The sequence below is a fragment of the Amphiura filiformis genome, chromosome 4, assembly GCF_039555335.1.
Source record: "Amphiura filiformis chromosome 4, Afil_fr2py, whole genome shotgun sequence".
Taxonomy (NCBI): domain Eukaryota; kingdom Metazoa; phylum Echinodermata; class Ophiuroidea; order Amphilepidida; family Amphiuridae; genus Amphiura; species Amphiura filiformis.
This window is the reverse complement of record NC_092631.1, coordinates 2991187-3135365: the sequence shown is the minus strand read 5'-3', so window position 1 is coordinate 3135365 and position 144179 is coordinate 2991187. Positions and strand designations below refer to the sequence as shown.

The following is a 144179-nucleotide window of genomic DNA, read 5'->3' as shown; positions in this document are numbered from 1 at the left end:
CGAGAAATCCCCCTAAAGTGGTAATACCTCTTTCACGGATGTGGGTGATTCCATAAATTAGGATATCAGTGAAATCCTTCATGGAACATTTTGCACCAAGGATTTAACAATGAAGATCTGTATGCAAGGATTTTAAAATGGTTTAAAGTACATGTGTTGCTGACTCTCTAATAATTATAGAAAACGACACAATGCACTATACTTAAGTTTTTGTCAGAGAAGAACGGCACTTATTTACATTTGGAGAGCGTGCAGATCGTAAACAAGGAAGTGGGGTTCTCATTGGCTGAATCAATCGTCTGACAATCATAGCAACAGACCGATATTCTGATTGGGCAATTGTGCGTCAAATCGTTGGTCGGCGCAAATCGGCGCCCTTGAAGTGAACACAAAGCTCCGCGTATGTCGCTCATTAAAAGGGCGCTCGCGTCAATCTGACCAAGAGACTGCCGTTCTTCTCTGAACGGGTAAATGGGACACCAATTCCTCGGACGTGAAAAATCAAAGTGATGGCATGGTTTTTGTTTTGATATTGTGATGTTCATCCCTGGGTGATTTAATTTGATCATTTACTTTGTTAATATTTAAAACTATTCATGAGAAATGGGTATTCCCTCTTATGTAATCACAATAACAAAGTCAGTCAGATTTTAGGCCCATGAAAGTCAATTCCGAGTTTATCGTCCCTTTTTTTTCCCAGGTTGGTGAGGTGACTTTTCATTTTTCATTATTTCATCAGATTTCATTATTGACCTAAAATGCGTGTTGATTTAAAGCCACAATCATACATGTTATTTATAAACATGTTTTTATATGGGTAGGGACTAGAAAAGTTAGAAAAGAGCCTGGTTTTGCTTCCAAGTTATGAATTTATATGTTTTACAAACAAAAATATATGTTTCCAATTGCTAAAACTGGTGAAAACACTGATACTTGAAAATTTGACGCGGGTGTTTTTGGTTTCCAAAAAGTGACGCGGGCGGGGGACGATAAACTCGGAATCGACTTTCACGCGCCTTATGGATTGGGAAATCCCCAGAAAACACAATGTGATCACTGAATTGCATTGGAAATATGACCAAATCATGTTACTATAAATGTGAATGTACGAGAATAAGCTGTTATAGAACTATCCTGTTTTAGAACGTTCCTGCCATGCAACAATGTCACGTCTTTTAAAATTGTATTAAAATAAAGATGCACGGAACTGATTACATGAATACAGTAAATTTTGAACATTAGAAGTTATTCAGTTTATCTCAAAATGATTAGCTCCGCTACACGTATCCTCGATTTTAGAGAGATTGCGATTTGCAAACGTACGTATCGAACGTACGTGGAATCTATTAAAAATCACTCTCCTGTCACGGGATTTTGAATACATTCCACGTACGTTCGATGCTACGTTTGGAAATCGCAATCTCTCTATTATGTCAAACATATCGCAGCGGCGACAAATGTTAAGAAAACTTGTGTACGGTCAAAAGTTCATAGCAAAAAGAATCGCCTGTTTACAGAGAACATAGAGAATTTGAAAATGATATTGTCATGCTATAAAATCATGCAATCGGTGAAGTAGCCATGGTATGGTCACATGTGATGGCAATAATCGTTTAAAAACAACCTGGATAAATATTGTTCATTTATTTTGTACTATATAGATACATTAATACAAAAATATATATGTTTTACTTTACAAGTTAATCTAAATTTTGAAAACATGATTGCATTGGATAGGCCTGTGTATTTTGAAAGAATGGATATATATAAATTGATAAATAACAAGTTCAGTACCCATATGTCTTTTGTTTTTGATAAAATTACATTACACATTGATTGTCCTTACTTTCTTGGATCCCACCCTTAGACATGGATCCTCAAAACCATAGCAATTAAGGTCATAACAATTTTTAATATATTCCCGCGCCGTGCACTACAAGCAACTTGTACTCATCACCTGTGTACGTCTGAACCACAAACCGTGAAATATGGATATCCAACTAGTTTGCCCCGCAGGGCTACAAAGAACTGCTAACCGCGAAATATGGATAGCTAGTCAAAAAACCACTCATCGCGAAATATGGATATCCAACTAGTTTGCCCCACAGGGCTACAAAGAACCATTAACCGCGAAATATGGAATATAGATTGAATAAAATACCGCTCTATTCAACATGTTCAAAGACAGAGTGCCCCCCTGATAAAAAATGAAAGAAAAAAGTGCCCCTTTGACAAAAAATGAAAAGAAAATCAGGAGGGCAAAGGAAAAGAAAAAGGACAAGGAGCCCCTTTTCTAGCAAAATTCAGGGCCAAAATAGTGTAAAATACAAAATTTTTCACAATTTCGCACATTGTAACAATAATGCCCTTTTCAGCCGGATAATGGGCGAAAATAATGTAAAATACCATTTTTTTTCTCGCTTCGCGCGCACATCATCCCAATAAAGCCTTTTTCGGGAAGCTCGAAGACATACAGTCTCTATGTATTGTATGATGCAACTGCAATTTTTTTCGTCTGTGCCCCAAAAATGTTATTTTGCCCCCCCCCCCTCCGGTACCGCTTGAACGTACCGGTACTAGTGCAGTGCGATCGAAACCTATTGCTATCCTGTTACATCATCACTCCGACGGCGAATGAACTACCGTCCACTGAGCGTTGACCTTCAGGCTACCTTCTAAGGACGTTTTCGGTATTTCCGACTTGTTAATGCCTTCGCATTTCAACAAGTTCAACATACCGACAAACAGAGAACTTCTGGACTCGTCATACATTGTGTTCAGTTGTTTATCGTCATGCACGAGTCTTCAGAAGAAATACCAATGTGTACGCCCAAATACACCCACGCACCACACCTGCACTCATATACCCACACACGCCCACCTCACACATACTGACGCAGACAATGGAATAACGTCAATATGCGCCTTGTTATATAGTACTGTTATATTCGAGTCGATCCACAATATAAAGCGCCTCCAGCGGTTGCTGGGGAGAGGCCAAAATATGCTGTGCATCACGGGAAAATGTCGACATCCAAAGCCCGCGGAATACGAATACAACACAGGAAAGTTTGTTTAAATGAATATAATTATGTTACACGCAAATGCACACTAAAAAACCCGTTAACGATAATTGTAGTAGATTCATTTCATATCTATTGATTTATTATCACACTCGTGGTGGCTAGGAAAGGCGATGTCAACCCTGGAGGTTAAAAAGTTGGATTAGCAAGAACAACCGTTGGCGGCGCATTGTATTGGGGATCGTAAGAATTTTCAACAATTACCAGTTAACATGATTTAAGGTCGCGTCTCTTTTATATTCAAGGCTTTAAAATGTGATCAGATCTGATCCAATCAGGCTTAAGTCGGCAATAATGAAACTGAGATATAGGCAAAAAGTGAGGAGAAAAACAAAACAATAAAAAAAACATTAAAAAATAGACATATAAAAGCTTCATAACTTTGCAACCAAGTATTCAAAAGACCTGGAGAGTCAATATTAGTAGGTATTGGGCAAGTTAGTAATGATAGTATTAGTAACTCAATTTTCAAAATTTCCGACTTTGGCTTGAATGGATCAGATCGGGTCACACATGATTATTGTCTTTCTTTGGGACGCTGGAAGACAAATACCTTCACTGACCCAATTATACATGAGAAACATGATAAACCTTTGCCGATGTCTTTTCGTCGTCAATACCCTGAAAGCCTTCGTTATGAAAGCCATCATCAGATACTGGAAGACTCTCATTGGCAACAATTCCAACTTGGCTACTACTTGATACCAGCTGTACATTGCGATTATAATCATCGGTATCAAGTTTGAACTTCATGTCTTTTGTCTCATCTTCCATTTCATCATCTGCAGGGCCGTTGTAAGTCCAAAGAGACAGTAAGAAACATGTCAGAGTCACAAATACGACACCGAAACCGATAAGGAAGAACTTCCACGCGATCCCACTTCCGCTGTAGAGAAAACACGACCCTTCTGCTCCTGTGCAGTCCTGCTGCCAGAGAATACATGAAGTGTCTAAAGCTGCACCAAAGGCAATAGGCCCAGGAATTGTACCTGAATGATTTTGTGGAAAAAAGCAAGATATGGCGTTATGTATCTACCAGGGAAGACGGTACATTTCATATATGTATATTTTTTGTTTAATATGTCAAGGCCTACCTAAGCATTAACAGGAAAATCTGATGTAAATAGGACATTGCTGACAAGTATTAGCCTCCATAAAACTGATGAAAAAAGCACCCAATTACTCGAGGATAGAAATCATTGAAGACCCAGTATAATCGTGAAGTTGTGTACCAATGCAATTTTGTTGCTTTAAGTATTTTAGAAGAGGGTATGTAGATTCAGAATCTGCGGTGTGCCAAGAGGGCACCTTTAAGCAAATTGAGTTATTGAGGTCAAAGGTCACATGGGGATAAAATTTGAAAATGCATTATGGTAATATTTTAACGAAATGTGTCATATATATTACCATTATTTTGAGGCTAGAATTGGTTGGAATTGGGTTGATTTGCATGATTTTTCTCGATTTTAGGGGGGGCGAATTTCTCCTGTGGACCCGCTCCTGTGTATACATTAACTATTTACTTACCTAGTACTCGTATGAATATCCATTGCACACCAACCGCTAACGAACGCTGAGATTCTGGCACGCACCTGAGAACAATATAGAATGAATCGTAATTTAAGGCTCATTTAAAACAAGTTTTGATTATACCGCGCTGCACTAGTACGTTCACGCGGGAAATATCATGCTGATCACTCGCACCTGTAAGATTAGTATCTTTGAAAAGAGCGGTATTGTATTCAATCTATGATTGCAGACATACACAGGTGATGAGTGCAACCTGCTTGTAGTGCAGCGCGATATATTCAAAATTGTTTCCACCTATATCTATGGTACTTATCCAGTTATTTCGACACTTCACCGGCGAATACTATTCATTTATTGATTATGTTTATGAACCGGATGTGGCGTTTACAAATCATATGTAGAAGATCTGAAAAAAACCCTTAAATTTCATGCCTAACGAAGAGCAGAGTAAAACTAAATTATTTAAAACAACCCAACAATTTGATCAGCTCGTAATCGACGTGAATTGATAGGCTTTTACCACTACGCCGAAAAGTAGACCTACGTTAAGAGTGATATAGTTGACCTGTCCGGTCTATATTGTGCGTTTTAAATAAGAAGGTAAAGTATAGGACCTGAATTAAACAATTACTGATACTTCTGTCGAGATGTCACAAAACGATCCTCGAAATAACATAATTATATTGATATCAATCCGCAATGTTATAAGGCCCGCCGATTACGAGCTGATCAAACTATACCTCAATATACATTCGACGCCTGGGATGGCCGCTAAGAAGTGGAACGTCATTAACAAGACAGTTCCAACGAGGAAGATGGGCAACAAACCACAATCGCTGCCGCATTTACCCGCTGTTACTGTTAATGATGTATTGGTAGGGGCTAGCTCCAGGCACGAACAGTCTGAAAAATGCTTTACAAAGATGGAAACATACGGATAGTTAAATACTAGTATAGTATAGTATAGTATAAATCGCAGTATAGTAGCTTATAGTCAGGATTTCTTAAATATCAACTTAGGAAAGTAGAGGTTTTGATATAAATTTAAGATACTGTATCAAAAAATGTTGTGGTGTGTGCATGTGGTGGAGGGTCGGGGTGTGTGTGGGTGTGTGGGTTTTTTTTTTGGGGGGTACTCTCTGACAAGAAAATTAGTATATTTTCGCGAATTGTTTAGCAATTTATATATACCTGTGCGTCTTCGGTTCCTTGAGTGCACCCAGCAAAACAGGGATCGAAGTATTCCATTCCATTGTCTCCGCATACTGGGTTGAATTCTTTCCTTGTACAGCCACAGTTAGAATTGCAGTCATTTATCAGTTGTTCGTCCTCAGCAAAGTTTGTCCTTGCAGAAATAACATAATAAATATTGATCAGGAAAGCATTTTATCTAATTATCTTTTGATGACAATATTTTGGATGCTAGTGTTTGAATAAAAGAAGTTCTAAATTTGTCATAATTTTGTGAGAGATTAATTATGTGTTTTCTAAAACATCAAACCAAGATTATGCATTAAGGTGGTACTGCATCCCTTGATAAATTTGTGACTATTTTTGCGTTTTTCTCAAAAAAATAATAACACACTGGTAACAAAAGTTACGGATATTATAGGGGCAAGGAATCTAGTTACTACACTAGAATTTCAGTGACTCAAGACAAGCGGTACGTTATTTATGATAAGAAAAGAGGTATCGCTAGAATGCACCTCATTTCATAACATAATGAACCAATTAGTCACACAATTTATCAGGGGGTGTAGTACCATCTTAACTCATTTGCTTTTGCTCCGTATAATTAGTACTCGTAATACGTTGTCTCTGCTCTTTGCTTATTTATAGGCCTGAATGATGATTGATCGCAAAATGAACTTGGAAATTGGATTTCAGTAAATTACATGTGCGATGGCTTTTGCTCTTGTTAGAGGATGTTGTTCTGAGCGTAAGATTTTCAAGTCCCGGGTTCAAGTCCCGACTCTTCTGCTAATAGTGAAGCTTCCTTTTCTCTAACGTATTCATTGACTAACCTAGCGACTATCATGACTATTGTAAGTTGCTTACTTTTCTTTATATTCTTGTTGAAACTTACATGTTTCCTTCAAAGTCAACATTGACTCCAACTATCAATTCCTGAGAACACCTGACGAGCATGGTCATCACAGCTACCATGGTACAAATATTGGTAATGCAACTAAACTTGACCATACCACGGATTTTGAGTTTCCATCGTTTGACGAGGTAGCCACCTAAGATGGTCCCGAAACCAGCTCCGGGTATCGCACATATACCTGATATGAATTAGAGGTTTTATGTTAAAATGCTTGTTGTATATAATTCAAAACTGAATAGATTCTTACCAGAAATGACCAAAAAATGAAATTTGAATAGTTTATCTTCGCCGAGAGGGGATAATAATAGAACCTATTCAAATTCAAATGGATAATCTTGTCAAATAATGAGTTGGAGTCTGGAGATCTTTTCAATTTAATTAGTTGTTAAAATAAAACGGAAAACATTGGATTTGATCAGATTGTCGGTTCAAGTGATAATATACCTAATCAAAATGAACAACATATCTTATCATTACGAATAGTTCGGGATCAAAACTAAGTGAGTAGGGATTCTATTAAAAAAAAAGTGTTGCACATAATTATTTAGAATGACAAAGACCTCTTTGTTACGTTGTCCGAAAAAAATTGTGCCCAAAAAGATTTTTTTTTGGGGGGGGGAATTTTCTCCAAAACTGAGCAATTTTGCCCAAATTTGACCTCGCAGATGGATTCATCAACTCTTAACTTGTATATACTTAAGACCGACAATTTGGCAGTTATGAGGGCAAATTGTGTCCATAATTCTAGGGTTAAGACTAACCTTACTGGGATTTTAGTTTCTTTATAACAAGGTGCCTTCCCGGGTGCCTTACCAAAAAGAAGCGACGCATCAGCGGCAGTTAATCCAAACTGTGTCTCGACAACTTTAGGACCGAATGTAGAAAATCCACTAACAACAAAACCTTCACTACAACCAGCAAGGACCAAAAACACGAAAGTAGGATTCCTCACTAGGTACATGACCGCGCGGGGGAAATCACTGAGTTTTTCACCAAAACCGGGAGTAGTTGCGTGGTCAGTGTGCTTAGATTGGTGGGCCTGGTCTACTTTAGCTGCCCGAATCTCTTTGGTGCCTAAAAGACAAAAAATCAGTGCGAGATATGAAGCTCAAATTTATGTAACAAAAATCATAAGGCATGACAGCGAGTGTGCTGTGTACTGTTTATCTTGACAAGAGCAGCAACATTCGGTCACTCTAAAATCTTATTGGCATCTTTGGGCATGAGTCTTTCACACGCGCGTGTGGCATGATTGAACTATTTGCTTGCTTGCTTGCTTATTTCGGGTGCTTTTCCCGAACCACGACAGCTTTCCATGTCCTCCTGTCCTGCATCGCCGTTCCCAGGTCAGATGCTTCCAGCCCTGTGTCTTACTTGAGTACATATGTAAGGGTTGGTCTACCAGGGTTTCTTGTTCCATGTTTGGGTGTCCAGTTTATCAGGTTGGCGACAGGTTCACATTTGCTCCTGAAGCAGTGCCCAGCGAAGCGTGTTCTCCTCTGATCTTCTCTGAGAGTCTTGGAAGGTCTTCATACAGCTCTTTGTTGCTTATGTGCTGCTTCCAATGGATGTTGTACATTGCCCTAATCAATCATCAATCCCCAGAATGATTGAAATAAATTGTCAATATATCCCAAAAGGCGCTCGGGTAGCATGAGTCCCTCGGTGACGGCAACATCCTCATGTCCGATTTTGCACGTCAGTTTCAATGCACCACGTGGAGATGAGATTAATTAAGGGGCGCACCATTAGATTTCCAGGGGGGCATGGGAGTTTTTTGAAAAAAAAGAAACTTCGCCCACTGGTGAGACGAAAAAAAAAAAATTGCCTCACTGATGAGTAAAAAAAAAAATTTCCCCACCCAACTTTGTATAAATTTATACAGTAAAATTGAAAAAAAAAATTCTGCCTGACCTAAACTCCCATGCCCCCCCCTGAGAATGTAATGATGCGTCCCTAAGCGACTCTCTGGAAGTGTGACATTGTGAAAACGTTTGATAATTGTGCTCAACCCACCTGGAAATTCTGACGGGAAACCGAAGAGTGGCACTGCAACTAAAACAGCAATAACGCCTCCGATGAAGAATCCCAACCACCACGCCCCTATCCACCCGGGATCATTTGGTGTTATACCAAGACTGAAAAGTGTTAAAAATTGAAAGTAACGTTATTTAGTAAGGTGATGAAGTTCAACACGGTAAAACGTACATGTCATATGGTCATCAAGCATGGTCCCATTGCCAAGATTCGAAGTTTGCAATCTTTGAAAATTGTTTGTTCTCGATCCTCAGTTGAGTGGATATTCCGGGGGATATTCAAAAATTATGTAAGTCTCTGGCAATCACAACAATATGCACGAATCACATGATTTTAGCCGTTTCTCACCACGCTGCGATATATTCAAAATTCCCGGGCGCCGACTGTCTGGTGGAATGACGTCATGGTTATTTGCACTCAATTGTCGTCAGCCTTCATTGTATACGGGGACGTCATTACACTAGACAATGTCGGCGCCCGGGAATTTTGAAAATCGCGTGTTGAGAGACGAGATGTTTTTATTCGGTTTTTTATGGTCAATATGAGTTTGTTTTGAATAAAACCAAGTGATTTGTGCTTGATGATTATTTTTCTTACAAGGCATAATGTTGTGATTGGCGGAGACTTCCTTTAAAGGAAGGTGGTCCGACGATTTTCACTACATCTTTTAAAGTAACAAAGGCAAGTTATGAAAATATATATGTTTGGAAAGGAAATAATAAAAGGAATTTAACCGTATCTTTGGAAACTAGACTTGTCCTGCCAATTTATGAGCTACCAACTTCTACATGATAAAAATTGTATAATTATTATTGTTCTAGAGTCAAAAATGTACTTGCTACTTTCACAAAGTGATGAAATTTGACTTATTTTTCAAAATATGGTGGAATTATATTATCGATTTTAGCTCACAAATATTCGTTAAAAGATTAAAAATGAAAATATATTGAATAAGTAACGCATACTTATAGAGCTACTCAGTAGGGTGATTCACAAAAAATGAAATTGGTATTTTTCAACGGGACACCCCCTCATTTTGTTCATAAAATTATATCTGCAAAATATGAAAAAAATAAAAAAAAGTTTAGGGGTGTTACCGGTCAATGAACTTTTGTACACAAAGTCAATGGGATTTTTTGTCAAAAATTTCAAACGCTTATTTCAGGGCCTAAAAAGTCTACCAGGCTTTCAAAACTGAAGTAAATGTTCAATGATATACCTAACTTTGTGAAAACATGGGTTTTTACCAAATTAAAGTTCATAGTTGACTGTAATAATAAAAAATGTTTCAAAAGTGACAGAGGGAGTGTAGCTCAAGAAAAGAATACCCTGGGATATCCCTGAATCCCACCAGGCACCCCAAATTTATACCTTATTGAACTGAACTGTTGATAAAAAAAAGATTAAAATTCTTCACATATTAGTTTACCCCAATGGTGATACCAGCTTTTGAAATCTTATGTAATAGTAACTATCAAAATCCATACATCTGTATCAGGGGTGGTCATTATGGCCATACCTGATGAAGATTTGTATTGTTTGAATTGAATGACCACAGGAAGGATTAGATTCACCATGGTTGAAAAGAAATGTATATAAATTGGGGTCACAACATTGGATAGTGGCCAGTTCAAAACTACACCTTGTGCAAGGTACTTGTGACAAGAGCTAGAGTGGCTAAGACACATTTACTACTGGATTACACATTAAACATTACACTACACTTAAATAAAATTACAAACCTACACACATTCAACACTTGAATAACATAATCATGATCAAGTAAAAACAAAACAAAGCAAAAACAAACAAAGAAACAAAACAAAAAAATTTTTAAAAAAAAAGAAAGAACTAGAGCCCCATAAACACAACTTTATATTAGCCAAGTACCATAATATTTTGGCTGTTCCAGCAACTGCCTTGCCCCAAATGTAACAGTTTTCACAAAAATGCAATTTTCTGGAAAGCAGGTTAACATTTTTACAATTTTCTTTAGCATTTATTTTAAGGACATTACTCACACTATGATCAAATATTTTTGGCACAATCAGGGAAAATTAACATGGCTTTTTGTGTTGTAAAGAAAATGGCTCATAAATCCCATTGACTTTGTGTACAAAAGTTCATTGACCGGTTTTTTTTGTTGTGAATCACCCTACTACTCAGTTGTATCGAATATTTCGTCAACCTGCTACGCTAATTGCCTAAGTCATTTTTTGTAATTTTGAGAACAAAGAACAAAATGTGGTTCAAGCATGCATCAGTTACGTAATCACCCTAAGTTTTTCCGGATTTTTCCTTTCATTTGTATCATTATCATTTATTCTTGTGCAGAGATAGGTGAATAAATATGTTTAAATGCATGCTTTAACCATATTTTGTACTTTGTTCTCAAAATTACAAAAAATGACTTAGGCAAAAAGCGTAGCAGGCTGACGATATGAATAAAAAGTATAAGCTGTGCCTAACATACACGCTTTTATTGCTCTCCTTATAATACCATGGACTTCCATGATAATACTAAGGTAAATCAAAGTAAATTGCTCGTCATTCAGTGTTATCATGTTTATGATTTAGTCACCTGTCAACGTCGACTAATCCAGTATCAGTATAAATGTTTAGAAACGATCCACCAACTATATATCCAATGCCTGGTCCTATCGTTGCCAGTCCGTAAAAGATGCCTGTAAAATATCAATACCGTAAAACCTCGTCTACAATCATATAGTATGTTTTTGATGAAAGCTAAATTGAAATGAGACAACCGTAAATATGCCAATACAATAGATTGGTCTTACACTAGTACTTGTTTGTATATGTTTGTATCGGTAATTAATTTGCTCAAACTCCATAATATTATAATATAATTGATGGATGGCGTGTGAATTCTTTTAGCTTTCATCAAAAGCACTCTATATATGCTTATAGACGAGGTTTTACGGTATTCGATCAAAAGAGTAACAAATGTACTGTAAACTTTATTTTAGAAAATGTAATATGGGCTATTCCCTATCATGTAATCAAAAAAGCCCATTGAGGTTTGTTTACATTAACATGGTTAGTCATTTATGTATGTTTGGGGAATCCCCGGATATCAAAATGTTGTTTAAATTTTACCATCACCTGTTAGTTGTGGAGAGGAAACCATCTTAGGGTAGTCCATCAGTGCATTGCTTATGGAAATGTATGAATTAATTTCAGAATGTGATTTAATATTTTAATTAAGGATGATGTGTCGCAAGACTGGAAAAACCAATATAGTTTTACTATATATCTAGAGACAAGAATGAAATAAATTGCATTGTTATTTCATTGTTACACACACACCACCACACCCCCCCCCCCACCCACACACACACACCCCCACACACCCACACCGATTACAGGTTGGACCATGCGGGAGGGCATTTTCCCCAGTACAGTCAAAATTCGGGGAAATTTCGAATTCGGGGAAATTTTATATTCTAGGCCAAAACATTGCCACTGTATATTCTAAAAGGAAATGTTCGGCCGCATGCAGCAATTTACCCCATTGCCTTGGAGGAAATATCTCTGGCACCATCACTGGATATTGAACTAAAGTCTGCACAAAAAGTAACTCAGCTGTTATAAATACGCCTATAGATTCGGAACTAATAATTGTTTTCACAATAGGCCTATTTCAGCATAAAAAGAAGGATGATTTAATTTTGTTCAACATTGACAATACAGCAGTGTTTTGAAAGAAAAATACCCCAATTTAAAAGTTGCAGTTATTTGTATTGATTTGAAGTAAGCGCGAAGATAATGGCGGGCTTTACGTGTTTACAGTGCTGGCATTATAACCACTGATCGCTGTAAACTGCAACTTTTAAATTCGGGTATTTTTCTGTAACTGAAAGCACTACTGTCATTGACTGTGTTGTTAATATTGAACGACATTTGACGAATGGGGTATCAAAATGCGTGTAAATAAATCATCCTTCTCTCTATGTTGAAATATTGTGAAAACAATTATTAGTTCTGAATCTATAGGCGTACTTATAAGAGCTGAATTACTTTTTGTAGGCTATAATTACCCATATACAGTGCAGATTGGTGCACCGTAACACTCTCATCTATCAATGTTACTCCAATGCTGTATAGAGGAGTAACACCTATTCCATGAAGCACTTGTGACAAGATGAACACGTAGAAATAGTTGGATAAACTTGAGTCAACGCACTCCTCTGTCGACTCATCAGTAACACAGACAAGAGAACCTGATATACTTGTATGTAAGCCTGTTGTAAAATGAGGTATTCCAAAGACTACGCCCCCAACTGCAAATATCACACAGCCAAATGCTATCCATCTTGCCTGCATGGGCAAACAATAATAATAATAATAATAATAATAATAATAATAATAATAATAATAATAATAATAATAATAATAATAATAATAACACTAATAATAATAATAATAATAATAATAACATTAATAATAATAATAATAATAATAATAATAATAATAACACTAATAATAATAATAATAATAATAATAATAATAATTTTAAAAAAGAGTTTTTTACAATGTTTGTTTGATATAGTATTTTGTAATTTAAAAGTGTCGTGTAGCGTGTCATATGCCCCCCCATCCAGCACATGAAATTTGAGAGAACTCAATTCATACGTTTGAACGTTTTCATATTGTATGGGTCGTTTTCGAACGTAATATTGAAAAGGTGGTTCATTAATGTGCCAACCGGGGTGCCAACCGGGGTGCAAACCCCCTTTTTTTGGCTTCCCCTTTTGTAATAATGGGTAGCTCTATTTCGGTTTCTTGTCTTAGGTTGCAATTTCATTTTCAACTTTTTCTTACCAAACTGTTGCCACGATTGAATTAATTTTTGCATGTCTTACGCCATCCTTTTCCCTCAAGTGAACTTGGTGCCCTATCTAACAATAAAAAAGTGCACTGAACCATACAAAGGTATGTATTTGTTATGTGACATTAATGATTGAATAATCTAAAAGTTGCGAAAACTCATTAACCCATAGGCTATGCATTCAACCATTTCACTCAAATACTATGACGCGCTTTCGTTTTACCTCAATTTTAACGTTTTCAGACATTTAGAGCTATTTGGTGTGCAATGTTATGCTGTGTTTCTATGAAATCTCCCGGAGAATGTGGAGTCCCTGGTATCATGGCGTAGTTTTAAAACAGTAGGAATGAGGACGTTGACGTCAGCCTATTTCAACAGTAACACTTTCGAGTGCACTACACTAAATCCTTCCGCATTTGGTGTAACCCTTCATAGTTCCGGTAAAAATAGCGCCTATGCGAAATATATCGGCGTCCCAAGGGAACCAAATTTGAGTGACTCTTGGTTGTTTTGATAAAAACGATAGAATAGGAGCTCAACATTACAAATCTGTTCAGAAAATGTTCCGAATCGAATGTACATGGGCAATAGGCCCTCGGAACAATATCATGGCCGGAACTGGTAAGGAGGCGAGAGTGTCGGCTGAAATTCGGGATGGCGCTGTTCAGGAGTTCGTATCTTTTAAGCTTGTCTCAACTTGTCCCAAAAAATCAAATTTAAATAAAAGTTTAATCTTTATTTAAGACGTTCATTCGATCAAAATATTAAAAATGTTGTTACATGGGGTAGAAAAACAAATTTACTTTCTTGTATTTTCCCGTGTATTTCAATGGGACGATTATTTAGTGGTGTGCGCCCTTTCTTATCATTTCGTACTTTTCATTGTTTTGAATAGAATCCCTACTCATTTATTTTTGATTCCGTAACTCTTTGTTTTAATGAGACATACTGTTCATTTTGATTAGGTTTATCCACGTTTTTCGTAATTGACCACTTCACTGCCATTGGCGGCGTTTGACTCTGCTGACTCTAATTATGCCGAAGTTAGCTAATATACGCTAATAGAGTTCATTTTAATTTGTCAAGAAATTAACCCAAATTAATTATGCGGATTAAAATTAGCAAAATGCTAAACACCATACTTCTATTGTGCTTGTACTACATTATGCACCAAGTCTCAGCTAGATATAGTCCTTGTAGTTACTTGGCAAATTAACTTTGCATAATTGGGCGTATGTATATAATTTACATCTTTGGCCTTGCTTTCAGTTTTCTTCTTCACTAACTCCGGCCTAATTGGAGTTAGCAGAGTCAAACGCCGCCAACGGCAACGAAGTGGTCAATTACCAAAAAGGTGGATTATCACTTTGAACCAGACAATCTTATCAAAATGAATAGTTTCCGTTTTATTATTTGAAGTAACTATTCCAAATTGACAAAATCTCCAATTCATTATTTGACAAGATTACCCATTTCATTTTGACAATATTCTGTTGAGTACCCCTCTGACTAACTATTCAAATGTGATTTTTTGACAAGACAAACTACTCAAATTTGATAAGGGACATTTTTGACAAGAACCAATTCATTTTTAAATGACAAGACAATCTTATCAAATATTAAGAAATCTTCTTATTTTGATGAGAATATCCGATTCATTTTGAAGAGAAATCTTTGAGATCCTCATCTGAATAGTTTCTACTCAAAAATGAGTAGACCGTTTTAAGAGTGTAACACACAACATACATGAATTTCATCATAAATTTCAGACATCTTTTCAAGAAAAAAAAACACAAAAAGAGAACAAATAGGATTTAAAGCTACATGTGTTTTACAACAGAGAAGGCGTAAAGATTGTCTTACTCGTACCTTGTGTCCTCGTCCTCCATAATAACTCACAAATATTACTAATGTAGCGGTTGCTATGTCGTAAGAACTTGCTATAAGACCAGTTTTTCTACTCGGCAAATCAAATCTCTTTTCTAACGTTGATATCACTACATTGATTAAACCATTGACGATGAGGCCCTAGAAAAGAGAAATAATATGATAACATTTCGCAAATGCAATTAGTAAAAGTGAAATTTATGCGCAAAAGTGAGAAGAAGCTAGGAATAAAAAGTCAATTGTCATATTTCGCTAGGGTGCTTAGTTCTTGAGTTATAGACTAAATAAGGTCAAATGTCAAATTTCTCACGCACAGAATTAGCCAAATTTTCAAAGTGCTTGACCGGTCTTGTCAAAGATGTGCATGAAGATGATATGTTTGTCTACCCATATGGCTGTGCTAAGCAGGGACAGTGGCTCAAGTGGGACTCCGCCATGCGAGTTGACACATCATGGAAGAAGCTGTTGTACGTGTGGACACCCGAGCTGTTGTCCTTCTATATATATCAACACAATACATGACCAGCTGCCAACCACCACGAACCTGAGATTATGGGGTAAGACCAATCTAGGATCCTGCCAACTATGCCACCACAGCAACTCCATATCCAAAATGGCTGCAATTTCTCATTGCAAAGTGGTCCATAAAACTGGCGTCATGACCAAACCTTAAAAGCCATAGCATCTGGTGTGATGCCCTTCATCGATGAAGCTAAGCAAAGGAAACAACGTATGCCATGCCAGACAATACAAACTACATCGCTACTATCGTATTCCGCACTACAGATGGTACAGCCTACAGGAACCCAGCTTTGGCTCTTCCAAAGACGGAATGTACAAAACATCCTACAAAAGGCCAACGCCTGGGAAGTCCTAATGGATGAAGAACACAAACAATAGCCTTCCCTCCCCAAATAGCAGAGACAGCTAAACGTCCTGACATTACCATCTAATCTGAAAGGACAAGAACAGTAATTATAATTGAACTCGCTTTTCCAATGGAGGAGAACCTGTCCAATGCATTTGCCAGGGAAAAGTGAAATATCAAGACCTTGTAGCTGAGTGCAAGAATAGAGGTTAGTGCACCCACTACTTCTCAATTGAAGTAGGACGCAGAGTCTTTTATAATACCTCACTGAGCAAATGCTTTGCAGCTTTGGAAGATCCAAGTGGTAAGAAAAAAATTAATCATGGACACAGCCTCCAAGACTGCACTCAGAGTTACAATCATAGAATTTAGTCTTGGGACAGTTTAGGACCATGAACTAAAATTGATCCCCCTTCCCCCGTAACAATGTTGATCGGGGTCTTATCATCAGGCTCCGTGTTGGACTCTGCAACATTGATTGGTGGGGGAAGGGAGGATATGACTTGCAGGAGGTTGAGGCTACACGTAGAACATTACTTGAAAAACATCCATCAAAATTTACGTGACTGGGGATGAAAACAATGAGTGCAATTGACAACGTGTCCCAACACAATATTTCTATGATTGTAGCTACGTTATCTGGCTATGCCGTCAAAACAAAGCATTCAACCAGATGGACCTAACTTCACCAATAAAACACTTGCAGGGAAGAGGGACGGTTGCGGTTGAAGGCCTCTCCAAGGTGACGCCACTCTGTTTATTCCACGTTTTTCTCATCCAGGTTACATCAAGAAATTTTGTAATTTCATCCCTCCATCTAACTTTCTGTCTTCCTGGTGCCTAGTACCATTTCTAGGTATCCATTCTGTAACCAGTTTGGTCTATCATCCATCTGATGTTCTAGCTAGTTCTTTTGTTTCACAGTCTGGATGACATCGGTGACCTGCGTCATGCTTCTGATTCACTCTTTTGTTTTTCTGTCTCTTTTTTGTGATCCCTCGCATGCTCCTTTCCATACTGTGTTGAGCCACTATCAACTTCTGCTCCATTCTCAGAGTCATGGCCCAAGTTTCTGAGCCATATGTCATGGCTGGGAGGACACACTGGTTGTAGACTTTCTTTTTAAGACATAATGGCATATTGCTCTGCATCACCTCATTCAAGTTTCCAAAAGCACACCATCCTGCTCTTAATATTCTTCTAACTTCGTCAAAGTGGTTATAGTTCATTTTGATAACTTGACCCAAGTATTCTTCTGCTACTTCTAGTGTTGTTTGATGAATGTAGATTTGCTTCTTGATGACAGCTCTGTTGAACATACTTTTGGTCTTGCTCATGTTGATCTTCAGTCCCACTTGGTTACTTCCATTGTTGAGGGATTGCAGCATAGACTCCAGATCATCAGGGTTTTCTGCAAAGATTATAATATCATCTGCAAATCTCAGGTGACTTATCCTCTCCCCATTGATGTTGATCCCTTTCTTTTCCCAGTCAAGCTTCCAGAGCTACGTTGAAAAGTTTTGGTGACATGGTATCACACTGTCGAACCCCCCGGTGAATGTTGGATTTTGTAGCTCTCAGAGTGTAGTCGGATGCTAGCTGTTCCTTTACTGTATATGTCCTTGATTATGTTGACATTATGTGTTCTCGATTCCCTGGTCAACCAGTGCCTGTAGTACAACTGGAATTTCAATTCTGTCGAAAGCCTTCTCATAGTCTACAAAAACCAAACACAATGGTTGCTGATATTCATTTGCTTTGTCTATGATCTGGTTAACTACATACATGTAGGTGATCTGTGGTAGAGAATCCGCTTCTAAATCCGGCTTGTTCTCGGGGCTGGTTGAAGTCCACGGTATCGAGCCTATTGGTGGTGATTTTGGTGAACAATTTATAAACATTGGATAGAAGACTGATTGGATCTGCGATGTTGCCTTTCTTATGAAGAAGGATGATAATGGCATTTACTCCAATTGTCTGGTATTTTGCCTTCTCGGATACACTGTGTGAAGAGATCATCTAGCTTACTAATTACAACTTCACCTCCCTCCTTCAACACATCAGTCAGTATATCATCCTATCCTGGTGCCTTTCCTTTCTTCATATCCAATAAGGGCAGACCTTGCTTCATCTGCGTTGATGGGTGGTATATTGAGATCGCTGGTTGGGTTGAGACTAAATATGGGCCTTCTACTGGGATCTTGCTGCTGTCGAGGTCCTGGTAAAAATGTTAAACTCTGGATACAATTCCATCCCGGTCTGTTATTACTTCCCCATCCTCATCTTGCAGGGCAACCATATGTGATCTCCCAAGTGTTAATGCTTGTTTTGTCTTTTTGTAGCTTCTGCCTGCTTCCAAGGTTTGCTGTATCTTTTTGACATTGTGTTCTCTTATTCCTGCCTTCATTCGTTTCCTGATGGTTTTACATAATTCCGGGTACTCTATTTTCTGAATGTTGGTTTGCTGTTTCATTTCCTTCTTCTTGAGAAGCTTTAGAGTGGTTTCTGAGAGTTTGTATTCCTTCTTTTTCACTTCCTTTCCAGCTACTTCCCTGGTATAGGTATTGATTGTTTCTGCTATGGCTTTGGATTTTTCAGTAAGATCACACTCCTTCGTTGTATCTTCCTGTGCCTCAAACTTGTTCTGTATGGCTAACTGGAACTCTAGTCTTGTTGCGCATTAGCTTGGCTCTTTCCAGCTTCATGTTAATGCGGATCTTACTAATCTGTGGTTACTGCCTGTGTTGAATTTGTTAACAACAGATACTTCTGTAACAATGTGTTGCTTGTCTGAGAGGATGAAGTCAATTTCATTCGTGGTTGGGCCATTTGGACTTCGCCATGTCCACTTCCGAGAGGGTTTCTTCTTAAAGAATGTGTTCATGATTCTAAATCTTTTGTTGACAGCAAAGTCTAGAAGTTTGTATCCTCATCCTCTGTCATTCCTTTCGCCAATGCCAATGTCAAAACTACCTGCTCTCCAGCTCTCTGGATTCCCACCTTGGCATTATCTCATCTCCCATATGGCTTGCTTTGTCTTGGTTGGCGGCATGTATAGATCTGGATGATTCTCAGTTTCTGTTGGTTTGATAATTTGATGATCATCTGTGCCACTCTATCAGATGTGCTCTTATAGCTTAAGACATTAGCTGTGAGGTCTTTTCTTATGATGAATCCTACTCTAGCGCCAAGCGCCACCCTTTTCTGTGCCTCTGTAGTATATTGTATTCCCGCTTTGAAGATCATATAAAGCTTCTCCTTTTCGTCTTACTTCGATGAGTCCAATGATATCCCATTTTATGTTGTCTAGTTCGAACAATCGATAATCACTAAGATCAATTCATTTCAGGTTTAAGGGATCTGGAATTTGCGTTTTAAGCGTTTCGACAGTATTTTTTGTGGGACATGAGAGCACATCAGACATATCGAATTGCATTCTGAATACGCAGAATGTCTTTCTGATATCAAATAATTTTCATTTTTGAAATTCACGATATAATACAAATTTTATGACAAATTATTAAAATTTGATATTTTTCACATTTTTGATATATAACAGTCCTCGAAGTAAATTTTATAAATCTGATGATATATTCTTAAAGTGTATGTAGCTGGGAGAAAAAGCCGACGATCAATTGAAAATTTTGACCTTTCATATTGAAGATATGGATTTTTTTCCCAAAAAGACCTAATCAGATTTATAAAGATTACTTCGAGTACTGTTAAATATCAAAAATATCAATTTTTAATGATTTGCCATAAAATGTGTATCACATTGCGAATTTCAAAAAATCAAAATTATTTGATATCAGAAGGACATAAATACTGTCCAAACGTTAATACCCCACCCCTTAAGGATGCCACAAATAATTGGTTCCACTAATGTAGTAATATAAAACCCCAAACCCATAGCGCCATGCACTACTTAAGATTAAAAAAATTAAAATTAAAGTATAATATTCTTTTTTATTTCATACCTATTCGTATACGTATTGGATATAACGGGATACATCGAGATGTTGAAGGTGATATCTTCTGGAGGTACATTGTTGTCATATGGCATGTCTGGTAACTGACCATGAGCAGGCCTCGTATATCGACTAAAATGCCAAATGTTATGTAAAAAAACGGAAATCCGATTTTTATGATCATTGTTTTTTATTTGCGGATTTTGAGTCTCACTAATGGTATTCCTTTGACAACTACGTACCTTGACATAATGAACCCAACAATAAAGACCGTCACATAACATTCATGTCATTCCAATAGGGCTATGTGGAACGAATTATAAAACACAGTAGATGTGCGGTACTTAAAATACTATAGACCACAAAAGAACTTTTCGTAAAAGCATTGATTTATGTCTGGTGGGCTACTTTAAGGTTAACAACTATTTCAAACTGTTGCGATTTGGTAGTTTACAGCATCTTGCGAATGGTAGTGAGCTTTGGCAAAAATTGCATTGATCATTTCATAGCGAGCGTGTAGAAGAATTTAAATATCACAGATATACTTTTTAGGTCCTGTGGTTCTTGAGTTATGTTGTAAAGAGGGCTGAAACAACAACACAAAACGTACATAACTCATTAACAACAATAAATCAAGCAGGTTTTCAAAGCATATAATTATTTTGTAGAATGAACTTTTGCCAATCATCAAGGTTTTGTTTTTCACTAATATATTGATTTAGATAATGAAAATGGAATTTTTGTTGTTGATTCGACCAATAATAGTCTACATTTAAGGCTACTTTACACAATCTATTTTACCAATGGAGCCGCATTTTTCCCATTGCGGTTCCACTTCCACGTGCATTTTACGCCAGTGTACCTTCAGTAAAATAATATAACTATATATCAAAATAAGGAATGCTTGACAGGCCACAGGTTTAAAGTTACTATACACAAGTAGTTATGCGTTACTACAACACAGGCCTAACTATCAACATGAGATTGTGCAAATATTTAACATGAAAGTGTGTGAATATGATAATATTTCATATCCAGTGCCATATATCGACTGCTCAGCTGCCCTGTGAACATTTGTCATTTCACGCAGTATATTGTACTCATAAACACATGGCAGCTACACATGGCAGCTATAATTGCACTTAACCACTTCTGGCACTGAACAGTCGATTTGTTCGGCACTATTAAACTAAACTATTGAAGGACTTTGTAACCATACCTGCATAAAAGCGTAGAAGGACATAAACACCAACAGCCAGACAGGTTTATTGATTCTCTGCAGACAATCTGGCTTCCATCCACACCATCCATATCGATGATCAACGGTGTCAGTAGTGTCTTCCCCACCAGGTGGCTTCACCGTTCCATTGTCACCAGCTTCTGAAGCTTTGTCTTTTCCCGATATTGTCCTAATCTGTGGATCACCACCATCAGAGTTTTGATTTTGTTTAGAATCCTGGTTAACACGTGTTCCTTCCATAATGTATAGAATGATACAAATTAATGAACATACGTTCTTATTTCCTTGATGACAAGCCTACCGAAGTCACGTTTTTCAGATGATGCTCAATATCTACTGCAATAGTGATTGCTACATGCGTGTATAATGTAGGCATAACATTCCAAATTTCAGTTTATACACTTGCAACCTTGAACATAAAATACCATGTCAATGGCTTCCAAGATTTCAAGAAGTATTAATAATTTTCAAGCCTTTTATTTCACTGGTTCAAAAGAATGTCATGCTTTGTTTGCGCTGACACAGTGCGATCAACAGACTGAAACAAACGCAGTACGAATCGACTAATCGTGCGACTGCCGTCATTACCCGAATGAATGACTTTTTACCTCGTTTCCGCAGGACCAGTGACAATGCAAATGCATATGCAGTTCAAACAAACCTTTCGAGTTTATATTGTTGCTGTTCAGCGATCTGCAGAAAAATAAGACAGAGTCACCGTGTTGTTGACACTGAACGTATATATAACTTCATTTATATAATAAAAAGACAACATAGGAAAAAAAACCCAATAAAATATTATGGTTAGCAGTGATTTGGTAAGAGGTGCAAATGTATACAATTGCAGTGCTTGTGGCATGGCCACTGAAAACCAACATCATCATCATTATATAGCGACAAGCTTTGTGCTTTGTTTATTTTAAAGTTTTAAAACTTTAAAAAATAATTATTTTAAATTTTCAGTCGTTTACTGTAGTGTTCTCGACTGTAGATTATAATAATTAAAGCCAGCATAGATGCATCATCTGACATGCAATGAAATCAGGGGAAATCGTATGACGGGTTTTGAACAATAACTCTGAAAAAAAAACACGCACGTGTGCCAATGTAGCTGTGCATTTACAAAATTAGGATCTGCAGCACATCTATGGGTTATTTTAAGATTGCCGCCTTGTATCCAACAGATTAGTAGGTCTATACGCAGGCACACTTGACCTACAAAAAAGTACAATATTATATAACGCAGGTAGGCCGCAGACTTGACCTACAAAAAGTACAAATCATAAAAACGGTATAAAAATCATATTCTATTTGTATTGTCTTTTAAAAATTTTATAGTATTTAGAGTGTTGTCTCAGGTCACCGCGCGCGAAGATTCTTTCGGAGGTATTGGAGGCATTTTTTAGTTAATGCGAAATATGGCCGTGAATCATACGAACCGGACGAGAGAAAAGCTGGCTCCAAAATTAAGAAATAAATTGCTCATTTCGCATAGCCGGATAGCCCTGGAAAAAATCACACTTTTTCCATTTGCTCCTGAGAAAAACTTTCAAAAACATTATCTAGCTTTTCCTCGTATAAGTGGTTGAATTGTTCTTGACAGTGTGCATTGTGCACTTTAGTACAGTTTTTGTTTTGACGGCATCTGACCTGGTCTATTGACAAAAAAAACCTGACTTTTTCCAAGACTTTCCAAGGTTTTTCTGGCTTTTCCTTGTAAGAAGTAGTTAAAATTATTCTTGGTGCCTTGTGCACATATTAACTATAGTATTTGGTACGGCTTATTTATTGTGTTTCCCGGTTGTGTTTGTTCTGACGGTGGCATCTGACCTGGTCTGTTTCATAGCAATTTACCTTTATTATACACAACACAAAAGAAATTTGGGAGAAAAAAACTGTAGCAATTACTTACGCAGCTTTACGCTGTCTGAATTCAGTAGGTGACAGGCCCGTGACCAGGGAGGCTACCCAAAATGTCCCATTTTTTTGGATCAAAAACGGCTCAAATTTTGAAAAAAAGGTCCACTTTTTCAAAATCCAACAGTCCACCTTTTCAGCCCCTTTCAGCCCCCCATCCTTTATAAATCCTGGTTACGTGCCTGCTAGGTGAAGAACCAATGAAATTTCTGGTTGTTTTTTTTGAAGGAGTTATACGCATACAGTAAGCCAAAAAATTAAGGTACCAGTTATGTACACCTCCTGTATATCCTAAACAAAGACAGATATGTCATAATTGGAACCAGCAGCCAATAGCTGCATCTTTTAGCTCGAATTTAAGACCTCATTTATTGAAAATGTTCAAGAAATAAAGATATGACGATCCAAAAACCCAAGGAAGATGCCAATTTAAAAGTTGCAGTTTGCTCCATTGCGTGCCCTATTGATTTGCACACAATGCGTTCACGAACAAGTGCAACTTTTGATTTCGTTTCTTTATTAGGTTTTAGACCACCGATTCTTTAATTCTCAACCAATTTCAACAAATGAGGTCTTAAATCAGAGCTTAAGAGTACATGTATTGGCTGCTTGTTTTAATTTTGACGCATTTTTCGTTATTTATAGGATATATAGGGGTGAACAAAACTGGTACCTTAATTTTTTGGCTTACTGTAATCTGAGACTAGTGTACGTTTGCTGAAAATACAAGTGATCGAAATTTAGCAATTTATTTAGGATACATTCTGTTGGAGGTTCACCTGCTTTCGGTTACCTGTACATACAGTTGAATGGAGTTTCGTAATTCTTCAGCACTTTCATACTTGTTAAATTTTCACATGAATAAACATATATGACAATATTTACAGATTTCTTCGTTCCTTTTTTAGCAATTTCTACTCACTTCAATCATGTCAATACACTTTATATTAACAGTGCCTTTATTAAATCTACGTTCATGGTTCAATGAAACACAGTTATGCAAATATTATTTCAACTCAAAAGTAATCACTGATTGTATGAATAGAGCTAAACTAACGAAAATATGTTTTAAACAAATTAAAGAAAAACGTCATTACTTAAAAGTGACCTTTCTCTATCCAGGTAACCACTGGCCGCAAGTTAAGTATTGCAATATCGTTGAAAAAAGAAGACTATTACGCTATTAAACTGTAAATTGAACATTTATCCAATATCTTGCCGATTTCACATTTCGTACTATACTAGCGTATACTTTAGATGTCAATGTTCTTTGCATGAAATACTGTTACATGGGATGGAAGGTGTCACCTGTGATGATATCAAGCGCATATTCCTGTGCTTACAATGGCAAAAAGGCGGGAATCCGTTTAAGAGGCGAAGAAGCGTTACCACACAGAATGTCCAGATGCCCTTCAAGTGGTCGACTTTAGTTTCATTTCTGCAAGGTATGGGAGAACGATTCATGAAAGCTCATGAATGCGTCTTGTGGAAGAAATTACCAGCCTTTCAAAAGATAAAGGGCCTTTGGAGTCTGGGGGACACCGGCGAAATAAAGGTCACATTGCAACCCTGGCCCATGCATAAGGCACCGGCTGACCACACCAAAAAGCATTGTACATGTATTGTGTGTTTAATACGTGTATAAATGTCTGTCTTTTATGCAGACCCACGTGACCTTATTTTTGTAATTGAATATCCTGAGTTCGCCAACCCTTCTAAGACAGTTCAAGATGCCAGACAGCTTTGACTGTTATTTTTGTCACAGCACCATGCACTCGAAACCTTCGCCTGCAACCAGTAGCCTATACCTTGCAGAAACTAATAAAACTACTGCGACTATTCTAAAGCCATAAACATTTTGTGACAAAAAATCGTCTCTGGGTTCAAACGGATTTCCATTATTCCGCCATTATAGTGGCTACATGTTTGTTTGTTTAACCGGTCGGTCCGGGCGGACACACACTTGGGTCCTGATGAGACCAGGCTCAAGCAAAATGTAGTGATACCTCATCCTATTGATTAGCGGGATCTTACTTACATGCAAAGAACAGTGTCATCTAGTACATAATGTGAAATTGACAGTAGTGGATTAATGTTCAACTAGGCCTATAGTTTGCATGTTTGAAAAATTTCTTCTTTTTCTCAGCGATGTTGCAATACTTTTGGCCACTATGCCGCATATCGCATTAATGCTGTATTCGATTTACATTATGATATATATATCATATTGTTTTTAAATAACATCCAACTTTAAAAATTATGACAGAGAACTGCATGATTGATAACTTTTAGTGTGCGTTTTGTCGTGGACGCATGCAAAATGCGTGATGCGTCCTACACTTTTCATTCATTTAACATTGTACGAGGGGGTATCCAAAAGTTTTTGACATCACCCAGAAGGAAACGAGCTATATCGATGAAATTTTGTCAGTGTAATCACTGGTCCTTATGTACATTATGGTCCAAAAATGGTTTCATAAGTATGTTTACTTTCTTTACAGGTGGCGCTAGATGGCGGCAGTAGGTGCATAACCTGCAAAATGGTGAAAACTGAGGCACGCAGCATGATTAAGTTCCTGCATTTTGAAGGGTTAGGCCTACAATGCTCAGAAAATCTATGATGAAATGAAAGCTATCTACGGTGATGATTGCCCATCATATGGCACTGTTGCTTTTTGAGAAAAAAAATCCAAACTGGTAACATGTCCCTCACAGATGAGTCAAGAAGTGGACGTCCATCACTTTACGGATGATGCGGCCACAGTGAAAAAACTCAAGAAAGTGGGGGATCTTATCATGAAATGGATATGCGCCTACTGCCCATCTAGCGCCACCTGTAAAGAAAGTAAACATACTTATGAGACCAATTTTGGACCATAATGTACATAAGGACCAGTGATTACACTGACCATTACTCGTCGAGTGGTCGATAGACGTCCCAATAAATCGGACTTAGTCACCGGTCAGTTCTACAGCATAGATATCCATGGCTAACGATGGTTAACTATGGAAACATGTTAAAGGACATCAAGAAAATTTTCTAAGTTATTTATTTTGAGCTCTTTCGAGTATCGACGAGTAATGGATATATTCTGTAGATTTAGGTTTTGTCTGTGACTGCTAATGTGAGGCCGTCGTAGGTCGTACGGGGCTCAAACTCGGTGGGTGGGTGTAGTTCTGTCCTGGCAAGAAGAAGTTTATGTTCGTTAAGTCATCCGACCCCGGGCCCCCTCCAAGGGGTCATTTGAGGTCAAATGACTAAAAACTGGCATATGGGCATGAAACTAGGTCCTACGGGGCGGGCTCAAACTCGGTGGGTGGGTGTAGTTCTGTCCTGGCAAGAAGAAGTTTATGTTCGTTAAGTCATCCGACCCCGGGCCCCCCCCAGGGGTCATTTGAGGTAAAATGACTAAAAACTGTCATATGGGCATAAAACTAGGTCGTACTGGGCTCAAACGCGGTGGGTGGGTGTAGTTCTGTCCTGGCAAGAAGATGTTTATGTTCGTTTTAAAGTCATCTGACACCGGGGTCCCCTCAAAGGGGTCATCTGAGGTCAAATTACTAAAAAGTGTCGTAAGGGCATGAAACTTGGTAGGTACAGTCAACATTTAAAACAACATTTTTTGAAAGTCATTTTGGGGTCATCCAAGGTCACCACGGGTCATCTGAGGTCAAATTAGTAAAAACTCATATATGGACATGAAACTTGGTGGGTACAGTCAACATTTAGAGTTATAAGTTTAGGTCATTTTGGGGTCATCCAAGGTTACCCAGGGGTCATCTGAGGTCAAATTACTAAAAACTGTCGTATGGGCATGAAACATGGTGGGTACAGTCAACATTTAGAGCCAAATTTTTGGAAGGTCATTTTGGGGTCGCCAGGGGTCATGTGAGGTCAAATTAGTAAAAACTGTCGTATGGGCATGTCACCATCAGCCTGGTAATCGCGCCCAGCCGAGAACCGCCAAATATGGTAACCGCCTAGTCTATTTTAAAACTAATGCATCAATGACTATGTTCATCATGTCATTATTGTATCATTCTCACATACATTAGGAAATGAATTTGGAGAATAGAGGCCTTGCATGTGACATATCATCCCGTAAATATGGCGGACTACTCAAATGCATTCAACAAAGCATGATTGCAATCAAATAGGTTGATGACAACATTTGATTGAATGGACTGCACTCCGCCATAACTACGGTGAAGGACACCGGCTCAAATCCTTTGTTTGGAGCCAATCGATAATTTCATGCAGGGCCTCTATACTTTCTGTTAATAAAATACTATGCTGACCTCACACTCCAGTAATTTCAGATCATTGAGCTCAGTAATTCATCAAAGAATGTCTTCCAATTCATGAAAACAAATAGATAATCTGAATATCGGATTAAAAGCTTGAGGCATTTCAATTGCAAAGCCCATTACTTATACACCAACAACAACATAGGCCTACAAGTGATATCATGTTGTGGATGGTGAATCAAGCTGCAGTCCCTACACATTCCCAAATGAATGCAGTGACACTGACCACTCATTCATGATGGACGTACTGATCATTATGTATGATTTAAACTCATAGGTGTTGTGCGTTAAGTTTGGCAATTTGGGAGGGGTGGGTTCGAAATGACCCCATAGGATTATACGGGGGTAAAAATTTCAAATTGCTCAAATACCCCTTTCAAATATATCAAATTATTTAAATAAATAAATAAATAAATAAATAAATAAATAAATAAATAAACGAAAAAATTGAACAAATTGTAGCGTAGCATTAAAATCATAATAACCATTGCTGACGGGCGGATTCGAACCAACGATATTGACATTACCAGTCTGATGCTCTAACACTGAGCTATGCCATCATCTAGTAATGAGGGTCGAGTTTTTAGCGTATACAGTGTTTGTCTGTTATAATGCCGCCTCGTGAAATAAATAAATATAAAATCTCAATTTTTAATTTAAATTTATTTGATAATTTTCTAACCTATATTTTCTTTAGAGCAGGGACAAATATTTCCCCTTTTATCCAATTTGGCCGCTAAATAAGAATCTACTTCTTTTATTACTGATTTAATTCCGCGATTTGTTCCATTAAGCAATATCAAAGATTAATGTCAAGCATCTCACAACAGATATTTAGTTGGCTTAGTGGTTTTGCACAGTGCTTTTTAACCGGGAGGTACCGAGATCGATCCCACCTCTGCCTGCAATTTTGTTCAAGACTGGGAAATAATAACCTGACATTCGCCGCTGACATTCGTACTGCAGAAGCGGAGTTATAACTTGTTGAACTTTGCTCCTTACGTAAAAGGGTACATTATGTTGGCACTACATTATTTCTTTTTTCCACATTGCTGGTACAGCTCAAATTACCGTACTTTTCCTGACCAGACAGTCCATGCCAAAATTGTTACTACACCTTTACATTTCATCGAATCTCTTTTTGATGTCTGTCATTTTGAACATCACACTTGAAAGATGTATGCTATGTAGAAACTGTAATTTGCATATTATTAGCATATTTGCAAGAAAAAACATGAAAATCAATAAATACCTATATTTTTCACAATTTCAATATTTTATTAGAAATTAAGCATGTAGGCCGTTTGTTATGACTTGATGAATGAAGCTGTTAAACAGATTTTGATATTTTTGCTTATTTTTCCTTTTTGCCCCAAAATGTGTAAAAATCTAAATTTTTGGATGACCTATATTTTCTTTGAATATTTATAAAATTTCTTAATTTAGGTATAATACAGTGCAGAAAAAGATGTCAAAAAAATCAGTTAAACAGATTTCCAATAAATTATTCCATTTTCCATTTTGGGTTAAATACTCAATTTTCATGCGCGGGATATTTGAAACATAAAATGAAAACATGTCCATTGCACTTTTTCCTCGAGATGTACTATAATATCAAGGTTACGGATATATTATAATCCCTTCTTATCTTCACTGATCCATCAGATACCTAATTGTTATGAATGATCAATGAAAAGGATCAGAACTGGGCTACTAATGGTCTGTCAAGTATCTATAGTTATTTTCATGACTGTGTCAACTCAAAAATCATGCAAGGTCGAATGTAGGAAAAGTACGATCAGTTGAGCTGTATTAAATATCAAATGGTCATAATTGGCGGTCACTTCAAATCATCCCCAACTGAACGAGGTTAACCCACCACTTGAACAGGATTTAGCCAAACAAAGACTCTAGCTGTGTTCACACATGCACTTTTTACCGGTATAATTTTATCCAGGCTTATGTCCGATCGAATTAAATATTTCAGCTAATCCCTTAGCGCGTCCACATTTGTCGGCAATAGCGCTATACGCTGTCGAAGTTACGTAATAATCGGATTAACTACTATAGCAATAGGTGAATCGTGCTGATTACTTGCACCTGTAAGATTAGTATCGTTGAAAAGACCAGTATTGTATTCAATCTATATGTTCAAAATTGTTTTCACCTATTGCTATGGTAATTAATCCGATAAATTGCGTAACTTCGCCAGCGTATGTCCGACGTGTTATGTCCGATAAGCCTATTACCGGTCATAAATCCTCCTTTAGCTACATGACCATCATCAGAAAATTTAACCCCTATTTTAAATTTTTTTCACTGAAAATTCACTTTCAATACTAAACGCCCCTCTTTAGAAAAATTACAGACAATGCGGTAGGTATGTCATGTAAGAAAAATGCAAATTCAAAAGTTCCAAAATTCAGACCAATTTTGTATTTTATGTAGGTTCTATTATTATTATTATTATTATTATTATTATTATTATTATTATTATTATTATTTTAGATTGACAAAGTAGTATTTTTTGTATTTTATGTAGGTTCTATTATTATTATTATTATTATTATTATTATTATTATTATTATTATTATTATTATTATTTTAGATTGACAAAGTAGTCACATTTTACAGTAGACTTAGCTCTATATCGCAGTTTATACATGTAGGCCCTACATGGTGGACATCTTTGAAAAAATTACAAAAATAAAAAAAATTACAATGACTCCCATCATCATATTATTTTTTTCTGGGGGGGTCCCAAATTTACAAAAAGTCGGATTCAATAAAATTGCGACCTCCCCTATTTCGTCAGCAAAGATTTTATGATCCCCCACCGTTTGCACCCCCCAAACAGGCATCAGTCTTTTGGAATAAAATAAACACACTATCTGTAGTCATGTTGTGTTGTGACTCCCTACATTTTGGTCATCAAAATATTTTTATGACACCCCTATTTTTCTTTCCGTATATTTGGGACCCCCTAATCATCATATAAAATCAAATTACATGCCTTTCTGTTATGCTTATGGCTTAATAAATGTCATCTCCATCTACTTCCAGGGCCATACTGCCCCCCCCCACTGAGCCCTCTGGAGGGTTTACATTTGCTACCCCCACCCCCCTAAAAACTCGTGTAGGTCATCCCAATAAGGATGGTCAATTGCTCCTGCGCCTGAACTTTTCACCCGATCATGGAGGGTGCGATGGAGAGTTTTCAGTGCCTTTATCTTAGCATGTATCTGCTCCCCCGACCGTATGGGTAATCCCCCCCTTGTCGTGTAATAGCATGGCTATCTCCTCCCAAAGCTTTTTTTTATCCCAGAAATACTTTCCGTGTCTCTCCAAATTTTGAGGATAGCCAATGTTCCCTTGTCATTCCAATTGACCCCTCTATTGCGTTTATTTATATTAATATTTGCAGCTGCAGCCATGATGACATCACGTGGGGGGGGGGTGGAGTTGGAAAAAAAATCAAGTATAGTCAATCCAGCACCTTTTGGCGACAGAATAAGTTTTTGGATCAATTGTGCGCGAAGCGCGCGAAAAATTTTGCTATTTTGAAGCTAAACTGATGAAATAATGGTATAAAAGTAGAATAAATTGAAGCGCGCGAAAATTTGCACTTTTGGGGCAAAAAATTGGCAAATATGAGGTTAATTTGGTCAGAAACCCATTATCAGACGTCAACATTGGGGGGGTGATTGTATGGACCATCCCCTGGCAAAATATTGGGGATTTATCCCCCCGCCATCCCCCCGGATCTACGCCTATGACTCTGCTTAAAATTTTGCGCGAGTGATATACTCACAGTTATATCCGACAGCCCAATAGTGTTGCATGTCCACACGTAATTATTATTACCGGACGTAACGTTTCAATCGGTCTTAACAGCTCTTAACCCTGGTCATCTTCAGCCTTAAATTTTCGGATTTAAAGCACATTACGTCGGATATAGTAATTTTTTTTTTTATCCGACGCTCATTCACACTGCCACTTATATCCGATACTATTACCGACGTAATTTAAGTCCGACTGTGTGAACAAATTGTCGGATTTAAAGCACATTACGTCGGATATAGTTATATTACGTCGGATATAGTTATATCCGACGCTAATTCACACTGCCACTTATATCCGATACTATTACCGACGTAATTTAAGACCGGTAATAAGTGATTTAAGTCCGACTGTGTGAACACGACTTTAAGCTTTTTAATAATACTATACATAAGTATAAGCTTATTATCCTCTTCAACAATAGGATTAAAGATTGGTGCTTGACTGGAATTACGTGCTAATGTCATTGGTTATTGTTAAAAGGCAATAAGGTGTGTATTTCCTCTGAATAGGAAAGACTCTCTACATCGAACCATGGATGCCGGTGTTTCGAATTAAGCCCGATCCTGACTCCACTTCGCAGCGGTATGCGATGCTGCGATGCTTTTCAAACATCTCAGCATCGCGTGATGAAATTAAAATGTACAGGTGCAGTCAGTATCGGGCTTTAGGAGAATGTATCTTCCAAACCCAATTCGAAATGATGCGCTTGAGAATTCAACAATATAAATAACTGTAGCTCTATTATAATACACATTAACGTTTTAAGCAGATAAAATTCCAAAATATAATACGTTTTCTGCCTTTGCTTGTCACGTGGTAGGCCTATGTTGAAGTTGCGATTATATTTTTAAATAAGTTTCAGATGAATAACAACAAGACAAGTGGTCGAGTGGTCTAAGGCGCTAGGCTCATAGAGTACTAAGCGTTGCGCCGTGAGTTCGAACCCCGCCTCTGCCAAACTTTAAAAGAACTAAATTAAAATTTGAATTTTTTTAATTTCATATTTGGGAAATGTGACTGGGAGAATTTATGTATGGTGTGGAGTGGTGTGATAGGGCATGTACTTTAACTGGCCGGCGCGGTCCGGTGACTAAGTCTTTATTGGGCGTTTTATCGGCAGTCAACGAGTAATGCAAAATTTCATCGATATAGCTCGTTTCCTTCTGGGTGATGTCAAAAACTTTTGGATACCCCCTCGTACATAGGCCTAGTCATTGTATGTAATATGCATGCCATATCGCATTTGCATTAGCGGCAAAACGTAAGTTATTGAACGGAATTTAAAAACAATAAGCTATTACATGCAGCATGGGCGTACATAGTTTGAGTTATAACTCGCTATTTTTCTATACTGCAGGTGACGTAATACAGTGCGTTTTTACAAATGGACATTATACAAACAATAAACCAAGTACATTAAAAGCTATTAAATCCAATCTACTTACCAAGAGAGCCACCATGGAGGAGTCCGTGAAGCTCAAGGTAGAACATATATTAACAATAGCGTTTAATGAAAATGCAATTGTTTTTTCATTTAAGTCAGCAATAATTTAAACCATTTTGCAGCCGAGTGATGTGCAGCTGTATTAGCATCTGCATCTGCTATTCATAGTTTGCTCTCGCATCGCCTTGTATGTTACCATGGTTACTTAACAAATATAGCTAGCAACCGACCTTGAACTTGAAGTTCCTTATATAATCAATGCTGGCAATGTACACATAATGAATAGTAAAAAAGACATTTTAAGGACTAAGGAAAATATCCATTAAGAATAACCATTTCCGTATCAATATTATGACTTGGTGCAGGACTATGTTGATGATAATGAGAATGATGAGGATGCACCATACCCCCACAAACACACCCCACCCCACCCCTAAACACACCCCTACACTACACCCACCCACCACACACACGCATGCAATTCACAAGTTAATATACATGTATGGTTTATCGTGTTCGGTGTACCTGTAGACGGAAAGACTACCTTGAAATCTAAATTGCCGGTAGTTGGTCCCTATTACATAATTTTATACTGTCCAACTGCGGATTGCACAAGTTTGTGTTTTGAACAGGTCCAGGTTGGTCCAGGGTGCATGATCGACACAATCGGGTTTTTCATTCTTTGTGAGGAATGTGTCATACGCGAATCAAAAATAATTTTGATGCAATATGGAAGAAACTGCAATATTTTGGTGATTTTTTGGTCAAATATTGACCACAATTGATTTTACATGGGAATTCATGTGATTTTTGTCAAATTTGTAAGATTGAAGATAAAATAAGATTGAAATTTGATTGAAAAAAAGATAGAAATAAAGTTGAAATTTTTCATAAGAATAAAATTTTATTGATTTGAATGTTTGTATCAAGAAGTTTAAGGGACCGTTCACAAACACTTGTTAGGAGGGCCTGGTGCAAAAAGGGGGCCCGGAAAATTTTAGACCCTCCTAAGGGGCCCTGAAAAAAATGACCACAAATTTTCCTGGGAAAATTGAGTTTATATGCATGCTTTCTATGGGTTGACCCATAATTTTCATGTCAAAAAGGGGGGCCCTGAAATTTTGAGATCTGTAAAGGGGGGGGGGGGTCGAAAAATTTTCGCGATGAAATTGTTTTGCATCAGGACCCCCTAACAAGTGTTTGTGAACGGTCCCTAATATTACGACAACTTTCTGAGACGAATGATTTTTGAACTTCAGAAATATGGCCTCTTGAAAGTTCAACATGATTGAAATGCATGTTGTTTACAGTTTTTGCAATTTATAGCTTTATTGGTATTTATTCATCATTTTTATTGTTTTCTCGATATATATAAAATGTATACAGTTTATGTTCTTGATATTACATTGTACTACAATATTTGTTTGTTTTTGTTTTTTTATTGTCGCTGTTGTTGAGGGAGGGTTTTATTTGGGGGGGGGGGGTGGAAACATTCGATATAAAATGAACTTTTAGGATTATAAACTGTGACAAAATCCCCCCAAAAATGCATTTCTCCCAAAATATTGCATCAAGATATTAAGATGCAATTTTTTCATGTGACATATTGAATATGTGTTTTAATAATTGGCATTTTTGGTTTAAAAAAAAGGGGGCGGGGAATCACAAAAACTGCATGTTTCAACCCAAATATCTCAGCTCACGTCACTTTTCAGAAATGCCAGCCGGGTTAATCAGAAAGATGAGACTGACTCTTATGGTTAATTTTAAATTAAAAAAAACCGATTCTGTAAAGTAAATTATGAGGTTTTTACTCAGTTTGTAGTCATTCTGTGTTATATCTGTTTTAATGATGCACTTTTAGGTTAAATTGAGCGTTTCTAAAGTGGATGGCATAGTTACCAGCAAACACAAAAACGTTTTAAAAACGTTTTAAATAAGTTATATTTTGGCTTTTGGTTTAGGTAAAAACGTTTTAATAACATTAAAATGTCGGGTTATATAAAGGTCATAATAACGTTTTAAAACGTTTTGTATGAAAACACACTACAACAATATTTTTAAATGTTTTCAAAAAATGTTATTGTAAACTATTTTTACAAACATTTTTGCCAAATATTGTGTCAATACTTAAATAACATTATGTTAAAATGCTTGAACCCAGCAAACACAGAAATGTTCTTAAAATGTTTTTTTCAAAACCTTTTAATAACATTTAAATGGCGGGTTATACAAAGGTCATGAAGACGTTTTTAAAACGTTATTGAAAATATTTTGGGCAAACATTTTTCGCAAAATATTTTTTCAACTCCCAAAATAACATTCTGTTTAGAATGTTTTGTATCAAGTTTTCAAGAATGTTTTTGGAATGTTATTAAAACGTTTTTATACCCTTTATATAACCCGACATTTAAACGTTTTCTGTAAAACATTTTTGTTTGCTGAGCAGTAGATTATCAAAACATGTTTTTTAAGGTTATGAAAACGTTATAAACTCTATACCCTTTATATAACCCGACATTTAAATGTTTTCTGACAACCTTTTATAACCTTTTGTGAATGATGTCGAAAACGTTTTGTGTTTGCTGGGTAGCTACAGTTTTCTGGCATTAACGCACATATTTTCAAGAAATGTGTGATAATGCCAGAAAATACATTAAAATGTGTTCAGCCAGGCGTTGACAGTGCACAAAGAAACAAATGAACCTCAATAACTCGAAAGCTTGACAGTTCTAAACTTGTCCGACGGCGAACCCGCTAAAAACCCACTAATTGAAACCTCAATGAGTCACAATAAAGTTCGCTATGTGGTTTGTCTTTTATACTGACATTATTACAGGTCAATTAGGGCCGTTGCATACTCTTTAGTGGATGTAGAATATTCGATGCAACATGAGTTCGTTATTTATCTTTTTCGATTTTATTTGCAACAAATGTTTAATTTCTAACAAATTTTTGATGACGTATTTTCCATTTTACGTCATCAAGCATTCGAACTTTACTGGAAATGGAATGGGAATAGATTAAATAACGTAGATACCGTATGTTTAGAATGCATCAAATATTCGTCGAATATTCGGAGTCTGTAACGGCCTTAAATATTCCGATTTTGGGTAGCCGCAGTCTGTGGCCCTCACTGACTTAGCGAGCGCGTAGCGCGAGACGTTCAACCTCTCCTCTCTGGATAGTACTAGATTATTAATACTACAGAGCCCGAATGTCGTTTTTGCGATTTTATTGAGTATTTGTTTAGAGAGATTCAGTAGGAAACGTACATATTGTCTGGTTGTGCACTCAAATTTAGGTAACACCAGTTTCTGATGGATCACAATACTATAGTGTCTGGTAGAACACCCCGGGTAGAACACGTAACATTGCTAGAGCACATAAATTGAGGAAAAACAACACTGACCAGTGTGATGGAACACATTGCTAAGAACCCAAATTCAGGGAAAACAACAATAGAACACTTTGAGCGACAACATTGTTGGGCACCCAAAGTCAGGAAAAAATAAAGTGGTGTCTGGTATAGAACACCTAGACATTGTTTGGGACCCAAATTTAGGAAAAACAACACCGGTGTATGATGGAACGCATTGTTGAGTACTCAATTTCAGGAAAAACAACACATTGCTGAGCACCTAAATTTAGGAAAAAAAACACTCGTGTCTGACATGACACAAAGCACTCAAATAGCTTCAAATTCAGGAAAATTTTAGGAAAATTAACACCAGTTCTGATGGAGCAAATTGCTGAGCAACAAGTACGTCTCTACATCTATCATATACTCAAAAAGGTTGCCGAAGCAATATTTAATTGAGAAACAGTGCGTTGGCGTTGAATGAAAAACAAAACAACCACACAATCATAAACACTAATAATCTTAAGATAAGTTTACTTCACATAAGTTACTTAAAGCTGTTGTGAAAGCTGAAATATTGGTGATGTTGAGAGTGTTTGTTGAGAGATCATTCCATTGAATTATTGTACGGGCCAAAATTGAATTTGTAACTGTTGGTTCTGGTTTTCATAACTCTGTATTGGATTTCAAACATAGTCGTTAGCCGGGCTTGTTTTCTTCTTTGTTCCAGTGTAGGCCATTGCAATTTTTTGAGAATCTGTGAAAAATAAGAAACAAACATGATGATACAGTGCGCAAGAAATTACCTTTTGTCTTATATAAACCCGTCGTAATTGCTATCTTCAGTAGATATTCAAAATAAAAATCATCAAAAGAAAATCATTTAAGATAAAGAAAAAATATATATACGAAAAGATGTTTTTAACAGATTCCGCTGGAGATGTTAATTATTTTCTTCGTAGGCCCTCAATGCTATCTTCAGAAGATAGCAAGCAAAAAACATGAAAAATAATATTGTTCCAAAAAACATTGCCTAATACCGTATGCGTAGTGGGTGATGATTCAGTACGGCGCAAAACGGCAATACGATTGCCCGCGCAATTAGAAAAAATAGGCAATAGGCCGAATGCAAAGCAATAAAGAAATGTTAAAATGACGAAGCTGACCAAATTTTAAAACGGCACTTAAATAGCAGAGATTATCAGGAACAGGAAGGAAAAAGTAAGAAACAAAACTGCAAAACATGGCTGGTAGTTAAAAAACAAAAACAATAATGATTTAGTACGCAAGAAATTGCCATTTGTCTTATATATACCCGTCGTGATTGCTATTTTCAGTAGATAGTCAAAATAATAATCATAAGAAAAATCATTGAAGATATAGAAAAAGTTTAAATACGAAAAGAAGTTTTTAACAGATTGCGCTAGAGGTATTAATTATTTTCTTCGTAGGCCCTAAATGCTATCTTCAGAAGAGAGAAAGCAAAAAACGTGAAAAATAATAATGTTCCAAAAAACATTGCCTATGCGTTGTGGATGATGATTCAGTACGGCGCAAAACGGCAATACGAATTGCCCGCTCGCTTAGAGAAAATAGGCAATAGGCCGAATGCAAAGCAATAAAGAAATGTTAAAATGACGAAGCTGATCAAATTTTAAAACGCACTTATATAGCAGAGATTATCAGGAACAGGAAGGAAAAAGATAAGAAACAACAATGCAAATCATGGCTGATATTATAAAAAAAAAACCAATGATGATTCAGTACGCAAGAAATTAGCTTTTATCTTATATAAACCCGCCGTAATAGCTCGTAATTGCTATCTTCAGAAGATAGTCAAAATAATAATCATAAGAAAAATCATTGAAGATAAAGAAATAAAATTATATACGAAAAGAGGTTTTTAACAGATTACGCTGGAGGTATTAATTATTTTCTTCGTAGGCCCTAAATGCTTTCTTCAGAAGATAGCAAGCAAAAAACATAAAACATAATAATGTTCCAAAAAACATTGAATAATATGCGTTGTGGATGATGATTCAGTACGGCGCAAAATGGCAATACGAATTGCCCGCGCGCTTAGAAAAAATAGGCAATAGGCCGAATCAAAGCTATAAAGAAATGTTTAAAAATGACGAAGCTGACCAACATTTAAAACGACACTTTTATGGCAGAGATTATCAGGAACATGAAGGAAAAATAAGAAACAAAAATGCAAAACATAGCTGGTATTAAAAAAAATACAAACAATGATGATTCAGTACGTAAGAAATTGCCCTTTGTCTTATATAAACCCGCCGTAATTGCTATCTTTAAAGATAAAGAAAAAAATATATAAACCAAAAGATATTTTTAACAGATTCCATTGGAGGTATTAATTATTTTCTTTATAGGCCGTAAATGCTATCTTCAGAAGATAGCAAGCAAAAAACATGAAAAATAATAATGTTCCAAAAAACATTGCCTAACATAATAACATCAATAATGATTCAGTACGCAAGAAATTGCCATTTGTCTTATATAAACCCGCCGTACGCGTAATTGCTATCTTCAGTAGATAGTCAAAATAATAATCATAAGAAAAATCATTGAAGATAAAGAAAAAAATATATACACGAAAAGAGGTTTTTAACAGATTACGCTGGAGGTATTTTAATAAATTAGTTTCTTCGTAGACCCTAAATGCTATCTTCAGAAGATAGCAAGCAAAAAACATGAAAAATAATAATGTTCCAAAAAACATTGCCTAATATGCATTGTGGATGATGATTCAGCACGGAGCAAAACGGCAATACGAATTGACCGTGCGCTTTGGAAAAAATAGGCAATAGGCCGAATACAAATTTTATAAAGAAATGAGAAAATGACGAAGCTGACCAAAATTTAAAACGGCACTAATATAGCAGAGATTATCAGGACCATGAAGGAAAAAAAAGGAAACAAAAATGCAAAACACGGCTGCTTTAAAAAAACAAAAAACAAACAATGATGATTCAGTACGCAAGAAATTAGCTTTTTTCTTAGAAACCCGCCGTAATTGCTATCTTCAGTAGATAGTCAAAATAATAATCATAAAAAAATCATGAAAGAAAAAGAAAATAATATATATACGGAAAGATGTTTATAACAGATTCCGCTGGAGATGTTAATTATTTTCTTCGTAGGCCCTAAATGCTATCTTCAGAAGATGGCAAGCAAATAACATGAAAAATAATAATGTTCCAAAAAACATTCCCCAACGCGTTGTAGATGATGATTCAGCACGGGGCAAAACGGCAATACGAATTGACCGTGCGCTTTGGAAACAAGTATTCCTGAAAAAAATTGGTGTCAGTTCCAATTTACAATGTAATTATTATTTGAATGTAATGTTAACTAGTGGCAAATGGTGGTCATAAACCACAAACCTAGCTGGGGCATGTTGGTGTTGTGGAGGTATCTGACCCCTACAAAATGTTCCAAAAATGCTCCCCTGGTCATGGGGTTTGTTTTCACAGAGTTTGAGTCCCGTACTCCTAACAGATGTCCAAAAAATTCAATTCTAAGATTTGACCCCAGATGACCTTTGACCTGACCTATGCATGATGTTCCATAATGTTCCCCTGGTCTTGAGGTTTGTTGTCACCATGTTTGAGCCTCGTACCTCTTACAGATATCCAGAAAATGAAATTCTACGATTTGACCCCAGATGACCTTTGACATGACCCTTGCACAGTGTTCCAAAATGTTCCCCAGGTCAGTAAGTTTGTTGTTGTGGAGTTTGAGCCCCGTACCCCTAACAGATGTCCAGAAAATGCATTTAGAAAATTTGACCTCTACATGACCTTTGACCTGACCCCTGCAAAATGTTCCCTGGTCATGAGATTTGTTGTCACTGAGTTTGAGCCCTGTACCCCTTGCAGATATCCAGAAAATGAAGTTATAAAGATTTGACCCCAGATAACCTTTGACCTGACCCCTGCAAAGTGTTCCAATATGTTCCCCTGATCATTAAGTTTGTTGTCACCAAGTTTGAGCCCCGTACCCCTTACAGATGTCCAGGAAATGCGTTTCTAAAATTTGACCTCTGCATGACCTTTGACCTGACCCCACAAAATGTTCCCCTGGTCATGAGATTTATTGTATCGAGTTTGAGCCCCATACTCCTTACAGATGTCCAGATAATGCAATTGTAAGATTTTACCCCTTAATGACCTTTTGACCCCAATTCTGTGTGCAAGGTATGGGCACTGGGTAAAGCCGATGCACATGTGTAAGTGACGTCATTGTGCTATGTAATATGTGGCAGAAGAAGCATTTTGAAGATATTTGGTTATATACCGAAAAGGCCCCTTTAATGACCTTTGATCCCAATTCTGTTTGCACCATATGGGCACTGGATATAGGCGGTACATATGTGCAAGTTACGTAATTGTAGGGTGTAACATTTCGAAGTTTGTTGCCAGAAGAAGAAGAAAGAAAGAAGAATCGGAGAGCATTACAGTACCTAGCTGGGGGGTGTAAACCCCCAGCTAGGTAAGAATCGGATAGCAAAACAGTACCTAGCTCGGGGGGTTGAAAACCCCAGCTAGGTAATAAGTCTGCTGACTTCCCCTCATTTATATGTACCTTGTTAATGCTAAGTGCATTGTGTTTTAGGCAAAAACATAGGCTACTAGTGGCAAATGGTGGTCATAGACCACAAACCTAGCTGGGGCATGTTGGTGTTTTGGAGGTATCTGACCCCTGCAAAATGTTCCAAAAATGTTCCCCTGGTCATGAGGTTTGTTGTCACCGAGTTTGAGTCCCATACGACTTACAGATGCCTAGAAAATTGAATTCTACGATTTGACCCAATTGACCTTTGACCTGACCCCTGTACAGTGTTCCAAAGTGTTTCACTGGTCAGTAAGTTTATTATCACAAAGTTTGAGCCCTGTACCCCTTACAGATGTTCAGAAAATGCATTTCGAAAATTTGACCTTTGCATGACCTTTGACCTGACCCCTGCAAACTGTTTCCCTGTTCATGAGATTTGTTGTCACTGAGTTTGAGCTCCATACCCCATACAGATATCCAGAAAATGAAATTATATGATTTGACCACAGTTAGCCTTTGACATGACCCCTGCAAAGTGTTCCAAAATATTCCCCTGGTCATTAAGTTTGTTGTCACAGAGTTTGAGCCCTGTACCCCTTACAGATGTCTAGAAAATGCATTTCTAAAATTTGACCTCTTCATGACCTTTGACCTGACCCCTGTAAAATGTTCCCCTGTTCATGAGATTTGTTGTCACTGAGTGTGAGCCCCACACAGATATCGAGATAAGGCAAAATTGATTTTTTTCATTGTAATAAGACCACTTCTATTTGGGAATTTGCTAACAGGGTTATTACACAAAGGCTTGGTAAGAACTTTAGGCTTTCTGTTGAAAATGTTTTATTTAATTATCATAATGACATTACCAGTGATCGGTCAAAATATATCAATTATGTTATATGTGTTGGCAAAATGTGCATTGGCAAATACAGATACGGGGATCATCCTTGTCTTCTGTTCCTCTTTAGGCAGGAACTTCGTATGAGAGGTTTGGTCTGCGATGACTTTAGCTAGTTGATCGCAGATGAACAGTTACTTGGATGACTTCCGTGTCTGTTCTTGGCTCTGTCATTTTGCTTAAATTATTTGTTTGATTTTCTTATTATATACATGTATGTAAATTTGTTTTATAACATCTACTATTATATATGGATTATGTGCAGTGCAATAACTTTTGTTGTTATAATATTTATAGTGTATTTAATGTGAATAAAAGGCATTTTGCCTGACATACTATGTCAAAAGATAAAAAAAAATAGATTTTACCCCCTTAATGACCTTTGACCCCAATTCTGTGTGCAAGGTATGAGCACTGGGTAAAGCCGATGCACATGTGTAAGTGATGTTATTGTGCTATGTAATATGTGGCAGAAGAAGCATTTTGAAGGTATTTGATTATATACTGGTAATGCCCCTTAATGACCTTTGACCCCAATTCTGTTTGCACCCTATGGGCACTGGATATAGCCGATACATATGTGCAAGTTACGTAATTGTAGGGTGTAACATGTAGGAGGAGAAGCATTTTGAAGTTTGTTGCCAGAAAGAAGAAAGAAAGAAAGAAAGAACTAGAGCTACTGTGGCTCACGAGCCACGAATGTCAGGCGTTGACTTCTGATTGACCTCATTTGACCTTTGACCTCGGGTAAACGTGAGTTGACTACTCATGCTATCTCAAATCAAGGATAATTTGCATCACATTTAAGCCCAATCGGGCCTATTTTAACATTTGACCTCATTTGACCTTTCCTGTCCTGTAACCTTGGATGACCTTTACGGTTTTATACTCCCCAAGTGTCAGGGATCATTTCCGCAAGTTGTTACAGCCTGATCGGAGCAATATTTAATTTGACCTGACCTTTGACCTCAGATGACCTTCATGGTTTCATACTCCCCAAGTGTCGGGGATCATTTTCCCTGAGTTACAGCCCAATCGGAGCAACTTTAAATTTGACCTGACCTTTGACCTTGCATGACCTTTTTAGTTTTATACTCATGAAGTGTCAGAAATTGGTTTCCCTGAGTTACAGGCCAATCGGAGCAACTTTAAATTTGACCTGACCTTTGACCTCAGTTGACCTTTGCGGTTTTATACTCCTCACGTGTCAGGGATCATTTACCCCGAGTTACAGCCCAATCGAAGCAACTTAAAATTTGACCTGACCTTTGACCTCACACGACCTTTGCGGTTTAATACTCCCCAATTGTCAGGGATCATTTTTTCCGATCGGCGCAACTTTAAATTTGACCTGACCTTTGACCTCGCATGACCTTTGTGGTTTCATACTCCCCAATTGTCAGGGATCATTTTCCCGAAGTTACAGCACTATCGGAGCAACTTTAAATTTGACCTGACCTTTGGCCTCACATGACCTTTGCGGTTTCATACTCCCCTAGTGTCAGGGATCATTTCCCCAGAGTTACTGCCCCATCGGAGCAGCTGTAACATTTGACCTTGGATGACCATAGCTGATGTTTCATGATCCCCTTATGATTATTATATTATAAGTTTTAGCCCAATCGGACAAATTTCAAACTTTGCCCCCCCACAAACCCGAGTACTGGTATTCACCATTATTGCTATATAGCATTTACCATATAGCCTTAGTGTGTATGTATTGATTTTCATAAATGCATCATGGGAAGGAATATAATTTGACCACCATCCCCACCGCACAAGCAACTATAATATAGCATTTATCAGATACCTTTAATGTGTATTTTCATAAATGCATCATGGGATAGCATCATTTCCAAACCTTTAGTGTGTATTTTCATAAATGCATCATGGGATAGCATAATTTCCAAACCTAATAACTCTTACCTCTTATTATCAAAATAGCAGCACAATATTTACTGTTAATTTTCCTGGAAATTTAAAACCACACCAGTAGACATGCCCAAGCATGCAACGAAACTATATGCTTATCTCTTGTTATCAAATAGCTGTTTCCCTGCACAAGGTTGCTGCCTCTAATGATAGCTGCTTCATTACATTTCATGCAAATATGTTCACAAAATGACCCTATTAAGCCTTACATGAACTTTGACCCCAATCTGTGGTACAACTTATTTGAAGCTTGGGCCAGCGGTTCTTGCTGACCATGTTTGGTGGTCATAGCATGTCATTTAAAGGAGCAGTAGCATTTTTAAGATTTTCACAAAATGACCCCTAATAACCCTTACATGACCTTTGACCCCTATCTGTGTAGGAGTTATATTAAGCTTGGGTCAGTGCTTCTTGTGGCCAAGTTTGGTCAACATTGGTCCAAGCGTCTGGCACTAGTAGCAATTTTTGGTTCTACTAAAGAAGAAAGAAAGAACTAGAGCTACTGTGGCTCACGAGCCACGAATGTCAGGCGGTGATTGATTCTGATTAGTATCCTTTGACCTTAGACCTCGGGTAAACTCATGCTATACTCTCCAAGTGTCAAGGATCATTTTCTGCAAGTTACAGCTCGATTGGAGCAACTTTAAAATTGACCTGACCTTTGACCTCGGATGACCTTTGCGGTTTTATACTCCTGAGGTATTAGGGACTGTGCAAGGGCACGAGGTAAGTTAGGCGTATGACTGTGATGACATCATCACGCAGCAATACTGTGCAACGTTAAATTTGACCCGACCTTTGTCTTCGGTTGACCTTTTCGGTTTCATATTGGGAGCAACGTTAAATTTGACCTGACCTTTGACCTCGGATGACCTTTTCAGTTTTACACTCTCCAAGTGTTAGGGATCATTTGCCGCAAGTTGCAGCCTGATCGGAGCAACTTTAAATTTGACCTGACCTTTGAACTTGGATGACCTTTCCAGTTTCATACTTCTCAAGTGTCAGGGATTATTTTCCCCGAGTTGCAGCCTAATTGGTGCAAATTCAAATTTGACCTGACCTTTGACCTCACATGACCTTTGTGGTTTTATACTCCCCAAGTGTCAGGGATCATTTTCCCCAAGTTACAGCCTGATCAGAGCAACTTCAAATTTGACCTGACCTTTGACCTCACATGACCTTTGCGGTTTCATACTCCCCAAGTGTCAGGGATCATTTCCCCCGACTTACAGCCCAATTGGAGCAACTTTAAATTTGACCTGACCTTTGACCTCGCATGACCTTTGTGGTTTTATACTCCCCAAGTGTCAGAGATCATTTTCCCCATGTTACAGCCTGATCGGAGCAACTTCAAATTTGACCTGACCTTTGACCTCACATGACCTTTGCAGTTTTATGCGGTCATATTTCAACATTCGACTTACCCCCCCCCATTATTCACCATTATTGCATCATCTGTAGAAACTATATAGTGGGAATTATTGATTTTCATAAATGCATCATGGGAAGGCGTGATGATGCAGTTTTAGCCAAGATATCACCCCCCCCACCCACACACACACACACACACACACACACACACCTATAGCCAGCCATCAGTGAAAATTATATAGCTGTTTATATCTAACATACAGGCATCACATCACAAGTTACACTCAAGATATGTAACAAAATTGGCATCTGAACATACCTCAGTTTGTTTCGTGTGAATCGCCCACTTGCGGTTTCACACACTCCAACTGGGCTGTTCCAGTTGAAATTCATACAACCTCTCCGGAAGACATTATCTTAATCTCCCACACAGGGAGTGTGAATTTCGAATGGGCCTACCTGAATGGGTGACTTCGTTTGTAATATTCACTCCCTGTGTGAACGATTCAAGTCATGTCTTGCATGAAGGGTGTATGGATTGCAGTTGGAATAGCCTACTAGACGAAAATTTACACGTTTTGATGTATGGATTACGATTGCAGTTGCAATAGCCAGGCGGCGAGTGGCATGATAGAGCCGGCAACTTGTGAAACCGCCCGGCCGTATGACATTTTCCACACGGTTGACGATGGAAATTTATTGAATTTAGAGAATGCACGGCATTCACCACCTGGCAATAGACCAATTCTGACGAAACTTTACACGTTTTGAAGCACAGACAGCAGAACCATTGTCTGTGGTTATCTCTTGTTTATCAAAACACTAGACTAGATGTCTCCATGTTGTTACTGCCCCTAACTGCCTATCAGCCAAATTGCTGCCTCTAATGATAGCTGCTTCATTACATTTCACACAAATATTGTCACAAAATGACCCCTATCAAGCCTTACATGAACTTTGACCCCAATCTGTGGTACAACTTATTTGAAGCTTGGGCCAGCGGTTCTTGCTGACCATGTTTGGTGGTCATAGCATGTCATTTAAAGGAGCAGTAGCATTTTAAGAATTTCACAAAATGACCCCTAATAACCCTTATGTGACCTTTGACCCCTATCCGTGTAGAAGTTATATTAAGCTTGGGTCAGTGCTTCTTGTGGCCAAGTTTGGTCAAAATTGGTGCAAGCGTCTGGCACTAGTAGCAATTTTTGGTTCTACTAAAGAAGAAAGAAGATTTGAGAGCTTCACAGTATATCAGGCGGATAAATCCGCCTGACATAAAGAAAGAAAGAAAGAAGAAGATTTAGGAGCTTCACAGTATATCAGGCGGATAAATCCGCCTGACATAAAGAAAGAGGAATCGGATAGAAAAACAGTACCTAGCTTGGGGGGTTGAAAACCCCAGCTAGGTAAAGAGAAGTTTTGCACTGTAGCGCTGACAAGAACATCAGTGGTAGTTCATATATCATTAAATAGGCCCACATGTTTTGGCGCAACGTCAGCCTTCTATTCTTCAAATCTTTTCAGAGGGCGCACCACCAAATCACTCCACGATTTATGTACCAGTGAAATTCGGTTACTAGTCCACCGCTTATTTGAGCTTGTTGCGGCTTTATTTTCTAAGATAATTGTCAAAATTCGCCCGTTTTCAGCTCATTTGCTTCTGGCAAGTGTCTACATGAAGGAATCTGAGAAAATTTGAACAACGTCCGGTTTCAAAAATGAGTGATTTTTTAGGGTTAAATTTGAAATGGAGCCTTGATCTTTGGTTCGAGTTGTATTTTTTCGTGAATGTATTTTATGCTTTCTCTCCCCCACCAGCTCCAAGTACAGATAAAATACAAAAAGCTGAAAAAGGAAAAAAAAAAAAAAAAAAAAAATGTGGACACCGTCGGCTTCCCCGTGTATTATTCGCCGGTGCCATTATCACGTGACTGTAGAAAAATGCTGCTGCCACCAGATATAGGCTAATTAAAACAGCGTATTACTATCAAGACTTATGTTTGAAAGCTGTCCTCAGATCTATGGGCGGCTACATGGGTCAAAAAGGGTCTAAAACTAAGAAAGGGGTGTAAAATCAAAAAAGGGGTCTAAGACTCAGAAAGGGGTCTAAACACAGAAAGGGGTGTAAAATCCAAAAAGTGGTCTAAAACGAAGAAAGGGGTCTATACACATCAGAAAGGGGTCTAAAACTCAGAAAGGGGTGTTAATTCAAAAAGGGGTCTAAACACAGAAAGCGATGTAAACTAAGAAAAGGGGTATATAACTCAGAAAGGGGTCTAAACACAGAAAGGGGTCTAAACACAGAAAGGGATGTAAACTAAGAAAAGGGGTCTATAACTCGGAGAGGGGGCTAAAAACAGAAAGGGATCTAAACACAGAAAGGGGTGTAAAATAAGAAAAGGGGTCTAAAACTCAGAAAAGGGTCTAAACACAGAAAGGGATGTAAACTAAGAAAAGGGGTCTATAACTCAGAAAGGGTCTAAACACAGAAAGGATGTAAAATAAGAAAAGGGTCTATAACTCAGAAAGGGGTCTAAACACAGAAAGGGATGTAAACTAAGAAAAGGGTCTATAACTCAGAAAGGGGTTAAAACAGAAAGGGATGTAAAAGAAGAAAAGTGGTCTAAAACTTAGAAAGGGGTCTAAACACAGAAAGAGATGTAAAATAAGAAAAGGGGTCTATAACTCAGAAAGGGGTCTAAACACAGAAAGGGATGTAAACTAAGAAAAGGGGTCTATAACTCAGAAAGGGGGTTAAAAACAGAAAGGGATGTAAAAGAAGAAAAGGGGTCTAAAACTTAGAAAGGGGTCTAAACACAGAAAGGGGTGTAAAATAAGAAAAGGGGTCTAAAACTCAGAAAGGGGTCTAAACACAGAAAGGGATGTAAACTAAGAAAAGGGGTCTATAACCCAGAAAGGGGTCTAAACACAGAAAGGGATGCAAAAGAAGAAAAGGGGTCTAAAACTTAGAAAGGGGTCTAAACACAGAAAGGGGTGTAAAATAAGAAAAGGGGTCTAAAACTCAGAAAGGGGTCTAAACACAGAAAGGGATGTAAACTAAGAAAAGTGGTCTATAACTCAGAAAGGGGTCTAAACACAGAAAGGATGTAAAATAAGAAAAGGGGTCTATAACTCAGAAAGGGGTCTAAACACAGAAAGGATGTAAAATAAGAAAGGGGTCTATAACTCAGAAAGGGGTCTAAACACAGAAAGGGATGTAAAATAAGAAAAGGGGTCTATAACTCAGAAAGGGGGCTAAAAACAGAAAGGGATGTAAAAGAAGAAAAGGGGTCTAAAACTTAGAAAGGGGTCTAAACACAGAAAGGGAAAAAAAACTCGAACGGTGAAACTTGTAAACAAGGTATCTAATCGGAGTATAGTATTGTAAAACCGGAAAGGTTAAAAATGAAAACAGGGTGTCTAATCGGAGTATTAAAAACTCGGAACGGTGAAAAATGAAAACAGGTGTATCTATTCTAATCGGTGTATTAAAAACTCGGAACGGTGAAAAATGAAAACAGGGGTATCTCTTCGAGTAAAGAAACTTGAAACTGTGAAAAGCGAAACAGTTTACTCTTCGAGTATTAAAATTCGGAACTGTGAAAAATGGAAACATGGGCATTTCAATACTGTATACAAATATTATTAAGGGAGTGTTCATAAATACTTTGGTATACTTTTGTATTATATTTCACCAGTTTAGCTTCAATATGGCAAACTTATTTTGGCGGCAAAAGGTGCTGGATTCACTGGACTTCAAGAAATTTTCTTTAACCCCAATGTCAAAAAGAAATCTATGCCACTGTTAATGATGTATAATATATTTTTGGTTTCTTTTTAGGACATGAAGGTGGGGGGATCAAAAAATATTTAATCCATAATTGATGTTAAATATATCAAATATTTCATTAAGGGAACTGGAATGAGCGTTTTGAGCGTTTCGACAGCATTTTTTGTGGGACATGAGAGTACATCAGACCTATCGAATAGAATTCCGAATACGAAGAATGTCTTTCTGATATAAAATAATTTTCATTTTATGAAATTCACGATATAATACAAATTTGATGACAAATTATTAAAATTTGATATTTTTCACATTTTGGAGATATAACAGTTCTCGAAGTAAATTTTATAAATTTAATGATATAGTCTTAAAGTGTATGTAGCTGGGAGGAAAAGACGACGATCAATTGAAAATTTTGACCGTTCATATTGAAGATATGGATTTTTTTTCTTAAAAGACCCAATTTTTTTGTTGGTGTTTTGGGGAAAAAATCCATACCGTATCTTCAATACGAAAGGTCAAAATTTTCAATTGATCGTCGGCTTTTCATCCCACCTACATACACTTTAGGTAGAAATCATCAGATTTATAAAGTTCGAGTACTGTGAAATATCAAAAATATCAATTTTTAATAATTTGCCATAAAATGTGTATTACATTACGAATTTCAAAAAATCAAAATTATTTGATATCAGAAGGCCATTCTTCGTATTCAGAATGCAATTCGATATGTCTGATGTGCTCTAATGTCCCACAATAAATACTGTCCAAACGTTCATACCCTTCCCTTAATATAAGCTTTTAATAATTAATATATATCCCAATTTAAAATGTAGTTTGCCCTATCTGTGCCGGACCTTTAGTTACGACGCTATGCATGCGCAGAAATGTAGCAAAGGTCAACGCACTTTCGGCTTGGTGCAATTTTACTAATAGGCCTACGCTTAGTTGTTGGTCTACCCTTCATACTCGTTCAAACCGTTGTTCCTTGGGAGGGGGCACTCCTATAATATTGGTTCGTGTCATGTGCCTGTCAATAGACCCCCATTTTTCCAGTGAGGCAAATCTGCCACCCGATGACCCCCTTTTTAAATCAGCTTAGGGGCTGTGCAATGAGCCCTGGGGCGCCTGGGTAAAATGGGGGGGGGGGAGACCTTTTGGCAAGCCGAGAGGGGGGGGAGCAAGCAATTTTGGGTACACATTCAAGGGGGCGCCTTTAAAGTAAAAGGAAAACAATACGGAAACGTTTATGCAAATTTTCATGCTCGCTGCGCCCGCAACATGTATAATTTTTAGACCATTAAGGTTTGTAAATCGAGATCAAACCGGCTGCGGTGGAGTATGAATTATTTTGCTGTCTACTGTAGATAGCCGATAATTTCGAGCGAAATAAACACTGAATAAAAAATAACACACAAAAAAGAAACTTACCCGTATCGTGGAGATAGGCCTATAATACTATGCTCTCGAAATAAATGCTCTTGAGATAAATATAGGCCCTGCACCTTTTTCTAAATGGTAAAAGATCCTATATGAGAATTTAGCTAAAATAGAAACACAATTTACAGGGTCGTCGTGAATCATGATCCTTGCAGTAGAGGGGTGACCGTATTTGCCGGAATGTCAAATTTGACACCCATTGTTAGTACAAGGGGTGAATGTGAAATATTTTAATAAAGCATCACAAAAGGAACCCATTAATTTTTGGAGGCAACTTATTAATTAAATTGTTTTTAGCTCAAAAACATCGACATTTTTTGCTTAAAATTGTTTTCCCCATAAATTTTACAAACGTGTGTATTTTTTTTCATGTTCGATCACCCCGTTCCATTAAAAAAAGCTCACCCATTAATGTAGTCCAATATTGATCAGTCCTTACACCATTACCATGAATTGAAAACAAACACATAGATACATTTTAATTTGGTAATTGTCACTTTATTTTCCTAACACGTGACTCATGACTGATGACATAATGCACCAGTCACCACGAAAACAAACACATATTATGTAAATGTGTATTCTTATTCAGTGTCTTTTTATTTTTCTAACACATGATTGACATGGGGCCAAAACATACACAAAGTATTCCAACACGTGGTCAGCAATCAGCATATGATTCAAACCAAAAATACACCGAAGTTGAATGTAACAGTATAACACCTAAAACAAGTGAACATTGATTTGTTACCAATTTTACTGGCAGTGTATTATTCTGAAGATCAGGGATGTAGCCCATGGACTTCGTCCACCCGCTTTCTGCGCCCCAGTTGAATATACATACTTTTAAATTAAAAGGTGTTTTTGTCTTTCAATGTTTTTGTTGATTTAGGACAAGGGTGTCTATTCTTCCAGAAAATATTCCTACACCCTACCGCGGTGTGTCAGTCACAGCCTTCCCCAGATTCTTCCTCTTCTGGAATCAAAATGGACCCAAAATGGAAAATGTTATGCTGATTGCTATCTATCAGGGGTGTGAGAGGCCACAGACCAAAAACGAGGACAATCACTAAAAAGAGCGTAAAATCAGGGTAAAAACGCCAAATATGGGCTGAAAATAAAAGAAAAACGCATAAATTTTGGCAACAAAAAAAGAGGAAATCAGCTGAAAAGAGGAACTCTCACATCCCTGATCTATTTGTAGTTTTCTGTATTTTTCTTGTTTTCTCCCTTCCCTGACTGAATATAGGTGAGTATTATTTTGTCAGCCCAGAAACTCTTTATCAGTGGGGTAGATGGGAAAAAAAAAAAAAAACTATAAAAGTATAGTGAATCCAACACCTTTTGACAACAGAATAAGTTTATTGTACAAATACGTTGGTGCACTTTTTTTCATTTAAAGCACAAATTCGTGCCCCAGTAGGGGGGGCATCAACATGTGGGATGATTGTATGGACCATCCCCCTGGCAAAATATTGGGGGATTTATCCCCCCCCCCCGGATCTACGCCCATCAACTGTTAGGTGCTGTAAGTTAATTGTTCTGATTCTGTTTTCCCTTTAAACATAACTTCCTTCCTTAGATGGTACAGTCTGGACACTGAATACAGTAATTGCATCTAAGGACTAACGGTTTAAAGGGGAGACGGACTCAGACTGTCAAACACCTCCAGGCTCTTATTTTCAAAACTGTGATTTATTATTTTCAGGATGTGTGAGAGTTCAGTTTTTTTGGTTTTGAATTTCAACTTTTTTGTACCTGGTACACTAACTTGCTCATACAAAAGTATAGGATCTTCCCAAAATACAGATTTTTGCTGGCTGATTTCAGCTTTTTGCTAGCTGTTTTCAGCTTTTTTTAGCAGAGTTTCGAGATTGCCACTCATCTAGGGAAGGATAATCAATGGTTTGGATCTGAAGCTTAAAGGAAGACAAACTTGGACAAGTTAATATTCATCATGTTCATAGAGTTGTTATAGTATAACATTTCTGCCCATTTGTGCCCATTTTTGCATTTTTTCAAAATCAAAATTATAGCGCATTGGGGACAAGTAAGATATGTATATTATAGGGTAAGGACTACAACTACTGCATGCACTGGACATTTTTATTTCAGCACAGACAACAACAGTTGTGGAGTTACAGTAAAAAATGAGGGAAAACCAATATTTGATCAATAAATCAATAACTACTTGCATTGAAATGCTGAATTTTCAGTACAGTAGTTGTAGTCCTGGCCCCTATAATATAAATATCTTACTTGTCACCAATGTGCTATAATTTTTGTGAAAAATGCAAAAATAGGCACAAAATTGGACAGGGGTGTAGTAACCCCTTAAGGCCAGAGTAATGGGAGAGAACATGGACCTTTTCGAATTATGTCCAAAGTATATAAAACTACCGGTATACATTTTTAGAAAGGAAATGAGTCAAGGAATCCCATGGTGACGCCAGATTTGTTCAAAAATCTTGAGTTTTTGAAAAAAGCACAAAAATTCACTTTTTTACCCTACGACTTTCCATTAAAAAAAAAAAAAATTCAGTTAGCTTTTCATGAAGAGACATGAACTTAGGGAAGGTTTTTTATTTTTTGAAATTTGTCTCTTTTTTCAAATATTGAAAAAATCATTTGAAAAAAGCAATTTTGTTAGTCTATTAAGCTAAAAATTGCACATAAGGGTGTATATTTTTGTTTAAAACAAATATTTTGAAAAAATGAGAAAACCTTCCCTAGACTTTGATGTACTCTAAACGATAGTGCAAAAAGTTTACCTTTTGCTTGTATATTTTTCGAGTTATCTTGTCACAAAAATTGTGCAATATTGTCAAAAGTGAACTCTGAGAAATCGACGCTTTAGTAAAAAATGTCAAAATTATGCACAAAACGCCCTTATATTTTAAAACAGTAAGACTTTCACGCTTGTAAAAGCTGTATCTGGTGCATGGTCTAAATATGCATCTTTTGCACCAATGAATCTATACTGTGTCTGCTTTCAGTGCGCCAAATTTCAAAATAATTAAAAAATCTAAACCGGCATTTTTTGGTTTTTGTTAACACACATTTGCTGGCATTAACAACACACTGAATGCGCCTTGACTGCGTTGGACATACGCGCAGAGTTACACCGCGTCACGCAATGCGATTCACACGCACGATCACAATATTTCGCATTCAGCGATTTCTGACTCATTATTTCCGCCAATTTACTAAGCTGCCTTGAGCCATGTGACTTTTTAGAGTTGAAAAGAGTGAAATAAATCAAGCAAAAATACGAGTAAATATTAGCAAGTTGTATTTGAACAGTTTCAAGTGAAAGAATATATCTTAGTGTTGATAAATATCAAGAAATCTCAAATTTGGGGGTGGACGAATATGTCTTCCATTACTCTGGCCTTACGGGAAGGGGTATGAACCGCTTTGGACAGTATTTATTGTGGGACATTAGAGCACATCAGACATATCGAATTGCATTCTGAATACGAAGAATGTCCTTCTGATATCAAATAATTTTGATTTTTTGAAATTAGCAATGTAATAAATTTTATGGCAAATCATTAAAATTGATATTTTTGATATTTAACAGTACTTGAAGTAAACTTTATAAATCTGATGATTTATACTTAAAGTGTATGTAGGTGGGATGAAAAGCCGACGATCAATTGAAAATTTTGACTTTTTCAGATTGAAGATATGGATTTTTTCCCAAAACACCAAAAAAAAAGTCTTTTGGGAAATAAATCCATATCTTCAATATAAAAGGTCAAAATTTTCAATTGATCATCGGCTTTTCCTCCCAGCTACATACACTTTAAGAATATATCATTAGATTTATAAAATTTATTTCGAGGACTGTTATATATCAAAAATTTGAAAAATACCAAATTTTAATAATTTGTCATAAAATTTGTATTATATCGTGAATTTCAAAAATGAAAATTATTTGATATCAGAAAGACATGCTTCAGTATTCAGAATGCAATTCGACACGCCTGAGGTGCTCTTATGTCCCACAAAAAATACTGTCGAAACGCCATAAACGCCCATTCTAGATCCCTTAAGTTAGCTAATTGGCAGTTCTATCTTCACTTAGAATCCCAAATGATTCCCTAGAAAGTTAGGTGTCCAAACTGAAAAGAAAATAGATTTTGTATGAAATATGCGAAGCAGGAATCAGCTCCCTTTAATCTTTGTGTGCATTATTACCTTTCCTATAGTATGACCACAAGTCACTATATTGCCCAGGCAGGGAAGAATTACTCATTCCATTTTTATGCAAAAGCATCCCTGGTTTCCCTCAAAATAATTATTTTGGGGATGGGGATGGGTAAAAGCCAAGAGACCACTCTGCTACATGTATAATGCTATGAACCCATTGTAATTCTTCCCTAAATGACACTTGATTCAGGTACCTTGTAGAGCAGTTACTGCCAGCCAGTGACTATCCAAATTAGTTCATTTTATTTTAATCTTCTTTGAATCCTGTTGATTTTTTCCTCTCTTTTTAAAATCAATAACACAAAATTCCCCAGCCCCCAAAGAGGTAAAATTATTCCCTCCCTTTGGGAGTGAATAATGGAAGAAAACTCCCTGTTTAAGGAATGGGATATTAATGTTTTCACAGGATTATTTGTGGGAGCTGAGAGTACATCAGACAAATCGAATTGCATTCTGGATATGAGGAATGTCCTTCTGATATCAAAGAATTCTGATTTTTTAAATTGTGATATAATACAAATTTTATGACAAATCATTAAAATTTGATATTTTCTAAATTTCTGATATTTAACAGTCACTCCTCAGTAAACTTTCTAAATCTAATGATATGCACTTGAAGTGTATGTAGTTGGGATGAAAAGCTGACGATCAGTTGAAAATATTGACCTTTCATATTGAAGGTATACATTTTGTTTCCCCAAAAGACCTTTTTTTTGTGTTTTGGGGGAAAAAATCCATATCTTCAATACAAATTTACGAACGGTCAAAATTTTCAATGGATCGTCGGCTTTTCATCCCAGCTACATACACTTTAAGTACATATCATTAGATTTAGAAAGTTTACTTCGAGGACTGTTGTATATCAATTTTTAATCATTTGCCATAAAATGTGTATTATATTGCAAATTTTAAAAGCACCTAATTTATGCAAATTTTGGTGTTTTTTTTAAATGTCAGCATCCATTAGTCTGTGTGGCAGTGGCACATCCTTGCACAAAATGTTTTGAAGAACCCTGTCGGTCAAATTCATCAGGTGATGTCTACTAGTGCCTAATTGATAGGTAGGCCTACATGTAGGCCCTACCTGCAATGTTGTTGACAAGTTGTCTTTTTCTGTCAATTGTTTTTCCCTGAAATTTAAATTTGATTTGCACCACAGATCCTGGAAGTTTACACATATCATCACTATCATCATCTCGATCTTTCTCTTGCTTTAGCTTGCTGCTGTGTTGCTGCAGGTGGTTCCTTCCAGTTCCAGTACAAATATTATCTGTAAAATAAACCAAAATATCAATTAAAAATGTTTAAATTTAATACATGTTTCGCACCAATAATTAAATTGAACAACCTACTGAGCCCACAAAGTGTCATGGCAAGGAAAACATATCTTGGGCCTGATTCAGTAGTTTTGGCCTCAATTAGTAGTTTGGGCCCAGACTTAGTAACTCAGGGCCCGACTTAGTAACTAGGGGCCCTGAGTTACTAAGTTGGGGCCCTGTGTTACTAAGTTGGGGCCTTGAGTTACTAAGTCAGTGACCCAAATTACTAAGTCAGGCCCAAGTTACTAAGTTACTATCGCAGGGCCCTAACTTTCTATCTCCAGGCCCCAAATTGCTAAGTTAGAAAAAGAATGATTCTATGAAATTTGAATGCTTTTATGATACTCAATTTATTATCCAGTAAAGTTGAAATAATATGACTACTGTATGTTGAATTTCGCACATTTGATTTGTGCATATTTATACAGAGCTAAGTACAATTCAGCTGCAAGTAGGTAGCTGCAACAGGGGCTATTTTAGGCGAAAAAGTCACTGCACGCTAAGCAGTGGTGGCGGAAGTATTAGAATTTAGAGATGCAAGCATATTTTGTGCCGGTTTGATTTTAGCCCCCATTGAAGGTGTGAAGTTTGGCATTGTGGGGCCAATGCTTGCGAATACTGTGTTTTGGTCCAAAACACAGTATTTTTCGGACTAGAAGGGAAGATTCACAGGGCAAATATTGCTTTAATTTTTCTTTTATTAGAATGTTTAGGGGAAGTCCCCCGCTTAAGTCAATTACAAATCGATGAATGTTTTACATTATCGCTTTTCCGGTACAAGCCCGTAACCAACACCCTCACTGTTTTTGGCTTGAACTCGAGGCTGGAAACCTGTTTCTGCCCACTTTTTAATTCATGGACCGATTTTCTCGACAATTGTACAAATGCGACTTTGGCAATGGCGATTCAAATTCATGCATAGGCTTTACACTTTTATTTAAGCAATAACACGCCACTCCCTCTTTGGTTATTTAGTCCAAAGAGCAGCCCAAAATACCTCAAAACAGTTTTTGTATTTTTAATCACTAGGGTTACACGAATGACGTGTTTATTTAGCGGTGTGCTCTTTAAAATGGGTTTAAAAGTTTGGACAATTGTCATGATTCTGGCCTCAAACCGAACATAATGATGTTGAAGCATTAACGAGGACGAGCATAATTTGTGCCGATGCTACTGGGAAATTTTTCGCTAAGCGCAAGCTTACTAAAAATGTTCAATTTCAGACTATTTTAGCGTGCAAAAGTTAGCAAGTAATATTTTGGCCCAAAACACAGTGTTGAATCTTAATGGCGATATATATTTTAAGCACGGATTTTGAATTCTCACTGCACGGATTTTAATCTCACTGCACGAACGCAACTTGTGAAAACCTAGACAAGTGCAACTTGTGAAAACCTAGACAGGGATCAATGACTAAGTATTCTGGACCATCAATAGACCATTTAAAGTGAGGTATACATTCATTTACATTAGACCTTTGTGGCCTAATCCTTTTTTATTAGCCAATAAAAAAGATTACTATAAACTCATTGTACATACCAGATTTTTGATGTTTCAGTCAGGTTCACAGTTAAGTTGAGTTCTCTATACACCATGATTTGAAGCCACAATGAACATCTCCTGCAAGTGGTAACTGTACAGTTCACTTCAAGTTGACATCACTGAAACCTAGTTGTGAAAATTCAAAAATAAGATCTTAAATGTGGCAACATTTTACAAAAACAAACATGTTTTTTAGGTTTCTGAAAATGGGCTGAACTCCCTGCTGCACTTACCATAATCATGATAATATGTAAGAATCCTATGTAAGAGGCCTAGCCTAAAGAACTATAAACATGATAAATGATTAGTATACAAGCATTGAATGTTTACAAGTTCAAATGTATGAATATCTTCATGAAGTGAAATATGGAATGTTCCATTCAACAAGGCTTTTACCGAGTTGAATAAAACAGTTCACATTTCACAGAATGCAAATATTTTTCCATTGAACGAATAAAAACATTCAAAATTTGTTTTAACTCATTATCTTAAGTTCTTGCTTCCACTTAATTTTATAAATCACCAGGAACACAAAATAAATCAAAAGATATCTAAATGCGATATTTATTTTAGAAACAACACCCGCACCGCACCTATAATTAGCCGGTCAAAGTGGAAACTTCACACTATACCCTCGAACGTCTGACAGCGTTGCTATGGTAACTCCGCGTCCGTGCAATGGAAAAATGATTATTACACAGATGCGGAGTGCAAGAGCTGGCCATTAAAAATAGCAGAAATTTCATTAGTAGTTGGCCAATCAAATGACAAGAAACTTTGTATGAGTTATATAATACCAAATACAAAATGTCTTTGAACAAATTTGGCTATTTAGCTTCTAGAGAGGTACAGCACTCCCACTGGGAGGGGGGGTCTTTGAAAAATGTACTTTTTATAGCTGTTTTTGCCACCCACCAGTATTAAATAATAATAATAATGTGAATTTCTAATGCGCACATCTCCACCAAATCAATGGCGCTAAGGCGCGATACAGAGATTAACATAAACTACATAATAAAAATTAATTTACATTACAACTTAATCTACACATGAACAACAATCAATAGGTGAACAAAATATGGTGATGCACATCAGTAAAATGCTTCTTTCATTAAATGAGTTTTTAAAGAACTTTTAAACTGTGCTAAAGATGTACTTAGTTTAATGTGGGTTGGCAGAGTATTCCAGAGACATGGTGAAGCAATTGAAAAGCCCTGTCCCCCCCATGAATGTTTTGAACGGGTTCGCAGAGAAGCGATTGTCACTGGAACGGAGCATACGAGGAGGGTTATATGGTTGGAGGAGACATTTGATATATTCTGGTGCAAGATCATTTAGTGATCAGTATACCAATTTTCCACAACAAACACCCCAAAAGCATCAAAATTTGTCCTAATTGGATCATTTTAGGGGCACTTTTGACCATATGCACCCAACTGGGCGCATTGGTCAGTTGGTCTCCACTCATTGATATACCAAATTCGCTGAAAAGGTACCCCCAAACCGTGGCACATCCCTGTATACTAGTACCTTCAACCAGGAAGAATCTCCCTGCACTCCCTTGCTTTGGTTGATGCACACGCCTTTACAAGGCAAAAAAAAGTTGTTTGTTTGTCCTCGACCGCCCGCCTCCTCAGATTAAGGCCTGACCAATTTTTTTTTATATAAAATAAGTAAAATTCAATTTTTTTTCAGATTTGAGTACCTCTGGACCTAGCTAGAGCTAAATGCTAAGATGGTTGAATAAAAAAGCCCCAAAAACATTTTGGGTCTTCATTATGCAAAGTTATAACTTGTGTTCATGTCATAGTCTATTATTTTTAGTGACTTCAAAATACATTGGATTTAAAATCATTAAAAGACTATGACATGAACATAAATTATAACTTTAACTGCATATTAAAGAAACAAAATGTTGTTTTTTTAAAACTTTTTTTAAGTCAACATGAATGATTGTAGCATTAATAGCTCTAGCTAGGTCCAGGAATACGCCAAATCAAAAAAAAAATTTAAAACTCAAAAAAAAAAATCTGCCCGCCCGCACGTCCTCATTCAAAGCTGTGGAGGACAAACAAACTATTTTTTTTGGCCTAATGGCAGTCGACTACTATTATTATACCGTAAGCCTTAAATAGGCAGTTGACTATGGTTCTAAATGCAGTTGATTACATATGAGGCTCTAAATATGCAGTCGACTACTTACGATTTCCGTAAAATTTTAATTTTGTTAGTCTTTACCCAAAATGCTGAAATACTATTAAGAGCCAGTCTCCCTTATGTACCCAAATCAGGGGGGTTGTGATACAAAAAAAAAAATTTCTCTAAAAAATAATTTTGGTACATATTAACACCAACAACACACATGTACAATATGAGCGTACGCAGCGCCCTCGTTCACCTTAAAAAAATTCTTGAAATTTCAGCCTCTCTGAGCCTTACTTGCAAATGGTAAACTTTGGAGGTGCATAACATTGTGCGCCATCATTATCCCAACCTGCATTTTGCACATTACAAAAACCAAGAAAAATCCAATGATTTGATGAAAAGCGCCTCGGGCAAACTTCAAAGCATCATAACGGGATGCGCCATCAAGATCCCAAGTCCCAACAAGTTTGAAATTAAAGACCTCAATGGTAAGTTTCATTTTTCAGCAAAAGTTTTTGGGATTTTGATGGCGCACATAGTTTGGCACATTTTTACATGCCTGTATTATTGCACGCCAACGTCATCTGACTCTCCGAATAGCATTTCATCAAAGAGGTAATTCTTTGCAAGTACTGAAAAATTAGCTTGGGATCTCTTGATCTTCATATTTTTTCTGATTTTTTGAAAATGGACTTAGCATCATTGTAGAGGTCAATAATTGCCCTCTTTTCCCCTCATTAATGACGCGTAGCACAATGTGGGCTTTTTACTGCATCAAAAAAAGATGCGCCAACAAGATCCCAATTTTATTTTTCATTGTCTAGCTTCTTTGGCAACTGGTAGACAAAAAAGTAACAGGTATTTGGGATCAAGTGGGCACTAATATAAAAGAGGTCAAAGGTCAAGCTTTGTGCTAAAGTGATGCATATTTGCCTATGTGCAGCATAAAAGTGGAACTTTGACCCATAATAAAAATGTGCACCAACATGATTCCATCTTATATTTTGGATGATTGGCTAAAGGGGCTTATGTATAACTGATTGCAAGTAAAAAAAAGTGGGATCATGTACTTTCCTGCAGTCTGATTGGACAAAAGTAGGATGTTCTGTACAATGCAAATTAGCCTAGGATAATCTGTCATTTGTGCAGAACAAGGTGTACATGTAGCACAGTTTTTCTGGCTTCTAATCTGCTCACACATGTCTGCTTACACATGTGTGTGTTCACTTTGAAGGTGAGCTCATATATATATTTTAATTCCAATTACTGACTTTTTTACATTATTTTGTGTAATTGAAAATAGACTAGTCTGTAATTTTAAATCCCAAATTGAACACTTTTCATGATAACTATAAGGGCCCTGATGTAGGGCCTCAAGGGCCTCAAGTACATGTACATTGAAATTTGGATTTTTTAGCTAACAAGTTAGCGCTTCAAAATTTGTATTATACATGTGTACACACTCACCCCAGTGTACAGTGTACACAGAGAAGAAAACTTAGACATATATTTAAAGTGCAGTTTATAAAGGTAAATGTTAAAGAAATAAATGCCACTATAGACTAAATGACTCATAGCCAAAATAGGCACTCTGTATGGCACTGAGACTCGAGGTGGGTATTATGGTCTCAGGTATGACATGTTTTTGTTTGTTAACATAGTTTTCGCTCTACATGTACATCGATCAGAAGCTCATTTTGCCTGATACTGGTCTATTTACAATTACACAAAATAATGTAAAAGAAGCCAGAAAGACTGTGCTCATCCCACAGTGCCCTGTGCAAAGCATGTATTTGCAGTCTGCACATATATGCTACACCTTGTTCTGCACAGATTAGGCTAATGAAAGTTGATTCTTAGTTTCCCGTCACCCGCCCACATTGCCTTTTCAGTTTGACCGAAACTTATTTTCATAAAAAAGTCAATTATCTGCAAATTGAGATGGCAATAATCAAAATTGAAACTCTCAAAATGTCTGACATCCCCTGCTGATCATAATCAGCAGTTTTCCTTAGCTGTAGGGGTAGAGGATGTAGTAAATAATGGAATTTAAGGATTACCTCGTCATGTTTCAAGTGAACACTTTAGTTAGTTTATTCTTTCTTTATTGAGGGTAACAACTTCAGTGACCATTTAAAAAAAAATCAAATTCAGATATTTTTTTGAATCTGTTGCAAAATGTCTGTAATGATGATCTTAGCATTAATACCTGTTTTGAGATGGTCTTTCATCAACAATATAGGTAATAGCCATATAAACAAAAGTTTTGACAATAATGAAATTTTCCAAAATAATGAATAATTAAATCATGACCTCATATTTCACTGAAAAAATGTGATTGGAAACTAATCATTTCACTTCATTAGCCTTATCCTAGGCTAATTTGCATATTGTGTACAGAACATTCTACTTTTGTTCAATCAGACTGCAGGAAAGTACATGTGATGAAACTGGTCATTTTTAAGTGTGAAATATGCCATTATCCTGCATGGGGCAATGCAAAATGTGCCCTTGTAAACAATTCCGTCCGACATACTGGTTTTCATGTAGCCCTTAATTTGTCCATTTTTTTAAAGGTAATTGACTAAAACAACTATTGATTCATTTTCTACATTAAATTCATGGATACTTCACAGGAATAAATAAATAAAATTTTGAGTAGTTTTAAAGGAAACACTTCTTAGAAAAGAAAATTCATGCATGTCGGACGGAAAATTCAGTGTTTACATTTTTAAAATTGCAAGAAATTGATTGTTGATAGTTGATGACAAATGGCTTTAATTTTTATTTTGATTATAAGGTGTGTATTTATTGTGTAAGTACAAAAAAATAAAACAATTGAAAGATAAGTGCTCAAGGAGCCCTTGATACTTGTTTCCAAAAAATCCGCCCGACATGCTTGTGTTTTTGTATACCCATGAAAAAAACGTCAAAATAGTTAAGAAATCTTGTAGTTTTCATAAGAAAAAGTTTATTTTATGAAAGAATAGATATGAATCTTACATAAAATGTATTGTAACTTCATTTCTAAGAAGTAAGTTTCAAAATTAAGCAAGTTGGGGACCAATTTTCAATTGATTATCATGTCGGACGAATCTAGCATGTCGGATGGAATTTGTCAATTTTTCCATAATTACATCTTAAATAAATAGAGGTCAATACTTTTAAAGTATACACAGCATTAATACATGACCTTATCTTTATAATGCAGGTAATAAATATTAAATTTTGAGAAGTTTCCAAAAAAGTCAACATTTCATTCCGTCCGACATGATGCATTCCATCCGACATGGCCCATTTTTTGAGATGCCATTTCCATGACAATGATTGTTGAATAAAGATTGTATGAGAAATTTAATTTATGAATGTTCCTTTGACTATTTGGCAGTGACTTTATAAGATATTGTTGTAAGTTTTGATAGAATATCAATTTGAATGTCAAAAGCCTGGGAACCCCATTTCTATAGATTCCGTTCGACATGGTCACTTTTTCCCGTCCTACACGAAGCCATCAAAGAGTTTTCAGACAATACTGCCATAGCATGATAGCTATGTACCATGATATCCATACCCATGTAAAATAAAACCAGTCCAGTACTTCTGGAACAAAAATGACAGCCATATTTGCTATCAAATTCCGTCCGACATGATTACGACAATTTTGAAACAGGCCCTAAAATATAGAGGTCAAAGTGCATACTTTGTGCCGAATTGCCATTATTTTGCCTATGTACAGCACAAAAGTGGAACTGTGACCAGCAATAAAAATGTGCACCAACAAGATCCCATCTTACTTTTTGGATAATTAGCTATTATTTCCATAATGGCTCTTAAAATTTTTTTGCCAAAAGGCTTGATGAACCCATGCATATTTTGATGACCCCCCCCCCCCAAAAAAAAATTATTGCTCACTCCCTTTTAGCCTGCCAAAATAAATATATGCCCAGAGTACATGAGTACATTAATTATCCTGCTGCACCACATTAATTAATTTCCACCATGATATATAGTTACATACATACATGTACATGTCTGCATATAATGCAAATCCAAATTATTCAGTACCGGTACCGTAGTTAGGCCCTATAGAAAGCTAGGTTTCTACCAGGTCCGTAACCAGGATTAATTTTTTGGGGGGGGGGGGCTGATTTTGAAAAAAGTGTATTGGCAGATATTGAAAAGGTGGACCTTTTTTTTCAAAATTTTGACCTTTTTGATTGACTGAAGACATTAAAAAAACCTCTATTTTTTCGCAAATGGGTCTTTTTGGGTTAAAAAAGGGGGAATTTTTGCCTTTGGCAATTGAAGGGAATCTGCCCCCCCCTGGTTGCCACTGAAACTAATAAAGTTCATACATGAATGACTGTACAGGCTTGTACAAGTGCTTGCTGCAAAATATCTGTTACCACCGCATATATACACGCTGTGACAACAAATGTGTGTATAGGACCTTGTGGAAAATCATATGCGCTGGATGGCTGGCAGTATATGCGCTTAATTTATAAAAGGAAATCTGAAAGAAATAATAATCATTAGCATATAAATTTCTACCCATCTACATGCATTATATCTGTAAGCCTCAAATTTGCCAATTCATACAGTTATTGACTTATTGTAGTCATCTGTATTTAGTAGTGTATTAATGTCTGAATTATATATTTAAAATAGTGCCCAAAACATCCAAAATATTCTTACACTTAGGCCTACTGCTTGTAACTGCCTCATCATATTTGAAATGGCAGTTGGTGATCATGTGACGTACCCGGTATGCAAATTACAGCTCTCGACTGCCTATTTTGTCTTCCATACATGCCACATGACTGCCTATTTTGAATCTGTTCAAGTTTGAGGGTCATTAAGGGGTAACAAAGGTCAAGATTTTCAAAATACTCCAATTGAGCTGAAATTTAAACACAATGATCCTTATGACATTCTTAACATGTTAAAGATGTTTTTAAATTCATTTAAGGTCATTAAGGGGTCATAAAGGGGTCAAATGTCAAGTTTTCAAAATGCTTCAATTTAGGTGAAATTTAAATGCAATGATCCTTATGATATTCTTAACATGTTTTAAATATTTTAAAATTCATTTAAGGTAATTATAAGAGGCCATACAGAGGTCAAAGATCAAGTTTTCAAAATGGCAGCTTTCACGATCAAGGTACCGTGCATCAGATTCATTCCAATAAGCGCCCAGGGCGCTTAACAAAGTCATTTTGGGTGGGCGCTTATTTTTACCGGGTTTACCAGGTTTTTTTCGTAATGGGCGTCTATTAGAGACGAATTTACGCATGTTACAAAAGGGTCCTTGACGTTCTAGTAGCTTTTCTGATGCAGAAAATGTATTACAAGTTTACACAGGACTTGTAGTCCTCCAGCTATTTCACTGTATCGACATCGTATTGTTGTCTATCTGTCACTTCAACATTAATGGTACCCTTTAATGTTGAAGTGACAGATGAAATAGCTGGAGGACTATAGCTTATTGGGGCATGGGCGCTTATTGGAATGAATATGGTATTAAAATGGCAATTAATGAAACAGTCTAATTAAAATTAATCTTATCCAGCACAGTATTGCTGGCATTTGCTGCTTGATCAGATCGTTACCTCGTGCCCTTGCAAAGGGCACACTTGCTCTAGTTTACTTGTTTTCCCGGCCAGGCTAAACTACATGACTGCATAATTTAATGCAAGTGAAACTGCCAATTTAACTCTATGGTACGACTGCCTATTTTAAAAGTAGTCATTTGTCTTCGACTGCATTTAAAGACGGCCTATGCAGTTTTGTATGGTAAAATGGGTTAATTGTTACAATATTTTGTGTTCTGAATGATTGTTGACATGTATATATATATATATTTAACAGCTATGTAAATGCATATACCACAACCTCCCAAATCACTCTTTCCCTTTCATTTGACAGGTAATCGTTTAAATTATCATGATTATGTTGCAATTCTATGGCTATTGGCTTTCGTAAACAAGTACCACTCACTACCGGTACTGATAATTCTTTTTAAGATGTATTGTGCGAGTCCGGACTCGGACTCGAGTCCACTTTTTGTTGGACTCTGACTTGGCTCGGACTCGGACACCAAAAGACTCAGCTTGGCTCGGACTTGGACACAAAAGGACTCGGACTCGAAGCCGAGTCCGGTCCGAGTCCAGTCCAATTAAATCCGTGTAAAATGTGAAATGATTATCTAAAAATGTCAAAATAGATCTCAAATTTGTTGACTTTACTTATTTGGCCATTTTACAAATTAATTGGGGCTATCAAATCTGTGATCTGTCATATATCCTGCATATCCACCAATTATTTAGATTTATCTGTCATTTAGTAGAATCAAATTAATGAAATAATAATTAAATGCAAATTTTATTTTTATTTGGACTACATAAAAATATCTAAAAGTTCTTTCATGGAACTTTCCAATCCAATCTTGAAAGGGAGAAACATGCACACTGGACCATACATCTCAGCTCAGTAAATTTTATTATGGCTGTAGGGTGCACATTTGTGTGGGACAATTTTGAAAAGATGTTTAGAATATTTACAGGTGAATTTATGTTAGTATTATTATTATTATGACGATGATGATGACGATGATGATGATAACGATGATGATAACGAAAATGATAAACGATGATGATGATGATAATGATGATGTTATTTTCTATAATATATATTTGAAATACATTGCAATTCATTTACATGTATGCTGCATGCAGCCTAGTGACACTCCTCTAGTCCCTGGGTGCAAGTGTGTTTACATGTAGTGTGAGCACTGTGCATGACTGCTGTGTGCTGTCTGATACAGGTGGTCGAGACATGTACATGTAGTAGGTTTTGCCATCAGGAGTTACCTGTTCATGGGTATGGAACTTTGAAGGGGTGTGTGTACGGTTGGTTGTGTTGAGTCTTTGATCTGTTAAATGGGTGGGGTGGGTGGGGTTGGGTGGGGTGGGTGTGTATAGGGAGAGCGGTGTGTGGTGTTGTGTACAAAACAAATGTAGTGAGTAACTTATGGCCAATGACCTTCTCTTTCTACAATTTTATCATCAAAAACTTTGCAATTTTCTTTTTTTTTTTTCAGCAAATTTAGAAACAAAATGATATAAAATTTTGCTCCATTTTTGGGAAAAATGCCATTTTTTCAAAATGTTATACCAAATGACACCCTTCTTTCAACATTTTATACCCAATTATCCCTTTTTCATTTGACCCATTTTTATACAAATAGGCTCATACTAAGCAATGCCAGTAGGCAGACACATGACACATCATAAGTTGAATGACCTCCCCCACACACACACATACAGACATGGACTTGAGTCCGGACTGGATCTTAGGCCCTTCGCACTTGATTATTAGTTTCCTGTTAAAGATTTTGAAAAAGGGACTAGGTGACTTAATTATTAATTATCTTTTATTTTCTTTATTTAGTTTGAACTATTACAAGCAACCTGCAACTCATTTTGACTAGGGCGGGCATTTAATTATTTCACAACAATATTTGATTTTATGAATAAGTCAAGGTAGAGTTGCACTCTTTGTTTATTCATCATTATTGTTGATATTATTAAAGTCAGAAAATGGCAAGTTCATGCAGTTGAACGTTATTTTAAAGGAGAAAATTAGAAATAAAAATAAAATAATTAATTATTTTGAGATTTTCAATTTTGGACGCACGGCGGTAAACAGGAAACTAATAATTAACTGCGAAGGGCCTTATGTTTGTTGGACTCAGACTTGGCTCGGACTCGGCACCCCTGGACTAGGACTCCGAGTCCGGACTCGGACACAAAAGGACTCGGACTTGCTTGGACTCGGATACAAATGGACTTGGCTCTGCTCGGACTCGGACAAGCTGGACTCGGGTACAAGTCTAACATGTCTGAGTGAGGGCATGGCATGGCCATGGCCTGCCCTGGTCCATGACTACTGAGTTTGATGCAACTTTGAAATCTAAAGCTGCTTGCCTATAGTCAAATGCAGCAAACCTTTGTAGTTCCAGTAACTGTAACTCGTCATACCTAGAGTTACAGTGCACTCTATTCTTATCTTTTCCACAAATAAGAAACATCACAATATGTGGGCTCCTTTTGGGCTCTAAGGATGTAGCTGAGGAACTCTCTCAAGGACAGTAGGCTATTGGCATGCACTGATGATTTTAATCCCATTGTACCAGGGTTTGGGCGTGCCTGGATGATTTTAATCCCACTGTACTAGTCTATACTCACAAAGTTGAGGTGATTGATCTCATCTTTTGGGTGAATTCAAAATTTCCTGAGTTGGCAAAACCTGCAATCTTCATGGGAGTAATTTACTTAGTGCAAAAGTGGTCAAAATATTGCTCTGAAAAATGTCTTGATTTTCATGATTTGGATTTATCATATTGAGCAGCATTCTACTTGTGATGTTTCTACACTGTGTAGAGAGGGTCTACAGCATCTCTGAGGTAAAACTGACAAATACAAGGTATATTTCTTGATGCTTGAAGTTTGGATTTCTTAAATGTACAGTGCATCCCTATCTACCGCTGCAAGACTTCAGGTCCGTAGATGTCATTATGTTTATGATAAAGACTGAAGTCTTGCTGGCAGGACTACAAACCTTTGACGAGCGCGACTACCGTGATGTTGCAAATTCGGCGCTAACAACGCGTACGGCGCACAGATCATTCATAAATTTCCACTCAGCAACAACATATCGCCTTAGCAGCCAATCAGAGACAAGTGCATGCAATGCAGTAAATATCGATGTATCCTTACAATGCAGCGCGGTCAAAGGTTTCCTGCATTTTAGTATAGCCCGTTGCCTAGCATAATAATTATAACATCTGCATCTCGCATGCATCTGTACATGTATAGGCCCGTGCAAACTTTATCCCGGACTCTATCCTACAGGCTACAGGCTACCACACATACATATACACTAGGGTGGGCCGAAAATCATCTTTTGTCTCGGATCGACTTGGAACTCTTGGAGAATTTTACTAGGGTACATACTACTATTGTGCTACAATATATGTAAGATTGGAGCATGTTTTACCCAGGCAGTAGATTTTCACAAAATCCCTACTTATTCACCATTTCTTACTGTATAACTCTATAGAGAAATCAGTAGAAACCACCTGGGAAAAGTAGGCATTGAGATGACATCATAGCCAGTATTAAACAATTTTGGTAGTTTGTTTAGACCTTCCAGAACATCACCAAATAGCAAGCAGTCTCCAATTGGTTACCATTATTTTTTGCTAGAGACCTGTATTTAGTTAAATATTGATGATATTTGAGTTGCTAAATTAAGGGGTAGGGGTAGCATTATGGAGCATTTCCCCAGTTCTACTGAGTCAAATTTCACAATCTTGGTCTTGTTGGGTAGATATGAACTGCAAAAGTACAAACAATACATGAGATATGAATTTAGAGCAGCTCTGACATGACCAGGGGTTAAAGGGTCATGTGACGCCTGATTTGTAGTAATTTTCAAGGCTGTGTGACCTTTTGACCTCTGGTCAAAACATGGATAACCGAAAATCATATAGCATTTATTTTTGGCAATGCTGCAGTTCATATCTATGCAATAATACCACATTTGGTAAATTTGACTGAGTAGAACTGGGGAAATTCTCCATAATGCTACCCCTACCCCTTAATATAGCAACTCAAAAATCATTAATATTTGATTTACATGCATGTCTTTAGCAAAAATAATGGTAACCAATTGGAGACGGCTTGCTATTTGGTGATGTTCTAGAGGGTCCAAACAAACTACCTAAAGTGTTTAATATTGGTTAGGATGGCATCTGAATGCCTACTTTCCCCAAATTGTTTCTACTGATTTCTCTATATAGAGTTATACAGTAAGAAATAGCAAAAAAGTAGGGATTTTGTGAAAATCTACTGCCTGGGCGAAACATGCTCCGATATTACCGATATTTCAGCACAATACTAGTATGTACCCCAGTAAAATTCTCCGAGAGTTCCAAGTCGATCCGAGAAAAAAAGTGTTTTTTGGCCCACCTAATATACACCATGATAAGTAACAAGTACTTTTAAGCTTACCTACTACAGACGTCCTACCTGATTCAGTCTGAATGATAAGACCCGTAAATTGACGGGATCTTCCAGGGTCTACGGATTAACACGAACTTGCAGTTTCTGGACAGTTTCCACAGTCGTAGCATATGATGAACGACTTTTTATTCTCATGATCTCGGATGACGTCGCGCGCGGCCTTCCTGTTAGTGTTAGCTTGTATCTGAAACGGGTGAACGTGCAGTTCAGCAAATCGCCAAACGGGATGTTCACCCCGTTTGAGGTATTATACGGTGTACCATGAGGGCCAATATTTTCCCAGAAAAAAAAATTCACAGAAAAAAATTTATCCCACAAAAAATAATTAACCCAAAAAAAAATATTTATCCTAGAAAAAATATTTATCCCACAAAAATAGTTTTCCCAGAAAAAACATTTATCCCAGAAAAAAATTATCCCAGAAAAAAAAACTTTTCCAAGAAAAAAATATTTATCACAGAAAAAATATTTATCCCAGAAACTTGCTTTTTTAATAGCCCGGGCCTATAGGCATATCCGGATTTTTACGTCACTAACACTATAAACATGAAAATGTTGACTGGTGGGGGAAAAGACACATTACAAAGATATAAGCCACGAAAAAACTCCTGTGAAAAGCATGAAAATGCCCGGAGATAGAACCAAGCCAAAACAAACCCAGGAGATTTCCCGAAAACTTACATCCTCTGGTACAAAGATAATAACCACCAGTCAACTACTGTTCATACAATCAAATCACACATCATGGAAGTTATAAAAATAAAAATACATGGAGATTGGAGATGATCTGTGTCCAGTAAAGAGAATGCACAAGGCAAGAAGCACAAAACATGAAGTGGATTCATTATTCATAAGAAAACAACATATAATTAATTGTACACAGAAGTTGTAAAGAAAAACGACAAACCAAACCCACCCACCCCAACACACCCACTCCAAAAATTTGACAGATGTTCCAAAATGTTGGTAATTTGTCAAAAATTGGAAACAATAAAATAAGGGACTAAAAACAATGAGCCCTTCTTAATACATGGTTATTTACTTACTTATTTATTTATTTATTTATTTACTTCTTTTTCTCTTCTTTCTTTCCTTTCTTTGTTTCTTTTTTCCTTTTTTTCCTTTTTTTTTTCTTTTTTCCTTTTTCTTTTTCTTTCTTTCCTTCTTTTTTCTTTTCTTTTTCTTTATTTCTTTATTGCTTTCTTTCTTTCTTTCTTTAATTAATAATTAATTAATTAATTATTTGTATTTATTTATTTATTTATTTATTTTATTTATTATTTGTCTGTTTTATTCATTTAATCATGTATTTATTTATTTTCATATTTTTTTTTTTTTTTTGTAAACTTGAAAGTACGACGGTGCTCATACATTTCGTCAGCCTGCTACGCGAATTGCTTAATAGTACAAAATATGGTTCAAGCATGCATTTAAACATATTTGTGATGCGATCAAGCAAAATCAGTCGGAACTCGGAAATATTGATTTTGAGATATAGCCACACAAAGAAAATATTTCCTTTTGTTTCCTCTTGTTTTGGAAACTCTTTAATTGCTAATATCTATGGAACTGGTTGTTCAATTTCAGTGGAGTTTTCTGCAAAATCCAGCTTTGGAAATGCTTTTTACCATCCTATAAGAAAGTTAAAAATGTTTATTGTCGAGTTCCGACTGATTTTGCTTGATCGCATCACATATGTGATGCGATCAAGCCAAATCAGTCGGAACTCGGAAATATTGATTTTGAGATATAGTCAAACAAAGGAAATTTTTCTTTTGTTTCCTATTGTTTTGGAAACTCTTTAATTGCTCATATCTTTGGAACTGGTTGTTAAATTTCAATGGGATTTTCTGCAAAATCCAGCTTTATAAATACTTTTTACAATCCTATAGGAAACTGAAAATTTATTATTGCCGAGTTCCGACTGATTTTGCTTGATCGCATCACATTTATTCACCAATCTTTGCACAGGAACAAATGATAATGATACAAATGAAAGGGAATAATCCGAAATAATTAGGGTGATGACGTAACTGATGCATGCTTGAAACCACATTTTTGTTCTTTGTTCTCAAAATTACAAAAAATGACATAGGCAATAATGTCATGATATAGCGTAGAAGGCTGGCGATCTTTTTAATCCATTGCTTTTGTTTACTAAGTACATAAGCAAATAACATTTATAGCTAAAAAAAAGATATGATAGATAGACGGATACTACGTTGCTCATGCTCAGGAATTCTATAATTTGCTTGTTTGTTTGGGATCACAAACTGTTTACGCTGACAGCAGTGTGACTCAGTATTTAGCCTGAGTCCCTCGGCCTCTCACTCGCCAAATATCTAATATGGCGGCTAAACATGCCGTAGTATTCAAGACTGGAGGATTTAGCCTAACTCAGTATTTTTGAGTGTCGTCTCTCATAGTTTAAGTTCTCTTGTCTAGACCCCTATCGCAGTTTGAGAGCCCTATCGCAGTTTTAGACCCCTTCTGAGTTTTTACATGTATACTCCGATTATACCCACATTTTCAGCTTTAGACCCCTTTTAGGGTTTTGCACCCGTTTCTGAATTTTTATACACCGATTCGACGCACACCTTTCTCGGCCGGTTTTACATCCCGTTACTGCGTTTAGACCCCTTTCCGAGTTCTAGAGTCATTATGGAAATTTACACCCTTTCTGTGTTTAGATCCCTTTCTGAATTTTAGACACTTTTTGGAATTTACATCCCTTTCTGTGTTTAGACCCCTTTCTGAGTTTTAGATCCCTTTTCTTAGTTTAAATCCCTTTCTGTGTTTAGACCCCTTTCTAAGTTTTAGACTCATTTTCTTCTTTTACTTCCCTTTCTGTGTTTAGACCCCTTACTGAGTTTTAGATCCCTTTTCTTAGTTTAAATCCCTTTCTGTGTTTAGACCCTTTCTAAGTTTTAGACCCTTTTCTTCTTTTACATCCCTTTCTGTTTTTAGCCCCGTTTCTGATTTATAGACCCCTTTTCTTAGTTTAAATCCTTTCTATGTTTAGACCCCTTTCTAAGTTTTAGACCCATTTTCTTCTTTTTTACACCCCTTTCTGTTTTTAGCCCCTTTCTGAGTTATAGACCCTTTTCTTATTTTACATCCCTTTCTGTGATTAGACCCCTTTCTGTTTTAGCCATCTTTCCGAGTTATAGACCCCTTTTTTTAGTTTACATCCCTTTCTGGGTTTAGACCCCTTTCTGAGTTTTAGACCCCTTTTCTTATTTTACATCCTTTCTGTGTTTAGACCCCTTTCTGAGTTTAGACCCCTTTTCTTATTTTACATCCTCTCTGTGTTTAGACCCCTTTCTGAGTTTTAGCCCCCTTTTCTTATTTTACACCTCTTTCTGTGTTTAGACCCCTTTCTGTTTTTAGCCACCTTTCCGAGTTATAGACCCCTTTTCTTAGTTTACATCCCTTTCTGGGTTTAGACCCCTTTCTGAGTTTTAGACCACTTTTCTTATTTTACATCCTTTCTGTGTTTAGACCCCTTTCTGAGTTTTAAACCCCGTTTCTTATTTTACATCCTTTCTGTGTTTAGACCCTTTTCTGAGTTTTAGACCCCTTTTCTTATTTTACACCCCTTTCTGTGTTTAGACGCCTTTCTGTTTTTAGCCACCTTTCCGAGTTATAGACCCCTTTTCTTAGTTTACATCCCTTTCTGGGTTTAGACCCCTTTCTGAGTTTTAGACCCCTTTTCTTATTTTACACCCCTTTCTGTGTTTAGACCCCTTTCTGTTTTTAGCCACCTTTCCTAGTTATAGACCCCTTTTCTTAGTTTACATCCCTTTCTGGGTTTAGACCCCTTTCTGAGTTTTAGACCCCTTTTCTTATTTTACATCCCTTTCTGGGTTTAGACCCCTTTCTGAGTTTTAGACCAGTTTTTGGATTTTACACCCCTTTCTGGGTTTAGACCCCTTTCTGAGTCTTAGACCCCTTTTTGGATTTTACACCCCTTTCTTAGTCTTAGACCCCTTTTTGGGTTAACACCCCTTTCTGATTTTTGACCCCATTCTGATGTGTATAGACCCCTTTCTGCGTTTTAGACCACTTTTGGAATTTACACCCTTTCTGGATTAAGACCCTTTCTGAGTTTTAGACCCTTTTTGGATTTTACACCCTTTCTTAGTCTTAGACCCTTTTTGGGTTAACACCCATTTCTGATTTTAGACCCCTTTCTGATGTGTATAGACCCTTTCTGCGTTTTAGACCACTTTTGAATTTACACCTTTCTGGATTAAGACCCTTTCTGAGTTTTAGACCCCTTTTTGGATTTTACACCCCTTTCCTAGTCTTAGACCCTTTTTGACCCATGTGGCCGCCCATACAGATCGATGCGTGAAGTTTCCAGTCCATCACATTACGTGCTCTACATTATTAAGTCCATGTCGATATTATCAAGACAGAGATTGCGTCTGATGACGTCATCTGTCAAAATTGTTGATGATGACCCGGCGGTAACGGCGCCTATTTTAAGCTTATTGTTAATTTTGCACCTTCAAACCGTACAAACCATCTCAAAAGTTAGGTCTTTATAGTAGGAAACTTTCTTTAGCGGGGGCACCATGTCAACAATGCCTAGAAAAGTTGCTTTTTGCCTTGTAAAAGTACGTAACTTTTCGGCATTTTTTTGGTATCAGGTCGATTCGGCCCAAACCAATTCGTCCACAGTTGACTTGGCCATATGCCAATTCATGCATTGGCCCCAAGCTAAGTCAGCCACAAACCAATTCGATATTGACCAAAAGGGATAAACGATTTAATATGTTAATGAATATATGTGACCGTCCATCACGAAACAGCTGTAAAGTCGGCTGGCGGTCAATTTTGTTTTATTTCGTGTTTAGAAAATATATCATAAGCTTTAAAATGAAAAATCATACCCAGAAGTAAAAAACAAGGGGGTTAAGTGCACAACGTACAAAAAAGTGACTATATCTCATTAACCGATGATCCTACAGATATGCGACCACTGACTTTTCTGTTCCTTTTTGACATATGGCACGACTCTCTAAGATATTTGGTTAAAAATTTAAAAAGTGACTATATCTTATTGACCAATGATCCTACAGATATGCGACCACTGACTTTTTTTTTTTGTTCCTTATGACTAAGGGAAAAGTTTGACATATCTCACGACTCTGTAGGAAATGATGTACATCATCATCATCATCATACATCATCATTTTATTTTCATACAAATCGACCCCGGAAATCGACATACAAAATATATATAAAAGACACAACATTTGAATGAGGAGATGCTCAAAAGGCCTGAAGCGAGCACCCCTTACACTGCCTTAGTTACAACATACAATTACACAAAGCTAACAAATAAAAGAAAGAGGAGAAGAACATGCAAAGAAAGAAGCAATATAAATATTTATAACATTTCATATCTAGACATTCCACAGTTCACAGAAGAAATTGATAGTTGGGGTGGAGATGGGTGGGGATGGGTGAGGTCATTAAATAATGCCTAACTATTAGATGTAATTTTTTCTTAGACTTTTCTTTATTTGTAACTTAAACTGGTTTACTGATTTTGCCATCTTTATATATTTATCAGTAATATTCCATTTCCTAGGACCGGCAGCTCACCGGAAGCCCGTGTTGTGAGGGCCACAATAACTGCGGCTACGTACCCCGCTACGTACAGATACGCGAACGCTGACTTTTTTGGGTGGGTGCGGCGTGCGACCCTGTATTCTCTGACTATTGACCTACTTTTTCACATGCCGCAGTGTTGAGAAAATATTCGTGCCGGTTATATCCCAAACACCCACAGAGGTGATAGTTTACGGCGAGTTTTGTAATTATTACTTGATTTTGATATGTAAGTAATACGATAAAGTCGTCATAGGCAGTAATGTGCTTGTATTAAAAGAAATAACAAAAATAATTATTTAAGTAATAGAAATACTATTTGGAAATTGCAGCAAGATTTGCAGATGTTTTTATTTGAACAGTACCAGTTCACCAGTTTTGCTAGTTTTCCTAATCTTTGGGCTAAATTAATAGCATCGTGAAGGTCATATATATCATTTTATACTGATAGCTTCGGCATGTAGGGCCTACTTAATACAGCTTGTATGTGCATTGTGTTCAGTGTGTACATAGGCTATTTACTTTTCAAATCTTGTGACAAATAGTGCTTGGTGATGCTTGTATAAGGATAGACAAATTATTAGAATGCATGTGCACCAGTAGAAATGGCCCAGGTTGAATAAAATAAATAAACATATGAATGAATATTTTATTCCCTGGATTATTTTTGTTGGGACAAAATAATGATATAGTTTGACGCTTTGAAATACAGTTATGTTAATCATAATAAAGTTACAAAAGTTAAAAAATAATATCGAAATATTGTAAAATCAAACATTTCCCCTCATAAGTTGCAATACAACATATTGAGGAAATTGATATGACAGATTTTTAAACTTTGATATGGAAAGATACCCCAGTCCTGTTGTCTCACCAGAGAAGATGAGCAGAAGTCTTTCTATCTGATGATAAAAAAAAAATCTAGGTTTTAAATAACTATTATCTACAAAAGTTTTATAACCATGTTTTATATAAAATGTTAACATAAAACGTCTTGTGTTATGATGTGAAGGGTTAATATAAAAACAGGGAAAATCTGTTCCAACTGACCAGCAGAGAACAAAGGATAAGCAATAGATCAGATTAAAATCAGGAAAATATGACACAACCTTCCAATGGGGAATAACAAACGTATAAAGTTAAAAACTCTTTTAACTTTGTTTATACGTTTTGTGTTATTCCCCTATTGGAAATCGATGTTGTGTCACATTTTCCCTGTTTTTAATTGTGAACTTGACTTACTCATTCTTTCATTTCTCTTGACAATTTTTCATTTGCCCACCCTATTCCTTTTAAAGGAATTTTTATTTGTTCATCTTTATGACCTGAGGAAAAGTTCGACATATCACACGACTCTTTAGGATATTTGGTTTAAAAGATAGAGGGTTAAGTGCACAAAGTACAACGAATTGGTTTGTGACCGAATGCAAGACATCAAGGCATCTAAATATACAGATTTGGTGTAAGAACAACGGTTATGGAGAAAATCACGAAATAGTTAAATTTGGCCAACTTTTTTTGTAGGCCTACATCAATATACAGGGTTCGAATTAGCATGTGGGCGAATTGGTTTGGGGCTGAATTGACGAATAGTATTGATATCAATATTGATATTTTTACCCACGTGATATTTCGATATGATGATTCGAATTGTCACGTGATCGTCAAACCTGTACTAAAGGTGTCAGTTCTGCAGGAACTGACACAAAAATAGGCTATAGGCCGAATACAAATTTTATAAAGAAATGAGAAAATGACGAAGCTGACCAAAATTTAAAACGGCACTAATATAGCAGAGATTATCAGGACCATGAAGGAAAAAAAAGGAAACAAAAATGCAAAACACGGCTGCTTTTAAAAAAACAAAAAACAAACATTCATACATACTCGCTATATAACAGCATGCGTGATTGGTCGAAAGGCGGGCATAAACAACGTTTATGCCCGGCGTTCCGGTCATAAACAAGCCGCGCGAGAACTGATGGACGCTCGCGAGTAGGATTACGCGTCTATGTTCGCGAGCTATTTACGCAAAGCGCGAGTGATGTACGCGATGTTCGCGCGCGTCCAAGCACGATGGACTGAGCAAGAAAACGTTTTCTTACAATTAGCGATGGAGAAACTGTTAAATGATAAGGTACTGGTAGTTTTTAGTTTAAAATGATGGTATTTTTAGTTTTGGAGGGAAATAACAAACAGCAAGCAGAATGTTGCGTATGTATGAACGGGGTTCATTCATATATTTTCATGACTAAACGTTGTTTATGCCCTCGGGCTAAAGCCCTCGGGCATAAACACTCGTTTAGTCATGAAAATATATGAATGAACCCCTAAATGATGATTCAGTACGCAAGAAATTAGCTTTTTTCTTAGAAACCCGCCGTAATTGCTATCTTCAGTAGATAGTCAAAATAATAATCATAAAAAATCATGAAAGAAAAAGAAAATAATATACGGAAAGATGTTTATAACAGATTCCGCTGGAGATGTTAATTATTTTCTTCGTAGGCCCTAAATGCTATCTTCAGAAGATAGCAAGCAAATAACATGAATAATACTAATGTTCCAAAAAACATTCCCTAACGCGTTGTAGATGATTCAGTACGGCGCAAAACGGCAATACGAATTGACCGAGCGAAAAGAAAAAAAAATAGGCAATATGCCGAATGCAAAGCAATAAAGAAGAAATGTTAAAATTACGAAGCTGGCCAAAATTTAAAACGGCATTTATATAGCAGAGATTATCAGGAACACGAAGGAAAAAGAAGAATGCAAAACATGACTGGCAGTAAAAAGAAAATGATGATTCAGTACGCAAGAATTACTTTTTGTCTGATATAAACCCGGCGTAATTGATATCTTCAGTAGATAGTCAAAATAATAATCATATAAAAAATCATTCAAGAAATATATATATATGAAATGATGTTTTTAACAGATTCCGCAGAAGTATTAATTATTTTCTTCGTAGGACCTAAATGTTATCTTTAGAAGATAGCAAGCAAAAAACATGAGAAAATATATGTTCCAAAAACATTTTTAACACGCGTTGTAGATGATGATTCAGTACAGCGCAAAACGGCTTAGAATAAAATAGGCAATAGGCAGAATGCAAAGCAATAAAGAAATGAATTTTAAAACGGCACTTATGTATCAGAGATTATCAGGAACATGAAGGAAATACAAAACTGCAAAACATGGCTGGTATTTTTAAAGGAGAGAAACAATGATGATTCAGCACGCATTTGTATAAACCCTTCGTAATTGATATCTTCAGTAGATAGTCATAATAATAATCATAAAAAAATATTAAAGATAATGAAAAATATATATATATACGGAAAGATGTTTATAACAGATTCCGCTGGGGTGTTAATTATTTCATTCGTAGGCCCTAAATGCTATCTTCAGAAGATAGCAAGCAAAAATCATGAACAATAATAACGTTCCAAAAAACATTGCCTAACACGCGTTGCAGATGATGATTCAGTACGGCGCAAAACGGCAATACGAATAGGCCGAATGCAATGCTATAAAGAAATGTTAAAATGACGAAGTTGACCAACCTTTAGAACGGCACTTTATAGCAGAGATTATCAGGAACATGAAGGAAAAACATAACAAAGATGTTTTTAACAGATTGCGCTGGAGGTATTAATTGTTTTCTTCATATAGGCTCTAAATGCTATCTTCAGAAGATAACAAGCAAAAAACATGAAAACTAATAATAGGCCTATTCCAAAAACATTCCAACAACACGCGTTGTACATGATGATTATAAGTACGGCGCAAACGGCAATACGAATTGACCGCTGGCTTAGAAAAAAAATAGGCAACAGGGCCTATAACCTGCAGTTATCAAAGCTATAAAGAAATGTTAAAATTACGAAGCTGACCAAAATTTAAAACGACACATATATAGCAGAGATTATCAGGAACATGAAGGGAAAAAATAAGAAAAACAAATGCAAAACATGGCTGGTATTTAAAAAAAATGATGATTCAGTATACGCAAGAAGTACCTTTTGTCTTATATAAACCCGACGTAATTGCTATCTTCAGTAGATAGTCAAAATAATAATCATAAGAAAAATCATTGAAGATAAAGAAAAAAGTTTAAATACAAAAAGAGGTTTTTAACAGATTACGCTAGAGGTACTAATTATTTTCTTCGTAGGCCCTAAATGCTTTCTTCAGAAGATAGCAAGCAAAAAATCACGAAAATAATACGGTAACGTTCCAAAAATGCAAAACATGGTTGGTACGGTATTAAAAAAAACCCGACGATTCAGTATACGCAAGAAAGTACCATTTGTCTTATATAAACCCGCCGTATTTGCTATAGTCAAATAATAATCGTAAAAACAAATTCATTAAAGTTAAAGAAAAAAAATATATACGAAAAGATGTTATTAACATATTCCGCAGAAGGTATTAATTATTTTCTTCATAGGCCCTAAATGCTATTTTCAGAAGTCTAAGGGTATAATTATAAGGAACCATAATTCAGAAGAAAAATAGCATTCCAAGGGAAAATAGACGGCACATTATGATAAAAGCCTCATAAATGTAGCTATACTGCAATCAATTATTTTAATCAACCGAATATACAAGAACCACAATGAAATGTGCCATGCTTTTTAATGTAGATAATGCAATCAACATATTTTCAAGAAATAAGCTGATGGAAAATCATACGGTCGTATAAAAATTAATGTTTTGGTTCTTGTCCAGAGGAATTTCATGAATTGATGATTTTTCCAATGTAAAATTAGCAATGTATATAGTATTTTTGGTCTTTTTCAACAGTGCCCGAGAAAAGGAGGAGGAGTCCCTTTTTGTTTTTAAATGTGAGATTCTGAGGGATAAAACCCTGTATAGTGTACCACATCAAGTTTTGGAAGTGATCCATGTTCTCAAATAAACTTACTTATAATGTATAAAGTTTTCCGAAAGTATTCCAAAGTCTAAAAAAATGTGAAAAATCTAAAAAATAATCTGACGAATCCCAGAAATTGAGGCGGAAGGGGATGAGAACCAAGACATTAATTTTATACGGCCTGGGATTCTGATGTACTAAACTTGTATTTATTTTTGAAATAAAGATGTTGCATTTCATATTATAGTTATAGAATGATCCTAAACAAGTGAAAAAATTGAAACACTTTAGGCCTACACTGGAAAAAAAGGCTCATAGTTTGTTTTAAGAATAACTCTGTAACGATAGGTCATAGATAGCACAAACTATACATTTTTGAAATCCTTGTGATCAGGTGAATAATTTGGTGTATCTGTTGACAAGATTGGAGCATTTTCATGTACTTCATGTGTGGACACTCATGCTTTTATCACAAAGTGCACAATAATTTAGCTTAGCAGCTGTAGGCCTACTACCAAACTTGTTAAAAAAAACCGCTGCAAAATAACTTCAGAAGTTACTAAACTTGTGCAATGCCCAAAGTGGCCCAAACTTATTCAACATCCAACATCCAGTTTATGCAATTCTGCACAATTTTTATTATAACCTTTGTGAAACGTTAAACAAAGTTTACACAATTTTGTGCAACTTCAGTCATTTTTTCCGTGTTTGGCCAAATTTGGAGTTTTGGTGATATACCGGTAGGCTACCCTCTTTTCTTCCATATATTTACGAAGCCTGACTCAAGAAATTATCACTCAGTGGGCATATCAGCTCCTTATAGTTTATTCGGAAAGAAAGATTGCTTTTGATTTTTTTTTTTGATTGTGACTGCAGCTGCAAATTTGGCCAACAAGGAAAGAGGTTTTAGTACGCCTAAACATATGCAAGCATAAGTGCAATAATACTAGCCCTAATTATGTGTACCGTAAAATGGGGTAACTTCGGTCAGCGGGGTAACTTTGGTCGGTCAAATATATTTTTTTAAATGGTCATATTTTCGTACAGCAATATTGTTTTTAGTCATATTTGGTGTCAATTTGTTAAGAAATATGTTTGGAAGAAATAATAGTCGCTCATTTGTATTTTTCTTGAAATTTACAAAAAAAGCGGGATTTTTGACCAAAATCAGCATTTTTTTACATTTTTTCAGAAAAAATAAAAATCGATATTTGTGAGCAAGGATGTGCGTTTGATTAATTTTGCAAGGTGTCAAATGTCACAAAAAACAACAACTTGCCCATATTCAGCGAAGATCAATTTTTTTGATTTTTTTCCTTCATGGAATGTAATACTGTGACCAAAGTTGCCCCAAAGGCGGGGTAACTTTGGTCAGGTCATTTTGAACCCCTAGGGCACCCTTACAAAATTATTAAAAAATCTTTTTCAACTTCAAGGTGTAGAAGGGAACCCTAATGTCACAAAAAAGAGTTAATTAGAAATATAATTGGTTTTGTTTGGAAGCAGTGGTTTAAAAACTCTGAAAAGTGCCCAAAGTTACCCCATTTTACGGTACTCAGTGGTGAATACTGAAAATGGTCATGAAAGTAAATGAAATGTAATCAAGTTACCACTGGTACCCCTGGTACCCCATGACAATGCGTTACCACTGGTACCCCATGACAATGCGTTAGAAAGAAAATTGCTGTGCTCTTTTTTACGATAGCCTCATAGCTGAAGTCGAGATACCAATTGCTCGGCGTATTCCTATTGAGTTGATCAAACGTCGTATGGAGAATGATGATCATTACCGATAAGTTGGCACGTCTGATGACGTGACGTCCTTTCCGCAATAAATTTCGCAAGGTATGCCATGTGTGCGGCAATCGTGGAAGAAAATTGCCCATTTTAGGCTTCTTTTGGCTAAATTTGGTCAATTTGTTAACAACTATTTATTAAGAATATAAACTAGATTCCTAAACCACTTGAATAAAAATCAAAATCACTGCTGATCATATGAAATTTTGCGCCTGAATATCGAAGGAAAGAAAGACGCCCGTCATGCAGAGCATGAGAGTAGAATTCGACAGCCTTGCCTATTCGATTTAGTACATTATAGGCCAAGTAGCAAGTAAAATAAAAACATGTTTCACGTTAGTCCGAATAATCAGACCCAGAACAAAATATTAATTTCTGACATGATCGTGTACTGGGTCTGAACTGTTTCCATATGAAATCTTGATGGCAAATTGGACAATAGAAGCACATGGTTCTACGTGACAGCTTTTTAATCCCTATTCAGGTTACGTGAATCACGCTATTGTGGACCATCCTTCTGATACTTGAGTGTTTGGACAAGCGGAACGGTTTTTTGGCGACCTCTCTGTTTGTAAACTATCCAGGAGGTCGAAATCGCCCTCCTCGCCGAATCACGAAAGTCAGCGTAATAGTACGGCACTGGTTTCACGTACGGGTTTTTGAAAAAAAAGGAGGAAGAGGGGGATTTTTATTTTTATCGCAAAAATCGGTGTGAATACCCTAAATTAGAGCTATTTTAGCGCATACAATAATGCCTGGAAAAAGGAGGAGGCCTCTTTTTTATATTTCTTGTTCTGAGCATGTGAGAGATTTAGCCCGAAACATCATGGGCCATGGCCCTGTTCCTTCCTCACTAGGGGCCATGAGTTCCATATGTATGTAAAAATGGGGCACCGTGAAGTCACGTCGCGGTGATGACGTCACACTGATGGCATCTATTTATAGGAAGAATTCAAAACACGGCGACGATAACAGTCGCAAGTCTGGTCTTTTACATCCTCAAATGTGCTGAAAATTTACTTAACATGCACCAAATATGTTTTGTTTAAGTCTCATTTTCACGTGAGGAATGGTAGGAAGTGGTATTTATGAGAAAAGTGGTATTTTATGTGTACCCTGGACCAGATATGCTCAGGAGTCTCAGACCTTCGTACGGAGAAGGACAGTGGAAATCGTAGTGACGGAGGTGTGAGTACCTCGGGCTAGTGAGAGATAGGCCCCTCTAACTATCACAAAACCATATAAAAGTGTTTCTTGTAATAATATTAGCACGGCAATGCCAATAGAAAGCATCTCTACTTCTTAGACATATTTTTTGAAAAGTTAGAACAGAATTTCAAAAAATAAAAATAAAATTGAAGAAACCTCAAAAAAGGAAGCGGGAGGGGATGTGAAACATGTTTATTTTTTTTATTTAGCCTTAATCAAACATGAAAAGTCGAGAGGTTTAAAGAAACTGGCAAACATTTGATAACAAAAATTACAAATTAGTTTATACATAAATAATACAGTTTAATTAATGTCGCAAAATATGCAGATATCGCTATAATATTCAGCGCAGCGGTCGCCCATCCATGATCCGATTGATCAATTTATCCCCCGCGCCGGGCCCGACCTAGTGCCATACTATTACGCTGCTTTCGTATTCGGCGAGGAGGACAATTTCGACCTCATATGGCCTCTTTTGGGGTGCTTAATCTGCTAAAATCGCCTGGGCTCGACCCCTGCGGAGGGCTCTGCCCCCTCGACCCCCGCAGGAGCTCTGCCTCCTCGACCCACATGGATAATATTTCAGAGGTTTTTTTTATCAAAGCCCACTCCCATGCCTGAATTAGAGCCTCAGAATGTTGATTTCTTACTTTAAAAGTCTAAAATCCATGAGCTTTTTAGGCCTTTTGAGCCCCTTGACCCCAAACGTTAAGGGCGAGCGACAAGGCGCTCGCGAATTTCACAGAAAATTTAAAGCAACATAGTTTAAGTTCCCAGACAGGAAATATTTTTCCTATGCCCTGCCTCCTCGTTTGTTTACAAGCAGAGAGGTAGACAAAGGGCCTGTCAAAACTGTTCCGCTTGTCCAAATACTCAAGACAAGTATCAAAATGATGATCCACAATAGAGTGATTCACGCAACATGAATAGGGGATTAAAAAACGGTGAAGTAGGACCATGTGCTTCTTTTGTCCAATTTGCCATCAAGATTTCGAATGGAAACAGTTCAGACCCAGAACACGATCATGTCAGAAATTAATATTTTGTTCTGGGTCTGTTTATTCGAACTAGGCCCGACCATCCATCATGCCAACTGTATATTTTTGTACCAAATTCATGAATTTCAGCAGACAGCACTGCCAACATGGCCAAGTTGTCTATACGTCTTCTCATGTTTTTAGTCCAGCCGATTGATATAGTAGTGTCCAAATTTATTCGTTGACATCGTTGCGATTCAATAATTCATAGCTATAGGCCTGCACAACTAAATCGCCAATACCCTCACTGCCGTGACTATTTGTGACCCCTCAGCACAACTGAGCCCGGATGTCGCCAGTGCCACTATTGAGATATGCTCCATTGAACTTAACAATAAACAATAGGAAACAAAGGATTTATTGACTGTTTTATTGATTTTTCACTACTTAAATGTCAAGTACTATAGACATGATATACATCATTTTAAAGCTAATTTCAAGCAGAATATTTTGGTTGAATATCTCAAAAATGATGATTGGCGACTTCGGGCTCAGTTGTGCTGAGGGGTCACATTTTGGTGATAATCGCGACTACTACATTACATTGCCATTTGAATTGGCGACTATTCAGCAAAAGTTCAACAAACAACAAAATAAGTTTTCATTAATAATAATCATGATATTAAATAAATAGAAGTAGAGACTGGGTCTAAAAGGTGCTAAAAATTGTCCAAGAATTTGTGCTACCGCCTAAGATCTTTGTGAAAGTTTAACCTATTACTTTTATTGGCAGTTAGAATTAAGTATTATTATTATTATTATTTAAAAACAACACTTATATGGCGCTCTAACAAAGAGCACAGAGCCTTAACAAAATATACAGGCAAAAATGAAGCAAGAAATAAATACAACCAACATTAATACAAATGTGTTTTAAGCAAACGCTTAAAGTAAAGGATTTAATAGCATTGATTAGTGTGCTGTGAACTTCAAGTAAATTTTGACCTTTGATGCTATAGTCGCCAATAAATCGTAGTAGACTAAAAAAGCCTATGTCGTGCAGCTCTAAATTCAACATGCTAAAATAATGCGTTGCGTCATTGTTTTCCGTAATGAAATGGAGAAAGAAAAGTGCAAAGCAAAATATCTTAAAGAGATTGTGATTTCCAAACGCATCGAACGTGCGTGGACTGGAATCTATTCAAAATCCCATCACAGGAGAGTGGTTTTGAATAGATTCCATGTACGTTCGATATGTATATTTGGAAATCGCAATCTCTCAATTGACATGTGTCTTGGAAAAACAATGAGAGAGAGAGAGCAAGATTAATGAATCACTCAGAGAGAAAAGTTTTAATATTTCTGTTCCCTCCCCCATTAGTACATGATCAGCAGAGGCAGAACAAATGGGTCTATAATTATTGCTGGACTCGTGATGGGCAAATAAACACTTCAATTTTGTTTGTTTTTCTTGCTATCTTTCAGCTTTTGTCTTTAAATTGTCAGTAACGACTATCCTTGTGCTACCAAGATGCCCAGGGAAGACAAAGCAACCTGGAAGTCCAACTACTTCCTCAAGATCATCGTAAGTCATAACATTGTGAAAATTTTGTGAATAAGAAAAAGTAGAGCCAGTCGATTGGATTTTGTATGAACCATGAATTATGAGTTCTTTTCAAAATCTGGCATGTAAATATGAGATAATTGAATTTCAGATAATTCTGCCATGAGACCTCCAGTCAGTGGCACTAGCTTTGAAGTTCAGCGTGTGCTGCATTGGCTTAGAGTTGTTTATTGCGTGTACATATATGCGCCACTTTGATAGCGCGCATCAAAGTATGTACACGCACAGTGTGCACCAAGTAACGCTAAACTAACACAATAGAACACAAAAACATCAAAGCTAATGCTGCTGACTGGAGTGGAGATAAAAGACTGTTAAAGCTTCCTGTCATGTTACTAGAACCAGGAGCTGTTTTATGGTAACCAGTGGTGGGCATACATAGAGTCGAGAGCCAGCCTGCTTATTTTACCTCTGATTATGAAAGAAATCTGGGAGAGGGGGCTTGGAGAGCATTTTCTTATCAAATTGAAGTGGATAATGATGATTGTTATTGAAAGCATGCCACAAGAGTTTAAGATTGTTGCAGTTTCTGGGTGATGATTTTGCAATTGTAGGTTTCTTAGCAAACACATTCAATGGTGTTGAATTTATGGGCCTATGTCAAACTGTGAAATGTGTGAAAACATTTTTTAGCAACGCTGTAAATTAATTGTGGGATAGGCTTTTACGACGGGAATTCATAACAATTAGTGGATTTTTAGCGGGTTCGCCGTCGGACAAGTTTAGAACTGTCAAGCTTTCGTCAGGAGTAGCTCTGACTTCTTCAGGACAAAGTACCTGTTGACAAGGGGCAGTCTTCATTAAACAGCTCTTCCTCAGAGCGAACAAACCTTTAATTTAGCAGATAGGCGAGGTCTGCTTGTTTTCAGTTGACAAGGGGCAGTCTTCAGTGAACGGCTCTTTTCAGAGCCACCAAAACTTACAAAATCAGCAGATAGGCGAGATCTGCTTGTTTCTGTTGACAAGGGGCAGTCTTCAGCAAACGGCTCTTTTCAGAGCCACCAAAACTTACAAATTCAGCAGATAGGCGAGATCTGCTTGTTTCTGTAGACAAGGGGCAGTCTTCAGCAAACGGCTCTTTTCAGAGCCACCAAAACCTTTATATTAGCAGATAGGCGAGATCTGCTAGTTCTCTGTAGACAAGGGCAGTCTTCATTGAACGGCTCTTTTCAGAGCCACCAAAACCTTTATATTAGCAGATAGGCGAGATCTGCTTGTTCTCTGTTGACAAGGGGCAGTCTTCAGTGAACGACTCTTTTCAGAGTCATCAGTAGACAAGGAGCGGTCTACATGTCTCATTCTTAGGTACTTTGTCCTGAAGAAGTCAGAGCTACTCCTGACGAAAGCTTGACAGTTCTAAACTTGTCCGACGGCGAACCCGCTAAAAACCCACTAATTGCTGTAAATTAATTTGATCCAAATTGATTTGTCTCTAGAGATAAAACTCATTCATACTACAAACTGCAATTGGATGTAGATCTAAAATTCAGTGTCCAGGTAATTTGATGTAATTTGTTTTATTTCTCCTTTCCAGCAACTCTTTGATGAGTTTCCAAAATGTTTCATCGTCAACGTAGACAATGTCGGCTCCAAACAGATGCAGTCCATCAGAATGGCTCTTCGTGGCCATGGAAGTAAGCATTTTATAGTTCTGCTTATAATTACGCGAAAATTAATTGATTAACGGCTTGCATGCACTTGGCTCATTGCTTAAATGCAAACTGGCACATCTTAACCAGGGCGTAAATCAGTTTCCTGAATAATTTTTGCCAGTTATATAAGCTGAGTAAACTTTATTAGCCAAGTCAAGTCAGTTATGCTTCCGTCAATTGCAAGCCCGGCTACCAGGGACCCGGCACAGCGGGGACGTGGGGGAGATTACCAAAGGCAATTGTAATAATCCGGGCTATGCCCCGGGTACCAGGGCAGAAATTGTGGGTGAAACCCCGGTACTGTCCCCGCCCATGCCAGCCGGGTTTCAAAGTGCTGTATTAATTTTCGATGTTTTTAATCAGCAAATCCAAAATTTAAGTATTTTCATGGCCCCGCTACCAGGACGACTGATTGTACATCCCGGGTACAGTCCTGGGTACCGGGGACATACTTTCTGGTAATTTAGGCACCGGAGTTTTGCACGATTTAAAACGGCAAAATGCGCGGCCGGTTTTTTATAAAGCGCGAAAATGCGCGAAAATTCAAGTCAAAAAGCGCGAAAATGCGTTTCCAGTATTTAAATTCACGATTATGACGATACACACGTATCCCGGGTCTACACCTCATCAAATGTTGATTGTTAAAAAAAAAAAAAAAAGTGCATTTTCGCCGTGATATTCCATCTCCGTTCGCTATGATAATTTTTCTCATTTCTGTGTCAGTTTTGGTCCGAAACGTGGTCAAAAACAGGTGCAAAAACATGAGCAAAGTCTGTCAATCTTGAGCAATTTTCGTTCGTACTTTCACTTCCGCATTCCTTTTTTTAAATTAACGTGTAGTTGATGCTACAAAAACTAAAACACGCGCTACCACAAATAATACGAAAAAGGGGTTATCATTTGGATTTTGTCTTTAAAATTGCTTTTATTCATCGTAACAATAATACTAATAAAGGAAACCTAGATTATTTATGAGAAAATAAACTTAAAATATTAAAAATTGAATATTGTCAGGTTGTGATAAATAATTAAATAAACGTTAGCGGCACGTGCTTGGTTGTAAACAAATCAATCGGGACTTCCCCACCATCAAGCCAGCGATCGTTCGGAAAGCATGCAAAAAGTGCACGATTTCTTGACGTTGCATTTACAAATATTGCAGAATTTACTTCAATTCTCAGCAGGTGGGTCAAAATTTTGGGGCCTTTATTATCTGGACGCAATGGCCTTTTACTAACGGGAAGCATGTTATGTTGTAAAAGGTTATTATTGGTGAATTTACATTGAAAAGTAGTGTGTTTGGCAAAATTCTCAAAATTCACGATGGACCACCAAAATCGCGATGGACCCCCAAAATCGTGATTTTTTGCGCGATCGCGCGAAACTCCGGTGCCTATGGTAATTTCAGGGTGACAGACCCGGGTATTGTTTCTACAGTGCCCGGGTCCCCGGTAGCCGGGCTTGCAATTGACGGAAGCATTAGTACCTGCAATCCTGCATCAGATTTTCAACAAAAGTCTCATTTGAATGAATTTTGTTTTATTTTCCCTGAACTAGGCGGCATTAAAAACATATCAATATTGGAGACTTTGACTTTGAATCGACCAAATCTGTTGACAATAGTTTATGGGACTAAGAATTGATTTGCGGTTTCTAATCCCGCTCTGCTTCATACATTCTTGTCAGCTATGGCACTAGTTAGTGGTGATGATGATAATTGATGTGTGCGATTTCAGTGTATTACAAATTTATGCTATTGCCAGAAATGGCAGAACCCAGTAGTGTTGACATTGGTCATGTGCAATATATTGCCTTTGTAAGGCTGTCTGAACCACAAAAGAGATGGGTTATAATTTAGGTAGGTCCAATAGCCAGCTATGATTTTGTTTATAAATAATGCTTGTTCAAAGTAAAATGAGCAACCTGCCAAACATTTATTGTAATTCACTTTTTGTTAAGTATCAGTTCCTGAATATTTAGTAGTCCAGTAGAGTATGAAATACTTGGGTGAAAATTTCCAATTTGATCTGTAAAATGTTCAAACATGTGATTCAAATATTAATATTTAATTTTGTAATGGGTGTTCATAAGGTAGGCACCGGAGTTTTGCACGATTTAAAACAGCAAAATGCGCTGGCCACTTTTCAAAATGCGCGAAAATGCGCCAAAAAATAGGTCAAAATGCGCTAAAATGCGTGATCCCCTGTTATCAATGCAAAACACGAAAAACATCGGTAAAACGATGGCATGTCAATCAATTACGACCGACTTCGGTTCATTTCCGGTTCATTTCAGTTTCTGGAAAAAATAAAAAATAAAGATGGCGACCATCACAAATCGTCGATCGAAATGTCGAAAGCAAGGGTAAATTTCCCCACATTATGCTTGGTTTAATGATCGTTATTTGTATTTTGATGTACATAAGTGAAGTTAGAACCAATATTGCGTGAATTTTCTTGTAAATGCTGCCGATTTGGGGCATAAAATCGTAAGTTTTAACTTTAAGCTTATCGATGGGTCAAAATCGTGAACATTCTCGATGGAACCCAAAATGCGCTTTGGACACCCAAATGCGCGAAAATGTGCGCTTTTGCGCGAACCGCGCAAAACTCCGGTGCCTATCATAAGGCTAATGAAAGTCGATTCCCAGTTTCCCGTTATCCTACTCCGCTCAAAACAATTTGCTGGCCAAATATTTCATTATTTTGAATAAAATGTTGATTTCTAACAAACTTTAACACACAAATAAATAATTGTGGTTTTAAATATATCATAAATCTCTTTCTGTTGATTTTCAGGGATTTTCTTTGCAGTAGGAGCATGGTATATGGTTAATAATGAATTAATAATGAATACCTACTCAATTCTCTGTCCCGCACTTTTTGATCTGCTCTGATCTCATCCCGTAAAAAATATTGTGAAACTTTTGATAATAGTTGTACAATCACCTTTATGTGGTTGTAAACTACATCTGTAAACTACACACTGTGATTTATCACATGTATACATGGGTATTTATTGGTTTACACCTGTAACAGATGCAGTAATGAAATGGTATAAAATCATGAATAATGAAATGGTCACCTACACAGTCATGAAAAATTATGTAACGGGAAACTGGGAATTGACTTTCATTAGCCTAAGAGGTCTATGAATAATTGGAAAATATTGTGTTCCCCAATCCTAGGAAGAACTTATCACGTACAGGTCACAACAGTACAGTGCCTTGATGTGACCAGTGACTGGCCATACTTCGAGTTCCAGTAAAAGTTACTATAGTTTATATTTGATATCTGATGGTCTCTTTCTGTTCATTTACTTCAGCTCTGCTGATGGGTAAGAACACCATGATGCGCAAGGCCATCCGTGGACATCTGGACAGCAACCCTCATCTTGAAAAGTAAGAATTTATTTTAAAAGAATAACTTGCATGCAACTTAATTGAAACAAATTTCAGATGAAAAAAACAATGACCAAATAGTGGGATTAAGTTTGGATGCATGTGTTACTGAATCACCAATTACAATTCGCCAGCGAAGTGTTACGTGTAATCCGATTATCACTATGTCAACTGGATCACGCTTTTGAGTTCTGCACAATGATCGCAACACAGTCTATGGCATGTACTATCAATTCCAAAAGGGGCATGATCCAGTTACCAGGGAGTTGTGTAATCACTTCGCTGGCGAATAAGCATCTAGGTACAATTACAAAATATTGTTGTTCAAAAGAAATTGAGAACCGGCACTATAATCTCAAAATCAACAATAGTTGAGTCAACTTTATGGATGATCCTCAAGTTCAGTGGTTATGAAGAAGAATTTTATGTGTGATTCCAATATTGTAACAATGCTATTGCCAGAAATGGCAGAACCCAGTAGCATTAATATTGGTTGTGTGTACAAACAATGGCCTCATTTGAGGCAGTCTGAACCACTGGTCAACTTGGCAAAATTCAAATGTCATACATTTTTGTGTATGTTAAAACACAAACTTAGAGGTACGGTACCAGAAAAACTTTGATTGCAATGTAGATTGACTTAGATAATACTTGTTTATCTAATCCATACGACAAGAGGAATTCTTGCCGAATTTGTGCTTGATTTTCACAACACTTTGAGCATTTCGGAAATTACATTTTCCCTGTGTAAACTTTAAGGGCTATAAACTTAAGTTTGAGCAAAGTTAATTGATTTCGAACATGCAAATCTGTACAAAAGGATGCACTTGTTGGCTGCTACATTGTCTCAATCAATCTTGATTCTTGCCAATCAACTTCTGGGTAAAGTACAAAAGTTTGCGAGAATCAACTTTGATTCACGCAAATCTGTTGGCAAGAATCGATTCTCGGATTCTCCCTGAAATTCTGACCCTGCGCATGCTTATTGCAGACAAACAGACACGGCATGTAAGTTGATATGTGCTGCTTTTTAGCATTTTGATGTGATCATGTGTAGGCTCGCTTGATTAGATCAGATGAAACTTCTCACTCTGTATTTACTTACTTTACACCTCAGGTTGTTGCCTCACATCAAGGGTAATGTTGGTTTTGTGTTCACCAAAGAAGAGCTGACTGACGTCAGAGGCATGATCCTTGAAAACAGGGTAAGTTGATATTCCCCCCCGGATGATCTAATCTTTTGAAATGGTGTAGAGAGTATTTGAAAGCTTCCCTAATTGCCCTCAAGAAAAGCTTTTAGGTGAATTGTTCAGACAAATGAGCAAGTCAAATCAATAAGAAATGATAGATAGAAATTATAAAATTTACTCCCATTCATGGTGAAGACCTATCGATGAGCGGAGCAATAGTTACTCTCGTTCTTTTAAATGACGAACGGACCTTGCATTGTGTGCCAAACCAGTTGGATAACCCAAAATGCAGCTAATATCACCACTGGGGTCTATGATGTATCGTGTATTATACATCGTGTGCAGGGAACTTGAGCTAGAATGTAAGAAAAAATCCCTAAGTGTATAATCTGTATGGTTACTGTATATCTAACAATAAACTTTATTCAAGATTAACAACTCCTTAAAGGAAATCTGTACCATAAACTAATCAATGGCTATATAGTTGCAGTAATAATAAAAACGACAAACAGTAAAAGTCCCAAGCTTATATACGTCCAAATAAAGGAGAAATTCTTAATTCCTTACGACAATCAGCGATCAGTTTGTAATCCATGGTGGCAGCCATATTGATACCCGATGTATTTTATTACGCTGTAACGGTACCCCGATTTAGCCTCTCCCTCGTGAACTTTGGTGACACAAAGCGAATACTACCAAAGTTCAGATTCAACATTCGTTCAAAAGAAAACGCGACAATTTTTACCCATAAAACTACAGAAGAACATAAAAAATGTATTTTAAGTAATATTTATGATCAACAATGTCTTTTGAGAACGAAAAGTAAAAACAGCACTAAAACCAAAATTAAGCTGTGGGGTCGCGAATGCCATAGCAACCTACAACTACGCCGCCATGGTCTGTGTGAAAGGTTACACTATACCGCTTGTGGCAGAAAGGATTAGCAAGCAGCTATCATGGAGGCTTACCTGAATCGCAGAAACGAAGGATTAAAAGTGCTTTTTCTTTGTTAGGAATATTCCGAAATTCATATAGACCGTCTGGTATGTTTAATTTAGGGTATATAACTATATTAGCCATTGATCAGTTTATGGTACAGATTTCCTTTAATGGAGTACAAGGTACACAGCAAAGCAAATTAAATAAGATGTCAATTGTTTTTGGTGGCACCACCCACGTCAAAATCACTGCATCATTTTGCAATACATGTTTTTTAAAAAGTTCACATTTTCTGTTGTTACCGTACCACGTTTCAAGTTGATTAATTTCAAACATCGTGTTTTGTCAGGTTGCTGCTCCTGCTAAGGCCGGTGCCATCGCCCCTGTTGATGTGTTCATTGAAGCTCAGAACACTGGTCTTGGTCCAGAGAAGACGTCCTTCTTCCAGGCTCTGTCTATTCCAACTAAGATTGCCAGAGGCACCATTGAAATCTTGGTAAGCTCGTCTGCTTAATTGTTATTATTCTCTTGATTGATTCATGTTCAATACATCAACTTATTGCGCAGTTTACCATTGCCATAATTAATTCTCGGACACATGCGTACACTTTGCAGATGCTTGGACCGTTGCGACCGGCTGCTTAGTTAGAACATTGTGTAGCGTTATTGGTTTAATTTTGTGCAAGTTGTGCATAGTTTACTTGTCATATGCTTTTGAATGCTTGAAGCCATTCTGAAGCGAGTTACCAAGCGAACCTGTATTTTCATATTACGCTTAATATTTGTATCTTTTGTCTTCAAACAGAACAAAGTGCATTTGATCAAGTTGAATGAGAAAGTAGGTGCCTCAGAAGCGACGCTCCTTAACATGTTGAAAATCTCCCCCTTCTCATACGGTCTCAAAATCCTTCAAGGTGAGTAGTATTCTACACTTGGTTGAGTTTGATCTGTCAGAAATGCAACGTTTTTGACAGTCAGTTTCATTGACGGGAGGAAGCTCTTGCACGGTGTGAAAAATGTTATAGTGTTGGAAATTATGCAAATTTGTGATCCGAGAATTACGTCCACATAACTGTCTTGTTGTAGTAAAGAGGACCTTGTGATGGTGGTGATGAAAGATTGAATTTGCCAGACCAGTGTGTTTCCAGTGCTATTGCCAGAAATGGCAGAACCCAGTAGTGCTGACATTGGTGCTGCGCATAAACTTGCCTTTAATGGGCTGTCTGAACCATCTCAATCATCCTCGATGATCATCAAGATATTAAAAAAAAGAATGTAAGCAAACGTCTAAGGCAATCATGTTTACATTGGTGATGCGGATCTGACAACTAGAACTTGCTTGGGTTTCAAACTACACAATGTAATGTATTCACATACATTGTCGGTCTCATCACATGCAGATCTGTTTAATACAGTACCATTACCAACTTTCAAGTGTCTTCCTCGTAAATACCCTGTGGAGGAAATTTACTTGAGCAATCCTCCGAGTATTATTTTGTAACATGCTAGTTAACTTATAGCTCTGTATGTGAAACGATTGTGTTGTGTCAAATAGATCAGTATGTGATGCGACAGACAAAATAAAATAACATTTTAAAGGTGACCAACTCCATCCCCATCTGTATTGAATGAGAAGAGGGTCAAAATAACATTGATGTAGAATCGTAATCAGAAAGTTTGAAAATACCCATTGAAAATGTCCATGGCTCCATCAATCTGAACCCCTGGGCCCGAACACAGATGACTGCCACTGCACTTCTGCTCAAGATTGTGTTAAAACGAGCACTTGCCCCATTACCCTGTTACAATCCTGTAACAATCCTGTAACTTTTTTCATTCAAACCTCGCAACCAAAGTGCAGGAAATAGTGGCAGTACATCTGGTCATTATCGCTTGATATATTAATGCAACTCATTCGTAGGTCCTCCAGTTAATTTTTGTGTGAATGTTGCTCATTTATTTTGCAGTGTTTGACCAAGGCACCGTCTTTGAGCCATCTATCTTGGACATCACAGATGCGGATCTGTTGAAAACGGTTATGGAAGTAAGTATACAGTATCCGCAGGTGACAAAGTCCCCAAATTTGGTGTAAAAATTAAGCAAAAATGTGATCCAAAAACTTTGTCCACATAACTGTCTTGTTGTAGTAAAGAGGACCTTGTGATGGTGGTGATGAAAGATTGAATTTGCCAGACCAGTGTGTTTCCAGTGCTATTGCCAGAAATGGCAGAACCCAGTAGTGCTGACATTGGTGCTGCGCATAAACTTGCCTTTAATGGGCTGTCTGAACCATCTCAAGGGGACCCACACCTCACATCTGTATTGAACGAGAAGAGAAGTGCTGACTAACTGTAATATGACGTCTCATGTCACCTCATCTGTACACTTCTTCCATCCGGCTACCTTTTTATACCGGTCTGACTTTTACCCAGCCTAATTGCGATGTGAATTGTGAATGATCTTGAAAGGAAGTTTTCTTAATCCCTTTAGTTAATTTTCATGCTCAGAAGCATTGGGAAGGACATGGGTTTTTACAGCACCAAGTTAATTCTCTACATGTATATCATCTTTTAAGATGTATTTTGTATGAATATGGTTTTCCGAATCAGAAAAGTAGCATCCTTGGATGATGGCCCAGTCCATTAAAGACAACAAACGATGTCCATAAGGGGGGGTACTACACCCTGTGGTAAATTTGTGACTATTATTGCATTTTTCTCAAAAAATAATAACACACTGGAAACAAAAGTTATGTATATTATTGGGGCAAGGAATCCAATTACTACACTGAAATTTCAGTGACTCACGACTAGCGGTTCAGTATATATGATAGGAAATGAGGTACATCCTAGCGGTACCTTATTTCTTATCATAAATAACAAACCGCTTGTCTTGAGTCACTGAAATTCCAGTGTAGTAATTGGATTCCTTGCCCCTATAATATACATAACTTTTGTTACCAGTGTGTTATTAGTTTTGAGAAAAATGCAAAATAGACACACATTTATTCAGGGTGTAGTACCCCTTAAACAATTTCGGAAATGGTGAAATAGGCTGTGGATGTGGATTATTATGTATTTTGTTGTTCATCAAGCAAAAAACTTTGTTTCTGGTCCTCTATCATAGATAATAATTGGTACCGGACCGGTTGTAACGAGTCACATCATTTCATGGTCGAGTCGAGTCATTTCTTGCAATATCTCGAGTCGAGTCGAGTCAAATGACTCGAGTCACTGTACAATCTCTATGGGGAAAATTTGAAAATCCGAGTCGAGTCATTTCATTTTTGAAAAGTCGAGTCTCGAGTCATGACTCGTTACAAGTCTGGAACTACCGGTAGCCTATTACACAGTTAACCATGTATTTTTTACTTTTCTCTTTCAGGCTATTCGTAACCTTGCTAGTGTGAGTCTTCAAATTGGCTACCCAACATCCGCTAGTGTGCCTCATTCCATCATGAATGGATTCAAGAATGTCCTCGCCATAGCTGTAGCAACCGAGATTGACTTCAAGGAAGCTGAGCAGGTACGGCAACAATACCAACATTATATAGTACCAAAAAATGAAATTTTGTTGGGATGTTTAAATAAAACAACACATTAATACAAAAATAGATAGCAATTAAAATTGAAAATCAAAATGTGAAAATCAAAATAATTGATGGGACTTTGGGAAATCTGACAAATTGGGTGGGATCTTAGTAAAATATCATGTAGTTTGTTTGTAGGAAGATGTATTATGATAAAAAATTAAGTCTGGAAAGTTATCTTTGAAAAAAGTAATAAAAAACATTGAAAATGTGGAAAAGGTTGGACTGTATCATTGTAATGCTTAATAATTATATTTTCTATTGTTTTTAAGGTGGTACTACACCCCTGTGGTAAATTTGTGACTATTTTTGCATTTTTCTCAAAAAATAATAACACACCGGTAACAAAATTTATGTATATTATTGGGGCAAGGAATATAATTACTACACTGAAATTTCAGTGACTCAAGACAAACGGTTCAGTTTATATGATAGGAAATGAGGTACATCCTAGCGGTACCTCTTTTCTTATCATAAATAACAAACCGCTTGTCTTGAGTCACTGAAATTCCAGTATAGTAATTGGATTCCTTGCCCCTATAATATACATAACTTTTGTTACCACTGTGTTATTAGTTTTTGAGAAAAATGCAAAAATAGACACAAATTTATCGAGGGGTGTAGTACCCCCTTAACAGCAATATATTCAAAGCTTAGAAATTTATCACCAGCTCTCAGTAAATTTATCTATGCTTCTCATTTTGTACTCCCAACAGGCTAAAGCCATTCTTTCCGATCCGGAAGCTTTTGCAGCGGCTGCAGCAGCAGCTGCGGCAGCCGCCCCAGCAGCGGAAGAGAAGAAGGAGGAGGAAGCGGCTAAGAAGGAGGAGTCGGAAGAAGAATCAGATGATGATATGGGCTTCGGTCTCTTTGACTAAAAATCGTCTCATCTTGGCTGTGCATCTTGTAGATGAATAATGCTCAAGTTTTCAGTGGACTTTATACTGCATAGACACATCGCTATGTTTGTCAACTAAAATATTGACTGGCTAGGATTACAACAAGCCTAATAATAAGTATCTACTCTGTGTGGCATCTTGATGCCTATACATATGGCAAACCAAGAATATCATTTCATTGATGTTGGCTTGAAGCGTTCATTTTGCTTCAACATTGACGAAGGCTAGGCTTGTTGATTCTTGGTGCAGTATCTCTTACATTGTAAAACAATCCTGAAGGAAAATATTATTTATTAAAATTAATTTCAGGTTTTAGTTTATAATCTACAAGATGCATTTAACATCATTATGCCAACAATATGAAACCTTCAACATATTGTAAGCTCATCAAAGGGTGGTATGCAAATAAAATGATGATGACACATCAATTATGATACATGTAATTAGCGTTTTATTTGGTTGTCTCAATATTGTGCTGATTGTACCTCCTATTTGAACATCCAGAGATGAATGAAAATGAGTATTTTGACCCATGACCATCAAGAGACCCTCAAAATAACCACATAGTTTGAATAGCTCGTAATCGGTGGGAATTGTTAGGTTTTGACCACTACTCCGAAAAGTAGACCCAGTGATTTTGTTGACCTGTCTGGTCTATATTGTGTGTGTAAAAAGTACAGATTAGTATAGGACTTTAATTAATAATAATTTGTGATACTTCTGTCGAGTTGTCACAAGACGGTTCTTAAATAAAATATATTAATATTAACCCGCCAATTACGAGCTGATCAAACTAGATTGTACAGGGTTTGTTCCAATTTTACAGTCGCAAACAGATGGATCAGTCAAGTGTGCATGTGTATTGTGTATGCGACCTTTGAACCTACTAAAATACTAGGTTCACTGCCATCCAAAGAACATTGGTCGTGATTCAAAGGCCCGGTTCATACTTATACATACGTAATATTTACGTATAGACCCCATGCAATATAAAACAATTGAAATGCCAGCCATGCTAGTGGACAGTTCTAAGATAGTTTAAGATGACAGGTCCTTCGATCGATTCCACTACCAATTCATACCTATCGCATGTTTTATTGTATTACAGTGGAAACTCATTAATACAAGCTCTGATAATACAAAAACCTGAAAAGACAAGGTTGATTTTCAGGTCCCTGACACTGAATCCCTATGTAATATGTGCTGGATAAGACAAAATCCTGATAAAGACAATCATGCGAATTGGCCTGTGATACTTTTTGAGGACTCTTGTCATGAGTGACTTGGTATTACATGACCTTTATTAAAGCTTGAATAATCTATGCACCAGTGTGTGTTATTCAATCAATTTCTGTTCTGGAAATACACTATTTCCAGTTATTTTTGAATGCGTCAACTGTCAAGAACTGAGACACAAAATAGGAAAAATATTGGGGGCGTCCTCATTCATATGAATGGTCAAAATATTGATCGTCGGCTTTCATCCCAGCTATAAACACTTTAAGAACATATCATTTGATTTTTAAAGTTTACATCGAGGACTGTTAAATATCAAAACTTTAAAATATCAAATTTTAATAATTTTTAATAAAATTTGTAATATATCCGAAGGACATTACTCGTATTCAGGTGTGGTGTACTCAGCTCCCACAAAAAAATACTGTGCAAACGCATAAAATGCTAATATCCGATCCCTTAAAGGGGCATTTCGTGATCCACAGCCTCATCCCCCCACTTTTCCCAAAAAAAGTTGAGATTTTTACACCACTGGATACCTCTGGCTACATAATGTTTATGTACCAAATATTTCTTGCAGATTAATTCGTTTAGCAAAAATATCGCTAAATTTGAATTTCGTTCTGGTGCACCAGAACGAAATTACAACACATTGTCTATGGAGCAGTGTAATACACATAATCATGCATAACTCGCAAACGCAAAATCGGAATCAACTGAAATTTTGGAAATAAGCTTTTTTCGTGGATATCTACTGAAAAATGTCATAAAAAGAGGATGCTAGGATCACGAAATCCTCCTTTAAAAGTGTTTTCTTCAGTAGAAAGCAAATCTTTGACATGCATTAAAAGTGCTATCTTCAGTAGAAAGCACGTCATGCATTAAAAGTGCTATTTTCAGTAGAAAGCAAGTCGTGCATTAAGTGTTATCTTCAGTAAAAACCTAAAACTTTGATGTATATTAAAAATGCTATCTTCAGTAGAAAGCAAATCTTTGACATACATTAAAAGTGCTATCTTCAGTAGAAAGCAAATCTTTGACATGCATTAAAAGTGCTATCTTCAGTAACTAAGCAAATCTTTGATGTACATTAAAAGTGTTATTTTCAGTAGAAAGCAAATCTATGGCGTGCATTAAAAGTGCTATCTTCAGTAGAAAGTAATATTTGATGTGCATTAAAGGGGGGTAACCCTATTGGTTTTGGATATGGATTGTCTTTAAAATTACATAATAATATCAAATATCGCCCCCTTTATGCTGCTTTGTGAAAAAACGAGAGCATTTTCAGCGTAAATGTGAATAAATAGCCAAATTTGCAATCCAATACCTTGGTATACGTGAATTGCATTCTGGGCAGGTAAGCAACAACAACAATTCGCGTTCGTATGACGTACAATGCCCGGCCCGTATTGAACGGAAAATATTTGTTTTTTCGTACCGTTTCAGAAAAAAGGAAACAAAATATATTTCCCCTTGCAATATGTACATTTCAAATGAATATACAAAAGTTTGGATTAAAAATGGAGATTAAAAAACCCTTCCGGTACCGGGTTTTGAACCGGGTACCTCTCGGGTAAGTACAAACGCGCTAAAAGTGCTATCTTCAGTAGAAAGCAAGTCGTGCATTAAAAGTGCTATCTTCAGAAGAAAGCAAATCTTTGAAATGCCTAAAGTCTTTTCGTCAGTAAAAAGCAAATCTTTGACGTGGATGAAGTGTTCTTTTCAGTAAAAAGTAAATCTCTGACGTGCATTAAGGGGGTACTACACCCATGTGGTAAATTTGTGACTATTTTTGCATTTTTCTCAAAAAATAATTACACACTGGTAACAAAAGTTATGTATATTATTGGGGCAAGGAATATAATTACTACACTGAAATTTCAGTGACTCAAGACAAACGGTTCAGTATATATGATAGGAAACGAGGTACATCCTAGCGGTACCTTATTTCTGATCATAAATAACAAACCGCTTGTCTTGGGTCACTGAAATTCCAGTGTAGTAATTGGATTCCTTGCCCCTATAATATACATAATATACTGTGTTATTAGTTTTTGAGAAAAATGCAAAAATAGACACAAATTTATCGAGGGGTGTAGTACCCCTTAAAAGTGCTATCTTCAGTATAAAGTAAATCTGTGACATGCATTAAAAGTGCTATCTTCAGTATAAAGCTGAATCTTTGACGTGCATTCAAAATGCTATCTTCAGTAGAAAGATAATCTTTGACGTGCATTAAAAGTGCTATCTTCAGTAGAAAGCAAGTCGTGTATTAAAAGTGCTATCTTCAGTAGAAAGCAAATCTTTGACATGCATTAAGTCATTTCGTCAGTAGAAAGCAAATCTTTGATGTGGATGAAAAGTAAATCTCTGACGACTGACGTGCATTAAAAATGCTATCTTCAGTAAAAAGCTAAATATTTGATGTGCATTAAAAGTGCTGTCTTCAGTAGAAAGCAAATCTTTGACGTGCATTAAAAGTGCTATCTCCAGTAGAAAGCAAATCTTTGACGTGCATTAAAAGTGTTATCTTCAGGAGAAAGCAAATCTCTGACGTGCATTAAAATGCTATCTTCAGTAGAAAGCAAATCTTTGACGTGCATTAAAAGTGCTATCTTCAGTAGGAAGCAAATCTTTGATGTGCATTAAAAGTTCTTTTCAGTAGAAAGCAAATCTTTGACGTGCATTAAAAGTGCTAACTTCAGTAGGAAGCAAATCTTTGATGTGCATTAAAAGTGTTCTTTTCAGTAGAAAGCAAATCTTTGACGTGCATTAAAAGTGCTATCTTCAGTAGGAAGCAAATCTTTGATGTGCATTAAAAGTGTTCTTTTCAGTAGAAAGCAAATCTTTGACGTGCATTAAAAGTGCTATCTTCAGTAGAAAGCAAATCTTTGATGTGCATTAAAAGTGCTATCTTCAATAGAAAGTCAATCTTTGACATGCATTAAAAGTGCTATCTTCAGTAGAAAGCAAGTCGTGCATTAAAGTGCTATCTTCAGTAGAAAGCAAATGTTTGACATGCATAAAGTCTTTTCGTCAGTAAAAAGCAAATCTTTGACGTGGATGAAAAGTGTTCTTTTCAGTAAAAAGTAAATCTCTGACGTGCATTAAAAATGCTATCTTCAGTATAAAGCTGAATCTTTAACGTGTATTAAAAGTGCTATCTTCAGTAGAAAGCAAGTCGTGCATTAAAAGTGCTATCTTCAGTAGAAAGGAAATCTTTGACGTGCGTTAAAAGTGCTATCTTCAGTAGAAAGTCAATCGTTAACATGCATTAAAAGTGCTATCTTCAGTAGAAAGCAAGTCGTGCATTAAAAGTGCTATCTTCAGTAGAAAGCAAATCTTTAACGTACATTAAAAGTGTTCTTTTCTGCAGAAAGTAAATATTTGATGTGCATTAAAAGTGTTATCTTCAGTAGGAAGTAAAACTTTGATGTGCATTAAAAGTTTTATTTTCAGTAGAAAGCAAATCTTTGACGTGCATTAAAAATGGTATCTTCAGTAGAAAGTAAATCTTTGACATGCATTAAAAGTGCTATCTTCAGTAGAAAGTAAGTCGTGCATTAAAAGTGCTATCTTCAGCAGAAAACAAATCTTTGACGTGCATTAAAAGTGTTATCTTCAGAAGGAAGTAAATCTTTGACGTGCATTAAAAGTGTTATCTTCAGAAGGAAGTAAATCTTTGACGTGCATTAAAAGTGTTATCTTCAGTAGAAAGCAAATCTTTGACGTGCATTAAAAGTGTTATCTTCAGTAGAAAGCAAATCTTTGACGTGCATTAAAAGTGTTATCTTCAGAAGGAAGTAAATCTTTGACGTGCATTAAAAGTGTTATTTTCAGTAGGAAGTAAATCTTTTACGTGCATCAAAAGTGTTCTTTCCAGTAGGAAGCAAATATTTGATGTGCATTAAAAGTGCTATCTTTAGTATAAAGTAAATCTGTGACATGCATTAAAAGTGCTATCGTCAGTAAAAAGCAAATCTTTGACGTGCATTAAAAGTGTTATCTTCAGTAGAAAGCAAATCTGACGTGCATTAAAAATGCCATCTTCAGTAGAAAGCTCAATCTTTAACGTGCATTAAAAATGCTATCTTCAGTAGAAAGCTAAATCTTTGACGTGCATTAAAAGTGTTATCTTCAGTAGAAAGCAAATCTTTGACGTGCATTAAAAGTGTTATCTTCAGTACCGCGGTAGATTAAATCTTTGACGTATATTAAAAGTGCTATCTTCAGTAGAAAGCTAATCTTTGACGTGCATTAAAAGTGCTATCTTCAGTAGAAAGTAAATCTTTGACGTGCATTAAAAGTGCTATCTTCAGTAGAACGTAAATCTGTGACATGCATTAAAAGTGCTATCTTCAGTAGGAAGCAAATCTTTGACGTGCATTAAAAGTGTTATCTTCAGTAGAAAGCAAATCTTTGACGTACGTGCACTAAAAGTGTTCTTTTCAGTAGAAAGTAAATCTGACGTGCATTAAAAATGCCATTTTCAGTAGAAAGCTAAATCTTTGACGTGCATTAAAAGTGTTATCTTCAGTAGAAAGCAAATCTTTGATGTGCATTAAAAGTGTTATCTTCTGTACCGCGGTAGATTAAATCTTTGATGTATATAAAAAAAAGCAAATCTTTGACGTACGTGCACTAAAAGTGTTCTTTTCAGTAGAAAGCTCAATCTTTAACGTGCATTAAAAATGATATCTTCAATAGAAAGCTAATCCTTGACGTGCATTAAAAGTGCTATCTTCAGTAGAAAGCTAAATCTTTGACGTGCATTAAAAATACTATTTTTTAATTTTTAATTTATTTATTTATTTATTTATTTATTTATTTATTTATTTATTTATTTATTTATTTATTTATTTATTTATTTATTTATTTATTTATTTATTTATTTATTTATTTATTTATTTATTTTTTTATTTATTTATTTATTTATTTATTTATTTTTTTTTTTTTTTTTATTTATTTTTTTTTTTTTATTTAATTATTTAATTAATTAATTAATTAATTCGGCCAAAGCCAGGAGCACCCGGAGAAAAACCTGCGAAAGCTAAATCTTTGACGTACATTAAAAGTGCTATCTTCAGTAGATAGCTAAATCTTTGACGTGCATTAAAAGTGCTATCTTCAGTAGAAAGCAAATCTTCGACGTGCATTAAAAGTGTTATCTTCAGTAGATTAAATCTTTGACGTACATTAAAAGTGCTATCTTCAGTAGAAAGCTAATCTTTGACGTGCATTAAAAGTGCTATCTTCAGTAGAAAGCTAAATCTTTGACGTAGGCCTACATTAAAAGTACTATCTTCAGTAGAAAGCTAATCTTTGACGTGCATTAAAAGTGCTATCTTCAGTAGAAAGCTACGGTAAATCTTTGTACTAAAGGTACTTTGACGTGCATTAATTAATACTATATAGTGCTATCTTCAGTAGAAAGCAAATCTTTGACGTACATTAAACGTTATTTTCAGTAGAAAGCAAAATGATCTTTGGTTGTGAATATGTTGAGCTATGTTGTATGTTATTGGCGTGCTTATTCAGTTATCGCCCATGCTTACTAAAGACGGATCGCATCGTGTATGTAAAATCGCCCAACACTTTGAAAGAGGAGTGACTTCCGTAAACATTGATTTTCAGTTTATTGTCAGAGATTTTTTACTATAATGGAATTTGAAGACGTAACTTAATTTCAATAACAAGTGTATTTATTCATTGTAGTGTACGCAAGGTGGGTTGTTCGACAAACTCTTTGATTGTTAATTTTTTACTGTAGATTAAAAACTGGATCAAAATTCGGAAACCGAGACGTCAGGAATTTTAAGCTTACTCGAATTTCGATCTTGTTGTCAAACACGTAAACTCAGAAAGTGTGATACACTTTGTGCATTTGTTATGATTGATTACACATGCTACACATATCAGAACCTCCAGAATTCTGATCCATGTCTATAGTAAGAATTCCAATTGAATGAACGCAGCTTTCAGCAGCTGTACTCGATCCAACCGCGATCGTATATCGCGTATTTCAAATTACAACACGAACGCACGACCTTGGATACAATGCTAACCAATCACGAGTGCGTTGGCATGGTTGATTCACTTCCGCGTGACTCACGCACAGTCGCACACGCTGGCGTACATCGCGCAGTGTACGCAAAAGATCGCACGCTATTGAAAGCTGCGCTTCATTCAATTGGAATTCCACTATAGTCTTTTTGTTGATGAAATGAAATGATTGCGCAATAATTATACACTTCTATCTTAGTGACTTTTGATCGACAAATCTACCTTTACTATCCACGACGACACGATAGTTACTGTGTGGATCATAAGGCTAATGAAAGTTGATCCCCAGTTTCCCGTTACATAGTTTTTCATGACTGGGTAGGTGACTGTTTCATTATTCATTATTCATTATTTTCAAACTTTCATTATCGGTGCAAAGTTAATTACGGAATGCTATGTTTTGAGGCCCAAATAAAATAATAAAGTATAGTTAGTAATGACCATGCTTCACTTCAAAACAAATTTTAATTAAGCACATCTTCTTTGGAATCTTCAAATTAACCTATAGGTTGTGCAACATATGAAAGCACCAGAAGTCCATGATAGTCTTTGGAGAACCACTTTTCCATATAAATACACTGTGTCTGTGTGTTATATTGCACACTACTTTTTACAAACCAAACTTACTCTCCACTAGCACATCTTTGGAAGCAATATTTATCACGGAAAGTAGTTTGTCTACTTGCACAAACTGGAAGTTGCTGGTAAAAAGCATCACAGGGTGCACGTGTTAATAATAAAACAACCATGCAAGAAATTGACAAATAAATCATTTTATTTATAAGTTTATTTTATTAAATACATATATTTGTAAGAAAAGCAGAATAAATTTGACTTCAAATTTTATTTATTTTATTTATTTTGATGTTGTCTATATATAGCACGCTACATAGTGCACGGTAGAAATGCTTTCATATTTGTTCATACGCTGGTTCCCGCGAACTTGGCTGCCTCTCTTTGTGTTCGGTCTATCCATTTAGTGGTAGGAGAAACTTTAATGCAGGGAATTGCTAGTCTCCAGTAAATGCGCCCTCTCGATATCGCCATTTTACCACGTGAAGTTTAACCCAGCGTTTGCAAAGACTATTCGGGCCGGTCAGGGTCGGCGTAAAAGTGCTTAAAATACGTGTCGGACGTGAAAGATGACATTAAAACTATCCTGTTTTTCTTAAAAACTTGAAAAATGTGAAATAATGAAATAATGGAAAATAATGAAATATTTGATCGGCATTTTTTTCTGACCGGAGTCGGGTAACGGGAAACTGGGAGTCAACTTTCATTAGCCTAAGGTAGACTGGGGAACCACACATGCCCAAGTCATAGATTCATCGACTGTTTTCTGACGCTCTAAAACAATTTTTTAAATTGTCAAATATGGCTACAATTTAGTTTGGCTAACATTAATATGTGTCTTCGCAAGTTGAAGACAATTTGCTTACTTTTAACCGGAAACACATGTGGCGAAGCTCGAAGTACAAATTTTGACCATTTAAAAAACGGTATTAGGTCCTGTAATTCTGCGATCTTGCTTGATCAAAGTTGTTTTGACGACTGACTGGTTCGCCGGTCCCCCAGGACTTTTTTCTCACCCGCTTCATGGAGCCTCAAGCTTGCAAGGTACCATACGTCACCTGCTTAATTATTGAACGGCTGGAATAGCCTAAGTCTCTCGGCCCCGATCTTGAAAAAATTAACATGGTGGAACAAAATGACCGTGCTTAGTAGTTGCAGGATTGGTGGATTAAGCCTGGGTTTTTTAATTTTTAACGGAAAAAAACTTATAACAAAATAATTTTTTGTAAATTCAAAGAAAGGGAAAATACCAATGCTATTTTATTTTAATCACATTATTTTTAATATTTATAATTTGTGGGACAGAAACATGGCTTAATGAAGAGATCAGCAGTAGTGAGATATTTCCTGATTTGTACGTGATATTCAGAAATGATCGCACAGAGAAAGGCGGCGGCGGTGTTCTGCATGCTATCAAAAGAACTTAGTTTCCAGTCAAATTCAAGACTCAGCTGACTGTGAACTGGTGTGGTCAGAAATACAGGTTAAAGGAAGGAAACCGCTTATTGTTGGTACTTTTTACCGTCATAAAGATTTACGACAAGGGTCATCATGTCGATGAACTTTCTTCTGCGATTAATAGACTGGGTGACAAGATAAATACTCATCACATCATGGTGAATGGGGATTTCAATCTTCCAAACATAAAATGGGCTAACAACTCCACATTTTACAAAAGTGGCTACAGCAAAATTGCTGCAGATAAATTGGTCATGTTTTCGGAGGATCATGGCTTCGCTCAACTGGTTACTGAACCAACTCGCATCAAGGGGGAAGCGAAAAACATTTTGGACTTAGTTTTTTACAAATAACGCCCCATCAGTGTACAAAACAATAGTAGTCGATGGTGTGGCTGATCATTTCAATGTACCGTACTGGTAGAAGTGAATGTAACTCCAACTAGAAAAAGGAAAGTGAAAAGGAAAGTTCTTCTGCGAGACAAGGCGAACATCGATGGTATCACAAAAAGTCTCCGAGACTTCCTTCCACACTTCAGTTTAGAAACAGCTGGACAGGATGTTGAATGTAAATGGAATAAATTTCACCAGAAAGTTCACCAGATCATTGATGAATTTGTACCACACAAGATAACATCTTCGCGTTATAATCTACCATGGTTTGGGAGACCACTTAGGCGCCTCTGTTGTAAAAAGCAGAGACTGTACAACATTGCCAAGGCTTCCCAAAGGAAAGGAGATTGGGACCATTACAACAAGTTTAGGAAACATGTGCAGCGTAAACTCCGTTCTGCAAGAACTCGCTACATCAGTGATACCTTAGGAGAAGCATTCAAGGATAACCCCAAAATCTTCTGGAGTTATATCAAAAATCTTAGAAAAGAAGACAACGGAGTTGCAGACCTGCTCCATGAAGATGAGCTGATTAGTGACAGCGGTGCTAAAGCTGAGATCCTGAATCAACAGTTTGCAAGTGTTTTCACAGTAGAGGATGCAGGTGATTTACCTGACCTCGGAGTGAGTAAGACTCAGAAGATCTCACCACTTGTTATTTCAAACGCTGGTGTTCTGAAACAACTTAAGGACTTAAATGCTTTGAAGGCGCAAGGACCGGATGAGATACCGCCATGGTTTCTTAAGCTGGTGGCAGAAGACATCTCCCCATATCTCACAGACATATTCCAGACTTCGATTGACACAGGCAAAGTACCAACCATGTGGAAGGAGGCAAACATTACACCAGTCTTAAAAAAAGGCAGTAGAACTGAAGCTTCTAACTATAGGCCAGTTTCCTTAACTGTAGTCATCTGCAAGATCCTGGAACATATCGTCTCAAGTCACATCATGCGCCATGCTGAAGCCAACGGCATCTTGAATGACAACCAACATGGTTTCAGACCACGAGATCTACTGAGACACAACTTATCCTGACTGTTGATGAAATTGCCAAAGAACTTGAAAAAGGCAAGCTGGTTGACATGGCCATATTAGATTTCCAGAAGGCCTTTGACAAAGTCCCACACAAACGTCTTATCCACAAACTGTGTCATTACGGGATGTCAGGTCAGATCGCTAATTGGATCCAGGACTTTCTCACCGGCAGATCCCAGAGGGTGATGGTTGATGGAAAATTCTCCAAGAAGGCCCCGGTGTTGTCTGGTGTTCCACAAGGTACAGTGTTCGGACCTATTGGCTTCCTTTTCTACATCAACGACTTGGCAGAAAATATTACATCAAGTGTAAGACTTTTTGCAGATGACTGTCTTGTGTACACAACAGCAATCCAAGATAGCATCTCCGCAACACTGCAGAAAGACCTAGTTAATCTGGAGCAGTGGCAAGATGATTGGTTAATGTCCTTCAATCCCAGTAAATTTGTCACCATGACAATAGGAGTGAGAAATCCACCGAAACATGTCTACAGTTTCTGCGGCCAACCGTTGGAGACAGTTGAATCTCATCCGTACCTGGGAGTGTGCTTCAACAACACATTGACATGGAGTGACCATATTACAAAAGTTTGCAAAAAGGCTCAGCGAGTTCTCGGTTTATTGCGTCGAAACCTATGGGGCTGTGAGCAGAAAATTAAATCAGCTGCATATACAACCCTTGTTAGACCTTTGTTAGAGTATGCTGCCACAGCATGGGATTCGTCACACCAGACAAACAACAGCAGGCTAGAGAGAGTCCAGAGGCAAGCTGCAAGATTTTGTAAAAGAGAGTACGGCAGAGAAAAAGGCACCGTCACCAGGATACTGAAAGAATTGGGATGGGAGACACTAGAAGCCAGGAGAAAAACAAAGAAAGTCATCATGATGTACAAGATTAAAAATGGGTTGGTGGAAATATCACGGGAGAATCACCTGGTGCACCAGTCTGATAAAGGAACCAGAGGCCACAAACAGAAGTTCATCCAGATCAGCTATAACAAAGATAGATATGGGGACACATTTTTTCCCTCCACCATTCTGTTATGGAATAATCTTCCACGATCAACTGTTGAGGCCGCCACCGTAGAAGGCTTCAAGGCAGCAAGGGGACTAAATTAAAGAAATGAATTAGTAATGCAGCGCGTCCACCCAAGCACGCTTATCAAAGTTGGTGATGTTACTTCTGATGAAGATTCCTACCGACAAGGATAGACGTAAGACGTAATCAATTACCTCAGAAAACTTGCAAAAGATAGTGAAAAATTATAGAGAACACAATTAGGCTGCACGTCATCAATTGGCAGTGTTGCAAGTATGTATTTAATTACAATATGGCGGCTGCCTCATGTTGTTGATGTCCGACGATTACTCCAGAAAAATTTACACAAAATGATGATTTTAGTAAGTACAATAATGACGAACTGATGCAGGAGTATAGCACAGTGTGTCAGTAATATGTCAAGAACAATATCCTCATATTTTTGAGACAATAAGAAACTTCAGGAAGAAGTTTTTATTCATATGCATGACATTGTGCCCTGCATGGCGACTGCGTACATGATTGTACATGTGCGTAAACAAGTACGTTACGTATTACGAGATACGTCCACATTCTAACTTTCGTATCACAAGCTATCGGTTGTTCATACGAAAGTTAGACATTTTCGAACAAAGTAACTTACACTCTTGTCTCAGTCATGAGTTTGCAAGAGTCTATAGTGCACACCCAACTCTGGCTGCGCCTCATTGAAATAAAGAATAAAATAGGGAATATGCTGCGGCATGTTCGAAGAATGGATAGGTACCGGTACAATTTAAGGCGTGTGAAAGTCAAGTTTACCGTCCCCCGCCCGTGTCACTTTTTGGAAACCAAATTTTCAAAAATGCCAAAATCATTATTTTCGAAGTATCAGGGTTTCACCAGTTTTAGCAATTAATTGGAAACATATATTTTTGTTTGTAAAACATATTATTCATCCAGGAAATTCATAACTTGGAAGCAAAACCAGGCTCTTTTCTAACTTTTCTAGTGCCCTACCTTTCGTGAAAATTTCTTAGTCACATTCATTTCCATTTTGCTTTAAATCAACACACATTTTAGGTCAATAATGAAATCTGATGAAATAATGAAAAATGAAAAAGTCACCTCACCAACCTGGGAAAAAAAGTGACGATAAACTCAGAATTGACTTTCATGGGCCTAAGATATTAGGCAAAAAAAAGGGTTGTCTCAAAACTTGCTCGCGCATTTCAGGAATTAAAACAAATCACATTTCACATTTGTTTTCAAAACATTTGTGAGCTTTGAGACTAACCTTTTTTTTTGTCTTATGAAGCTTCATGAAATCAAATTAAAGTAGCCCAAAACATGGCCCTGGCTTAGTTGTTCCTTCCTCACCATTGGTACCGTATATCTGGCTCACACAGCAATACGCATGTAATAGGTAAAAAAGGCTAAATCAAATTAGTCATCAAACCACATCATTTTATATATCAAATTAAGCCCTTGAGTAAAGAAAGCCAAAACTGAAAACCATTTTGTCATAGCACTTTCCATAACAAAATTACATTGTGTCAAAACATTCAGCCAACATTTGATGAAATAATTGCAAAACAAAACGGCATAGTCTCATGATAGAGCAGCTTTTCTTCTTCTTCTTCTTCTTCGTTGGTTGTGCAGTCCTCATATAGATGAGTATCAAACGCACTGCGAGGGTGGTCATGCGTGGTACAAGCATGACATAAACAAAACAAATTGTGCGCAAAATAATCAGGTGCGAGTAAAAACTGGTAGCTAGATGATTACTGCCAGCAGGCCCTCAACGCAGTCTTGAAGGCGTTGAGGGAATAGGATGCAGCTGGGTCGGTTGACAGGCTGTTCCAGTTATGGATAGTACGTGGAAAGTATGAGTTTGAGTAAGCTGTCGATCTGCACCGCGGATATTGAAAGCGGGAACCACGGCCTCTGGTGTTTGAAGCTAGTGGAGTCATGTACTGGGACCACCTGATGTCAATGAGGTCAAACCGAATGCGATACATCATCTCCAGCCTGCTTTGGAGACATCTTTTCTATTTGGAACCGCTATTAAAGTCCCTCTAAAATTCCATGTCCGATTATCTCATCACAACAATAAATGATATATTTGGGTCGAAGTGAAGTATAGACAACATATTTATGTAGGTTTCCTTGACCTATCTTTTCTTTTAATTTTCTATGTAAAATATTGTGTTTGGGCCAAAGTTTGGCTGACAGTTTATTACCAACGGCCGCGCTAACAAGCAAATGTAAAACTTAGGTTTGCCTTTTACAATCATGCATACCTACATCATGGCCCTAGTTGTTCCTATGTCTGGCTCACACAGCAATACCAATACGCAATAAGAAGTATGTGGCAGTTAATATATTATGTGCCATGATGCATCAAGCATCCACAAGCCTGAGTGCAGAAGTAATAAAGAATTAGCTGAATGGTTGATCAATAAAACAACATTAACAAGGCAGTTGTCCCACAGGCATGACAGGTTATCAATTACTCGAGAACTCTAGCTTCAAATTTGCACACAAATCGGTGAGCAAATTCTTGGCTAGACTTCTCGAGCAAGTTATCAAGTGATAGAAGGGTCATATATACGGTACTCTTCCTCCTGTACAAGTGTACATGCCCAATGATCGTCATTGTGTATCCAGAATTCTGAACAATTTTAAGGGGGTACTACACCCCTGGTCAATTTTGTGCCTATTTTTGCATTTTTCTCAAAAATTATAGCACATTGGTGACAAGTAAGAAATGTATATTAGGGGCAAGGACTACAACTATTGTACTGGAAATTTTATTTCAGCACAGACAACAGTTGTGGAGTTACAGTCAAAAATGAGGGAAGACCAATATTTGATCAATAAATCAATAACTACTTGCTTTGAGTTGCTGAATTTTCAGTACAGTAGTTGTAGTCATTGCCCTATAATATACATATCTTACTTGTCACCAATGTGCTATAATTTTTGAGAAAAATGCAAAAATAGGCACAAATTGACCAGGGTGTAATATTTCTTAATGTTTAGAATCACTAACATAACATTTATGATGAAATTAACTGACAGTAATAACTTGTATGAGCTGTAGTTTGAGCTGTTACTTTTAAGCTTTTTTAAGGCCAAGACATGTACACTAAGCAAAAGCAATGTATTTTGCTAACCCCCCCATTTGTATTTTAAGATTAGTAATTTTAATTACGGTACTTGTAGGTTCTCTACATGTACTACATGTCTCTTTTACATGTATGGATACTGTATATAGTAATTCTTTTCTCCCATTTTGATCATGTATAGGTGCTTTAATCATTCAAGATGCCAGCACTAGTGGCTTTCAACCGCAAGTGGCGAGTAGGCAGTGATGACTTTGTCTTCCCAGGAGTAATTTCTGTCTTCATACGAATTGCCTGGTAAAGAAAAATAATATAAACTTTTACTTTTTCTTGCCAATTTTTATATCTCATGTTTTCCACAAGTTTTGTCAATTTACCAAATAACATTTTGGTTAGAGTTCCTCGCTGCACAAAAAGTATGGTCAGTTGCAAAAATATTAAATTTTTTTATTTTGATGTCCACCACAGTTAGTGCACCATCAATTGACAAAATCGCATTAATTACTCAATTATTTCTGGGAAAACAGCAACCACAAACGTGGGTCAGATCGAAGTTGATTTTGATGCAAAGTTGCAATGTTATATGCATGTAGACATGAAAATCTGTATCAAATATGATGTTATTAAACTGCAAGAATTATGATATCTTCTGAATTTTTTGTTCATATTTAGTATTGTTTGTTTTCTTTGAGAGATAAGTCCTAAATCAGAATATGTTCTAAAAGTAACCATTGTACAAGTTTTGAGTTTGTACTGGTCCAGTAATCCAATAAAAATGTATCTTTGACTGTTCATCATTGTCAATATTCCTGTCTCTTTCAGGCTAGGAGCAGCAGCCATTGTGTATGGTACACAGCGTAAGCTACTCAAATGTCCTGGTGGTGATGTGCTTGAGATCTATCACATTGGTCTGTTATCATGGCTTGTTATTACTATCCTACTTGAAAGCTATATGGTAAGGCATTTGCTGTAGCAAGACAGACCCTTAAGTTTTACCGTCGTCACCCGATTTGACTTCACTATTGCACCTGTTTTCAACGCGTGCATACTCCGCGTCGTGCTCGGCGTTGCGTTGCAGACATCGCAGAGAACGATGCGTGTTGTGCGTGTCAATGCTATTTTTACGCACCGGCGATAACTGGGGCCAAACGATAAAGAAAATAATGTTTGCTGAGCGCAAAAAAAAAAGTGGTCGCTTCTAATATATTAAATACAACATGTACAAACCAAATCTTGCCAGCGTGCTTCCAGTAATAATGGACCCCCTCCCCAAAGTAGGTCTACGACAGTAGGGTCCAATGGATGGTATGAAGTTATAGGCCTACCAAACAAACACAGAATCAGGGTGTGTTTTTTTAACATTAGGCCTAAACGAATGTTGGTTAAATTGGTTAAATCGTTTTAATAATATTTTGGCCTAAATGTTGGGTAAGCACTATGGTATATTATAGGCCTAGCACTATGGTATATTATAGGCCTATTAAAGGTTGTACGTTTGTAGAACGTTTCATAATGAAATACACTACAACAAAATTAAAAACATGTTGTGAAAATGTTATTATAGACATATATTATTTTGGCAACATTGTTCCAACTTAGAATATGTTTGCAGCAAGTGTTCAATGTTTTTGATTGTTATTTTTAAAATGTTTGAAAAGTTTATAATCCACCATTTAAATGTTTAAAGCATTTTGTGTTATTGGGTAAAGACCTACTACGTGCACTGAATTCATAATGCATGCGATATAGACAACACCATCAAAACTATTCAGTTTAAAAAAAAATGTGTCATACATTTACAAAAATGATATCATAATTGGCCAAACGTTTTTCTACAGCTATAGGCAACCCATCGTTTAACCATAGACAGTAGAGTGGTTTAACTAAATTTGCTTAATTGAACAATTGATGATATGAATCCACCTCGAGATAATTTCGTAGGCCTATAGTTTTTGTGACCAAAAAGTTTTCCTCTCGGTAAACGGCACTAAGCATGCTAAGTAGGGCAGGCCTATGCCTATAATAATTGTAGGCCTATTACAGTCAAACACTTCCGCCCATGGTGTCAAACGCTTCGCTTTAACATGTCCAGTGGGGCAGTATTTTAAAAATCTCATTGTCATATTGCATCTTTGTATCTATCTTGGTTACCGTAATGGTGGACCATGCCTGTATGTTCTTTTTTCTTTTCCACCAGGCCCAAGTACAGGTGAATAAAATGAAAAAAAAAAAAAAAAGTTTAATAAATCCTCTTTTTGGTCATTCGAGTCAGGTGAACATAAAGCTGAAAATAACTCACTTTGTGTAACTTGATAACTCTTTGACCCAATATCTTTGCAGAATGGGAGTCTTTCTTACACCCGTTTGTGACCAAAATACACCAAATTAGAATTAAGCTAAGAATTTTTTAATATGCTTAGCCTTAATAGTCGACATCATTATAATTGTTCCTAATCATGCTAATTATGGACACTTCTTAGCCTAAGCATGCTAAGTATCTTAGGTAACTTTTTTTACAGTGAAAACTTTCCTGCGTAAACAGACAATTCCTTTTTTGTGGCCATATGCGTAAATGAACGCTGATCCGCATCAGATCGCTTCATACCACCGCGTTACGCACGCAATTCAAAATATCCACGTCGCAATTAACTACGCATGGTGTCGCAGAAAAAATGCATTTTTGAACTATTTTGGTCAATTTACGCGAAAACTAGGTCCGGTACCCCCAATTGTTTTTGCGCGATTTTACAGAGCTTTTTCTTTTTCATAACATATATAAAATTAAAAAATTATACAACGCAAAAGGTGGTATATTTTGGACAAATTGCTGATTTTGCCATTGAAGTGTACAGAGATTTTTGGAAATGTACACCTCTTTTAAAACGGCTGTAGCTCAAAAGTGAGGTCCGGCACCCCCTGTTTTTTTTCCTGATTTATTATCTACACATATTAATGTACAAAATATGTCAATTTAAAAAAATTTCGTCGATAGGTTTAGTTACGACAGTAAAACCTTAAAACATGCTAACCCAAAAAGGTTTTTTCCTTTGACATTTGACTGGAATTATTTTTTCAACACCCTGACTGGAATTATTCAAAATGAAAAAATTAAAACTTTTTTCTTCATAATTTGTATTAGCAACTTGCAAGTGCAGCAATTTTGAAAACATGACTGTTATTAAAAAAAGAAAATAAAAGGATGCCTTAAATATTGCTTTCTGGATAATGGGAGTTACATTATACAGTTGAGTGGCAATGTTATATACTTAGATATCTAATTTGAAGCCTGGTAGTAAAGCTATTGAATAAAGTCATGATGGAACCTTACCTTGAGGAAGATGAAGTGCATGTAGTATTTTGAACCCAAGCTGCTCTGAAAGAGCAAAATTTATGCACAAACATCCAGGTTCAGAATCCATATATTTTCACATTTTATTTTGCAATTTTACCTTTGTTATAATAGGTACGAGTAAGTGCAAAAGGTTCCATCGCCAATGTGGAGCCACGGCGATACTTTCCAAAGCTGCTGTATCTCAGACTGTTCATCTTTATTCTGGAGATGGGATGGAGCGCTTTAGGAGCATACTGGGTGTTTCGTGAGATTGAGACAAACGATGAGATGGAAACGTGTGATGAGTCTGTTATTCTTTTGGTAGGTAATAAATTATGCAATATTTTGTGTGAATCATGCACCAAAACCAGTTCGTAAAAATACAGACCATGTGTAAAGATTCCATTTCTGCAAAAGTTATGGAGCATAAATTCAGTTTTCTGCACAACTGTGTAGATTAACAAGATGCAAATGGTTGCAGGATTGTGCACAAAATTGAGTTCAAGCATTCAGGCACAAATTAGAATTTAAGTATTCAGGATTCAAAATCTTTTTTTCTGTTGTTCATTATATATACGTATTAAGTTAATGTAACTTTTAAATGCAAGTAGCAAACATGTCTACCATTTTACAGGTCCGTGCAACGGTTGTGTGCAGCTGGGTACTACTCCTTCTGGTGCTGTTGGGTGGATTATTATTGCTGAGTCCCTGGAAGAAACCAGGACAAAGAGATCAAGATACTCATCAAGGAGATGTGGATGATGCCCTCATGAAGAGTACTCAGCTTAGATGGGAAAGGAGGTGAGAATTAGAGAAATAGCGATGAGGTCATGGATTTATAAAAGACCAAATATATTAGGTCATTGCACTTTACAAAAAGTTTTTGATCACACTGGCCCTAGTTACATCAGATAAACCAGTAATCAGGGAAATTTGGTAGGGTAATTGGGACAATTAGTACTGAGTTTGTCCAGAAGAATTTCTAGCGAGCATAACTTTTCTGCAAAAAAAAGGATGATTGACACTGCAGGCACCGGAATTCATACTGTCACACACCAGAGTGTAGTGCCTTACCAACTGAGCTAACATGACTGCCAAGTACTCAAAGCATGCATGAATAGAAAAGATGATAATAGTACAAATATAGGTATTGATTACCCCATTTTGTAATATTAAAATACCATGATTTATTTGGTTTTTGTATTTGTTGTTATTTTGCCAGATGTAAATGGCTCTGTTGTTGTGTTGGGAGTGATGAGAACACACAGGCTGCCTACACAGATATTGCTAACCTATTGGCATCACTCTTTTATGTAAGTATTCAAACTTGTGAAGCTCTAAGACTAATATAAGTTGTTTGACTTTTTCAGGCACTGAGTTTTAAGATGAATGAAATGGTAACGTTACTAAACTTTGTTCAACTCGTAATAGGTTATTAAGTTTTTGTTGGTGTGCACAACGTAAGTCCCAATATCTGTAAAGTGTGCTGAGGCTTGTGGATCAACATCTAGGCATTGTGCCTGTGCGTAGCACACTATAAATCACTGTGCTTTTTTTTCTTATGTGTAAATTCACAAAGTGCATGCCAGTCAATGAGAAACACATCATTCAAAGTAATAGGGATGGCACTATGCATCACCCTGTTTATGTGGGAATACTTTATACCATATGGCAGGGGTGTGAGAGTTACTCTTTACAGATGATTTCCTCTTTTTTTGTTGCCAAAATTTATGTATTTTCTTTTATTTTCAGCTCATATTTGGTGTTTTATACTGATTTTATGGTGTTTTTTCGTGTTTTTTTTTAATTTTTAATTTTTGGTCTGTGGCCTCTCACGCCCCTGATATATGCAACTCTAACATGGTTTAGTGCAACTCATCAACACAATAAATAGTAGTGGGATGGTAGGGTGGTACCCTACCCTACCACCCTTTCAGATTAAGAAATCTTTAAAGTTCATTTTTGAGAAAACTGCCATGTTTCATGGTCACACATGAAGGGCTATTTAGAACCAGAACTGGTTATGTTCACTTACTGGGTACTGGTTCTGGTTTCTTTACTCCAAGAAAGCAGAGTTCCCACATCATGAGGTAGTGGCAATTTTGCTCACCATTTAATCTGAACCTGGACATGGTCTCTGTGCCAGAGGTGTCTACATCTATTTTAACATTGTGTCAAGGTGAACTGAATTACATGTAGAAAAGCAATGTTTTAGTTCTGATTTCTGATATATTTCTGAGTGAAGTTTTAAACAGCGAAGTATTAATTTTTGGACATAGCCAGTTTTGGTTTTAAGCCCACCATATAATATAATGAGCACATTGTTCCATAATTTCCAGGGTTTAGATGTGGTCATATCAGACATCGCAGCAGGTTTAATTCTCCTAAGATCAGAGCAGCAGCAGCAGTGTGCAAGTATTACAAGTAGTGCAGCCAGCACCCCTGGTCACCAAGCAACAACAGCGCCACCGTGTCTTCGTAAGCCAACAGAGCCAGCTTCCTCTCATGTAGCCGATGCTGCGCATTTCCTGAAATATGCGGGCAGCGCGTACGGATACCTGTTTTACTTGTTTGAGAACTTAAGCTGTGGGGCTTGTAAACTGTGTGGCTTTTACAGGTGAGGAATTGAACATTTTTTCTCCATACATATCAGGCAACCAACAATAATTGACAAAAAGATCAACTTCTCAGGGTAAAAATGTTAATATATACACAAGAAGGTCCAAATTAGATTGAAATATTTAAAAAAAAATGAATACTTTTCCATGTTAAACTGTTCAAAATAGCCTCCAAAGTCAATATTTAGGTGGGATAAGTCCAAATACCTTATTTTTTGTTGGGGAAATGAAAATTTGCAAAGACAAATCCTGGCTATGGACCTACCATACATGGTAGGTCCATAGCCAGGATTCAAGACTTCTATGTGTCGTATATACTTCTATATGTGTTGTATATATCCTGTGGAATTAGGTTAGCGCACATGATTTGAATCTGCCACTTCAAAGTCCAACATGGTGTTACTCTCAACTTGAGATGAGACAGACTATATCCCTTTTTTTCTCTCTTTCCTTGATTCTCTATTTTTCTCTCTTGTTCTCTCTCTTCTTTCTCACTTCCCGCACCCACTTTTATCCCTCCTTGCACCTGGGGTAGCATTAAGGCCCAAAAGTCGGATTGTTTTCCCGTGTTTTTCACTCCCGAGCTTGCAGAAAATCCAAATACATGGGGTGAAAATTAAATCTCGGGGGTGAAAAATAATTTGCAGTGGAGTCAGGGTAAGAGTAAGTCCAAAAGTAGAGGGTCAGAGTTCACCCCCGAGCTTGCACATTCCCAATATATGGAGGGTGAAAAATTAATATTTTTTTAATGTAGGGGGTTATTCACCCCCGATCGGGGGTTAACGCTACCCCTGCCTTGCACCCACTTTCTCTTCCACTCTTCCTTCTCTCTCCATGATACAAATTTGTGTTTGAAATATATTTCCACCTATCATTTGGATGTTTGTCATATACTTTTAGAACATGGTCAAGTATTACAAGTTTGCATTGTAACTGATTCATGAGACAAGAAAAAGAGACAGAATAACAAGGACAAATATTCAGAAACTTTCAATACCAACAGACAACAGACATTTTAATAATCCTCTGTCAGTAGTTAAATTATCTTCCTAAACTAACAAAATATTTAGCTCTACTGTACTTAAAATAACAGCTATGGGAAACATCTCAAACACATTTGAATGCTAAATTTGTGTTTATCAAACACATTTGAATGCTAAATTTGTTTTTATTTTGTGCCTTTATTTAACATGCTACCAGGATGCGACCACTGTAAGTATGACATACACTACCTAGATTGGTTCTTGATGGAAAAATAATGTTTCACTTTAAACATTGTTGATAATCATTAACCAAATTCTTTGTAGCAATAGTAGTGGTTCCCAGTAATAACTATGCCAAGGATGATGTATTTTGTGTTTGTTAAGCATATAGGTCTAAGGGTTTTGGTGTATTTATAAGACTCTGTATTTCAAATGTCCTCCCCTACCCTCTAGTTGGTACACATTTTTGTTTCATTAATATCGAAATGTGCAGTTATAAGTTTATGAACATTTGAAAGTTATACAAATCTGTGAATTAATTTGATCTGACAATTTTATATTTATTTATAAAATTGTGTATAAATGTGTCTTGCCTTGAGTGGTGGGTGAGCTTTTAAGTCTGTTGCAGGTAGATCTTGACAGGCAGTGCCAGGTGCCCCCCTATGGCCTTTTGAACAATGACTGGTTTTCCTAATGGCTTTTTTCCTGCTTGTTGACAACATTTTCCAGTTGATGTCAGTCATATGTGAAACACTTGCTTTTCAATGATAGGTATTGGTCCATTCTAGCTACCATTTGCTGGATTTGGATTTGATCTTTTGTGTGGGGAGATAGGTCTGATACCCTTGAGCAACACTTTAGTGGAGGCCTGACAAGAGCTTCATAGGCATGCGGTGTCCTTTATTTCTTTGCCACATCATGTAAGATAAATGACAGAATCTTGCTTGTTGAGCATACAATTTTCACTAAATGACTTTGGAAAAAGCTGTCTTCATTGTTTTACAATTTTGTGTTTGCCATTTGATTGTTTGTGTCAAAAAATTTGAAAAAAGTTTGCTGCTGCAACTACAAAACTATAAACAAGTGTTTTCAATATTTCTTTTTCAGATGTTGTGGTGGCTGTCGTGGTGGCAAGTTAGATCGTCATGACAACTGCTGTGAATGCAACATGGCCGTCATTAAAAAAGTCAACAAGCTGGATAAAGAGGATGTTGTGTATTTTAGCTATCATAATAGGGTGAGTAATACCAGAGTTGTATTTTCATTTTCAAGTTACTGATGTAGGAAATTTAGAGAATAAACGATATGAAGTTTTGTTTTTGCCATCCTCTACCATGTGATAGACGATAGGGAGGTCCAATATCGCAGGCGGTATCCACTACCCACTATGATAAACTGTCATCTATCTCATGGCAGAGAAAAGTAAAACAAAAATTTATATCGTTTATTCTTAGTTAAATATTATTTTCATAATTAACTATACTATTTTATTAGCTAAAATTAAGCTACCACCTTGAAAACTCCCTTTATTCTGAAATGAATGAAACTGGTTTTCCAATTTAGTTGCTCATACTGCGGTCTTGATCGCGTATTATGCTCTGTAATGCTGACTACATACACACGCTTCGACAAGTGTGTTCTGGGACAATTCGGCCAATACAGTGTACAGTGTGATAGACAGCATGCAGACCGTGTGATAGACGGCATGCAGAAACCAATGAAATTCAACGCTAACAAGCTAAACCACAGCCACTGACTAAGAATTGGCAATATGTGTTGAGACAGTTCATGTTTGAAAAGTTGAGTTATGAGTCATAAATTATTACAAGCTCAAGCTTGGATGAGTTTCATAATGATTTATGTATTTGTTTACAAGCTTCAATTCTAATTCTTATGTTTCTTTCCAGATTTATGAGATTCCATTTTTCGTGGCAATTGACGATCACACCAAATCTGTTGTTGTGTCAATAAGGGGAACATTATCATTTAAGGTATGTTAGCATTGCAGTATCTATGTGCACTGTCCTTTGTTTCCCTTAAAAATTCAGCCAATGACATTAGCTACTCTTCTAGCCAATTCGCACTATGCAATTCCCCATGCTTGTAGATAACCCCATAGCACTGTTTGGTGTAATTTGGAGATTTGCAATAGCCCATTCACACTTTCCAATTTCCCATTATCCATCTTGACAAAAGAAAAAAAAAATTATAGTTTACTATATCTGTGGAGTCTAGATTTATTATTATGACCTTTGAACTGTCAAGGTTACATACTCTATAGGGTCATTTAACTTATTCTAGGATAAGATGACTTCTCCATTGCAAATTATACATTTTTTTGTATTCATCATAATCATTTTTTAAGATGAATAGTTTGATACTATTGTTACTCAGTATACATTTTTTGTATTCATCATAATCATTTGTAAAGATGAATAGTTTGATACTATTGTTACTCAGTATGGAGCATTTTAAAAATTTGACCTATGACATTGTTATTGTACCTTTGACCTATATTTACCTCATTAATTAGATATCTTGGAGATACATGACCAGCGTTCGAAATTTTGGTTGTCCGTTCGCCCGGGACAACTAAAAAAGTCGCCGGACAACCAAAAATACTGATTCAGTTGTCCGCCGAACAATCTGTAGCCAAAACTCACCTTTGTATGAGTATCTTTTAGCCGATGGTAATATTTAAAATGTGAAACTATTTTTGAATAAAATAAACGTGAATTTAAACGTGGTTCCACAACCCATGAGCTGCGAAACTCAATCGCAGCCATTATCTGTTTACTTTATCGAGCCCCTCGATACCGGAAAAAAAGTTTATGCATCGGGGGAAGTTCAGTCATTTGCGTTCGATTACAAGTCTGGATTGTGACAAGTTACAACCATAAAAAATGTGCACCACCGTTACTGAATAAGCTTAATATAAAATGCATTGTATTATCATCTTGAAATTTTCAGAAGAAATCATGACCAATGTAGTAAAAAACACCCATAATTTGTAGCCAGTATTTTATAAATACCCAACCTTGGACATGTGCATCGGTAAATGTAAACAGCTGGTTTGGGCATTTTGACACACGGTCGGTCGGTCGAGGGCTAGCATGGTTCCCGAATCTGTCAAGCTCTTGCAATAGTAAAATCATGTCTAAAGAAAAACTGGCTGTCAGCAAAAACCCAGGCAAAAAATCTGATGATTGATGATTGATGATATTATTATAAGTTTCAAGACACGAGGCAATTATAATGTGCACAAAAAATATTCAGATCAGATCAGTTTCAAAACACCCATTGTCTCTTTGGGGGATTTCCCTATGAGCTCATGAATAATTAATGAGGTATATTTCAATGGAGAATTTTGCGTACATATTAAAATCTTGACTTCTTGAAAATAATCATGAATTCTGATGGCCTTTAAGCATAAAATACGGCACAAACATGGATTTATTGATGATAAATAATTGATGACCATACAACTTGTACATTTTATTTTCTTGGATATATTTGATTAGCAACAAGGTGAGTTTGGGGAAAGTGTGTGATGTGTGAATTTGGCGGCAGTGTATGTTTTTAAACTTGCAACTTTAAGCTTAAAAAGTTCATTAAAATTTCGGACAACCAAAAATATTTTCGGACAACCAAAAAATTTTTGGAGGTTGTCCGGCGGACAACCTCAAAAAATTGCTTAATTCGAACACTGTACATGACCATCGATTTTCAAATTTAATCCCCTGTGTGATGTTTGACCTCAATAACTCAATTTGCCCAAGGGTGCTTTCTTGGTACCCAGCAGGTTTTGAATCCATATATGCTCCTATTATTACTGTAAGCAGAATGTCATAAGTGTGCAACTTCACGATTATACTTGGTCTTTGATGATCTCTATCCTCCTCGACTATTAACCTGTTCCTAAACCACAAATCTATATTAGTAATAAATCCAATTGTTATCTTATTTGGCAGGATGCCTTAACAGATGCTGTAGCAGAAGCAGAGAGGATAGAGGTCGAAGGTCAAGAAATATATGCACATAAAGGAATTTTGCAGTCTGCAAGATATATTAAACGGACATTAGAAGAAAACCAAGTGCTGGAGAAAGCTTTTCACAAAGTGCCTGTAAGTATGAAAAATTGGCATTTCTTAAGGAAAAGATAAAAGTTGGAGGGTTCAATGAAACCAGCAGTTCCTTCTTTTTGCAGATGTAGATTTCAGTATGTTCAGGAGGTATGTAATTCTCCTCAGGCATTGTTCCACACACATGGTAAATTATGAGTATGTTCTGTGTGTTGCAATGGCTTGTAATTGGCAGAAATTATTTGAAGTTCTTTGAACCTCACAGATGCTAGTGAAGCTCGCAACTGTGGAAATATCTATACTAAAAAATATTGGCTTATACAGCAGTAGTTGAAATGGGCACGTAAAATGGACCATCAGTTGCCTGTGTATATACAATGTACATTACTGTATTATTTTCATATCCTCATTTGTATTATAGTATTCTTTGCATTTTGATTGTTTAATTATGGTCTAATTTTATATTGATATTGTTTTGATTGTTTAATTATTGTCTAATTATATATTGATATTGTCTGATCTGGACCTCTTGGGAGATCAGTACTAATGTATTGAAAGAGCTTACCAGATAAATTGCATAGTGCACTTATGGTCCACATGAAATACATCTCGACTTTTGTGAATGCTAAACCCAGTTAAAAACTACACCAATTAGGTTTATGAATGGGCCATTATCCACTTCTTTACGCTCAACCAATCAGCAAGCTCTATAACTGATCACTCTTCACTGACCACACAAACCAATCAATAATACTCACTTGAAAATCCCTGGCTGGTTCCACTGAACTTGCCCAAGGAGCTGAAAACACTGGGTTGGAAACCCTTATTTGGAAGAGGCTGTTCGCATTTTTCCTTGTCTTGTATGCCAATCAAATTTGGACACCAATGAGATTGTTAGAAAATCTTGATTAGCAGCTCCTACGAAGAGTGTAGCTCAAAGGGTTTGGGCGGGGCATGCCCCTGAATATAAGCCATTCTATGCTATGGTCACTGGCATTTTTGTTTGTATTGAAATAACACAGGGACCTCTGCTTCGGAAAAAGTATAGAATTGAGTTGCAAAAATGTACTGGTTGCAGCTTTCTTTTCTACATTTTCGAATGAAATTTGAACCACAATCAGATGATAATATAATTGAACATGTGAGCGCCTCACTGAAAATAATCGGCTGGTTATTTTTTGCACAGTGATGCTAACTAGTGGGAGTCCTATACCTAAACTGTGTGGGCACCAGCAGAGGTCACTGGCCTATCGAGTGGGTTGTGTGGGCAGTGAATAGGGAAAGTGGACAATAAGTGCAAGATGGAATGAATTTAGCACAATACTTTTCATAGACCATTTGGCTTCCTCAAGAGAGTGACATTGAGTACTTTGTCAGAGTTACTTCATGCATGTACAGATGTACTACCTTTGATTGTGTGTGTAAACATGTAAGTTCTTTGAGTAAATATGCACAATTTAACACTATGCGGACACTGGAGCATGCACCGACGTCACTCTCACGAGGAAGACAAGTAGACTATAGTAGGAAAATATCACTGAAACTTTGCATGTTTATAGTGATATTACAAGTTGTATTTTGTTTTCTTATTACAGGATTATAAGCTAGTTATCGTTGGTCACAGTCTTGGTGCTGGGGCAGCAGCTTTGTTGTCTGTGTTAATGCATTCCAAATGGCCAAAATTAAAATGCTATGCATTTGCACCTCCAGGAGGACTAATAAGGTAGGGCAATTAACTTATATTTCCCCTCTTCTCTGTTCATGATGGGGATTGTATCAAATTTATTGTGACATTGTCAATTGTTGAGAATTAAACTCTCATGTGTTGCAATGTATTATTATAGTAAAATGAGAATTATTTATCAAATTATGAAAGTAATGAAATGACTCATGATGTAATTGATGCATTCCTACAGCCATTGTATACTTTGATTGACTTCTGGTTAGTTATTTCATCAATATCAGTAATAGGCAGCGTTTGAAATAAGCCATATCGCAGTGCAATTTGCTTGTTGCAATACAACTTTTAAAGTGTGGTGCCAAATTGCGATACCACATTGTACTGACTTCATGTGTTGATTGTCTGAGACTGCACTTCAAGTTGCTCTGCGTCAGATAAAATTGTACCACAACTTCACAAATGTGGTGAGTGCTCCCCAAGGTAAAAAAAATAATTTGAAGACTGGTAATAGGTAATGCAGGAAGAGAAAGAAAAACAAGAAATGACCACAGAAAGAAAGCTAGTATGAAGAAAGTAAGAGTGCAAGCAAGAGGAAAGAGTCAAAAGAGTGTAGGAATCATAGAAATATGGAGAGTGTCATCATCAGGCATTTTTTTCTCGCAATGTTTTGCTGTAGGCCTATATATCATTCATTATATTAATTCTTTCAATGGTTTTCTTTATTTCAGCCATGAGGGGGTCTTATTCACTTCATCTTTTGTACTCTCAGTTTTATATGGTGAAGATCTTGTTCCAAGGTAAATTGTTATAACAGATTCATCCCATTGTGGGACGTTTTTCAAACAAATTCAGGCTACCAGGCGATCATGCATATCACGCTATGCATGACTGGCAGATGATTGACCGGGAGCCTGGATTTGTTGGAAAAACATCCCACGATGGGTTGAATCTGCTATAAACAAGATGGATATGTAATTAAACAAGCTGTAAACCCTTACATAAAGAATGGAGTGGTATTCCACTGTAATAGATTCTGTATTACATTTAAAATATGGAGCGTTGGGAAAAGTTAAAAGAGAGTATTGGACCTCAACCATTGTCCGAAATAGGTTACAGAATTGAGTATTTGTGTAACCTTTACTTTGTATGTAAACTTCCTATTTGTCTTTGACCCTTGAACATGTTTAAAACAAAACTGCGAATAGGTTACTTAGGAGGTTATGCTTTAAACATGTTCAGGGGCCAAAGACACATAGGATTTTCTTGCCCATGGATGACTCTTTTTAGCCTCAAACCTAACCAATGGATAACATGTCTTGTGTGCAAAAACCGTGATTCTGCTTGTCTACATAGAATCTCCATCACAGTTGCCCATTTTACAGAGAAGAATTGAATTAATTCAGTCAATGTTTTAAAACTGCATGAAATAAATTTCCTGAAATAATGAAAATTTACATCTTGAAAATATCCACATTTGCAATTTGTATCAATTTCTCATCACGCATGTGTCGTTTCTTTTTCTTTGATACACAGACTTGGATTAGGCACCTTAGAAGCAATAAAAGAACAGTTACTAGATGTTGTAAGACGAAGCAATACACCAAAGGTAAACATTCTTATATATATAGACAAATCTGATTCCACACATTCCTACACTTCAATGGCAGCCATTGATGGGGGGCATCCAAACTGAAATGTGAAATGATGCAGGCTTTGCGGGGATTTTAAACTGTGTTCCATCACCCGTGTGACAAAAGGATGCCGAACGTTTACAATGCAATACTCTATAAAATTGATTTTGAAGCAGCACTTTTCCACCCAATTGGGCAGTCAAAACACCAGTTTGGTGCGGATGGCCCCAGTAATGGCGGAATGAATTCTGACCATCATTTGGCTCGTTGGATTAGTGTATACAATGTAGACTACAACTAGTGGGTTGTGAGCTCAAAACCATCTAGAACTAGGATTTGTGGCATGACATAAATTTGACATGTATCAGCAAGTGGGGAAAGATCTAGAACTGTGAGACATAAATACAATAACAAGATTTGCTCAAACAAATTTACTTCTCAATAAAATAGAGTGAGTGATTTATGGGTTGTGCAAGATATCACATTGAGGTAAAGTAACTTCCATAAGGGGACAAACCACAAGGTCGATAAAGCTGCCAAAAACTCCTTCTACCTTCTTAAGAAACTAGTTTTGTTCATAGGACTTCATCAATCTTTTGGTCTGTTCCCCAAGTGTTCTAACACAATTACCCTACCAGGATTTGAACCTTGTGATCACATGGTAAAGTCACACCAGTATGTCATTTATCACAATTATTAATATAACAAACTAAACACCCTTGTTTTTTGTCTCTCCTGACAGCATCAAATATTAGCGGGAGCCTGTAGGCGTGCATGTTGTTGTGTACCTGATAGGCTTCCAGTCCATGTACCAGAAGACAGATACACAGTACGAGATCATCTTGAGAGCAGTGATACCAGCTCAACGGAATTGGTCAACAAAAATGATCCTGTGATGCAGGATCGCGCCAGTTACACTGATGAAAGAATAGATATAGAAGGGGTAAGTATCATAGCACTTAATGGGTTAAAATGATGTACATTGACACTAATCACTGTAAGTGTGCAAACACTACCAGATGTTGACCCTCCAGATCAGCAGTTAGGGGGTGTAGATGGATAGGGTGCTATACCATTTTTCACCCTGACACATTTATCACCCTGATGAGGCAGTGTTGTCAGTGTGCATTTCATTTGCGCAGCTTCAAATAGCTAGCGTTCGCTCAAAGTGCTGCCATATGCACATACACGCTTAAAGACGCCACCTAGATAGATGCAAACACTGCCAGATTTTGCCTCCCAGATCAAATGTTGCTAGCATTTGCAATCAGGTCTGTCAAATGTGTAAATCTGTCCAAACTCTGGACACTAACAGCCAATTCTAACATCTCAGTCTTGGGGTGTTTGACCATTTGCCAATTATGTAACACTAGCAGTATGTAACACATAGGAATGGACTATTTCAGTTAAAACCCATACATCCCCTTTGGAAGATATGACCTTAATCTCCCACACAAGCGTAGATTTCAACCCCATATGAAATTCACACTCCCTGTGTGGTGCAGTTTTCCATATAGTGGGTGTATATGGATTTCAACCGGAATACCCAATCTGTGTGGAGTAATGCTGACATGGATCAGTTTAATTTTAATGTCAAATTTTAACATGCATTTATACCTTGTATTTTGTGTACCCAGACTGAGAGAAATCTTCAAGAGGTAACCAGGCAGTTATATCCACCAGGCCATATCTTATGGGTAGTAGAGTCAGATGTCATAGAAAGGTATTGTATGCAGCGTTCGAAATAGGGCCGGTCAGCCGGCCATTGGCCTGTAACTTTTTGGCCTGGCCGGTAACTTTTCTGACTGGCAGTCTAGTTACCGGCCCGGCTGGCCGGTAACTTTTAAAGGTCAAAGTGTTAGTTTTTTAAATGTTCAAACACATGATTCATGAATGTACCTTCAATCTGTACTGTCATTATTTATTAAACCACAGCACGGTATAAAATTAATTGAATTTCGATAAAAAAAATCGTGATCTTGCCAGAAACATTTCAACGGCCGCTTCTACCAGCCTAAGTTATATTCTGTGTCTTATAATCGTGCCAACGTATTTATATCACACTTGATTTGTAGTAACGAGATGTCCGTTTTGAACAGCCCAAGTCAGATTCTGACATCAGTGATGTGGATTATGGTGATTAGATGAAGTTACGATTACATTTTGACAGGGGTGTGCCGCTGGGACTGGGAGTCTGAAACCCAAATTTAGGGATTTGTTTTACCTAAAAAACAGCTGATTTGGCAGTTTTTGACCATTTTATTTCTCAAATAGGGAGACATGTTTGATTTTTTGCCTAAAAAACGGCTAATTTGACTTTTTTTTACCAATTTTTTTCAAATCAGGACCCATGTTTAGGGATTTTTTTCTCAAATCTCAAATCGGAAGGTCCCATTTTTTAGGGATTTCTTTTTGCAAAAAATCGACCCGTTATAGACATGATAGAGGGGCACACACCTGTATACCTTATGCATGAGTACCGAGGAGGTGGGGGGGGTTACGATGGACGTACTGGCAGCAGTTGCCACTTTAGTTTAACTCTAACTTCCCGTTAGTTACAAACTTACAGCTGGGACAAATACCCAAAAACTGGGGTAAAACTATACACATAGTAATCTATATACGGCCGTAGACACCTGTGCAGAATTAAAACAAATAACATTATCTTTTTATCAATATAAAATGTATAGATATAATTTGCAGTTCATTTTAAAAACGCATGACAAATAATTCCTTGGTTTAAAACGTCACTATTGAACTTGTTGTATCTTGTCATTAACGGAACTATGTTGATATTTCTCGGCTTAATTTCCCATTTAGAAGCTCTAAAAATTTTTGGCCGGTAACTTTTCAACCGGGCCTGTAACTTTTCAGACTTACAGGCCCGGCTGGCCTGTAACTTTTTGAGGCATATTTCGAACACTGATTGTATGAGTAACAAAGAAAGTGCTATCACACATTTTATAGTGTTTGTTCTTTGCTTTTCAACTTGGTTTTCCAATAATGTTTCCTTTTAGATGGTACTAGTACTTAAAATAAATGGGAAAAAACCCAAAAATGCCTGCATGAAAAACTACTTTCAGAGACTCAAAAGTAATTTCATACGTGGTGATAAACAATTTCTAAAAGTTTAAACTAACTTTTAACAAATTCCATTAAACTTGAATTTTCGATGTGTGATATGCATCTACCTCAGAAGAAGTCCTATGATGTTGTGATGAACTTGCCCTTTTATTGACTATTATCGACTTTTGGTCGAATCAGGGTGTTTTACTGACCATTACCAACTTTTGGTTGAATGAGGGTGTTCTGTAAAGGAATATGTTTCTTTTGTGTAAAGGACAATGTAAGGAAGCTTAGAATCAAAATTTTAAACAAAAGTGGAAGAGTTCAAAATTGGCGCGAAAATTAATTGCTCAAAAATTTTGAATTTTAAATCATCTGACGATTAATTTTTTATTAAATGCCAAGCGTACACAAGCATAAACGCAGAAGTGATAAATAATCACACTGATTGGCTGATCAACGGTCATGACAACTAGTGCTGGTATCGACAAGGCTTTGTCGACAATATTGTCGACAAAAGCACTTTTGCCGATTGTCGACAAGAGCTTTGCATGTATCGACAAAAAGTAAACAAACAATTTGGCTAAGAAAGCTCGAAAAGTTTAACATCTTAAGGGCTGGGGTATGAACGTTTGGACAGTATTTATTTTGGGACATTAGAGCACATCAGACATATCGAATTGCATTCTGAATACGAAGAATGTCATTCTGATATCAAATAATTTTGATTTTTTGAAATTTTATGGCAAATCATTAAAATTGATATTTTTGATATTTACCAGTACTTGAAGTAAACTTTATAAATCTGATGATTTATACTTAAAGTGTATGTAGGTGGGATGAAAAGCCGACGATCAATTGAAAATTTTGACCTTTATATTGAAGATATGGATTTTTTTACAGAAACACCAAAAAAAAATAGGTCTTTTTGGGAAAAAAATCCATATCTTCAATATGAAAGGTCAAAATTTTCAATTGACCGTCGGCTTTTTCTCCCTGCTACATACACTTTAAGAGTATATCATTAGATTTATATAATTTACTTCGAGTACTGTTATATATCAAAAATTTGAAAAATATCAAATTTTTATAATTTGTCATAAAATTTGTATTATATTGTGATTTTCAAAAAATGAAAATTATTTGGTATCAGAAAGACATGCTTCAGATTCAGAATGCAATTCGATAGGTCTGAGGTGCTCTCATGTCCCACAAAAATACTGTCGAAACCCAATAAACGCTCATTTTAGATCCCTTAACAAAATTTACCAAGGTATTTTCGGGATCTCTTATTCTTTACATCTTTGTCGATTTCCCTGATGTTCTCGCCATGTTTCTTTAGCGTTTTCATCCCGACTTTTTGATCTATCGCATACGCTCAGATAGCATCCAATTCTTTCACTCAGCAGTCGCCATTTTCGCTGTCACGCATAACATTGGCAAACAGGGAAAGTCCCTGATGATCAACTTTATTTATTGAAACAAGCACACTGATTGGGTATTTATGTGAAATGGGTAAAATATGAGCCAATCACAGACACTGTTTATTTGCGATTTGTCCTTTCACACGATGTTTTTTTCATCTCTGACAATGACATCATGGGTCACAGACACGTACGTGCGTTCCACAGCGTTCAATTGTGAACTGAGACAATTATGGTCTCAGATTGTGAATGTACATTGTAAAGCTATAATTAATATTCATTACACTAAAAGGTCAAGACGAATCACGATGACGTCGATGGGTCACATACGTACTTTGCACAGGGTCAGGCGGCGGATGACATGATCGAGCCGGCAACTCGTGAAACCGCCCGGCCGTATGGCATTTTCCATATACTCGGTTAGTTTTGTGGGGTTCATTATCGAACCCCAACGGTTTTAGCTTGTATTTATATCATTTATCAACATAGGCCTATTTGTTTGTGATATTTCAAGCGCTTTTAAAATGTCAAAATAATCCCATTCAATTACACGGTTGACGATGAAAATTTACTGAATTTAGGGACTGCACGTCATACACCACCTGCACAGGGTTTAATTGTGAATGTACAGTTGAGTTATGAATATTCAGCGCACGAGACAAGAGGAAGTGCTAGCCACGTGGTGTGTGTTGAAGGAAAAGCCCCAGGCTATAATTGACATTGCGTGAATACGTAGGTGGAAATAGTTTGATGGCTAACCAATAAACCATGGCATCAAACATACTTTGATGGACTTTTTTGACCAAGGGACTCCGACACCAGGTATTGTTAATAATAAACTAGACCAGGATTGACTTCTTTATTGTAACGAACTGTTAAGCTTCCTCCGAGCATACAAAAGTATTTTCCAACTCACAAAACAGTCACATGCTCGGAATAATTGCACACGCTCTCCATATTTGGGGAAATGGGGCGGAGTTCAGAGCAAGTTGCGCGATGAGGCGGATTAATATCAGTAATTTGTGATTCGGCACTTCTTTCTGATGTTTACATTTAGCAACTGAAAAAAGGCGAACGAAGGGACGGGAAATCATCAGATTTGCGGATCATGTTTGGTATCTTGTTTATATTTCAGCTCAAAATCTGGCATATTTATCTCATTAAAATGTAATAACTTTCACAACTCTTGCCTGGTTTTCTAAAAATGGGCAAGTAGTGTAGGTTGCCGAATTTTGCACCCGGAACGTCGCAAAATTCGCCAGGTTTGTGGGACGATTTTAGGGGTTATTAATTAGGTCTGATTGTCGATAGTTGTCGACGTCGGCTTTTTAATTTTGTCGATTGTCGACAATGAAAATGCTTGCCGATACCAGCACTAATGACAACAAGACGGTTGACATGATGTGATCACCGATCACCAGCACATACCTGGACCATGGTAGAAATAAAAAAATTATTGCATCTTATTTGTTAATCTATTCCAGCGGGTGCTGCCGTGGCGGTGAACCAATCTATCAAATCAAGTGGGCTAGCTGTCGTGAATTCAGCCAAATTCTCGTCGGACCACGCATGGTCGCCGATCACCTCCCCGGTAAGCTTCAGCGTGCACTAGATCAACTCACAGAAAACATGCCGCAGGTTGGCGGGCCAGGTCATGAAACGACGAATCCTCACGCATGACAGTGCATCCCAAAGTGTCCTCCGATGTATTCATACATATTACAAGATGTTCTGCAGCCTCCTGGGTGCCAGAGTGTGATGAAAAAGATGCGTAGTCTTGGAGGAGGCTTTGGGTGGTTGGTAAGAAATTGGCGTAAAGATGCCTAATAATTTGTAAGGTATAACATATAGTTTGGTCCTCTAATACTAGCAGGGGCCCACTGACACGGATAGAATTCTAGTACCGACAGAGGTACACATATTTTTTAGGGGCTCCATATAAAAATCAGTAAGTACATGAAACATGCAAAGAAAATTATTTCTTAATTGGTATCACTTCACAGATTGCGACCATGACAATTGTTATGACCATTAAATAGTCTGATATGTGTTAAATGATCAAAAAATTAATAATGAAAGAGTCGCCTCATCACTCGGCAAAAAATATGTGACATGGAAACTCCCAATCAATTTTCATGAGCCTTATTTACTCGAAGACCCAGTTGTCCCTTGCCTCTAGAGAGTGGTGTTATTCAAAGTGTGAAGTGGGCAACAATTGAATAACACTTTAGGTCTGTAATAGTTATCAGTATGATAACAGAAGCTGCAACAATTTACCACATGCAACATTGCCTGATTGTAAAACAGATAAAACCCCAGTCATGACTGGAGTCAACCTGGGGGAGGAATAGAAAGAACCAACAGTGTCAGTGGGTTGCTGATAGTGTTATAGGACCAAACTATTAATGTTATGCCTAAAATGATCTGGTTCCACTAAGGGGCTATGCAGTAATTATATGTCCCCCAGGGTGGGCAAATTTCAAAATAGCTTGGCAAAAATGATTTCCCCCTCCCCCTTTACACATGCCAAATTGTTAGGAACCCAATTTGCAAACCTTACAGATCGTGTCACAAATGGCCTAGATATATAATGTGAGCCCAGCGAGCAGGAAACTCTGCAGAATGTTTCCATACTGTTTTCCTAAGCCTTTGTAGAGTTTTTTTTTTTATTAAAAGCTTATCCATGAATGCATGTCAAAAATCTCTTTCCCCTCCTTTTGACATGCCAAAACTCTCCCCTTTTACCTGCCAAACATTGCTTACCCCCCCCCCCCCCCCATCTTTTTGCCCATCAGGGGGAACAGATACTTGGTGCACAGCCCCTAAGGTACTGATATAATTATGTTGTAAGCATAGTAACAACTCAAAATAAGATTTATGATAGAATGTTTCAGATGTCAATAAAATTGTCAGTCCACAGGCCTAGGGTTTGCTAGGCAGGGATGTACAACAGCCAGACAGCTAACAGCTGGTAACTTGGCTATTGGGTATTGGGCTGGTCAAATTGTGACTGCTAGGCAGGGATGTACTTGTACATCTGCCCAACAGCCTATGGCTGGTAACTTTGTTGTTGGCTGTTCAAATTTCACAATTACATGTATGACCTTGTGATAGCAATTTAGCCTGATTAAGGTAAAGGACTATGTCAGGTTGGTAACTTGTATTGGTTGTCTGCTTGACTGCTGGTGCAAACACTCATGCAAAAAAGAGCAAGGTACATTCCTGCATATAAGATATCTTTATGAAGCTTGGTTCTGGTAATATACTGATGGATATAAATATTTATTGATCATTGAAATATGAAAAACAATAAACGAATGCTTCAAATGACCCGATGGTTTCAATTTAGATGCACGATGCGTGACGACTGCCATTATACAAATATTAACTGTCTATGAGTGTGATGGTGAAATATAATCACGAGGTGAAAGATGGATTGTTCCATTCCACGAGCCGAACGGCGAGTGGAATGGAACAATCCATCTTTCACCTCGTGATTATATTTCACCATTACACCTAATTTAAGACAGTTAATATTTGTTTTATATCACTCATGCATAAATTCTATTACTAAAATACTATTTAAGGTAGGAAATACATTTTTTCATCAACTTAACACCATGTTTTGCCGTGATATACTTCACATTTTGGGGCCCACCCCATAACTAAATCGGTGAGTCCAACAGCGCACGGCTTGGCTTGGCGCACTATGGCAGAGCACTATGATGGTAAAGACTATCACACGGAGAGAGTGATAGTAAAAATGACAAATGGTAATCAACCAATGAACTGTCTAGAATTTATGTATGAGTGATATAATGTATAATCAGACATGCTTTGTGGGCGTGTTTCTGTTGTGGCATCTGTTAGCCAACAGGAAATGCTGTACAGCTTACAGCAATAAAAGTACTTTCAATTTTGTACATTTTTTTATCTTGTTACAATCTTGCCTATTATAAGAATATGCTGTACTTTGCCTGGTTACTAAGTGTGTAATGGAAATTATATGTAAATGAGCAGGAGTTGTTTTATATTTTAATTGCATGTAATACATGTGTATGATTGTATTGATTGCGGTGCTTTTGAAAGAGTTTGGGTGTGAAGATTCGATTCAGGACTTTTAATTATTTTTTGAAGCACATATAACACATATGGACACGTTACAGAGTTTCCACTATTTATAAAATAAGAAATCCAATCAAAAATGACTACAACATTAAAAACTTCCATGTTTGTGAAGTAAACTTGGTGTTCCATCAATTCATCAAATTACCAAATATTCTTTGTCGATGCAACTGATGTGATGTGCAAGTACTTAATATATTTTATATAAGTATGTGTTGTATATATTTAAATGGAAATTGAGACATATAATTTACATGAGAGTTTTGTAAATGTAGAAATATGATATAATTTGCCCAATTGTACACAGATCTGTAATCATACCACCTGTTCTAAATATTATGCAATATATCGAGGTTTGACAACCAGAAAGCCTTTTAAAGTAACTCACAGTGGTTTTCATTGCCAGGGAGTTACGACTTTCTGGTTCTTAACCGTCGACCGTGTATAAGTAGATTGTAGATTTAAAACTGTGTTTATTTGTAGTCAACATTGAAACAACAAATGTAATCGATGTTAGGTCATATTAACCATGAAAACTTAAGTGCAAGAATATGAATGCTAATTAGTCACTGCATGTCACATTAGTCAAATTTAAATAGAACCCAATACATTATTAACAGATCCTGATATACCTGTATTAAACATATTTCATACCAAGTATTTGAGTGTTAAAAATGTGAATATAACTACTTCTTCTTATTACATTTACATGCGTCATAAAATTATATTTTGGACTGATAGTCCATTATGATAATAATATTTTGCTGTAAACCTTTGACAAGTGCATAACGTGATGTTGCAAATTTGGAGCTAGCAATGCGTCCAGCCAAAATTTATTCATAAATTTCCATTTGGTAACAGCAGATCGCCTCAGCATCCAATCAGAGACAAGTGTGTTTCAACACAGTAAATATGCGATTCGCCAAAGCTTACAGGAAAGATTATAATGTACTACCATACTTCTTGCACTTAGGTACTCGCTTCAACTCATATATAATTTAAGTGCAATGTAAAAAAATGTAAACAATACTACAACATTACATGCTGATGGCATCTAATATTGTTTTTTGTTTTTTTAATGACAATCACCTTCCAGTATCGGAAATTCAATATTGTGAGAAATAAGAAACCTTAACCAAAAACAACCTAGCCAGAATTTGGAAACAGTAAAAATTATTATCTTCCTCTGAAGAGAACTTCCACTGCTATTGGGGTTCAAAGGCAAGAATATACCAAGACCGGGTGACAACTCAATTCAAGAATTAACATAAAATATGATATGGCTTATTCTAATATTATGTATGGTATGACACCAGGTACAAGTACCTATGTGTAAATTCTTTTCCTTGGCAAATACAAACAATATAGTCGTCAGTTGATGATTATGCATGTTATATTACTCGCTAGCTGATTTTATTTCAAAATGTTTGAATAGATGGATAAAGGTAAATCCCTCATGTAAAATGTGAGAAAGCAAAGTATGTGAAACAGTGAATCCAGAGAATCTTGTTTTTCCAAACAAAATTTAGAAATATTCAATCTACTGCCTTCTCCAATTAAAAAAAACAGAGGGCATCCTTTGCATGACTGAAGTTGATGTACTCCCTCATTTAGCCTAAGGCCAAAAAAAAGATTGTTTGCTTGTCCTCCACCGACCGACCCTAATCTAGAAAAAATTTTTTTTGTTTTACTGTACAAATGAACCCTAATTTTGGAAATTCCAGAAAGTTTTTTTTCTTTCAACATTTTTGACATCCAGAAAAGTTTTTTTTACAGTTTCTACACACTTCTAAACTGTTTTAAAAACATGGAAGTGGTATACAGTAGCGAAATATCCCAATTCACAACTATTTGGGCTATTTATTAAGCTATTTAAAGGCATACAGTCATGTTTTGGCTATGACCTTTAAATTTGTATTTTTTTTTTAATCCCGACCGACCGACCCAAGACAAAGTCTGAAAAAGTTGTGGAGGACAAGCAAACAATCTTTTTTTTTGCCTAATTGTGCTGCTTGTTACTATTTCTTTCAATGGATCACTATACTTTTGGATTCCAATTGAAGCTGTTCATAAGCTGTAGTGTGTTTCATCTCAAGTTGAGACTAACGCCATGTTGGATTTCACAGTGGCAGATTTGAACCAGTGCGTTTAACGGTTGAGTCGAGAGCTTATGGACAAATCGCTCTTCTATTATGTGTATACACACCACAGGATTAGGTAAGCCACATGATTCAAATCTGCAACTGTGAAATCCAACATGGCCTTACTCTCAACTTGAGACAGATGATAGTTTGTGCTTCTTTGTGCATAATTGTCCATGCACTGGCCGTTATGTGAGGTTTAGGTAGTGGTGGATGGGGAGTGCTATACTGGGAATTTCAATTGAATGATCACAGCCTGACTATTTTTTGCGCGATGTACGCCAGCATGTGCGACTGCATGCTTAACGCGGAAGTGAATCCAACCATGCCAACACATTCATTATTGATATAAAATTAGATCGATTGAGCCCATATTTATTGGTCGAGCTATGAGTTTTAAAATATTGAATGAGACGTAGTCGAGTCCAATATTTTAAAACTTAAAGCATCCAATGTTATCATTATTATGTGTTGGATCCAATATTTTCACACACTTGGATTCATCAAAACATAATAATGGTTAATATTGTATCCAAGGTTGTGCATTCGCATTGTAGTTTGAAATATGCGATATATGATCGTGGTTGGATTGTGTATGTACAGCAGTTGAAAGCTGTGTTCATTCAATTGAAATTCCCAGTATAGGTGGTTATCATGCACAGATTGTGGTTGCTATAGAACGAGTGGACCTTTGACTCACTTGTACACATGGGTTGAAATGTTCTGTCTATGACAACCACATAGTACTTTGCAATCATCTCTTACCTAAATTTGTTGCTCTCAATTTTGTATTAGAGGATGCATAGCAGCAACATAACTTCCAACAACAAGCAAACAGGTTTTTTTTTTTTCATATTTGTACATGGCACTTGACTCAAATCAGTACTCATATTTAGAAAAAGCATCACTTTTTGTGCACAAAATTGAGGCATGTGTGCTTTTGTTAGTTTTGAGGCATGTGTGCTTTGTGTATGTTTTGTGAACCTTTCCCTGTTTACGATAGAAGATCAGTATTGCCATTAACTTGTGGTTTTAACAGATGAAACCTCTTTAATAACCATGACTGTTCAAAAATATTCAAACTTGCCATGCAGAAATCTCGACTTAAAACAAAATTTAACAGATTTCTGCTCATCTGATCGATTCATTAATTTTTGTTGGATAATTAGAAATGTCAAGAACATTGCTGATGCACACTACAAAGTGAATTTCAATCACTGTGGTTACCAGCAGAGATGAAAAAATGTTGCATCTGGTGACATCACACATCGTCATCATCCCTATATCTTCCTGTTAAAAATTGCCGTGATAGTACAGTGAATCCTCTCGTTTTTTAACAGCTACGCATCGCGATTTTGTTCGAGATAGGCCGAGCGACTCAGGCTAAGCATACCATGACTATCATATGAGATACCACAGCGTTTCTATATTCTACACATTATTACGATTTGTGCATGCTCAAGTACCCCATATGATGTTTCTATTACAAGAAAAAAAATTGTTTTCAGGTAAAAGCAGGGTATTGTTTCCAGTACACTCCCTCGAAAAGCAGTACACTAATTAGCGGGGCCTTGCAGCTTGCTGTGGATATCTTTTACTGCATTTTTAATGTAAAAAATTTGAAATCCAATGTAAAAATTTAGATATATTTAATTTTGAGAATGACGATTATACTTTATAGATATAAAGGAACGTGTTTAGCCCATTAGTTAAGTTCCACGTGCACGACCTATAACACAATGCATATGTAAACTTCCTTTATCTGTGTCAATAATAGAATATTGATTTCAACGGGGTATTGAGCTGTATGGAAAAAAATATTTATAATACAGGGTGTTGACACTGTGCATCAGGTCAATCGGCACGGCAGCCAAGATTGTTCTTTGACAGGTGAGGTGATATCAGATGCAACATCCCAGTTTTTCCTACCGGTGACTTGCAGTGGTTGCGCAAAATTTGTTGATTTTGCCCCCCTAACCATCGTAAACCATCGTAAATTAAACTTGGCTTAACTTTGCCCCTCATAATCCTTTGACAGTGAGTGAGGAAATTGATACCCAAAATATACCAATTATTAAATTGCTGATCTGGAGGCTCAAAGTTTGTTTTTAATACACCCAGCAATGAATGTACTATCAATTAAATTATGATTGTGTGTGTAAGTGTTGTGTATATTTTTGTAATTTATTTACCAGATATGTGAAGAAATATTTATAGATTTTTTTAAATTGTATATTATGCACAATAAGTGGAAATTGAATGCATAATAAAATTATGTTATGTAGGTTTGGTGCCTACTTAAGGAGTATTGAAACTAGCTAGTATGCGTCTTTATTTCAGTAATGTGCTATTCCAGTTGAAATCCATACACCCACTATGGAAGACACAACCTTAATTGTCCATATAGGGAGTGTGAATTTTAAATGGGATTATGTGAATGGGCGACTCCATTTGAAATCTGTGGCAGATTAAGACCATGTCTTCCATAGGGGTGTATGGATTTCAACTGTAACAACCTAATAAATGAAGCAAACAATGGCAACTTGTTTTGGAAAAGTTGTAAATGCAAATTAATTGCATTTTTATTTATTGTCCAATACAAAATTCAAAGCTTGTAAATATTTTCCAAAATTGCAAAGTAGGTCAACAATTTATTGGGTAGAAAAAGATGGAAATATCAACACATCTTATAGCAGATTCAACTCATCGTGGGACATTTTTCCAACAAATCCAGGCTGCCGGTCAATCATCTGCTAGTCATGCATAGCATGATACGCATGATAGCCCGGTAGCCTGAATTTGTGTGGAAAATGTTCCATGATGGGTTGAATCTGCTATAATTCAATCTCCAAGTTCAATTACCGCTGGTACAGCTGACTAAAATGCCTCCTCTTTTATACTATCTTTTACAAAGTTTTCTTTCTGGAATTTCCATGGTCAAAAATCAAAATACAAAATTCCAAAATATTGTCACATTATCATGTGAATGAAGGCACAATGTATGGGGAAGTTTTGGTAAAAATGAGTTTTCACTGACTCTGTAATAGTGCAATTGATTTCAGTTTAGTCATATGGTAGATGAACAGTACTTATTGCTAATTAATCTGGGCTATGGAAGCAATTTAACATTACCCTCATTTTAGTAGAAAAAGGTCATTCAACATTGCACAGAGGGCTAAGTTAAAAATTACTCGGACTTGTTCAAAACTCACACCATTGTGATCCTCTGGTAATAAGGATTCAGAAAAAGTATACTTTGACATATCTAAATGTGTGATGTATGGTTTATGGAGTTATGGTCAAAAGTAACTTTGTGACGTCAAAAGATCTAATTTTGCCCCCACTGGGGTCGAAAATGAAATTTGCTCTGATTTTGATGAAACTGATCTCAAATTAGTTGTCTTGTTGCAAGAAACCAGAAAAAGAATAGTTACAGGTCAAGAATACAGAGCCAATTCAAGATCAGTCGGCCTGATGATGCGTCATGGATATGACGTCATTGTCGTGATACCGTAGCCATCATAAATAGTAAGTCCAGTTGAATAGAGTTATAATTTAGTATAACTACTATCTGGGATGCTTTCTTATCCAGGTAACGCAACAATTTAACATGATTTGCATGATTGTTACGGGAATTTATTGGACTATAATACAAGTTTGTCACTGTACACATTAAAGCTCAAGAAAATGTGGTGGAGGAGGGTCACTCGTATACTATCATGTGTTACCATTCTTGAGCAGGCCTTCACATTTTCAACCCAAAACACTGACCTATTTCAAATTAAAATACCAACCCTAATCACTGACTTTTCTCCTTGGAGAATCTTCTTGATAAGGGGACCCTTTACAATGACCACTTTTGTTTTGGGAAAAAGATTTTGTTGGTCTGTGAAATGACAAAGAAAAAAAAGTAAATCTAAGCCCTCTCATTGAAATTCCTGTACTAAACGGTGACCTCCAGAAAATAAGTAAAACATATCATCTTCTTGTGGACAAAATTTAAAAATCAAAACTGGAATACAAGAATATTGTGGCACACAAGTTTTTCTTAAGTAGTTTTACTAAGTGCACAGAAATAATTTTCTTTATATCAGCAGTTTTTCAAATACAATACCACTTTTAACTACCATAGATTTTGTTTTTCATTGGCATCAACACAGGCGTGAGAATTTTCAGTTTTAAACTGAATTCATTTTTTTTTCAGTCAAAATTTCCGCAACTTTATTTTATTTTAGTCTGTTTTGGTACTTTTTGTCTAATTTCACACACATTTTCATTTTTTTTAAAAGGAAAGTGCAGTCTCAAGGGCATGCCTGATCAACAGAAAGATGTAAACATATATCATCTATCAGTCCTTGACAGTAAAATAAAGTGTAAAATGATTTCAATTTGGTGAATTTAATTTCAATAAATGATTTTTATCAAAAAGTAATTATTCAATTTGATTTGATTGTCATATTCAAGATATTGTCATTCATTTACTGCTTAAGAACAAATGACAATAAATGTTTAAACTGATAAAAATGATTTGAAGACAATGTTTCTGCATGCACTCATGTGCATTACTATTTTCTCCTTGAATTATAGATATTTCAAATTCAATATAAAATGTATAAAAATATAGTCAACTAAAATAATGTATAACCAATATCAACAGACCATTGGTAGCCCATTACTGATGAGTAGATGTAGGATGACATCATTGATTCAAAAAGTTTGTGTAAACTTTTAAGGGATCGGACAGCAACGTTTGCACCATGTTTTTTGTGTGACATAAGAGCACATCAGGCATCGAATTGCATTCTGAATAATATGTCCCACAAAAAAATACTGTGCAAACATTGCTATCCATTCCCTTTAGTACCTAATTATTACATTATAAATCTTCTAAATTTATAAAGGCCTCTCCTTCATTTTTGTGAACTTTTAAATTCAATGACAGCATCCGTTTACCCCCTCATTGGCAATGGGCTGCCAATCATAGGAAAGGTCTATATCTGAGTTATCAATGACAGTCATCATCTTGTGTCTAACAAGCCCTTATCGACAGACACAAGAACCACATTATCTCCTCGTAAAAACAACTGATTCACATGTCTTCGCTTAAAGTCCTCCGCTCTGATCATAATCTTTCCGCCGCCTGTTTTACCACTGCCACTCTTTCTACCTGCAGCTTGTTCACACTTCTCCACACGTTGTACCATTTGAGCTTTAGTTCTTTCCAAACTACCTGTTGCCTTACTAGACACTGGTATGTCTTTAGTTCTACTCCTTAATAGCTGCTTTTCAAAAGCCATTGGTTCTAGAAGATGATCCTTATCACTTCCTGGTGATCTAACTTTGGTAGCCTTGTCAGCTCTTGAGGTACTTGCTGGTTTATTACAATAGCCTGAACCATGACCCACTTTTTGTTCTGTGACTGCACTTTGTGAATCCGATGATGATAATTGAGCAAGTCCCTGTTTCAGTTTTTCCATTTTCAACTCCAGCACTTTATCATCCTCCATCTTTCCATCACCTTTTCCATCTTTCCTCCTCTCACCTTTCATCTTCCCTTCATCTTCTGAAAGCCCCTTTTCTGTTTGCCTCCTTTCTTCTTCAGTCATTTCTGATATCTCCTCACCTTCACCTTTAACACTCTGTGATCCCCTCCCTTTCATATATTTTGCCAGGGCTCTCTGCTTGCTCCTTGATGACCCTGTTCCACCTTTCCCTCTGACCTGAGGATCTTCAACTGCTTTGGGTCTCACTTTGCTGAATTCAATAATCTGTGAGAAAAATACATACAAGGTAGATTAGTAATAGGTTCATTCAGTTTACACTTCACTTGACCAGTACATCACATTGATGCGTTTTTAGCCTCCTATGACTCTTACCTAATTTCTAAATAATTATACAAATACTTTTCCACTATAAACATCTGTAGAAAATTAAAATGAAATACTTATAGAAAAATACTTTTCTTGGATGATTGAACCTTTATAAACCTTTTCAAATCTTATGAGCCTCTAGCAGAGGTTGTACCATCCAAAAAAGGGTGCAAGCATGCAAGGTGGTGTCAAAATAAGTAGTACCTGTTAGTTTCCAGTGATTTTAAAGATTGACAAATCCAAATGATCAGATCATTTAAAAAAGGTCTAAAATGCCCATATCATACTAATATTTGCAGTGAGTGACAGAATTACTATAGTTTTCAGCACAGAACTTCAGCAGTCTGCCAATTTGATGCAGTTTATGGCGTATACGGAAGTGGGGTTCTGATTGCCTAATTGTATCATTCACTAGTCAAATTGTGTGACCTAGTTCTTGTTACGTAATAATCACCCAGACACCGCTGAAGTTATTTGCTGAATGGTATAGTGATCACAAGCCTGCAGTAAATGTACACTGTCACTACACTAACTACAGAGTTCCATTGAAGTACATTTTGTAGCAATTTTATGCTAGAGTAATGCTAGTGTATGCTAGTGCAACCAACAACTAACAACACCACCAAAATAAAATATAATGTGCCCATACCTTGGAATAAGTAAGTTTTTCTTCATGGAAGAATCTTTGACCTGTTGATGGTATCCTGTAAACCTCATCCACATCTGACAATGCCTGCAATACCAAATATATGTGTAAGTTTTAAAATCAGCAATGCTACAATAACCTGGTA

At 36.7% G+C, this 144179-nt stretch overlaps 4 protein-coding genes and 1 long non-coding RNA gene across 5 annotated transcripts in view; 2 read left to right on the top strand and 3 right to left on the bottom strand.

Annotated features, from left to right (window-relative positions):
- Nucleotides 1-1168: 1168 nt before the first annotated feature.
- LOC140150466 (solute carrier organic anion transporter family member 4A1-like) lies at nucleotides 1169-21999 on the bottom strand. The gene is made up of 11 exons (XM_072172485.1): nucleotides 21549-21999; nucleotides 15476-15634; nucleotides 12816-13095; nucleotides 11339-11441; nucleotides 8737-8858; nucleotides 7534-7794; nucleotides 6700-6898; nucleotides 5805-5958; nucleotides 5354-5526; nucleotides 4611-4675; nucleotides 1169-4072 (listed from the first exon to the last, which is right to left on the bottom strand). Exons 1-11 carry the CDS (start codon nucleotides 21807-21809, stop codon nucleotides 3651-3653), a joined length of 2199 nt encoding a protein of 732 aa, XP_072028586.1. The 5' UTR covers nucleotides 21810-21999; the 3' UTR covers nucleotides 1169-3650.
- A 33269-nt stretch (nucleotides 22000-55268) lies between these two features.
- LOC140149674 (uncharacterized) lies at nucleotides 55269-69823 on the bottom strand. The gene is made up of 3 exons (XR_011858694.1): nucleotides 69743-69823; nucleotides 57522-57650; nucleotides 55269-55933 (listed from the first exon to the last, which is right to left on the bottom strand). It is a non-coding gene; the product is annotated as an uncharacterized lncRNA (long non-coding RNA).
- A 12154-nt stretch (nucleotides 69824-81977) lies between these two features.
- LOC140150465 (large ribosomal subunit protein uL10-like) lies at nucleotides 81978-97959 on the top strand. Its single transcript, XM_072172484.1, has 10 exons — nucleotides 81978-82100; nucleotides 85724-85823; nucleotides 87397-87496; nucleotides 90839-90914; nucleotides 92032-92119; nucleotides 93393-93539; nucleotides 93849-93957; nucleotides 95011-95087; nucleotides 96428-96568; nucleotides 97349-97959. The coding sequence occupies exons 2-10, from the start codon at nucleotides 85770-85772 to the stop codon at nucleotides 97508-97510; spliced, it is 954 nt and encodes a 317-aa protein (XP_072028585.1). The 5' UTR covers nucleotides 81978-82100; nucleotides 85724-85769; the 3' UTR covers nucleotides 97511-97959.
- A 6396-nt stretch (nucleotides 97960-104355) lies between these two features.
- LOC140150464 (diacylglycerol lipase-beta-like) lies at nucleotides 104356-133438 on the top strand. Its single transcript, XM_072172483.1, has 16 exons — nucleotides 104356-104492; nucleotides 112621-112733; nucleotides 113259-113391; nucleotides 115900-116088; nucleotides 116402-116568; nucleotides 116990-117080; nucleotides 118107-118384; nucleotides 120476-120605; nucleotides 121276-121359; nucleotides 123340-123492; nucleotides 125046-125173; nucleotides 125860-125928; nucleotides 126665-126737; nucleotides 127505-127705; nucleotides 128400-128485; nucleotides 132737-133438. Exons 2-16 carry the CDS (start codon nucleotides 112639-112641, stop codon nucleotides 132930-132932), a joined length of 2073 nt encoding a protein of 690 aa, XP_072028584.1. The 5' UTR covers nucleotides 104356-104492; nucleotides 112621-112638; the 3' UTR covers nucleotides 132933-133438.
- An 8977-nt stretch (nucleotides 133439-142415) lies between these two features.
- The window catches only part of LOC140150462 (uncharacterized), a 7238-nt gene continuing 5474 nt past the window's right edge, over nucleotides 142416-144179 (bottom strand). The window contains exons 3-4 of the mRNA XM_072172480.1: nucleotides 144038-144121; nucleotides 142416-143286 (exon numbers count right to left, since the gene is read on the bottom strand). Of these exons, the coding sequence (XP_072028581.1) occupies nucleotides 142537-143286; nucleotides 144038-144121 (834 nt within the window). The 3' untranslated portion in view covers nucleotides 142416-142536. The remainder of the gene's footprint in view (nucleotides 143287-144037; nucleotides 144122-144179) is intronic.

Coding starts and splice junctions, on each gene's coding strand:
- LOC140150466 (XM_072172485.1), bottom strand. CDS start 21,809: ATGGAAGGAACACGTGTTAACCAGGATTCTAAACAAAATCAAAACTCT. Junction 15,635..21,548: donor CCTTCTACGCTTTTATGCAG/GTATGGTTACAA, acceptor TCTCTTTTCTAG/GGCCTCATCGTCAATGGTTT. Junction 8,859..11,338: donor GGATTAGTCGACGTTGACAG/GTGACTAAATCA, acceptor AACACTTTTCAG/TCTTGGTATAACACCAAATG.
- LOC140150465 (XM_072172484.1), top strand. CDS start 85,770: ATGCCCAGGGAAGACAAAGCAACCTGGAAGTCCAACTACTTCCTCAAG. Junction 85,824..87,396: donor ACTACTTCCTCAAGATCATC/GTAAGTCATAAC, acceptor TCTCCTTTCCAG/CAACTCTTTGATGAGTTTCC. Junction 96,569..97,348: donor ACTTCAAGGAAGCTGAGCAG/GTACGGCAACAA, acceptor TACTCCCAACAG/GCTAAAGCCATTCTTTCCGA.
- LOC140150464 (XM_072172483.1), top strand. CDS start 112,639: ATGCCAGCACTAGTGGCTTTCAACCGCAAGTGGCGAGTAGGCAGTGAT. Junction 116,089..116,401: donor ATGAGTCTGTTATTCTTTTG/GTAGGTAATAAA, acceptor ACCATTTTACAG/GTCCGTGCAACGGTTGTGTG. Junction 126,738..127,504: donor GACGAAGCAATACACCAAAG/GTAAACATTCTT, acceptor CTCTCCTGACAG/CATCAAATATTAGCGGGAGC.